The sequence below is a fragment of the Rattus norvegicus genome, chromosome 16, assembly GCF_036323735.1.
Source record: "Rattus norvegicus strain BN/NHsdMcwi chromosome 16, GRCr8, whole genome shotgun sequence".
NCBI classification, from domain to species: domain Eukaryota; kingdom Metazoa; phylum Chordata; class Mammalia; order Rodentia; family Muridae; genus Rattus; species Rattus norvegicus.
Window position 1 is genome coordinate 42987204 of NC_086034.1, and position 144179 is coordinate 43131382.

At 42.2% G+C, this 144179-nt stretch overlaps 2 long non-coding RNA genes and 3 pseudogenes across 2 annotated transcripts; 3 read left to right on the plus strand and 2 right to left on the minus strand.

The window, feature by feature from the left end:
• Positions 1-1020: 1020 nt before the first annotated feature.
• Positions 1021-1614, plus strand: Pym1-ps3 (PYM homolog 1, exon junction complex associated factor, pseudogene 3; annotated as a pseudogene).
• Positions 1615-4784: 3170 nt separating this feature from the next.
• On the minus strand, positions 4785-57031 carry LOC120097541 (uncharacterized; annotated as a pseudogene).
• Positions 10778-20383, minus strand: LOC134482372 (uncharacterized). The gene is made up of 3 exons (XR_010058385.1): positions 12881-20383; positions 11875-11972; positions 10778-11159 (listed from the first exon to the last, which is right to left on the minus strand). It is a non-coding gene; the product is annotated as an uncharacterized LOC134482372 (long non-coding RNA).
• Pym1-ps12 (PYM homolog 1, exon junction complex associated factor, pseudogene 12) lies at positions 45209-45804 on the plus strand (annotated as a pseudogene).
• On the plus strand, positions 53684-58291 carry LOC134482373 (uncharacterized). Its single transcript, XR_010058386.1, has 2 exons — positions 53684-54037; positions 58141-58291. It is a non-coding gene; the product is annotated as an uncharacterized LOC134482373 (long non-coding RNA).
• The last annotated feature ends 85888 nt before the right edge of the window (positions 58292-144179 follow it).

The window sequence follows — 144179 nt, forward strand, 5'->3', positions numbered from 1 at the left end:
AGGTCCTTTCCCTCCCTCTGGCTCCTTCTCTCCTGTTTCTCCTTCACTTATAAAAAGAGTTCCCACTTCCCTTCCTTCTCGTCCAATGATAGGCCTTTTTTTTTCTTGCCTGCCTTCACCTGCGTAATACCATCAACCTACAAACCTGCAATCTCTGTAATTATAGCAAGCATTCTTAACCACTTAGCCAACTCTCCAGTCCCGAGTTGTGTACTTTCGTGCTCAGTCTTAATGGAGAGTGGGCTGTCTTGGAGAAATAACATTGGAGGTCAACCTTTATAGTTCTATTTACAGGTATACATGTAGAATCTTTCCTGAATTATGAAGTACATGTGTACTCTCAAATAGAGAATAGAGAAGTGGCCATCTGTCTTTCCACCCTGTCTTCCTCATTGGTAATCATGATCTTGTGCAATCTGAGTGTCCTGGGTTTTTAGATGTTCTCCTGACTCTAGAGTCTCCATTGTCTGATGTTATTCCCATATGCTGGGAAGAACTCAACTGTGTTCTGAAGGAATCACAGGGTTAGTGAAAGGAGACGAACATGAATGAGCTTTCTAGACATGGAACAAGCTGGCACCTGGGAAGAATTAGATCTGGCTGAAGAAAAGTGTTTTACAGGCATAAGTCAGTGACATAAGGTGGTGGAAATTAGGAAGTTAACCTGAGCAAGGTTTCCATGTAGAGACAGTGGGATATCTAGAAGACAGCTAGAAATTTTAACCCAGAGTCCAGGGAGTTGTTCTCAGTACATCCTCTCCAAACTCACTTTGTGGTGCCTGCATTAGGTTTAAAATGGACCCAACTCATCCACTGGACAGCAACAATGATGCATATAAAAGGCATAGTCTACTTGAGTTCTCAAACTCAAAACCACCCAACACAATTCCAGATCCAACCCAGGTCACCTAAAAAGCAATTTTAAAAGGGAATGAATGCTGCCATTTATCAAGAACTTAAATGCAGGAAAATTCCATTTATTACCCCTAGATATTCATTTTTTGGGTTCGGGCTCTCAAGATGGTGACTCCCTGTGTAACTGACCAGACGGGCGGCAACTACATTGCCTCAAACAGAGACCCGATGGGACATTGCAGAAGCAGCGGAGGGTCAAAGAAGGATACGTGCTCCAAGAATCCCAGCCTTATGAAAACAAGTATGTGAAGTTTTTCTAGAGTAAACCAGAACTTCCCCCAGGGCAGAGCCCTGAGCCCACCACACAGGTCACCCCATCCAGACCTGAGAGTGGTGAAGCAGGCCTCTCCAAAGCAGCCAAACGCAACCTGAACTGAAAGGAAAAGAGGAGCCAGCCACAGGAGAAAGATACAGAGGCCTTGACCAGGACTTTTGATAAGGTGTCTCTGGGACACTCAGCCTGGACACCCAGTGCTCACCATGGCCCCCAGGCCACCTCTCTAGCTGCCTTCCATGCACCCCACTCTGCTGCCACCACAGAGAAAGCCAAGAAGATCAAGAACCTAAGGAAGAAGCTGATAGATAGGGGAGCTGCAGTAACGCCTCCAGGCTGGGAAGTTCAGCAGAGAACAGGTGGAGAAGCGAACATGGCACAGGGTTCTGGAGGAGGAGCTGGAGGACTTGGAGTTGGGCTGTTAGGCTTCAGGAATAGGGGAGTGGACTGAAGAACAAACCATGGGGTCCTCTGGGGTCCAGGGAATGTGGGCCACAGCAGTATGGAGGACCCCCACATACTGTCTTACTTCTCCCTCCTGTGGCCAGACTCTGTCCTCTAGACCCTAGGATCTCTCTTCTTCATCCCTTCCCCTTCTCAGCTCTCATTTTTGAACTTTCCCCTTCCATTCCATTGTTCACAATCTAAGTGCTGACCTCAGGTACCTCTGCTGCTCATCTGGGTGTCTTGTTGAAAAGGAACCCTGGGAGGGTGGGAGTCTGTCAGGGATCTAAGGCTGAGGGTACATGGAGTACCCAAGTTTTGGAGTCTTGGTTCCTGTTCACTGTTTATGAATAACTTCTCTGGCCACCTGAACTACCACCACCTTCTCCTCTTCCTCCTCCTCCTCCTCCTCCTCCTCCTCCTCCCCCTCCTCCTTCTCCTCCTTCTCCTCCTCTTCCTCCTCCTTCTCTTTCTCCTCTTCTTCTTCCTCTTCCTCCTTCTCTTTCTCCTCTTCTTCCTCCTCCTCCTTCTCTTTCTCCTCTTCTTCTTCCTCCTCCTCCTTCTCTTTCTCCTCTTCTTCCTCCTCCTCCTCCTTTTCTTTCTCCTCTTCTTCTTCTTCCTCCTCCTCCTTTTCATCTTTTATTTAAGAAAGTATGAATAAATTCATGTGGAAGACAAAAAAAGTTCATTTATTGTTTGTAGCAAACCTATGCTCTGTTGAGATATAGTGGTTTCCATAGATTTATTTATTCACTTGTGTTTGTTTGTTTGTTTTTATGTCCACAGGTGTTTTGTTTGCATGTATATCTGTGCACTAGTGTGTGCCTGGTGAAAGATCAGAAGAGGGCATGAGATCCCTGGGACTAGAGTTATGGAGTGTTGAGAGCTACCATGTGGGTACTAGGGATCCAATCCAGGTCTTCTGAAAGAGCAACCACTGTGCTTAACTTCTGACTCCTTTCTCCAGCTCATTTCCATTTTTCAAATACAGAAAAGTGGAACTCTTGGAATTAACCATCCAGGTAGACAAGGCCAAACCATTACCACACCCAGATGTATAGGCTATGAACTTTCATTTCCTTTTGTTTGTCTCCCATGTTCTGTGATGGGACAGCCTGTGTCTCTTAAACTGAGAAGGGTCTGAGTACATAGCCCTATTTTTACTGAAGCAGGGAATGTTGGGAGTTCCTCCCCTAGAAATCTATCAATGTGAACTTTTTCAAGATCTGTTCAACTTGTGAGGAATTAACCTAGCACCATTGGTCACAAATTCATTTTTTTCAGTATTTTTTTCATTTATTGAATTTTTTATTTACATTTCATGTGTTATTTTTTTCCTGGTTTCCTGGACATAAGCCCTCTATGCCATCCCCCTCCCCTTCTTCTCTAATGGTGCTCTCCATTCAATTTGTCTCCCCCCCATATACACCTACACTGGGGGATCCAGCCTTGGCAGGACCAAGTGCTTCTCCTTCCATTGGTGCCCAACAAGGCCATACTTTGCTACATATATAGCTGGAGCCATGGGTCAGCCCATGTATAGTCCTTGGGTAATGGTTCAGTTCCTGGGAGCTCTGGTTGTTTGGCATTGTTGTTTTTAAGGCGTTGCAAGCCCCTTCAACTCTTCCAATACTTTCACTAATTCCTCCAATGGGAAGCCCAGTCTCAGTTCACTGTTTGCTGCTAGCATTCGTCTCTCAAGAATAAGGAACACTGAAATTCTGATGCTTCACTCCTTGTTAACAGGGAGAACAAATATATTCATAGGTGGGGATATGGAGGCAGAAGGTCGGAGCAGAGACTGAACCAATACCAATTCAGAGACTGCCCCACATGGGTATATAGACTCTATATATCTATTTATCTATATCTTTATCTCTATCTATCTATATCTATCTATCTATATGTATATATATGTATGTGTGTGTGTGTGTGTGTGTGTGTGTGTGTGTGTGTATAACCAAAAGTAGATAAGATTGATGAAGCTAAGGAATGCATGATGACAGAAAACTGTTATAGCGATCTACTGGAAGGCACAGACAAATCATTACAGAGGCAAATGCTAGCAATAAATCATTGAGCTGAGAACTGGACGCAAGATGGAGGAATTAGAGAAAAGGTTAAAAGAGCTAAAGGGACTTACAACCCCATAAGAACAACAATGCCAACCAACCAGATCTCCCAGGGACTAAACCACTACCCAAGGACTATACATGGACTGACCCATGATCCAAATGCATATGTAGTAGAGCATGGTCTCATTGGGCACAAATAGAAGAAACAACGATTGGTCTTGTCTAGGTTGGACCCTCAGTGAAGGGGAATGTCAGGGGTCAGGAAGGGGGGTCGATGGGAAAGGGAACACGTTATAGAAGAAGGGGAATGCGATGGTGTAGGGGGGCTAATTTCCAGGAAAACAGAAAAAGTGAATAACCTTTGAAATGGAAATGAAAAAATATCCAAAAACAAAACAAAACAAAACAAAACAAAATCACATTTAGAGCTTAAAAACACACACACACACACACACACACACAATCAGGAAACATAGAATATTATGGCTTTAGTTTTCTTCAAATATTCTGGAGACTCAGTTCAGTTCTGGGTCCAGGCTGGACCAAGTAGGTTCCTGTCACTGAGTGCTCCCATATTCCTGTATCCGGAGGCACTGTGCAGTTTCCTCTTGGGCCAGAGGTGGGCAGAAGTAGCGGTCTGTCCTGTGGTCAGGATCGTCCAAATTTCTGGGTGTTCAGCTCTCTCCAAAACAAAATGTGGGTGCTGGCTTCCTGATTGCTTTTAATCTCCCTTATCCCATGTTTTTATTTCCTGGGAAATATTACAGAAAACCTGATATATATCCCATTGATTTATTCAACACTCTGATGCACAGAGGAGTATAATTAAGTGGTAGCTGAATATTTGACAACAAGGATACACCGTGGGCAATTTTTGCATGATGAACTTCGTATTCACAGAGTTGGAAACACAGTCTACAGAGAAAGAATAATTGCCTTTGTATCTCAGTCTGACTGGGAAGTAATTATGATGCCCACTTCCCACGAGAATGCAGAGATCCATCCCTAACTGACAGCTGTGGGATTTCAGATGGTGACACCACACCTCAATAAAGAAGGTTCTTAAGAGTGAAGCGTTTGAGATCACTGTTTTATTTAAAAGAATACATTCAATTTACTCAATAGTAACCAGATGCACATAGGCAATGTATACAGTCTCTATCCTTATCAAAATAGTGAATCAACTGCAAGAATAAAACAAAAACAAATAAATAACAAACTTCCAAATGATTACAATAAAAACCAAAGAACCAAAATAATCAAAACTCAAACCAAAATCTAAACAGAGGAATTGTGCTAAACATTCTTTTGTTGCTCATTTTGCAGAACAGACTTATAGCCTGTGGTTGGCCTTGGAACATAGTAGACAAGCAGTTACTGATGATAATAATCTTTTCAAGCGGAATGTAAGGAGGTCTCTTCTGTTGGAGTGGGGTATGAAGGACAAGATCATCCAATACCGAGTATAAAATACATCACAGTCTTTGTCTCAATGACTTTCCAATGTTCTTGTCTGATCTCCTTGAAACTGTTCTGGGTGACCCATCAGGACAAGTACAAAATTGGATGAGTAGACTCTTCCTAGATGCCCACCATCTCTTAATTGATGTGCATCAGCTCTTCCCAGAGTCCCTCCAAATGTGTACTCTTGCTGGGGAGAGGTGAGATGAAATTACAGCCTATTCAATCCAAAGAAATCAAACTAAAGTAGGAAAATACAGTCCACAACTGCTATGGATATTAGGGATGAGATGCAATAGTGGTGTATTTGCTGTGCACACTTAGTACTCCTCCTGTAGCACTTCTCTCCAAGGGAGATCTTGTCCTGGTCTGTGCCATGTTTGACTTTCTGCTGGAGAATTTCAGACCTAGCAGAGCAAGGGAAAAAATGTTTAATGAGGGATTGTCTATTCAGCTCTCCCTCCAACACCAGCTCTATTCAGTTGGACAATCCAGCATGACCTGTCAGCTGAGGTCATTCCCTGCATCCCCAAGTGTCATAGAATACCTGGGCTTGGATTTATATCTCAGCTTTTAAAAACTGCTAGAAACTGGACTGTGAACTACACACTGTACTAGTATGAAAAGAAAAATGAGCATAGTTTTTAAAGGTCCAGGTATATTATATTGAATAATAACATTGTAACTATGCCTGAACCTGAGTTCAAGAGAGATATGACCTACCTAGAATACAATTTGGGTGCCTTAGAGAGAACCTGACCAGAATTGAAGTGAAGGTTATAATTATTTTGCCAGTGAAGGGACCTGCCTAGGTTCCATTTGTAACTGCTGTATCTGCAAATACACAGAAAAACCATCTCACATCCAATCCATGGGTACTGCATAGATCCTGTAATCACTGAGAATGTTCTCCATGCATATCTTTCCAGCATACACATGGAACATTAAAGGTGATTGTGATGTAGAAACATAACAGCACCCCTGTAATACTATGGTTATTTTAATGCAATTTGTGAGAGAACAGAAGAGAAAATATTCTCAGATCTTATCAGAGAGTTCACAGGAAGAAAGAAGTACAAAATACGAAGAAATCCTGAGGATCATACATATGTTTCATGGACAAAATTCACATAAACTGTACCAGACTAATACTCTGAGTAGTTCTTTAGCTTCCTGAGGCTAAAAACCATGACTGTGGTCAGTCACCCAAAAAGGATAGTTAAGGAAGCATGCATGCGTGTGTGCACACACAAACACACGCACAGACACACAGACACACTAATATAAACTTGCAAACACACAAGACATTTGTGTTCACACTATATAAGCATAGTACATTGCAGTCAAGTGTTTACTTTCCCAGTTAATCCTTAATATCATGATTCTCCAGGATACTCTGGAGGCATAAAAACAAATGTTGATGGGATATGAACATAGTGGCCATAGCCTATACACAGCTCAGTCAGTGATGTACTGTCCTCTCATAAAATGACATAGAATCCGGGTTCTTGCTTATTGCCCAATCTGGTTTACCAAGTTCTCAAGGCTGTGTAGAGCAGGCTTGTTTCCCAGCAAAGGATCATATGTTGGTGGTGGACTAAACTCTTTTGCTTGTTCACTCTTTCAGACATTCCCCAAAGTGTGCAGCTTCTTCTAATAGGAGCTCTCTTTACCACAGCCTGACTGAATTCATGCCCAAAGCTATGCCCCCAGAATCAAAGGAAATCTCCATATCCAGAATCCATATAAACAATTTTTCTCCCTATAATGTGATTGTGTCACAGATATTTGGATCAAATAAGTAAATGCTTACATGGATTATCTCACACTGAGTCATAATCCATTGAAGGGCTCCAACATATGGTACATTTTCCCTCCTTGACTGATGGAAATCTGGATAGTTTCTCCTTTAGGGCTACTCTGGGAACCACTACAACCCTGATGTGCCCTAGTTGCAACGGCAACAACTACTCAATGTTGTGGAATCTCTGTGTAAACTAAAACTTGTTCCACTTTATGAACATGGCTTCTCATAGGTCTACCTGTTCTTACACTCCCAGACCCATCTGAAGGTCCTCATTTCTCCTAAACCCATTGAAGCTGAACTTTACTCAGAGAAAATGATTTTGATTAACAGCACTTGCAGAATGCTACACAGATAACATAGGGGAGTGCTTTAGATTATTTGTGCATCTAAAGGGGCTCCTGAAACTGGCCTGTTCTTGCACCATAGCATAGCTATGGGACTTTTGCTGGATGACGATACAACTCCAAGCAACTCAAATTCTCAATGAATAAAATACAAGCCAAACCCCCAGTTGAAGTTGTACTGTGCCAAGTTAGCCAGAAAGAAATGGTATCAGGCAACGTGGAAAAAACCTTGGAGAAGACACAGTGAGTGACATAACCTTCCAGTGACCTTTCACAATTAACGAAGAAGAGAGCAGGAACAGAAACTCATGGATTTTATAGAGAGGCCTTGCCCTTACCTCCCTGTACTCCATTCCTTTGATGTGCTCCAAAGGATTTCAATGCAGATCAGTAGTTTTGTCCCTAATCACTTGAAAATCTAAATTTACAGGTGTTTTTGTGCCCTTTTTTGGGGGGGGTGCTTTCTAAAGGACTTTATTGTCCTGCTTCTATACCATAATAAAAAGGGACCTGCAAGCTCCAGGACTGTATCACTGTGAAACACGATTCACCTGAACATATTTCACTCCCCGCCTCCAGACTTCACAAGATGTTACAATGTATTTGAAAACTGAATAAATTACTAACTTAAGTGTCCTTTTGCTTTACAGAGCTAGATGGAGATGCCAAATGATTGGGCGGCTGTATATTATGTTTCATGGATATAAAGTGACCACTTAGAGTACTTTTCTCATGAAACTTGAAAATAGAGGGAAAAACAGGTTCACTGCTCCACAAACACACAAACATGCACAGACAAACACACACACACACATACTCACACACTTATACACACACACACACACAGACACACAGACACACACACACACACACAAATGAAACCTTTGCTTTTATGTAGCACATTTCCTGTTGAGTGAGGATTAGTGGGAGCTATGCTGTGTACAAGTCTTTTAGACTCAAGCAGGCTGTGCTGCCCTGGCCTGTACTCATTTCCACTTCAGGAAACCTTTCTATGCAGATACTTGCTGGTCCTACAAGTAAGTTACATGTTCTGCACAGATAGCCTAAACAACACAACATCAAACTATCAAGAGAGAGATTTCTAGGAAAAAGACTCCATCAAGCTCTATGCTGACACATCATAGGCCCCTCATGAAAACTACCCTGTTTCCTTCATAGAAGACTTTGGAAACATCAGAAGAAGACAGTGACTCATGGTAAGTTACCAGGAACTTTTCATCACATTAGAGTTCATGTGATATTAAAACAACCTCAATGACAGTCAGAAAAAGGCTAAAGAAATAACATACACTGACTTTTTGAAATGCAGCACACTGTACAACACTGAGAGGGAATCTATCCTGAAAGAATGTCATGCCCATGATAAAGTCAGGAAAACAATGTCAGCAGAGGGATGCACTACAGGATTCCATGCATGATCATGGTGAAGCCAATAAGACAAACCAGAAATTTCCAGGGGGATACCTCTATTAAGGTAAAGTGAAGAAATATAATCATTATTTTTAAAAGAGCTGAATGGTTTAAGGATGAGTTGAGACAAATAAGGGAGGGGGCTCCACCTGGAACTGGACAAGTGATGCAAAGACAAAGCACAAAACAGGAAGCTTCATGTTTGTGGAGAGACCTAGGCTCAAAGGACTAAGTTAGAGAATGTCTGGACAAAATCAGATGTCATTAACTGGCCTCCCCGCATACCTGCTAAGATGCAGGTCCACACAGCAATGCAACTTTCTTAGTGAGAATTGGGGGAATATATGAATAACCTTGTTCTTGAAGTCTCAAGTCTCTCATGCCAACCCTCAGCCTTTGAGAAACCTTTTCCACATCCTTGCTCTTCTTACTAGCTTCAGATTGTAAGGCCCAGATATGAACTCTCCAGGAGCACTCAAATGAGACAGGACTGACATGCTGCTACTCAGGCTCTGTCAGTTACCCAAGATCTATGAAGCATGAAGATACCATCTTCATATACAGGGAAAAGGGGGAAGGAAAAACAAAAGCCACCAAAAATCACAATAAGAACCATTTCTTTGGCATTTCCACCATGCTCTCCTCCATGCAAACTACTTACTTCCTGGAATCTCACATGATCCCTGTTAAGAAAATGAGCTCTAGGCTTTTGCTTCATCCCTCAAAGCCCTGTGCTATTCTAGGGACAGGCTCCGACCTAGCACACTCTGCACATGTCATGTAGTGCTGTGATGTGTGATCAACTTATCTCCCTTAATAAACTGCAGATTCTCAAAGAGCAGGAGCATTTGCTTTCCAAACATGCAGTTTCTTGAAAATGGGCTATCTCCATGGAAAGCCTTGTAAATGATGACATAAATGAACACTTGGATGAGACCTAGGTCAGGACATGGATCAGTTAATCGATAGTTACATTGCTTTCTCTATGCATGTCTTATGGTAAGACATGAGGACAACTTGACCCAAGGCCTAATATGACCTGCTGTTGCTTCTCACTGGGGACACAGATGTTCGTTCTGACCTCTTCACAGAACCTCTTTGCCTCCACATAGGATGCTGGCAGTTCATTCTGCTCCACCAGCAGTTCTCTTTTCTCATTCAGCAAACTCTTTATATCGTTCTTCAATTGAGTTTGTTCACGCAGAAGCTGGGAGTGCCTGATGCTGAAACACAAACAAAAAATGGTAATTCCCAACCAGCTTCTATTTGCCTGTCACTCTTGCAAATACAATCATCCCTTCAAGGGTCCTCATCCCCAGACATCCCCATAAAAGAGCCACAGTATACAAGTTAGTACCAATTACAGAAGGTCAAATCCAGAATCCACATTCTACATGAATCAAAGTACTTCTGAAAATCCTAACACTAAGACGGTTAATATAAATCAAGGAAAAAGAAATGGTCCATATAGGTGCTTAAATGTCCATGGTATGCTGACACCATCTTCATGTAGTGGGAAATCCCCTCTGAGGTGTAGTTGAAGACCCAATAGCTAGACAATCTTTCCATGTGCTTCTCATGGATCACAGATCATTAAATCTCCTGTCAGAGACCTAGAGGTTCAGTGTTGATTGATATTCCCATCATGGTGCAAACCTTTTCTATCTAGAGGATCCTTAATGGGGAAAATAACAATTGGAGGGTCTTCACTCTACACATGTAGGACAACTGAGTCCAAGAACTACAAATCTAAGACCCTTGCCAGGTGGCAGGCTTCTTGCTAAGAGTCACACACTACAGAACCAGAGCCCTGACTTTTGTTCAAGGTCATACAGGACAGAAACATTCCTTGCCTGGTGCTGGGTTCTCATCTCTGTCAGTGACTCACTGCTGGGAACTGTTCACTTGTATGAGCTCCTTGTACCTCTCCATGGCATCATTTATTGAGTTGGTCATCATTTTCATAGCCATCATTCTCATCTCATGTTTGGATTGAAGTATTGGCAATTCGACATCCAGCCTGTGTTAGGGCATGGCCCAAGGAATGAATAACCATCTGAACTCATGATTTCATAATTAGGTGAAATGTAAAAAAAAAAACCATCCAAAAATTTTTGAAATTTAAAAAGTGAGGGGGGAGAGAAGAATGTGGGAAACACAAAGACTGGAGTAAAAACACAACAGTGAGAATCCAATAACAATTCTTCCAAGGAAATATTTCTACACAAATCAGCAAACATTTCTTTTGAAATAAGGACCCTTTAAAAGGCTGAGGAGATATGGTTCTGCAAAGATGCTCTGTACTGGAGTATGTGGAGACTGTGAAATACCTGTTTGGGAATTACACATGTCCAGAATTTGTTACCACATTCACCATTTCTAGGTCACAATAAACGGTCCCTTGATAGCTAAAATAAAATAAAATAAAATAAGTAAAGTTCAAATCAGGCAAAAAAAGATTATCTGAAATCAGACTATTGACTGGATTACTTAAACCCAGTTTATACCACATACTTGCTCCTTTGAACTGGGTCCTATTTGTGCTGATTAAACTTATTAACCTGGGCACAGGACAACAGAGCCAGGTTACCAATTGAAAGCAGCTGACTTTCAAGAGTTGGCCAGGTAAGCATGAAGGCATAGACTAGTTCTGTAAGAAGTTTCCTCCAGTCTGTGCCACAGCCTTGGGTCCAACAGATAGTTGTGATGACATTTCTTTTGTTTTGAAAGCAAGGATTCTCAAACCTTGTTTCCTATTGTTACATGAATTCCCAGAGGGCATAATTACTTTGACAGGGAGGAGGATTTGTAACCCATCCTTCCCTCAGGAAGTCCTATCTACCACCAAATTAAATAGAAGGTGCAAAGTGCTCTGTTGATCCATGTGGGCTTCTACACTATCATGACCTGCAAACTGTCCATCAGACAAATCCTTAGATCCCATCAAACTCCCCAGACTCCCTGACCGTGAGCATAAAACCCACAAATACTTTCATATATATACATACCACCCATATACACAGACAATTAGGATGTCAATTACATCAATGGAGGTGCCATAGAATCTGTGTATAATGAACAAAATCAGAGTAAATGAGTGATGACATGCAGGCATTTTATTACCTCACTTAGATGCAGCAAGTGTGACCAGGTTCTTCCAGCTGTTGACAGAACCAATGCTAATCCAAGGAGCTCAGGGTCAAGTACAAAGGAGGTTGACTCTAAACACAAAGCACCTAACTTATCTCTCAAGCCAATGCCTGCCAAGGCTCTTTAAAATCTAGGATGAGAGGTGAAACTCTCTCGTGATATGAGGAAATCTTGGGTTAGCAGAGAGAGAGAGAGAGAGAGAGAGAGAGAGAGAGAGAGAGCACAAGGGAGTGAACAGGTTACTGGGCACAATGACTAGCTGTAGTCCCAATTATCATAGATATAAAAGTCCAGCATTTGATAAAGTTCATCCCTCTCAAAGTCACACTTCTGGATTTCAAATTTGAGTTCCTCTAGTTCCTTTAGACACTTCTCTTGCTTACTGATAACGTTTTGGGATGATGCCTTCCTACCAAAACCTGTAGGTAGATAAACCCAAGTGAATTTGCATATTTGATGACCCATGAGATGAAAAGACCATTCTGAATCCCAAAAGGAGGTTGAGGAAGAAGAAATGGTGGAGATTGGGTGAATCCCTGAAAGAGCAGAAAAGCTTTCAGCAAGCTGAATTCTTAAACTATGTCCCTCTTCCCAACCTCTAATGCCATACATGTGCCACACTCACTATTATAGGACCCCTGGCACTGAGAGTTATAACCTGATTAAAAAATAAACATCTGGGACATTGTTATCTCATATCAGATACATTTCAGATAAATCCTGGAGTTCATAATGCTTAGCACCATCAAGCTCTAATGATGTGTGTCCCAGCTCAAAGTGTGAGAGAACTCAATTCATTTCGAGGGGTGCATCCTTCCTTGTTCTTGTCATCAGAGACTTATGCAACCTACAGTCTAGAGGATTAAGTGCCTCAACTCTCAACCATGAAGGGTCACATTGTTAATCTCACAGTGCCTCTTCCTGACATTCATTGACACTCACAATTAAAAAGCTTCCAGAAAAGAAACTGAAGGCTTACCAATTTCAGGCTTTCTCTCAAATTAATGATCAGGAACTCCTGACTCTTGGTTTACCTTTGAGAAAGCCGAAGGGTCCCACTTGTAAGGCCTAGTCTTAGAAGGTACATCTCAAACCTACCTCCTCGAGGAAGTTCCCCAACTCTGCCCAGGACTCACCAAGCCTTCCCCAGAATTATTTCATCTTTCCTGTTTTTCTAGAGAGGACCTGATCTGCCTTCTGCCTTGGTGTGGTCTCTCCTTGATTTCTACTTTCCTTCCAAAATAGCCTGAGCAGCTGGCGAAACATGCCTATTTGTGAACCCAAAGGGAACTGAAGGAATATTCTAAAGGCAGTTGGTGTCACCACAACACTGGTGACATCACAGAAGATTCTAGGGATCTCTTAGATACAATAGATTGTCCACTGAAGGGCTTACTGATGATGTCACTGGGAAATTCCATGGCCTACCTGCTAACTAGCTCTCCCCAAATTGATCAATTTCTGTGGGGCCCTTTCCTCCAGTCTCTCATGTGTCACCAAGAATATCATTTGGCAACCTCTATTCCAAAGCTAGATATTTCTCTCTGCTTCATTAGAAGTCATCAATGCTTTTGCTGGGGAGAGTTGCTTATAACCCTGAATTAGAGAAGAGATTTTTCTTAGCACCCAAATCTCTAGGGACCATGAATGAGGGAGTTTTTTCTTAAAAGTAAATCTACTACCGGAGACAATGCATGTGACACACATTTTGATTCCTAAGGTTTTCCCTTTTTCTAGAGGCCAGTATCTTTCTTCTATGCCTTTGATTGTTTAAAACCTGGAAATATTTGCTTACTGTGCAGTCCTTGATAGCAGACATTGTTTCCATTTACACATCCATGTATTTCACAAAATCAATGGTCTATAATCCTATTTTTTACAATAAAACCTTTTTGTTGGGAACATAGGGATCAACAACAGGACACACACAAAATAATAAATTTCTGTACCTTTTATATACTAATTTGAACATCCTCTCACAAATATAACAAGACAATTAAATTTGACATCAGTGAGCAAACGTCAACCTGGACCTTGTGTTACCACATTGTAACCACATAGCCATCCCTTCTCCAATATCATTTTTCCTGAGTTTCCAAGTCCAATCATGAGGATATTTGGGGCCACACTCCAATCTTTTACTCATAGCAAACATAAAAATCAAGGGGATGGGCAGGTAGTGGAATGGCCTAAGGTTAGGCTAAACCTCAATTTTAATGGGTCCATAAGTTCAGGAAGGAATCCATTTGGCATTGTCATCTGTGGCTTCTGTGTTCTTATCCTGGGTGTGCTGCATCTGTGATACAATGCCACCTAACCTCACAGATGTCAGGGTGAAAATCATGTGTGACTTTTCTGGGAAGAACTCTGCCTTTTACTACCATCTGGAGTTATACAACATCACTATGCAAAGATCAAAAGAGAGAGGTGGAGATGGTGGAGGCCTTAGAAGTTGAGGATCTTTTTTGATTAAGGCACATATTTTTCCTATGTAAGTTTTACCTTGCTCTTTCACTAATGATGGTTGACTTCATTCCTGGCCTGAAGTAAACTGGATTCCAAGGTTTTGGATTAGGGAAGCTCCTATTTTTGAGATGACAGGCCCAGCAAGGGATCCCACTGCATAGAGGTTCCTATTCCCAAGGAAGTTGTTGCTACAGAATCACAGCACTGGGTCAGCATCAAAGGACATCTCCCAGCTTTCTTTCCTGCAACTGCTGCAACTATAATGCAGCTGTTTGTTTGTTTGCTTTTTATTGGAAATACCTACAAAGCTAGTCAGAGTTAATACATGCCTTTAATTCCAGCACCCAAAGGTTTTTTGTTTTTGCTTTTATTTTTGTTTTATTTCGTTTCAGTATTTTTGTAATTGTTGTTAGGATTCTTATTGTTTTCTTTGGTAATTCCCTCTAGCTATTCACTTTGTACATAGAATGTGAAGCCCATGCTCTGCATGGTCCTATTATTCATGTTAAGGATTTTATTCTTACAACCAACACCACAGATGATCACATTATTTACTTTCAAATCAGGAAAAAGGCATAAAGAAGAGAGCTATGTTGTTTGTTCTCAGGTAACCAGCCAATCAGGAGTGTAGAATGGCTTCCCCATGTTTTGGATAAGGTAAGTTTCTGTTATTGAAATGAAAGGCCTCTGCTGAAGCCTCCAGTGGAGTAACAGAGAGCCTGGAAAGGCTGAAAGAGTGGTTGCACCTTGAAGGTGAAGGCTGGCCCTTCAGTGCCTCTGCAGCCTGAGGCAGAGTTTTGTTGGGAAAACAAGAGCATTGGCCAGAGATGATAGGAGACTGCATTTTGGTTGAGCCCTGAGACCTGGATGAGCAGAGGCTTCCACAGTCCTGATAAAGGGAAGCAGAGGCACACAGATGTGAGGGAACAGTGGATCTTTGTTCTGCGTGTTCTCCACATTATTTGTCTTTGCTCTGTACATAGTATATATAAATGACAAGGGCATCCTACTTTATCACACCTTCTCTCTCTAAATGTTAAAGCATTTGCTAGTGTAAACATAGTAGAGTTAGTTCAGCTATACATTGTGTCCCATTTTGTTAAAGAACTTTATTTTATTTCTATTTATATATTTTATCTTATTCATTTTACGTTCTGCTCACTGACTACTGACACCTAATTACTCTCTCCTACAATCCTTCCCCAATTCTCCTGGCACAATCTTCTCTGAGTGTATGATCTATCTATCTCCGAACCTCCCTTTTTTTAGCAAAGCCTTTCATAGGGGCATTGGTGAGGATGCTGGTTTTGAATGCCTTGGACTTGGCTTTCTTCATGCTCCAATTTGCTGGCCTTGGGAAGTTTGTGAAGAACTGTCTGTGAACTTGGTACTTCATCCAGATGGTACATAAGAGGCAATGGTTTTGTAATATTCTTGAGAGTATATTTCAATCAAACCTATTCTACTAATATCCTAACAATGACAAAGGTAATGGGACACTACACATCAATTCTATTAGTTTTCAGTTATTCTCAGGGCAGCAGAGTAGAAGCCCACAAAGATGACAAAGTTAAGTGAGGGCACGCAGGGCTCCTGAGAGTACAGTCCTACTTTCATAGAGTAACTCCTAGGGACTTATCATATCAATAAAACCACAGGTCGATATGCACTGGACACCAGGGAAGTGCTCAACATTCATTGCTTTTGTCACTAAGTTTGCCACAAATGTTGGAAATCTGTAAAGTTCAGGAAATTTGAAGGTATGAATAAGTCCCATTGACTGGAGTAAGCTCAAAAAGTTTGTGACAACAAAGAACTGATTGAGCATCCAAGAGACAAGAAGTTCACCAGGACCATAATCATATCCCAGTAAGAAAATTTGAATATTAAGGCTTCAGGTGAAAAGATAAATTAGGAGGTCTAGGCCAAAAAGTTTTATCCTTTGTCCTCAGGGGAGCAGCCTTTCTTTCAGCATTTCCTGGCCCTCTGTCACAGGATCAGAGTTCTCAACCGGAAGCAGGGGTATCTGGAAGGCGCATAATAAATATCCACATACTACTCTTCGGGTACAAACTGATAGGCAATCTTCATACACACCTCACATTCTCTCTTCACTCATTTTTCACATTCTCTTCTCATGCTCTCTCACTTGCTCTCACATTAGTTCTCAGACTTGCTCTCTCATTAGCTCCCTCGACCCTCGGATCCCGGCCCGCAGCAGCTCTCTGCCCCCAGACCCTGTGAGAGAGAGACCCAACCGCCTGGTCAGGTGGGCACTCCTGAGGCTGCAAAGCAGAAGAGACCACCAACACTGCTCACCCCTGCCCACATCCCTGGCCCAAGAGGAAACTATATAAGGCCTCTGGGCTCCCGTGGGGGAGGGCCCAGGAGCGGCAGGACCCCTGTGCCTGAGACACCACCAGAACCTGAAGGAAACAGACCGGATAACAGTTCTCTGCACCCAAATCCCGTGGGAGGGAGAGCTGAACCTTCAGAGAGGCAGACAAGCCTGGGAAACCAGAAGAGACTGCTCTCTGCACACACATCTCGGACGCCAGAGGAAAAAGCCAAAGACCATCTGGAACCCTGGTGCACTGAAGCTCCCGGAAATGGCAGCACAGGTCTTCCTGGTTGCTGCCGCTGCAGAGAGCCCGAGGGCAGCACCCCACGAGCGAACTTGAGCCTCGGGACCACAGGTAAGACCAACTTTTCTGCTGCAAGAAAGTTGCCTGGTGAACTCAAGACACAGGCCCACAGGAACAGCTGAAGACCTGTAGAGAGGAAAAACTACACGCCCGAAAGCAGAACACTCTGTCCCCATAACTGACTGAAAGAGAGGAAAACAGGTCTACAGCACTCCTGACACACAGGCTTATAGGATAGTCTAGCCACTGTCAGAAATAGCAGAACAAAGTAACACTAGAGATAATCTGATGGCGAGAGGCAAGCGCAGGAACCCAAGCAACAGAAACCAGGACTACATGGCACCTTCGGAGCCCAATTCTCCCATCAAAACAAACATGGAATATCCAAACACACCAGAAAAGCAAGATCTAGTTTCAAAATCATTTTTGATCATGATGCTGGAGGACTTCAAGAAAGACGTGAAGAACTCCCTTAGAGAACAAGTAGAAGCCTACAGAGAGGAATCGCAAAAATGCCTGAAAGAATCGCAAAAATCCCTGAAAGAATTCCAGGAAAACATAAATAAACAAGTAGAAGCCCATAGAGAGGAGACACAAAAATCCCTGAAAGAATTCCAGGAAAACATAAATAAACAAGTAGAAGCCCATAGAGAGGAGACACAAAAATCCCTGAAAGAATTCCAGGAAAACACAATCAAACAGTTGAAGGAATTAAAAATGGAAATAGAAGCAATCAAGAAAGAACACATGGAAACAACCCTGGATATAGAAAACCAAAAGAAGAGACAAGGAGCTGTAGATACAAGCTTCACCAACAGAATACAAGAGATGGAAGAGAGAATCTCAGGAGCAGAAGATTCCATAGAAATCATTGACTCAACTGTCAAAGATAATGTAAAGCGGAAAAAGCTACTGGTTCAAAACATACAGGAAATCCAGGACTCAATGAGAAGATCAAACCTAAGGATAATAGGTATAGAAGAGAGTGAAGACTCCCAGCTCAAAGGACCAGTAAATATCTTCAACAAAATCATAGAAGAAAACTTCCCTAACCTAAAAAAAGAGATATACATAGACATACAAGAAGCCTACAGAACTCCAAATAGATTGGACCAGAAAAGAAACACCTCCCGTCACATAATTGTCAAAACACCAAACGCACAAAATAAAGAAAGAATATTAAAAGCAGTAAGGGAAAAAGGTCAAGTAACATATAAAGGGAGACCTATCAGAATCACACCAGACTTCTCGCCAGAAACTATGAAGGCCAGAAGATCCTGGACTGATGTCATACAGACCCTAAGAGAACACAAATGCCAGCCCAGGTTACTGTATCCTGCAAAACTCTCAATTAACATTGATGGAGAAACCAAGATATTCCATGACAAAACCAAATTTACACAATATCTTTCTACAAATCCAGCACTACAAAGGATAATAAATGGTAAAGCCCAACATAAGGAGGCAAGCTATACCCTCGAAGAAGCAAGAAACTAATCGTCTTGGCAACAAAACAAAGAGAATGAAAGCACACAAACATAACCTCACATCCAAATATGAATATAACGGGAAGCAATAATCACTATTCCTTAATATCTCTCAATATCAATGGCCTGAACTCCCCAATAAAAAGACATAGATTAAGAAACTGGATATGCAATGAGGACCCTGCATTCTGCTGCCTACAGGAAACACACCTCAGAGACAAAGACAGACACTACCTCAGAGTGAAAGGCTGGACAACAACTTTCCAAGCAAATGGTCAGAAGAAGCAAGCTGGAGTAGCCATTCTAATATCAAATAAAATCAATTTCCAACTAAAAGTCATCAAAAAAGATAAGGAAGGACACTTCATATTCATCAAAGGAAAAATCCACCAAGATGAACTCTCAATCCTAAATATCTATGCCCCAAATACAAGGGCACCTACATACGTAAAAGAAACCTTAATAAAGCTCAAACACACATTGCACCTCACACAATAATAGTGGGAGATTTCAACACCCCACTCTCATCAATGGACAGATCATGGAAACAGAAATTAAACAGTGATGTCGACAGACTAAGAGAAGTCATGAGCCAAATGGACTTAACGGATATTTATAGAACATTCTATCCTAAAGCAAAAGGATATACCTTCTTCTCAGCTCCTCATGGTACTTTCTCCAAAATTGACCATATAATTGGTCAAAAAACGGGCCTCAACAGGTACAGAAAGATAGAAATAATCCCATGCGTGCTATCGGACCACCACGGCCTAAAACTGGTCTTCAATAACAATAAGGGAAGAATGCCCACATATACGTGGAAATTGAACAATGCTCTACTCAATGATAACCTGGTCAAGGAAGAAATAAAGAAATTAAAAACTTTTTAGAATTTAATGAAAATGAAGATACAACATACCCAAACTTATGGGACACAATGAAAGCTGTGCTAAGAGGAAAACTCATAGCGCTGAGTGCCTGCAGAAAGAAACAGGAAAGAGCATATGTCAGCAGCTTGACAGCACACCTAAAAGCTCTAGAACAAAAAGAAGCAAATACACCCAGGAGGAGTAGAAGGCAGGAAATAATCAAACTCAGAGCTGAAATCAACCAAGTAGAAACAAAAAGGACCATAGAAAGAATCAACAGAACCAAAAGTTGGTTCTTTGAGAAAATCAACAAGATAGATAAACCCTTAGCCAGACTCACGAGAGGACACAGAGAGTGCGTCCAAATTAACAAAATCAGAAATGAAAAGGGAGACATAACTACAGATTCAGAGGAAATTGAAAAAATCATCAGATCTTACTATAAAAACCTATATTCAACAAAACTTGAAAATCTTCAGAAAATGGACAATTTCCTAGACAGATACCAGGTATCGAAGTTAAATCAGGAACAGATAAACCAGTTAAACAACCCCATAACTCCTAAGGAAATAGAAGCAGTCATTAAAGGTCTCCCAACCAAAAAGAGCCCAGGTCCAGACGGGTTTAGTGCAGAATTCTATCAAACCTTCATAGAAGACCTCATACCAATATTATCCAAACTATTCCACAAAATTGAAACAGATGGAGCACTACCAAATTCCTTCTATGAAGCCACAATTACTCTTATACCTAAACCACACAAAGACACAACAAAGAAAGAGAACTTCAGACCAATTTCCGTTATGAATATCGACGCAAAAATACTCAATAAAATTCTGGCAAACCGAATTCAAGAGCACATCAAAACAATCATCCACCATGATCAAGTAGGCTTCATCCCAGGCATGCAGGGATGGTTTAATATACGGAAAACCATCAACATGATCCATTATATAAACAAACTGAAAGAACAGAACCACATGATCATTTCATTAGATGCTGAGAAAGCATTTGACAAAATTCAACACCCCTTCATGATAAAAGTCCTGGAAAGAATAGGAATTCAAGGCCCATACCTAAACATAGTAAAAGCCATATACAGCAAACCAGTTGCTAACATTAAACTAAATGGAGAGAAACTTGAAGCAATCCCACTAAAATCAGGGACTAGACAAGGCTGCCCACTCTCTGCCTACTTATTCAATATAGTTCTTGAAGTTCTAGACAGAGCAATCAGACAACAAAAGGAGATCAAGGGGATACAGATCGGAAAAGAAGAGGTCAAAATATCAGTATTTGCAGATGACATGATAGTATATTTAAGTGATCCCAAAAGTTCCACCAGAGAACTACTAAAGCTGATAAACAACTTCAGCAAAGTGGCTGGGTGTAAAATTAACTCAAATAAATCAGTAGTCTTCCTCTACACAAAAGAGAAACAAGCCGAGAAAGAAATTAGGGAAATGACACCCTTCATAATAGACCCATATAATATAAAGTACCTCGGGGTGACTTTAACCAAGCAAGTAAAAGATCTGTACAAGAAGAAGTTCAAGACACTGAGGAAAGAAATTGAAGAAGACCTCAGAAGATGGAAAGATCTCCCATGCTCATGGATTGGCAGGATTAATATAGTAAAAATGGCCATTTTACCAAAAGCGATCTACAGATTCAATGCAATCCCCATCAAAATACCAATCCAATTCTTCAAAGAGTTAGACAGAACAATTTGCAAATTCATCTGGAATAACAAAAAACCCAGGATAGCTAAAGCTATCCTCAACAATAAAAGGACTTCAGGGGGAATCACTATCCCTGAACTCAAGCAGTATTACAGAGCAATAGTGATAAAAACTGCATGGTATTGGTACAGAAACAGACAGATAGACCAATGGAATAGAATTGAAGACCCAGAAATGAACCCACACACCTATGGTCACTTGATTTTTGACAAAGGAGCCAAAACCATCCAATGGAAAAAAGATAGCATTTTCAGCAAATGGTGCTAGTTCAACTGGAGGTCAACATGTAGAAGAATGCAGATCGACCCATCCTTATCACCCTGTACAAAGCTTAAGTCCAAGTGGATCAAGGACCTCCACATCAAACCAGACACACTCAAACTAATAGATGAAAAACTAGGGAAGCATCTGGAACACATGGACACTGGAAAAAATTTCCTGAACAAAACACCAATGGCTTATGCTCTAAGATCAAGAATCGACAAATGGGATCTCATAAAACTGCAAAGCTTCTGTAAGGCAAAGGACACTGTGGTTAGGACAAAACGGCAACCAACAGATTGGGAAAAGATCTTTACCAATCCTACAACAGATAGAGGCCTTATATCCAAAATATACAAAGAACTCAAGAAGTTAGACCGCAGGGAAACAAATAACCCTATTAAAAAATGGGGTTCAGAGCTAAACAAAGAATTCACAGCTGAGGAATGCCGAATGGCTGAGAAACACCTAAAGAAATGTTCAACATCTTTAGTCATAAGGGAAATGCAAATCAAAACAACCCTGAGATTTCACCTCACACCAGTGAGAATGGCTAAGATCAAAAACTCAGGTGACAGCAGATGCTGGCGAGGATGTGGAGAAAGAGGAACACTCCTCCATTGTTGGTGGGATTGCAGACTGGTAAAACCATTCTGGAAATCAGTCTGGAGGTTCCTCAGAAAATTGGACATTGAACTGCCTGAGGATCCAGCTATACCTCTCTTGGGCATATACCCAAAAGATGCCTCAACATATAAAAGAGACACGTGCTCCACTATGTTCATCGCAGCCTTATTTATAATAGCCAGAAAATGGAAAGAACCCAGATGCCCTTCAACAGAGGAATGGATACAGAAAATGTGGTACATCTACACAATGGAATATTACTCAGCTATCAAAAACAACGAGTTTATGAAATTCGTAGGCAAATGGTTGGAACTGGAAAATATCATCCTGAGTGAGCTAACCCAATCACAGAAAGACATACATGGTATGCACTCATTGATAAGTGGCTATTAGCCCAAATGCTTGAATTACCCTAGATCCCTAGAACAAACGAAACTCAAGACGAATGATCAAAATGTGAATGCTTCACTCCTTCTTTAAATGAGGAAAAAGAATACCCTTGGCAGGGAAGGGAGAGGCAAAAATTAAAACAGAGACTGAAGGAACACCCATTCAGAGCCTGCCCCACATGTGGCCCATACATATACAGCCACCCAATTAGACAAGATGGATGAAGCAAAGAAGTGCAGACCGACAGGAGCCGGATGTAGATCGCTCCTGAGAGACACAGCCAGAATACAGCAAATACAGAGGCGAATGCCAGCAGCAAACCACTGAACTGAGAATAGGACCCCCGTTGAAGGAATCAGAGAAAGAACTGGAAGAGCTTGAAGGGGCTCGAGACCCCAAAAGTGCAACAATGCCAAGCAACCAGAGCTTCCAGGGACTAAGCCACTACCTAAAGACTATACATGGACTGACCCTGGACTCTGACCCCATAGGTAGCAATGAATATCCTAGTAAGAGCACCAGTGGAAGGGGAAGCCCTGGGTCCTGCTAAGACTGAACCCCCAGTGAACTAGACTATGGGGGGAGGGCGGCAATGGGGGGAGGGTTGGGAGGGGAACACCCATAAGGAAGGGGAGGGGGGAGGGGGATGTTTGCCCGGAAACCGGGAAAGGGAATAACACTTGAAATGTATATAAGAAATACTCAAGTTAATAAAAAAAAAAAAAAAAAGATAAAAATCATTAGCTCCCTCTTGTGGTCCCTCATTCACTCTTCACATTCTCTCTTCACTCACTCTTCACAAACTCTTCTCATGCTCTCTCCTTCCCTCTCACATTTGTTCTCACATTAGGTTTGTCATTTACTCTCTCATTCATTCCCTCATGCTCTCTCTCATTTACTCTTCACATGTTCTGTAGACTTTCTCTTGCCCCAGTCCTTTATTAATAATCCAAAAGCAGGTAGAAAAAAGACATTTTATAATCATTGCCAAATCAAATTCAAAGGATAACTACATCCCACCAAGAACTAAGAATTACAATTGTTCCCCAAAGTTTCAGGCTTCCCCTATACCCAGGCCTGTGGCCAAAATAATAATAATTGTAAACGTATCATTATTTAAACTTTAACTTTTAACTTTTATACTTCAGAGCTCAAAGCTCCAAGTGAGCATTTTCCTGTGAAGCTCTAATGATACATGACATAGGCAAAGCTGCCAGGCAGTGGCCAGAAAGAATCAAGTTAACCCTTAGTTCAGTAATTCCACTAGCTTTCTGTTCCTTGCACAAAATGACTCTCGTAAGATTCCCAGTAGTTTGACTTAGTATTCTAGGATATGATTTCATATACTCTATACTTCCTTATCCAGGAATCACTCTCATATCAATCACTCCTGATGTCATTCTGCTATACTTACAGGTGAGTGCCTTATTCCATCATCATCAGAGAAGCAACTTCCTGTAGTGGATGGAAGTGATGCAGTGAGTCACAGCCAGATATTATGTAGAGAGAGATACCTTGACACACACAGCTCTAAATAGGATGTCTACACTGAATCCCTCCCCTCGGAGCTTATATGAGTTCACAGAAACTGAAACAGCAAACACAGGACTATACCAGGTCAGCACCAGGTCTCCTGCATATATTACAGTTTTCAGTTCAGCCTTTTACTGACTCCTGAGTGTGTGAACTAATGGGTCTCTGATTCTTGTGCCTTCTCATGGACCCATCTTCTTCTGTTGTTTTGCTCTGTCCAAATTTGATGTGATAGCTCTTGGTTTTTTTTTTTTTATGGTATGTTATTTTCTTAAATTTTTTTAAGCAAAAGATAGAGCAAAAGAAGAAGAGTCTATGTCTTTAACAGGATTATTGAGCTTCATTTTGTATTAGCTCTCCTTAGTATGAAGTTTCTGATACATGAAAATAAACAAATCTGTTTTTTAAAATATCTTGTTAAGGCATTATTTTTAGATTATTCTAAAATTTTCATTTACAAATATATGCAATTTTAACTGATACAACAATCATAAAATGTGAGAGTTTTTGATAGAAACACATAAGCAGAATCCTGCAGTATGTTATTTCTTGACACCTGTTACTTGATTTCTTGGCACTGGGTGGGATGAGTACAGATTGAATCTAGGGACTGGGATGTGCAAGCAAAGTGATCTCATGCTAGCTCCAGCTCTCTTTTAAAGGCAACAAAGAAGGTTTGTACGGCCTAATTTTAATTAAAATGAAAGTAAACAAGAAATCAGACTCCTCAATAGAGGATGGATGCAAATCCAGAAGCCTTCTTTCCTGAGGGAGATTTTTTATTCCCCTGGTGTGAAGACTTGAGAAGAGACAAGAGTGCCCTGTAAGTCCTCCTGACTTGTTTGAATGTGGAAGAGCTGGTTGGTATACTGCCTGTGACATAAAACACCTGGCTAGGGCACACCTGCCCTCAGAGTCCTTCGTAGAAAGAGCACACACTTGTGAATCTCAGTGAGGAAGAAATCAAGAAGTGGACACCATTTCTGGCCATTTTAGGACATGCCCATGAGACTAAATCCACCCAGGTCGCTCTTTTCCTCACTATCTACCTACCAAGAGGACTAACCTCTAATATGTATCACCACTAAGTTGCCCTTTGAACTCATTCTACAGCCTATGCAGGCCTTGAACCTGGGATCCTCCTGTGTAGGGTTATGGGCTTATAGCACCAGGCTAGACTTGATCAAAGCTTATCTTCAAGTGTGACACTTATTCTATAAGTCCTCAACATTACTACACAGAGAAGCAGGGGAAATAGTAGCTCAGACGTCAGCAGCCTGTTGACTTGACCACCCTTGGATCCTCACAAACTGTTGCTCAGCTGGCTCTCTGAATGGACTGAAGACCACTGTAGGACAGGCAGCCAGAGAACCCTGAATACACAACAGTAAACACGGTTGCATAAGGAGTCCATGGCTTTCTACAAAAGGGAGTCTGAGATACAGTCTCTACACTGGAGATTTAAAGCTAGGGCAACAGAGTAGGTGGAATGAGATAACTCTGGTCAAGACAATGGTTCCAGTGGACCATGTTCAAAAGATCTCAAATAATTCACTGAGGGGGCTACCATAGCTTAGCCACCAAGGAGCCGTATAAGAACCCTTGAGTTTCTGGAGCTTGATGGGTCTGTGGAACATCATCTCCGCCTGAGAGCATCACACATGTGTCTTATAATCATGGCCAGCATGGTATGGTTTGTTTAGACCAGTGAAGTGTGTGTCATTCTTGAGCAATGAGAATACAGATATAGCATGTGCTTTCCTTGCTCTCCCTCCAGCGAGCCATGTTCCTGGTAGTGGCTGCTCTGTGTGTGGAAGTCAGCTCTACAAAGGCATAAAGCAAAGAAAGAAATAAGCACGGTTCCCTATAGCCCAATTCCACTTTGGGGTTGTTGTCTGGAACATAGTTTGACTGCTGATCTTACTTGGAACTGGAAGATATCTGACATCAGATGATAGTGTCATCTGATGGATGACACTAACCTTAAAAGAGACATTTGTGCTTTGGGTTCTTTAATTCAAAAACTCCGTTGCACAGAAGGCTAAGGTTTAGCCAGGGGCTGATAGTATTTAGCAGGAGAAAAAAAGGCTACTCCTCAATTTCTTAAGTACCAAATATACACATGCAGGCACACAGGCACACATGCACATGCACACCCAAATCCCATGGTTACTATTCGTTTCGTGGGATAATCTATCCCCAAGTAGTTTGATATTCCCAAGAACATTCCATGCTGCAACATCTCAACAGGTGTTTTCTTTAATCTTTTACCTTCTACTCCAAAGTTCTGCTCAGTTTGAGAAAGTTCTGTGGGCCACTGCTAAGAGACTTTCTTCTTCAATGTTTGAATCACCATTAAAACAGCAAGAAGAAGCAAGTGGAATTAATTTCAGTAATATCATTTACTTAAACCAATTTATCCAAAACATTAGTTCAACATGGATTCATAAAACTATTTCAGTATTTTATTCTTCTGTTGTGTTAAAAACTCGGAATATAAGACATATTTTATTCTTCCAGCATAGCTCACTCTGAACTAGCCATATTGCAAGTACTGGGTAGTCACAGAGCTGGTGGCCATGGTGTTGCTAGTGAAGCCCTAGCATTTATGGTTCAGTAATGTGGTTCATTATACTACAAGTGTGAGGTCTCCTTGAAAAGTTTGTTTTAATTTTTAAAGATTTCATGTCTAATTTAGTGTAAAATGATTTTACATCAATTCCTACTGTACTATTTGCTTCTCTAGAAAATTAGTTATTACTGTATTACCTATTTGGAAAGGAATGATGTTAGCCCCATGGCTCTGATTCTTGCTAGTATATCATCTTGAAGAACTCAAGATGAACTCAAGAATCTCAAGAAGAACTGAGTCAGGGCCTGGAAATTTCTGTTTAAAGTTGAGGAGAGAAGATGAGTTAGAAACCTGCAAGTCATGTGTCTCCCTTGATATCCATTTCCAGAGATAAGGCTCTCTCCAATTTACCTTTCAAAACTCTGAGTTCTAAGACTCCTGTGAGGATGAGTTTTCCTTTGGGGGGGTTGGGCTGAAATTTATTATTGTTGATTTTTATATGTGTGTGTGGGGTAGTGAGCACACAAGGACACATTTGTGTGCACATGCATGTGCCAGAGCACACGATGTAGATGGTAGAAGAATGTTGAAGAAGTCATTCTGACCTTCTGTAATACAGAATCTGGGAATGGAACTCAGGCTGTCAGGCATGATGACAAGTGACTTTACTTCCTGAGCTATCTCACTAGCCCCACCACTGTGATATGCTAAGAAAACCTAGCCTTTTGTGTTGTTGCCTGTCAAGTAATCTGCCAAGTATTTGGAGCCAATATTTCCAGGGCAGAGAATTGCTCTTCTCTGTCCCACACCTTGCCCCCATGACTGGCCATCTAAACTTCCTGTGCTAGTGTTGCCAACTTGATACAAACGAGAGTAGTCTGGAAGCAGGAACATCAGTTGAGAAAATGTTTCCATCTTACTGGCCTGTAGGAATATCTAGGTAGATTGTCTTGATTGTTGACTGGTGTGGGAGGCCCCCTGTCCACTCTGGGCAGTGAAGTACCTGGGCGTGTGGTTCTGGGAGGTATAAGGAAAGCAGCTGAATGTGATCCTGGAAAGAAGCCAGCAAGCAGCACTCCTCCACAGTCGCCACCTCTGCTCCTGCCTGAGTGCCTGAGTGCCTGCTTGGCTTCCCTCAATGATCAGACCTGTAAGTCAAATAAATCCCTCCTCTCAGAGTTTACATGGTGTTTAGCAGCACTACAAAGCAAACTAGGCCTGCCATTGTGACTGAACAGTGACTAGCAGAAGATGTTCCCTGGTTGAGTTGCTCAGTGGACTCTAAGACACCCATGGCATGTGTGCTAATAAAGGGTTGCCTGAGTTTTAGAGATCCAAAGTCAAGAACTTGTTGGCCATGGCTGTCTGTGAAAAGGATTCTGAGAGATTCCCTCTCTGCCATTCATGTTGGAATCTCACTGTTTACCTCAAAGCAGGAATAAAGTCTAGAGCTCACCACCTGTGAGTGAGTGGTAGGGTCCTTCAGAGTCCAAAGTAATTATTTGAACACAAGAAGGGGTGGGGAGAGGAAATGTCTTGCTTTTATCCAGTGGTCAATGAAGTCAGCCCTGGACAAATGTATATATAAAAGGTACTAAGTGAAATCACCAGGTTGGGTATCTGTGTGTATGGCTGTGTGCTCACGTGTATGTGTGTGTGCCCATGAGTGTGTGTACATATATACTTGTAGAGGAGGTCATGAGTTTGAGAGGAGTGTTAATGGAGACATGGGAGGGGTTGGAGGAAGAGAGGGAGTGGAAGAAATGATGCAAATACAATGTGAAATTTTCAAAAATTAAAAAAGTATTTGAAATTAAAATTTTAAATGGAGGAGAAATACATATTAAAAATATTTAAATTAGACAAGAATATTATGTGGTTAGGAAAATTGCTGAATTTTCCAGCTACCCCAGCATTTATAGAAAGAATCATTTCTCAATTAAAATAGTGTCGTCTAGAGAGAAGAGTCATAAAATACCAAAAACTTCAAATTTTTAGCCGGATATACCCTTGTGCAAAATTTTACATGTTTCATATAATAAAAATAATATAACCATATTAAATACACTGAAAAAAAGCAGAGATAGTTTTAGAGACATGTTTAGCAAGGAAACTGATTAAAGTGAATGAATATGTATCAAACATAGTTATTCTCCTGGGATGACACCATAATATCTAGGCAATATGAAAACTTTTACACTTTACATAAATGTATATAGTGATGTTATTTTTAATTTTGGGAAGTTATTTTTGAGGTTTTTTTCTTATTTCATTTTAATGTAGTTATTTTGTGTTGGGGAGGGGAGCATATAGCCACAAGGAGGTCAGAAGATAACTTGTTAGAATCAGCTCTGGTCTCCTACCATGTGGATCTTAGGGAATTAAACTCAAGTTGTCATATGCCTGTGGCCAACACTGGCCTTCTCCTACTAAATCATTTTAGCAGTCTTGTTTTTGAGATACATTTTAAGTGAGAGGGTTTCGAAGGTTCCTAAATATAATGAAAACCAAACACTTAAAAGAATTGATACAATTACTTAATTTGAATTCACCTGCATATCTTTTCATACTTAAAGCCATAAATTATGGAGTCTCTCTGAGTTTATCTCCAACCTGGAAGCAGGGTCCCAACCCCCGGAGCACAGTGAAGGACAGAGGCTGCCTGTTCTGCCTCTGTGAGAAGCAGGAGGGTTGTACTTCCTTGCTGTCTTCTCTTGCACCTCCTAGAAGTGACTTATGAGGCTTTCTAAATTGAAATCCACCATGTAACACCATGATGTCTGAAGCATCTAACCCTACAGGGTAACCTTGTGATGGATGAAGAAACAGGCACAGCTGAAGAGAAGTTTCTGGAAACTGTGGGTTCTAAAGCAGGAGAACTTTTATTGTTAACCAGCATTATGTTTCCCTTTGCTGTCCTGCTCTGACCATCAGATTTCTCCAAGCATTTAGGATCACTCAAGAATTTTGTCAGTCACTCTCTTGTTCTGAGTCCGTGCCTTTCTTGATGGGCCTGGAGAAGACGCTTCAGTGCCCAGATTCCAAGTGGAAAGAGCCGAGCTGCTGTAGCATGGGGACCTCTGGAAACAACTTTGAGCTCTGTGGTTAGGTGAGCCTTGCTGCTTGGTTGAAGGTGAATAGAATTCTGGGAAGAGCAGTATTGGAATATTTCTGACGTTGTGCTGGAAGACCAGGTTTTTATTTTTTTTTAAAAAAAAAAACTTTACTGGTGGAAGCAGGGTTTGCGGGGCACTGTCTCAGGAGTTGAAAGTACTTGCTGATTTTACACAGGACCAGAGTTCAGTTCCTAGCACACAAATCAGATGGCTCAAAACCATTCCATTTCCAGAAGACCCAGTCCCGTCTTCTGTCCTGTGTGGGCACTTGCATATATATGATATATGCTCAAACAGGAGCACTTGAACCAGTGCACATGTATGCACAGGTGCACATGTTTGAGCATATGCACGCACACATACACAGAGGCACACATGTACACACACATGCACAAACATATACACACACATACACAAACATGTACACACACATACACACAGAGAGCTTTAAAAAGGGTATAGCATGTGTTTGTACATTTTATATAATTATTTTAAGTACCAAATTAAAGTGTTTAAAAATATATCAGCACTTCCCACAATAGACTCTCTTTTAAATAGATTTTATGGTGTTTCCTGTCCACTTTACTCATTCCTGGGGAGAGCCACTCTCAAATTTCCTTCCTTGGAGTGGTTTCTTTATAAAAGTCCCTAGCAACAGAGCCTGTGTTTTTCTCACACAGAATTTCAGGAGTTACAAAGGTCTTCTGTTTTTTTTTTTTTTTTAGTTCTTACTGCTTTAATTTTCTTTTTTTTTTATTATTAACTTGAGTATTTCTTATATACATTTCGAGTGTTATTCCCTTCCCCGGTTTCCGGGCAAACATCCCCCTCCCCCCTCCCCTTCCTTATGGGTGTTCCCGTCCCCTCCCCACCCTCACCCCATTGCCACCCTCCCCGCAACAGTCTAGTTCACTTGGGGATCAGTCTTAGCAGGACCCAGGGCTTCCCCTTCCACTGGTGCTCTTACTAGGATATTCATTGCTACCTATGAGGTCAGAGTCCAGGGTCAGTCCATGTATAGTCTTTAGGTAGTGGCTTAGTCCCTGGAAGCTCTGGTTGCTTGGCATTGTTGTACATATGGGGTCTCGAGCCCCTTCAAGCTCTTCCAGTTCTTTCTCTGATTCCTTCAACGGGGGTCCTATTCTCAGTTCAGTGGTTTGCTGCTGGCATTCACCTCTGTATTTGCTGTATTCTGGCTGTGTCTCTCAGGAGCGATCTACATCCGGCTCCTGTCAGTCTGCACTTCTTTGCTTCATCCATCTTGTCTAATTGGATGGCTGTATATGCATGGGCCACATGTGGGGCAGGCTCTGAATGGGTGTTCCTTCAGTCTCTGTTTTAATCTTTGCCTCTCCCTTCCCTGCCAAGGGTATTCTTTTTCCTCATTTAAAGAAGGAGTGAAGCATTCACATTTTGATCATCCGTCTTTAGTTTCGTTTGTTCTAGGGATCTACGTCTTCTGGTTTTAAGGAACGAAATAACCTCAGATTGTTTAAAATTGTATTTGTTTGTCTATTTATTCAATGAGTGCTCTGCTGCATGTACACCTGCATGCCAGAAGAGGGCACCAGATCCCCTCATAGACAGATGGTCCTGAGCCACCAAGTGCTTGCTGAGAGTTGAACTCAGGACCTCTGGAAGAGCAGCCAGTGCTCTTAACCATCTCTCCAGCCCCCAGAGAATATTATTATCCTAGAAAAATGAACTTGGCAGAAATTGAAGCTTTGCCCATTTACTTACCTATTTAATAATATTTGAAATTTTAAAACTTTTTTATGATCGCCGGGGAGGGCCTGAGCATTTTTGTTCAATCCTTTGTAGGAAGCAAGGAAGCAATTATATTTGTTTTCTTGGCTATTTTCAGTTCAAGGAGTTTATGCCTCTAGCAGAGCGCAGGGAAAGCACCATGCTTGGACCAAACCAGCTGCTAAGTTCCTCTCTTCTTCCTGCAGAGGAGAAAGTTCAACCTCAGAATGTTCTATTTTGCTGCTGAATTCATGTGGTTTGAAGGTTGGGATCCTAGAGAGCTGATTAAAAGTAGGGTATTAGCTCTAAGAACTTTATCTCCATGTAAAACACCTGCAATCTTTTGTTTCTGCTACATCCACCGCTCTGTGAGGTCATTTTCAGAGGATTTGCTGACATAGGAGGGTCCACATGAGTGTGAGCAGCACCATTCCATAGGCTGGGGTCTCATCAGAGTAAGGGGGAGCAAGGACAGCGTGCCTAATCCCCTTTTTATTCTGTTCCTGTGTGCTGACATGGGCTGAGCTGTTGAAAAAAATGCCTGCAGCTAGATCCTTCTCCAGTATCTCCAATAGGAGTCGGTTGCATGGCCAGCTCTGTGACAAAGGTGTTTCCTCCAGCAGCTGAATACTTTCACTATGACATCAGAAGCAGGAATAGACATCCAGTCAACTGCCACAGGCTCCAACTTAGCCTGGAGTTCTTGTCTATGTCTCAGTTTATATGAAGTCTCTGCCTGACTCTTAACTTTTAGCACTGGTAATTCTTCATAGAGAGGCCTGCCCTGTGTCCTGTGGGCTGTGATTATCATTGTGGCCTAAGCACTCACCATGCTTTAGAGCCTTCTAGAGACCCTCAGTCCAGAAGACATGAAGGAGCTCAGTGGAGTAGAGCAATCCTGTGGATTGGGTGGGAGGTTTGGGGGCAGGGGGAAGGTAATGGGGCTTGGATCTTTTTTGAACATTTATTTTATTTCTAGTTATATGTGCATGTCTATGTGCGGATCCACGCATGTTAGTGCAGGTGCCTGGAAGGTAGAGGCATCAAATCACCTGGAATCGGAGTTATAGAGAGTTGAGAGCCACCTGACCTTAGTGCTAAGAATCAAACATGGGTCACCTGGAAGAGTCACAAGTGCTCTTAACTGCTGAGCCATCTCCCCATCACCCAAGACTCCAGCTTTTATACTAAGACAAATGACACTACAAGGAACACTCTCTAACTGACATTTTACAGGAGCTATTTTGGCTGTTGTAATCGACTACTATGGAGCAATACAAGGAGCAGGGAGACTAGTCAGGAAGCCACCACAGCTGAGGCCAGCTAATGAGGACCTGGCCGGGCTGAGCAAGAGCAGAGAGGGTGAAAAGTGGAAGGAGGCCTCAGCACACTTGGATCACAAACACTGTGGACTGTGGTGCACTGCCTGGGACATGAGAGAAAGAAGGAGTACGGAGTCACGTAAGACTTTGACCTAATAAACAGGAGGCTGGACTTGCCATAGACTCAGAAGTAGAAGACAGGGTCGATCAAGTTTCAGGAATGTCTCTCGCTAGTTTGGGACAAGCTAAGTTTTGAGAGATCTACCAGACACTGGAGTTCCCAGGGGAAATGAACAACTGGCCATGAGTCTGGGGACAATGCCTTTGGATTGCACAGGTCAGCATGCCAGCATGTAGCTAGAGCCATGAAAATGCATGGGCTTGGGGAGAAGAGAAGAGATGAAGAACAAGGGTCTGTGTGGCTCTTCACTCCAGGGGAGAACAATGGGGAGACTGAGGATTCCTCAGCAAAGCAGGGGTTCCTGAAGACCAAATGGAGAGCAGATACAAGACAATGGAGCCGCCAATATGAAAACAGATATCAGGACTAAGAGCCACTGGATTTACGGATGTAGCAGTCACTGCTAATTTGAACAAAAGCAGTTTGTTACACACTGAGTCAACTGAGAATTGCAGAAGGGGGAAAGGACACAGAAAGGGATTTTCCAGGGAGTTCTGCTCTAAACGATAGGAGAAGATGGGGTACTAGCTGTGGCAGTGGGGTTGACAGAGGTGTTTGTTTGTATAAGAAGATAGGTAGCACGTAGTGTTTAAAATGGGAATTGTGAGGATTGCTCTTGCTTATGGAACTGATTGTATTGAGCACCTAGGAGATTAGTGAAGCATGCCTCTGAGTGGCTGGGATGCTGCCTTAGAGAGGATTAGCTCACCATGGATGTGGGTGGCTCTCCACAGGCTGTGGGTTCCAAGTGAAATAAAGAATGTTGGGAGATAGGTCAAGATTACACTCTGGTTCCTGGTCCCCTTGTCAGTTGGCTGTTCCTCAATTGGAGCTTTCCTCCCAGCCTAGCTTCCTCCCAGGATATTCTGCCTCTCCACAGGAACCAGCTGACCTCTACTGAAACCACAAGCAAGGAAACAAAAGCAAAAGATTTCCCTCCCTTATGTGATTTCTAACAGATAGTTTATCCCACCAGCAAGTCTGACAAACGCAAGATTAACCCTGGCACTCATGGGCTGGGATTTTAACAGAAGAAAAAGAACTGGCTTCAGATAAAGGCAGCACCGTTCACAGATGGGGACACAGGGTCCATGGGACACTTGCCGGAAGGAGTTTGCAAAGCTTCTTTTCTGACCATTTCTCTTTTCTCTGAGAAATAGGCCAATGGCTGAAGGCACAGATAGGGAAGGAGGATGAGGAAGATAGAGAGCAGCCACTGTCATGTAGGAAAGTGCAGGATAGAGTCAGAATGTCTAGACTAGGGAACAACATATATACACTCAAAGGACAACTTAAGGTCCTATGTATTGGTACGTTTCCTCTGACCATTTGCATGTGCTACTTTGGAGTATTCGATATTTGGTCACCACACATTGCCTGGTGGCTGCAGCACTCAACAATGAGGACAAAGAACACGTCTCTCACATTTCTGTGCCTACATGCTAATGCCCTAAATAAAGTTCCTTAAACATAGAGGACAAAACCATAGAGATCAGGCACCTTGTCAAAAAAGAAAAGGTGCCTCAATAAACAGTGATGTCATAAATTTGCAAAGAATCAAATCTGCACTTTGCTGTAGTAATGCCACAAAATTGATTAAAATTGCCCATAAGTTTATTATGGAAGGTGTGGGAAGAAAATAAATATTTTAAACTATTTTAGAAGTTTTGACAGTGTACATCATTTTTCATAGCAGAAATTCATGCAGTCGATAAATATTTATCAGGTTTATACCATGTCCTATCCTCTAAGTGAGGGAATAGGTGTGGATAGATGAGAGAGGAGTGTTCAGAGACATGTGGGGGGAAGTAGACTGGATAACACTGGGTAAGACTTGGGAGAGCAGAATTAAGATGATCCCCCTTAGATAGGAGATTCAAGCAAGCCTTGATGAGTGGTGGTGGTGGGGCTCTGTGAGGAAGAGTGTCTTCAGAGGGTATTGTGTCCCTGAAACTGGAGTTAAGGTGTTTGGAGGTCACCATGTGAGTGCTGGGTACCAAAGCTGTGTTATTATAAAAAATAAAAGTGATTTCTTTTATTCCCCACTAGTATCAACACAAGTGGCTTCTGTGGATTATTTTTATCTCAGTCAGCAAATATCTCACCTGCTAAGCTCCCTCTCATCTCACACTGCTGATGGCTACTCTCTGAGCCCAGCGGTAATCTATCTACCCATCAAGTCCCCAAGGCAGGTTGTTTCCACACCAGGCATACAAATCCCAATTCCGTGGCAGGCTTGGTGTTTCCTGCCATCACACCTCTCTTGAACTCAATTAAGTCACCACATGAAAGAACACATCACATAATAACCACTGATCCAATTGATAAGATAATTTGCCCATCTAGACAACACAAAGTCCTGAACACACCCATCCCTTAGAAATATTCACTATAACCTGTATCTATACACAGAAAAGAATCTTAACATCTGGTGCCATGTTCTCCCAGGTCCTTTCCCTCCCTCTGGCTCCTTCTCTCCTGTTTCTCCTTCACTTATAAAAAGAGTTCCCACTTCCCTTCCTTCTCGTCCAATGATAGGCCTTTTTTTTTCTTGCCTGCCTTCACCTGCGTAATACCATCAACCTACAAACCTGCAATCTCTGTAATTATAGCAAGCATTCTTAACCACTTAGCCAACTCTCCAGTCCCGAGTTGTGTACTTTCGTGCTCAGTCTTAATGGAGAGTGGGCTGTCTTGGAGAAATAACATTGGAGGTCAACCTTTATAGTTTTGAGCTAAATTACCTAAACTGTTGTTCTTGAATTACATAATCTATGGCTTTTAGTACAAGGAAGAGATTAAGATTAAGAGTAGAGTGCTTTTGTCACCTGAGTACAGGAAAGCTGCCTCTTAAATGAGGGTCACATTATCTGCTATGGGGAAGGAAAATGGGAAATCTAGGAAAATTTTCCTAGATGTTATAGTTTGTGACAGGAAGAAGGGAAGGTGAGAATTACTTTTCTTATGCTGCTGTTTTAACTAATGCTAAGGGGTCCTGTTTTGGATAGTGTGTTTTGAACCAACCGAAGAAGGCTGGTGTGAGTCAAAACTTACCAAGCTTTTCAAGGTAAAACTATCAAGACTGGGAGTGATGCCATCCACCTACAATCCCAGCACATGAGAGGCTTAGATAGGGAGTTCAAGGTCATCCTGGGCTATGGAAGGAAGGAAGGAAGGAAAAGCAGAATAAGTCTTTCTTTGATATATATGTATTGATATACTAGTATTTGATTATATATATATAGTATATATATATATATATATAATTAAATATATGTATTAGTATTGGCTTTGTTATATGGGGTGCACCTTTGCCTGGAGTTGTATAGATAGTTTGATACAAATGTATAGAGATCACTTCAAAAATAAGACATTTAAAATAGAATAACATAAAAACTAGCAGACTAGCCAGGCCTGGTGCCACATGCATGCCATGTAATCCTAAAAGCACATTATAATACTTGCAAGCACGTAGAAGTTGGGCAGAAGTAGAAGTAGAAAGATCAGGAGTTCAAGGTCAACTGTGGATACACCAGGTCTTGTGAAAATTAAAAGAAAAACAAATAATATGAAAGACTAGTAATTAGTATTTATATGAATCCTACAGACAGATAAATCACCCACTAAATTCTAAACACTGCTTTCAAACATGGGAATAATTCACATTAGGCTGCAAATTATCACCACCCTGGTAGCATCAGATGTTCTAAGGAGAGACATCCTTGTGCCTTTTGCCCCGGGACTAGAGGTTCCAAGGAATTGCATTTTTCCAAGGAGTCTCCTGGGGAAAAAAAGAAGAAGAAGAAAAAGAAGGAACTCTTTCCCGAGAAAGAGATTTCACAAGGAGAAAGTGCCACTGAGACAGTGACAGGATCAACAATGGTTGGGATGGACCACATCCTGACCACTTTGTATTCAAGCCTAAACCTGTGCAGGAACCTGAAGATGGACTTGGCTGAATGAGTCAGTGGGTCTCATTATGTGGTTTTCTCTTAATGTGGCTAGTTGTATATGTACGCACGCACGCACGCACACAGGCACACACACATACACACATTTGGTGGTCATCGATCCAAACTTGTTAGAGTTCCCAGGATCCAGACCTTGACTGAAGGACTTGGGTTAACAGAGGACTCTATACTCGAGGTGTTTGCTATTTACTTGAGAAAAGCTAAAGTATTGTGGAATTACATATCATGCTTCTAGAAACCCTGGATCTTATTGTTAAGAGCTGAGTAAAGCAATGTGTTGGGACTCAGAAGACACAAATACTTCAAAGGGAAGCCTGGTGTTTTTGTTTGTTTGTTTGTTTGTTTGTTTTCTTTTTAAATTAACAAGATGGCTTCCTTCAGGAGCTCTGGCTTGCAGTAAGTCCTCCTTCGAACCTGAAATAAAAGCTAAGAATCATTTCTGAAGCTCCTTTATCTGTGTAAGGATGATGTTACCCTTCAGAAAGGGTAACAAGCAGGAGACAAGAGGAAAACTCACGCCCATATATCCTAGGCAGACCGTGTTCCCAGACGCTGTCACTTCTATGTGCCTGGCCCATGTCCCCTATAAATCATTGACTTCTCCTCCGAAATTGGTGTGGCCTCACTTCTGTCCTCCTCATAAAGAATCCTTAAGCCACAATCGTCAGGGCTCATGTCTGAGTTTCATGCTCAGCGTGACAGCTGTCTACTTGTACATTAATAATTCTGTTCCTTTATTTCTGCCAATCGTTGATTTGTTTCTGCAAACTCAATTACCAAAGCGCCAAAGAGTGGATGGAAGGAAGGTCAGTCTCTGGAGATGCACACCTGCAAGGACCTTAATTGGCATCTGTCTCTGCTGTCTCAGCACCACAGGGGACACTGTAGAGCCCTTGGTGTCTTCTAGGCGAACTGCAGTTCTCAGCAGAAGCCATATCTGAGTTAAAGATCACAGTCTGATTAGAACTTGGAAATTGTAAAGACATGAAATGTTCTAGATCTTGTCCTATATTTAGTTCCTTTGTAGCTACTTATCATCAATACCTATATGTTCCCTGATATCACTGTTGAGAAAGGTAGCCTGATTCCACAACAGGCTTCAACTTGGCAGTTAAGGACTCTAGGCCTAAATATCTGTTTCCAAGAACTGGGCAATTCCAGGCAAGTCCAGGCCTCAGAAGTTAGCCTGGGGCTAGGACTATGGGTCAGCAGCAGTTTCCAGACCTCCCTGATAAGTTTCCAGCCCTGACACTCCCATATTGATGAGATGGACCTGACACATTAACTCTCTTAGTCAGGGTTCCTATTCCTGCACAAACATCAAGACCAAGAAGCAAGTTGGGGAGGAAAGGGTTTATTCAGCTTACACTTCCACATTGCTGTTCATCACCAAAGGAAGCCAGGACCGGAACTCAAGCAGGTCAGGAAACAGGAGCTGGTGCAGAGGTAATGGAGGGATGTTACTTACTGCCTTGCTTCCCCTGGCTTGCTCAGCTTGCTCTCTTATAGACCCCAAGAACTCCAGCCCAGGGACAGCACCACCCACAAAGGGCTAGATCCTCCCCCCTTGATCACTAGTTGAGATCACTGCCTTGCATATTGATGTCATGGAGACATTTCCTCAACTGAGTCTCCTTTATCTGTGATAACTTCAGCTTGTGTCAAGTTCACACACAAACCAGCCAGTACAGTCACCTACCCCAGAATTCCCTAATGTACTTTAAATCATGCCTGCAAGCTCATTGGTGGTCGCTCTGACTTGCTAATGGGGGACTCCAGCATGCTGGACTTTTGCAGAATAAAACACTCAATGTCTTTACATATTATTTGACTCTGGGTATCATTCTTTGGCAAGCCATGGGCCCTCATACTTGTGACTATTATGTAAAATGTTTGAGATGTTCTAACGTAGATCACAACAACCCTAAAGGTGCAAATGTCATCTGACAGCATCTGAAACCTGTACCAGAGATTTCCCTTCTTTTGTTTTATTATTATAAAAGATCATGGGACTACTCCCCTGATGTCAGGTCCAAAGGAAACTCCAGTTCCCCGTATCCCAGGGGGAAGTCCAATGAGCTCAGCCTGTGGCAGTTAGGTAAGAGTTGGCATGGGTACCTGTAGTTCTCATTACCATGTGAGAGATTGAGCCTTCTTCAATGTTACAGGTACCCAGTACTAGTGCCATTTCACAGTCCATGCCAGCATCCCAGCCTCCTCAGTTCACAGGCTCCCTGCCCCCAGCCAGTCAATTTCCTTACAACCCTGCTATTCTCCCTGTTTTCTCTCTTCTCTATGCTGCTGCAGGGAGTCTGGCCCTGTCCAGTCTGTTGGCCACGTTCAGTTTATAGCTTTCTTTTTCTGCTCTGGACACTTCTAGATGCCTCTGGCTGCTCTCTCTCTCTCTCTCTCTCTCTCTCTCTCTCTCTCTCTCTCTCTCTTTCATCTTACATCCAGCAAGTTGAATCCACTTTTCTGGTCACATTAATTTGACTCTTAGCTTCTTGGAAGCAAGAGATTTGTTTTGTGCCAACATGTGTAAAATGCATATCAGAATACAGAGCTTAATATGAAATACACCAGTGTTAATGACTTCATTGGTAACGTCTTTATACTGATTATATGTTAAATGATAATGCATTGACTAGAACCATGATGTATTCCTCAAATTTCACTCATTTCTTCTGACCTATTATTTTTAAGATATAGGACTATTAGAAAATTTGATATCACAAATGTGATTTGTATTTTATTTCCATTATGTGGTGCTGGTCTAATTTTTTTCTTTTGCTTAATCTTTAAAAAAATGCCTTTTCATAGAAGAAAGTTATGTTTCTCCCCAAAGTCTTTCCATTGTGGAGGAAAGAGATCCATGAACCACTAGTGACATGGTTCCTTCCTCCAGTAGGCTTCTCTGCTTTACCAACAGGCTCCCAAGCTTGCCCTACTCATAAGGTTTTTGACTGGAGACTTACTCTAGGGCCACCAGCTAGCTAGCACACTGAATTTCTGTCTCCATCTCCTGACTCAGTATTGCTGATGCATGTCATTTCTGGTGACTCTGGAGAGCAGAGCCTCCTGCTGGGCTCCCTGAAGGGACAATGAAGGTGGAGGCAGAGCCTTCCCAACCTTTCCTTACCCCCCACTGAAGAATAAAAAGAAAGAAATGTTCTAAGCAGCCCCTGGGAAGTGTGGGGGAACCCTGCTGTTCTGTAAAAGGCAGTTTAAGGAAAGGACTTCACAGAAAACCAGTTATTACCTCTTAAGACCTTTCCTTTAACCTATATCGCATTGTTCTGTTCTTTCTTTCTTTATTCTTAGAGAGGAACAAAGCAGTGTGTGATAAATTGTATATTCTTCCTGTGGTGCTCTTAGAAGCAGCCCAGTGAGTCCATGAGGTCTCAGAGAGAATGATTGGCACTGAAATCCTTCCAGGGCAGAGTGGTATGGGTTCAGGAAAACGGAAAGGAATGTGAAGGAAGGGCAGCTGAACCAACACACAAGAATCCTGTCAGCTTACACAGCTCCTGAAAGAGCTTCCTAAGCCCTTTCTGATTCCTCCTGGCTTCAGGCTTCTTTCTGTTTACCACGGGAATCAAGACCCAGGTTTCCTGTGGACAGTCCAGGTCTGCTAGTTCCTGGTTTTAGCCATTTTGTGCTGTCTGCCTCTTCCCATTTTCCTTATCTTTGAGTTGAAAGTTTTATTTTATTCCAGAATTTCATATGATTAAGAACATGGATTCTGGAAGCACACAAAGTCTGAGTTAACAACAAAGGCTGTACTGACCTAAACTGTTTAGGTCAGGGTTACCACTGCCTTGCTGAAACCACAAGGAGAGCAATCTGGGGAGGAAAGGGATTTCACCTCATAGTATCACTGAAGCAAGCCAGGACCAGAATTCAACAGGGCAGGAACCTGGAGGAAGGAGCTGCTGTAGAGGCCATGGAGGGGTGCTGCTTACTGACTTGGTTCCTCATGACTTGCTCAGCCTGCTTCCTTTTAGCTCCCAGGACCACCAGCCCTGGGATGGTCCCACCCACAGTGGGCTAGGCCCTACCATATCAATCATTGAGAAAATACCTTACAGTCAGATGTTATGGAGGCATTTTCTCAACTGAGTTTCCCTCCTTTCACATAACTCTAGCTTGTATTAAATTGACACAAAACTAGCTAGCCAAGTCTCCCTTCCTCTGTAAGTGAGAGGACTGACCCCATTCCCTATGCAGAGGCTGTCATTCTGAATGGGACACTCATGCGTGTTGGAGCGAGGATTTGACCCATAGGGAATACTCAGAAATGTTAGCGGTTAGTACTCTCATAAATTAGGTATATTACTACATAAATTAAACATATTTGTAATGAAAATTAGAATTTCACATTAATCAATGTCTCATTTTGACCTAAAGCACCAAACAATCTAAACTGTGTCTTTGGCTTTGGTGGGCCATGGGGCAGAATAGAAAGGCACAGAAAACTGGAGGTCATGAATCTTGTTGGAACCTTTAAGCTTCCTCTAGCAGCACAGCAAGAATTCCAGACAATCACTAAAGGCCTTCCTCCCTTTCTAGCCACTAAGCTGCAGTTCTGTAGGATATCACCAGAAACCACACTTTACCGAAAGACTCTTCAGCTAGGCTCCTTGTTCACCCCAGCAGTGCCTGCTCTTCCCTTACCAGGCTGTCATTCCATCCAAGCCCTCTGAACCATGACTTACCTCTCTTACCAAGAAGAAAGAAATGGGGGTTGTGCGGTAGATTCTTAGCAACCTTTTGAGATGAAACCTTTGTCAATGCAACTAAACCAAACAACAAGGAGACAAAAACACAACACAGCACTCAGCTCTAAGGACAGGGTGGTTAGTTGTTGCTGTTTTCCATCAGCACAGGCCTGGAAGCTCAGGTTAAGAAGCAGTTTTATGAAGTTTTATAGTTTTACAAAACAAAGAAAGTCATAAATCAGAGCAAGTTTAGAATACATCAGTAGGTACACAAGAAAGGTGGTTACAACCAGATGGAAAAGTTTTCTATACGCCTAAGAGTCTATCTGATAACATCTTTAAATTCTGGGTTGGCGGAAGCAAGAGTCTGCTAAGTTAATGGTACCAAATTTTTTTTTTTTTAGTCAACAAATTATCGTTTCAGTAATAGAAGTGGGCAAGGAAAGGCTCAGAATTCAAGACGCTAAAACTAGCTTCGGGTAAGGGAATTAGCTTCTGGGTCGGCAGCAGCCCAAAATCTCCACAGGGCTGCAGTTTTACTCAGTCAATTATTCTCTGCAGAAACAGCTTCCTCTCTGTAGAAGCAGACACCCAAGAGCCACCAAAATTGGCTATATGGCTAATGCTCACACAATCATTGCTCCCTCTCCTTGGGGAGCCTGTTCCCACACCTAGGTACATTTTGCTTTCTTTTAGAAACCCACATTTGTACTCTCCTGTGTATCTTACTTTTTCTGAGCATGTCTCTTTCTCTTAAGCCTCATGATCATGCCCATAATAAAATATCTTTAATAAAAGTCTCCAACTCTTCTTTATAAACTGTTTAATCCCAAAATTCTTTTCAATATTGAAGCTGCGATTCCTGGTTTGTTCTTAGTCAAGTTCCTAAAATTCCCAGGGAACTCATCAAGTTGCCAAGGTCAGCAGCATGGAGTTGTGTCTCTGTCCCCTCACTGCTGAGGTGTGCTGGCATTTGAGAAGCGGCTGTCATTGAGAAGTTAGTTCCCTTAGTGTACCTGGAGAAAAGGACCAACCTCATCCTGGCAGACACAGGGATACAGAGGAGAAAACTACTTACTAAATTTGATACAATCCTTCCTAAATTCCCCATTGGATCCCACTCATTCCTTTATCATCTGATCTAAGCTGACCTCATTCCTGTCCACTCTTTATCACAACCATGTCAACAAAACAAGCAAAAGAACAAGAACAGCAACAACAACAACAGCAACAACCACAACACATTTGCTGCTCCCTTGTGTCTTCATTTCTTTATGATCATTACTGGGAAATTGAGGCAGCCTTTCTGAGAGCTCCTCATCTCATAGATAAAAGAACTTAACAAACTCAAGAAGCTGAAGGCCCATTTTATGGGGTTTGAGAGGACAGTATCAACAAGGCAGGCACCATAGAACTTCGTCAACTGCCAGGAGAGAAATGGGCAAAAGAAGAAAGAAACCCATGCTTTCAGGGTTAGATATAAAGCAAGCAAGCAGGTTCAACATGGAGACCTGCAGAATAATATTCAGGGCATGGGTCATGAGGGGGTGGATGGGTAATGGGTAGGTACTGGTGGGTGGTGGGTGGTGGCTGTGGGGGGAAATATCTTCCACGTTAGAGACCAAGAAAGCAGGAAGGTTTAACATGGAAGCCTGCAAAACCAGATGCAATGGTGTGTGTGTGTGTGTGTGTGTGTGTGTGTGTGTGTGTGTGTGTTTGTGTGTGTGTGTGTGTGTGTGTTGGGGTGGTATCTTCAGAGAGAGTGGGAATGCTCCCAATATCATTCCTAAATCTGGAATTGGATTTAGGAATCTTGTCAGTATTTATAAGGGGTGGGGTGGGATAGGGTTAGGATAATAAAAGTTACAGAATTTGAGTTAGAACTTGCCAAGTTGTCAGACTGTGAAGGTGAATCTTTTTGTCAGGATTTCTGTTGCTATGAGAAACAAAAGGACCAAAGTGACATGAGAAGGGAGAGGTTTATTTCATTTTACAGCTAGCTTGTCCTTCATCATCCATGGAAGACAGACAGAGCAGTAACTCAAGGCAGGAATCTGGAAGCAGGAACGGAAGCAGAGACTAGGGAGAAATGCTGCTAATTGGCTTCTTGCTCATGGCTTGCTTCCTTATACTACACAATACCCCCTCTATCCAGGTGGTCTCACCCACAGTGGGCTGGGTGCTCCTGCATTAGTCCTTATTCAAGATAATTCCTCCACAGACTTCTGTATAGGCCCGTTTAAGGGGAGAATTGTTCAACAGAAGTTCCTTCTTTCCTGCTGATCCTGGTTTTTGCCAAGGTGACCAAAAAGAAAAAATAAATCTAACCAGGACAATATGTAAGCAGCTGCATCAAGGGAGGGGCTCCTGGAATGTATAAATATATCAATATCATCGAAGTGGTAGTTATCTCTTGTATCCTTTTAAGGTCTTTAGATGACTTATGTTTCAAGGTTATACTTTTTGAAGTTTGTTTTCTGTCCAAGTGATTGACAAACCCATCTGAATTAATTTTATGGGAAGGTAAGGAGAAAAGAGAAGGAAAGAAAACTAAAAGAAATAATCCTAAAAGCAGCATGAAAGGAAACAAAAGCTAACAAAGAACTGAATCTTGAAGCTGTGCTATGCTCTGGGAGCTAGAGATCTGAGATTAATATCCTACCTTCCATCTCATCTCCAGTCAGGAGTGGGTGGGAGCAAAGTCCTTCATTTCAAAGCTCAGGCTTGTTCCTCTGGTCAGGCGGCTGCCTTGTTCCTGAGACTCATGCTAGGGGCTTCTGTATTTAATATTCCTGTAGCTCTCCCTTCTTGGTATTTCTGCAACTGGATTTGAATAGGCAAAGGCCACCAAACCTTGTATTCTTCTTGAAGTATTCCTGGATTAGAAGTTAACTCAGAGCAAACCAGCAATTAGTAGTAATCAGCTGAGCTATTTACAGGTATACATGTAGAATCTTTTTTGAATTATGAAGTGCACGTGCACTCTCAAATAGAGAATAGAGAAGTGGCCATCTGTCTATCCACCCTGTCTGCTCCACTGGTTATCAGGATCATGTGCAATCTGAGTATCCTGGCTTCTTAGATGTTCTCCTGACTCTAGAGTCTCCATTGTCTGTTGTTATTCCCATATGCTGGGAAGAACTCAACGGTGTTCTGAAGGAATCACAGGGTTAGTGAAAGGAGACGAACATGAATGAGCCTTCTAGACATAGAACAAGGGGGTACCTGGGAAGAAGCAGATCTGGCTGAAGAAAAGTGTTTTTCAGGCATCCATCATGTCAGTGACATAAGGTGGTGGAAATTAGGAAGTTAACCTGAGCAAGGTTTCCATGTAGAGACAGTGGGTTATCTAGAAGACAGCTAGAATTTTTAACTCAGAGTCCAGGGAGTTGTTCTCAGTACATCCTCTCCAAACTCACTTTGTGGTGCCTGCATTAGGTTTAAAATGGACCTAACTCATCCACTAGACAGCAACAATGATGCATATAAAAGGCATAGTCTACTTGAGTTCTCAAACTCAAAACCACCCAACACAATTCCAGATCCAACTCAGGTCACCTAAAAAGCAATTTTAAAAGGGAATGAATGCTGCCATTTATCAAGAACTTAAATGCAGGAAAATTCCACTTATTACCCCCTAGATATTCATTTTTTGGGTTCGATGGCGACTCCCTATATAACTGACGAGGACCAGAGGCAACTACATTGCCTCAACACAGAGACCCGATGGGACATTGCACAAGCAGCGGAGGGTCAAAGAAGGATACGTGCTCCAAGAATCCCAGCCTTATGAAAACAAGTATGTGAAGTTTTTCTAGAGTAAACCAGAACTTCCCCCAGGGCAGAGCCCTGAGCCCACCACACAGGTCACCCCATCCAGACCTGAGAGTGGTGAAGCAGGCCTCTCCAAAGCAGCCAAACGCAACCTGAACTGAAAGGAAAAGAGGAGCCAGCCACAGGAGAAAGATGCAGAGGCCTTGAGCGGGACTCTTGATAAGGTGTCTCTGGGACACTCAGCCCGGACACCCAGTGCTCACCATGGCCCCCAGGCCACCTCTCTAGCTGCCTTCCATGCACCCGAATCTGCTGCCACCACAGAGAAAGCCAAGAAGATCAAGAACCTAAGGAAGAAGCTGATAGATAGGGGAGCTGCAGTAACGCCTCCAGGCTGGGAAGTTCAGCAGAGAACAGGTGGAGAAGTTGACATAGCACAGGGTTCTGGAGGAGGAGCTGGAGGACTTGGAGTTGGGCTGTTAGGCTTCAGGAATAGGGGAGTGGACTGAAGAACAAACCATGGGGTCCTCTGGGGTCCAGGGAATGTGGGCCACAGCAGTCTGAGGGGCACCTCCTTACTGGCTCACTTTCCCCTCCTGTGGCCCCACTCTGTCCTCTAGAGCCTAGGATCTCTCTTCTTCTTTCCTTCCCCTTCTCACCTCTCATTTTTTAACTTTTCCCTTCCATCCCATTGTTCACAATCTGAGTGCTGACCCCAGGTACCTCTGCTGCTCATCTGGGTGTCTTGTTGAAAAGGGAGGGTGGGAGTCTGTCAGGGATCTGAGGCTGAGGGTACAAGGAGTACCCAAGTTTTGGAGTCTTGGTTCCTGTTCAGTGTTTATGAATAACTTCCCTGGCCACCCGAACCACAACCACTACCTCCTCCTCCTCCTCCCCCTCCTCTTCTTCCTCCTCTTCCCCCTCCTCCTCCTCTTCCTCCTCCTCTTCATCTCCTCCTCCTCTTCCTTTTCATCTTTTATTTAAGAAAGTAAGAATAAATTCAAGTAGATGACAAAAAAAAGTTCATTTATTGTTTGTAGCAAACCTATGCTCTGTTGAGATATAGTGGTTTCCATAGATTTATTTATTCACTTGTGTTTGTTTGTTTGTTTGTTTGTTTGTTTGTTTTTATGTCCACAGGTGTTTTGCTTGCATGTATATCTGTGCACTAGTGTGTGCCTGGTGAAAGATCAGAAGAGGGCATGAGATCCCTGGGACAAGAGTTATGGAGTGTTGAGAGCTACCATGTGGGTACTAGGGATCCAACCCAGGTCCTCTGGAAGAGCAGCCACTGTGCTTAACTTCTGACTCCTTTTTCCAGTTCATTTCCATTTTTCAAATACAGAAAAGTGGAACTCTTGGAATTAACCATCCAGGTAGACAAGGTCAAACAACGACCACACCCAGCTTCCATTTTCCAGTGTATAGGCTCTGAACTTTCGTATGTTTGTTTGTTTTTTGTTTTTTTGGTATTATTTTTTTCTCCCATGATCTGCGAAGGGACAGCCTATATCTCTTAAGCTGAGAAGAGCCTGAATACATAGCCCTATTTTTACTGAAGCAGGGAATGTTGGCCGCTCCTACCCTAGAAATCTATCAATGTGAACCTCTTCAAGATCTGATCAACTTGTGAAGAATTAACCCAGCACCATTGGTCACAAATTCATTTTTTTCAGTTTTTTTTCCTTTATTGAATATTTTTACTTATATTTCAAGTGTTATTTCCTTTCCTGGTTTCCCAGACATAAGCCCTCTATCCCATCCCCCTCCCCTTCTTCTACAACGGTGTTCCCCACCCAATTTGTCCCCCCCATATACACCTACACTGGGGGATCCAGCCTTGGCAGGACCAAGGGCCTCTCCTTCCATTGGTGCCCAACAAGGCCACCCTTTGTTACATATGCAGCTGGAGCCAAGGTCAGTCCATGTATAGTACTTGGATAATGGTTTAGTCCCTTGGAGCTCTGGTTGGTTGGCATTGTTGTTCTTATGGGATTGCAAACCCCTTCAGCTCTTCCAATACTTTCACTATTTCCTCCAATGGGAAGCCCAGTCCCAGTTCAATGTTTGCTGCTAGCATTCGCCTCTCAAGATGCAGGACCACTGAAATGCAGGTGCTTCATTCCTTGTTAAAAGGGAGAACAAATGTATTCATAGGTGGGGATATGGAGGCAAAAGGTTGGAGCAGACACTGAACAAATGACCATTCAGAGATTGCCCCACATGGGTATATAGGATATATATACTTTTGGTAAATATATATTTCAAAAGTAGATAAGTAGTAGATAAGATTGATGAAGCTAAGGAGTGCATGAGGACAGGAGCCTGCTATAGCGATCTACTGGGAGGCACAGACAAATCATGTCAGTTACAGAGGCGAATGCTAGCCACACAGAGACACACACCACACACACAAACTCACACACTCACACATTCTCTCACAGACACACATACAAACACACACACATACACACACATAAACACACACACATACATGCATACATATATACACATAAACACACACACATACTCACACACATACCCACACACACTCTCACACACCCACACAAACACACATGCACCCTCACACACACAGAGACACACATACACACTGACACACACACACAAATAAACGCACATACACACACATACACACACACTCACTCACACTCATACACTCACTCACACACATACACACTCAAACACTCACACATACATACACATAAACACACACACATAAACCCACACATATATACACACATACACACACTCACTCACACTCATACACTCACTCACACACATACACACACTCAAACACTCACACATACATATACATAAACACACACACATAAACCCACACATATATACACACATACACACGCACACACACTCACACACACACAAACACACACACTTGCATACATCCACAGAAAAACACACACACAAACTCACACACTCACACACATAGACACACGTAGACACACATACACATACACACACATAAACACACACATACACACACACACTCACACACATACACACACACTCTCACACACCCAAACACACATGCACCCTTACACAAACATACACACACACACACACACACACACACACACAAAAGAAAACTAAGATTTTTCCCCAGCAGGTTTCCTGTTCAGTGAGGAATTAGTGGGAGCTATGCTGTGTACAAGTCTCTTAGACTCAAGCAGGCTGTGCTGCCCTGGCCTGTACTTATTTCCACTTCAGGAAAGCTTTCTTTGCAGATACTTGCTGGTCCTATCTGAGTTACAAACTTTGCACAGATAACCTAAACAACACAACACCAAATTCCCAAGAGACAGGATTTGAAGAAAAGCCTTCAGTAAGCTTCATGTTGACTCATCATAGGCCCCTCACTAAAACTATCTTGCTTCCTTCATAGAAGACCTTAGAAGCATCAGAGGAAGACAGTGACTCATGGTCAGTTTTCAGGAACTTTTCATCACATTAGAGTTCACGTGATAATAAAACAACCTCAATGTCAGTCAGAAGAATAATGAAATAAATGACAGTGACTTTTCTGATCTACAACACTGTACAAGACTGAGAGGGAATCTATCCTGAAAGAATGCCAGGCCAATGATATAGTCAGGAAAGCAATGTCAGCAGAGGGATGCACTATAGGATTCCATGCAAGATCATGGTGAACCCAATAAGACAAACCAGAATCTTCCAGGGGGATACCTCTATTCAGGTAAAGTGAAGAAATCTAATCCTTATTTTTAAAATAGCTGAATGGCTAAATGTGTCGAGACAAAAAAAAGAGGGGGCTCCACCTGGAACTGGACAACTGATTCAAAGACTGCTGGCCAGCAAAAAACAGGAAGCTGAAGGTTTGCTGAGAGACCTAGTCTAAAGGTCTAAGTTAGAGAGTGACTGGACCAAATGAGATGTCATTAACTGGCGTCCCTGAATACCCACAAATTGTAGGTCACCACAGCAATGCGCGCACGCGCACACACACACACACACACACACACACACACACACACACACACACACACACACACACACAGAGACAGACCAAAATCGTAAGTCGGCAGAAAACAATGAAATTTCCATCATGCTGGAGGAACAACATAATATAGACTATTCAAAGCAGGTATTTTAAGAATTACTATTCAGCTATTTTTCCCTAGAGGAATAAAAAGGCCTAGATAGCACTCTTCTTAATGAGAATGGGGGTATATTTGGATAACTTTGTTCTTGAAGTCTCAAATCTCTCATGCCAGTTCTCAGCATTTGAGAACCCCTTTCCACATCCCTGCTCTTCCAACCAGCTTCAGAATATAAGGTCAAGATATGAACTCTCCAGCAACACTCAAATAAAACAGGACTGACATGCTGCTACTCAGGCTCTGTTTGGAGCCTGATTTAGGAAGCATGAAGAGATGGTCTTGATATACAGGGAAAAGGGGGGAGAAAGAACAAATCCACCAAAAGATGACAATGAAAACCATTTCTTTGGCATTTCCACCAGGCTCTCCTCCTTGCAAACTACTTACTTCCTGGAATCTCACACGATTCCTGCAAAGAAAATGAGCTCCAGGCTTTTGCTTCATCCCTCAAAGCCCTGTGCTAGTCTAAAGAGGGGCTCCCACATAGCACCCTCCATACATAATGGCATGTAGTGCTGTGATGTGTGATCAACCTATCTCACTTAATAAACTGCAGATTCTCGAAGAGCAGGAGCATTTGCTTTCCAAACATGCAGTTTCTTGAGAAAGGGCTATCTCCACAGAAAGACTTGTAAATGATCACATAAATGAACACTTGGATGGGACATAAGTTCATGTTACAGTAATGGACAGTTACATTGGATTGTCTATGTTTATGATAAGACATGAGGACAACCTGCCCCTGAGGCCTAATCCTACCTGCTGTTGCTTGGCTCTGGGGACACAGATGTAATTGCTGGCCTTCTGACAGAACCTCTTTGCTTTCTCATAGGATGCTGGCAGTTTAGTCTGCTCCACCAGCAGTTGTGTGTTCTCATTCAGCAAAATCCTTATATTGTTCTTCAATTGAGTTCATTCACGCAGGAGCTGGAAGTGCGTGGTGCTGAACCACAAACAATAAATGTCAAATCCCAGCCAGCTTCTATTTGCCTGTCACTCCTGCAAGTACAATCAACCCTTCAAGGGCTCTCATCCCCAGACATCAACAGGCTAGAGCCACAGTATACAAGTTAGCACCAATTAGAGGAGGTCAAATCCAGAGGCCACATTCCCTGTGAATCAAAGTACTTCTGAAAATACTGACACTAAGACGGTTTATATACATCAAGGTAGAAGAATTGGACCATATGGGTGCTCATATGTCCATAGCATGCTAAAACCATCTGCAAGTAGAGGGTAAATCCCCTCTAAGGGATGATAGAAGACCCAATAGCTATACAATCTTTGCATGTGTTTCTCATGGATCACAGAGAACCTGTCAGTGTCCTAGAAGTTCAGAGTTGATTGATATTCCCATCATGATGCAAATCTTTTCTATGTAGAGGATCGATTGTTAATGGGGAAAATAACAATTAGAGGGTCTTCTACACTCTTCATATGTAGGACATCTGAGTCCAAAAGTTACAAATCCAAGACCCTTTGCCAGGAGGCAGGCTTTCCTGTTAAGAGTCAGACACTACAGAACCAGAGCCCTGATTTTGTTGAAAGTCATACAGGACAAAAGCATTCCCTGCCTAGTGCTGGGTTCTCATCTCTGTCAGTGACTCACTGGTAGGAACTGTTCACTTGTATGAGCTCCTTGTACCTCTCCACGGCATAACTTATTGAGTTGGTCATCATTTGCATAGCCATCATTCTCATCTCATGTTCTGATTGACTTATTGGCAATTCGATATCCAGCCTGTGTTAGGACATGGCCCAATGAACAAATAACTGTCTGAACGCATGATTTCAGAATTAGGTGAAATATAAATAAAAAATATGAAATAAAAAATTCAAATTTAAGAAATGAATGGGGAGGGAAGAATGTGTCAAACACAAAGACCAGAGCAAAAACACAACAGTGAGACTCCAACAACAATTCTTTCAAGGAAACGTTTCTATGCAAATCAGCCAACATTTAGTTTGAAATAAGGTCTCTTTAAAAGGCTGTGGAGATATGGTTCTGCAAAGACCCTCTGTACTAGAGTGGATGGAGCCTGTGAAATGCCTGTTTGGGAATAACAAATGTCCAGAATTTATTACCACATTCACCATTTCAAGGTCATAATAAACGGTTACTTGATAGCTAAAAAAAGAGTAAAGTCAAAAACCAAATGAAGTTCAAATCAGGCAAAAAAAGATTATCTGAAATCAGACTATTGACTGGATTACTTAAACCCAGTTTATGCCACATACTTGCTCCTTTGAACTGGGTCCTATTTGTGCTGATTAAACTTATTATCCTGGGCACAGGACAACAGAGCCAGGTTACCAATTGAAAGTAGCTGACTTTCAAGAGTTGGCCAGGTAAGCATGAAGGCATTGACTAGTTCTACAAGAAGTTTCCTCCAGTCTGTGCCACAGCCTTGGGTCCAACAGATAGTTATGATGACATTTCTTTTGTTTTGAAAGCAAGGATTCTCAAACCTTGTTTCCTATTGTTACATGAATTCCCAGAGGGCATAACTACTTTGACAGGGAAGAGGATTTGTAACCCATCCTTCCCTCAGGAGAGTCCTATCTACCACCAAAGTAAATAGAAGGTGCAAAGAGTTCTGTTGATCCAATGTGGGCTTCCACACTATCATGACCTACAAACTGTTCATCAAACAAATCCTCAGGTCCCATCAAAGGTCGCAGTTTCCTTATCCTGAGCAAAATACCCAGAAATACGTTCATATAAATACATACCAACCCATGTACAAACACAATTAGAATGCCAACTACTTCCATGGAGATGCCATAGAATCAGTGTATAATGAACAAAATCACAGTAAATGAGTGGTGACATGCAGGTCACCACTATCCGTCACTTAGATACAGCAAGTGTGACCAGGTTCTTCCAGCTGTTGACAGAACCTATGCTAATCCAAGGAGCTCAGGGTCAAGTAAAAAGGAGGTGGACCCTAAACACACAGCACCTAGCTTATCTCACAAGCAAATGCCTCTCAAGGCTCCTCAAAATCCAGGATGACAGGTGAAACTCTCTCGTGATATGAGGAAATCTTCGGTTAGCAGAGAGAGCACAAGACAGTGAACAGGTTACTGGGCATAATGACTACCTGTAGTCCCAATTATCATAGATATAAAGGTCCAGGATTTGATAAAGTTCATCCCTCTCAAATTTACACTTCTGGATTTCAAATTTGAGTTCCTCCAGTTCCTTTAGATGTTTTTCTTGCTCACTGATGACATTTTGGGATGATGCCTTCCTACCAAAACCTGTAGGTAGATAAACCCAAGTGAATTTGCTTATTTGATGGCCCATGGGAGGAAAAGACCATTCTGAATCCCAAAAGGAGGTTGAGGAAAAGGAAATGGTAGAGACTGGGTGAATGCCTGAAAGAGCAGAAAAGCTTGCTATGAGCTGGATTCTTAAGCTATGTCCCTCTTTCCAACCTCTAATGCCATACATGTGCCACACTCACTATTATAGGACCGCTCGCCCTGAAACATATAACCTGACTCAGACATAAACATGTGGGACATTGATATCTCATATCAGATGTGGTGCAGATAAATCCTGGAGTTCATAATGTTTAGCATCATCAAGCTCTAATCATATGTGTTCCAGCGCAAAGTGTCTGAGACCTAAATTCATGACTAGGGGTGCATCCTTCCTTGTTCTTGTCATCAGAGACTTATGTAACCTACAGTAATCTAGAGGATGAAGTACTTCAACTCCCAACCATGGATGATTACATTGTTAATCTCACAGTGCCTCTTTCTGGCATTCATTGACACTCACAATTAAAAAAGCTTCTAGAAAAGAAACTGAAGGCTTACCAATTTCTGGCTTTCTCTCAAATTAATGATCCCAAGGCTCCTGCTTGTAAGGCCTAGTCTTAGAAGGCACATCTCGAGGAAGTTCCCCAACTCTGCCCAGGACTCACCAAGCCTTCCTCAGAATGATTTCATCCTTCCTGTTTTACTACACAGGAGGTCACCTTCCTTCTGTGTTGGTGTGGTCTCTCCTTGATCTCCACTTTCCTTCCAAAATAGCCTGAGCAGCTGGCGAAACATGCCTATTTGTGAACCCAAAGGGAACTGAAGGAATATCCCAAAGGCAGTTGGTGTCATCACAACACTGGTGACATCACAGAAGATTCTAGGGATCTCTTAGACACAATAGATTGTCCAATGAAGGGCTTACTGATGATGTCACTGGGAAATTCCATGGCCTACCTGCTAACTAGCTCTCCCCAAATTGATCAATTTCTGTGGGGGCCCTTTTCTTCAGTCTCTAATGTGTCACCGGGAATACCGTTTGGCAACCTCTATTCCAAAGCTAGATATTTCTCTCTGCATCACTCAAAGTCATCAATGCTTTTGCTGGGGAGAGTTGCTTACAACCCTGAATTGGATAAGAGATTTTTATTAGCACCCAAATCTCTAGGGACAATGGATGAGGGAGATTTTTCTTAAAAATAAATCTACCACCTTAGACAATGCATGTGACATACATTTCTATTCCCAAGGTTTTCCCTTTTTCTGGTTGTAGCCGTAAGTGGACTGCCGTAAGTATTCTTCCCAGGAGATCTTTTTGTCTATGCCCCTATCATAATTCTTCCAGAGTTTGACCATATTATGGTAGATATATCTTTTCTGTACCTGTTTGATCCAAACTTTCAGCTGCTCAGTAGTAACAAGGCCGCCTCCATCAACAATTTTCCCCAGCCTCTCCTTGTTCTCATCCACGCTTAGCTATCAAAGATCTTGAAGTCCTCCTTGCCCAGGAAGACCTCATGATCGTACAGGAAGGAAGCTGTGCTTGTCCTCTGGTGGCCACTCGCCCAGCTCTGAATCAGGAAAACCATGTGCTCCTTGCTCATCATGCTCTTGGTCCTGAACACCAGCACCAGTGCCAGCAGCAGTCCATGGAGAGTCCCAAGCTGACACCTGGCACCAGAGTCGTGATCAAAGGGAGGCAGCAGGGAAGTAGGGGCTAGGAGCACCTTAGCCGCTGTCCCCTCCCCAGAGAGGGCTTTTGTTACATTTCAAATGCTATCCCTTTTCCTAGTTTCCCATCCATAAAACTCCTTATAACACCCCTCCCCCTTCTACCATGAGGGTGTTACCACACCCACCCAACCACCCACGCCTACCTGCCTCCCTGTTCTGATTTTCCCCTACACTGGAACATCACGCCTTGACAAGACCAGGGGCTTCTCCTCCCATTGGTGCCCAACAAGGCCATCGTCTTCTACATATGCAGCTGTAGCCATGCGTCTGTTCATATGTACTCTTTGGATGGTAGTTTTGGCCCTGGGAGCTCTGGATGTTTCTTATTGTTGTTCTTATGGGGCTATAAACCCCTTCAGCTCCCTCAATCCTTTCTCTTACTCCTCCACTGGGGACCCTGTTCTCAGCTAAATGTTTGGCTGCAAGCATTTGCCTCTGTATTTGTCATGCTCTTTACACCACATTCTTGAGCAGATGACCACAGAACAACGAGGATGTATTGTCTTGGAGTGATGTTGTATAGACAAATAGATGATTTCTTAATTCTTAATGATGATTGTAAAAGAATTCCTAAAATTAGATTAGTAATTTTTAGCCCTTTTATAGTAGGAGTGCTATTATGTTCTCTCTGATAATCAAAATTGCATTGAAAACTCTGCCATTCTTAAAGTAAATTGCTTCTGCAATACCAAGCAGGCATCTACAAATTAGAGCCCATTCTAAGAGCATATAAACCAATTAACCAAAGTTCATAAAAAGAGAATTAATGATTTACTATAGGTGCAAGGACTGAACATAAAAAATTGACTGGATTTGCCTTTAGGTAATTTCACTTATGCTTTTCTCACAAAAATTACAGCTTTTAACTCTCCACAAACCTGTAGAGCCAGTGACAGATGATGACAGTTTATCCTGATAATTACTCTTAATGGATATGCATGTAAACATTCTCTGTTGTAAACTTATTATTCAACTTATGATTTAAATTCCTGTGCAAACTTGTGGTGAATTTTTTACCATGTGATGATGTATTCAGAAAGATATACAAGTGCTGAGGACAAAGAGAGAGAAAGCTTTTTAGACAGGACTGAACTGAACAGGACAGAACTCAAGAAGAACTCAGAAGTAAAGGCATAGCATTGAGAGTAAGGCCTTGGGAGTAAGGAAATTGTTGTGACATAAGAGCAAGTGGAAAGGAAATAAGAAGAAGAGCAAAGAGAACTTTTTAAGCGAACGTTTTGGAGGCAAACTTTTGGAGAAACTTTTCGGAAAACTGAAGAACTTATATATAAAGGTTAAAATCACTGCTCTTCATCCTTCAGCCTGGCTCACTAGCTAGTTTCTGCTCTTCAGTCAGGCTCACTGACTAGCCTCTGCTCTTCAGCTGGGCTCACTGGCTAGCCTCTGCTCTTCAGTCAGGCTCACTGGCTAGCCTCTGCTCTTCAGCTGGGCTCACTGGCTAGCCTCTGCTCTTCAGTCAGGCTCACTGGCTAGCCTCTGCTCTTCAGTCAGGCTCACTGGCTAGCCTCTGCTCTTCAGCTGGGCTCACTGGCTAGCCTCTGCTCTTCAGCTGGGCTCACTGGCTAGCCTCTGCTCTTCAGTCAGGCTGACTGCCTAGTCTCTCCTCTTCAGCTAGGCTCACTGGCTAGCCTTTGCTCTTCAGCCGGGCTAACTGCCTAGTCTCTCCTCTTCAGCTGGGCTCACTGGCCTATGGGGCCCTAGCACATTGCTTAAGCATCTGCTCATGACTGCCTGACCACGCTGACCACCTGAGCGCACTGATTTCTTAAAGCCATTCTCTAGAAAGAGCACAAGAAACCAAAGAGAAACACCACAGGGACCTTTTCCCATGGACTCTGCTTAACCTTAAGTACTTTTGTTATTTCTTTAAAAAAGTGAAATATAATTTCTGCTATTCATATGCCCAAGAGAGCTGGGCAGTAGTCGTTGCTTTATGGAATTTGGTGCTAAATCAAAAGATTCCTTTATTCTATTACAATGTTATCTGTATGCTGTACGATGTATCTTTAGAAAACACAACACTAAATTCCTAAAGTCTACATGTTTTAAGACATCAGCTCATGGAGAAACATAAGTGCTTACCTATCTAGACTGGCCTCTTTTGCTATACTGCAGGTACAATCAAGTTTCCACACTACTTCCATGATTTTCAAGAAGGTTTAAGACAAAAATAACTTGAACATAATGGCCAGAAAGGGGATTCTGTCAAGTTGTCTTATGTGGTACAAGATACCAAAATATGCCTGGTAAACCTAAAACCACCTGTTCCCAAAACTAACAGAACTTATAAAAAATACATACTTTCTTATCATTCCTCTGCCCCGATGGTTAAGTGATTTATTGAGCACCTACTATGATCCTAGCACTGTGCATCTAAGGGTGCAATGGTGAATAAAAAACTTAATAAAAAGCTTCATTAAGGAGTAAAGAAAAATGAAATATAACTTTGAAACTCAGAATTCAATACACGTAACACTACCATTTCTTAACTGGTGATTTCTGAAAAAATCATCATATTTTCCATGGGCTTCTACAGTAATGATACTCAGTCTCGATTTTGTAAGTCACAAATATGCAAGTCACACTTCTTTCTTGGCTCCCAACTGTCAAAGAGAACAACACTGTCACTGTCCATTGTGCTTCCCTATCAATCCTGCTATGGATGGTAATAAATTCCAGTCTTTTAAATGTGAAAACAGGCCACCAAAAATCCTTGAGGGGAAAGGTTGTTAAAATTACACAAACCGGTAAATTCTCTAAAACTTTCAATAGCATTTTACTGATATCACAATGCAAATTCACCAAAAATATTTAACCAATGAAAACAGAAATACTGAATAGCTCTGCAAATAGGATCGATAATCATATATACTTGAAAACAACTATCATGGAAACAAAGGATGAACTAGGAGATAAGATACATCACTAAAAGCTACACAAGCAGCAAAAAAGACATTACATTTCTTGGTTTAAAAGTTAGGTGATACACTTAATCTTTAAAGACAGGCGATGTACTTGATCTTTAAGACCTTCAACTGTGCCCTGTCCACATAGAAAGTGAAGCAGTAGATGACAAGGCTAGATGCAGTTTTACAACGGCCTCTCTTTTTTTTTGGGGGGGGTAAGATTTATTTATTTATACGTTAAACAATGCAGCTGTCTTCAGACACACCAGAAGAGGGCATCAGATCTCATTACAGATGGTTGTGAGCCACCATGTGGTTGCTGGGATTTGAGCTCAGGACCTCTGGAAGAATACTTGGTGCTCTTAACCACTGAGTCATCTCTCCAGCCCTCACAACGGCCTCTTACACAGCATCAAAGTGGTCTATTTCACTAGATGGATCCAGGGTGATAACAGAGAAACTTTCACAGTTCCTGACCACTCTGAGTTCAAATACCACCAGCGCCAACTCTGTGCTGTTGGCACGTTCTGACCTGTAACCTAATTGTTGTCAGCCACAAAAAGTACGGGTTAGCACCACACAGTATTCACTGCCCTATTCTAAAAACCCTTTCGATTCTGAAAAAGCAACATTCCATGCTTGCTCCATATTTGAGGAAGCCAAATGGTTGGTCTGGCTCAAGGCTTTACTTTTCTTAGCTTATCGACTTTGTTTTCCACTTCTTGTCACAGGAAATATTTTTTTATGCTGCAACTACACGGCAATATTTGAAGGAAACCACCATAAACTCTGGGTGTCACCTCTTGAAATTTAAAATTCACAAAACAATTCGTGGCTTTCTAAACAGCACCATGGAAAATAAACGAAAAACAAGCAAAACCATTCCAAAGGAACTTGCTGATCTGGAGGCAGGCTCATAGCAGGTAGGAACGAATTAAATTATGCGTAACTGTAATCTCTCAGAGCTTTGGAGGCTAAAAAAGAGGAAATCTCTGTTTATGTTCCCTTTCTCCCAGTAATTGAAGGAGGGTATTTTACATCCTCCAAATACCATCCCTTGCAAGGGGCAACCAATTACAAAGTAGATCAGAAGAAATCTATTAAATTATATATATATATATATATATATATATACATATATATATATATATTCATTGCCTGAGGTTTTAAGAAAATATTTTCCCACGATCCCGGATCCCCGTTCTTTAACATACAATAGAAACATTACAGGGAGTGTGCCACCAGGCTAAGTTGCCTCTGAAAAGCCTGTCCTGCCCTGGGAGGTACAAGGCCATTTAATTCAAGTCAATCTGGAGAGAGGTGAGAGCCCCAAGTTGCTCTGCGAATGTCAGAGCACAGCTCTCATGCACACTCCAGATCACCTGTCCATTCTTTCTCAATGCCATGGGCTTTGCAATCCCTGCTTCAGCTCTCCAAACATCCCTGAACCCTCACCTCCCCACCCAATGGGCTCACTTTGCATGGCCTCCTTCTGCCACTGCTGCCCCAGGGAGGGGAGAGTGAGCCCAAGGACGCGCGGGTCTCCTGCCTACCTTGATGATGCTGCTCTGGCAGGACATGCCGCCCGGCTTGCTGTCCCTGGGGACCAGACCGGCGGCCAGACTAGGGGTACGCGCGAGCGCCACGCCTCGAGGTACCCTGGCAGGGCTGGCCCAGGCTCTGTCCCTGGACACTCTGAGGCTGCAATCTCCTTTGGAAACCCCGCCACTGTCATAGCGCGCCTGCCCATTGCTGAGGTGACCCCCAACACCTCTACGGTCCCCTTCCCTGGCCGCTTCTTCCGCTTTTTTTTTTCTTTTTTTTTCTTTCTCTTTTTGATCGCGGTGTGGCGCCAGCGAAGAGCTAGCCTCCAGCAAGGAGAATATCCTGCAGGCAGAATCACCTTTGGGGCCTGCCCGGGTCGGAGAGGGAGAGAGAGGAGTCAGCTTGGGCGGAGGCGGCCGGGCTTCCGGCACCTGCTGAAGGAAAACACGCCCAGGCACACGCGCCTGCGGTCGCGGTAAATAATGCGCGGGCCGCAAGCCCAGCGCTCATCGACTTGCTCCCCGTGCCCTCAGGCCCCGCGCTCACTGAGGAGCTCTGCATGCCCTCAGGCACGGCTCCCACACCGTGGAGCCTCGGGGTGGGAAGGATGAAGGGTTAAAATTTCTAAAAGTTAGTCATGAACAAAGTCCAGACATGCCTGAGAGAATTTGAGATAGGGCTCACTGGCCCGACTATCAACTCCCAAGGACACTGGCCATCTGGAGCCACCCCCTCCCCTTCCTTCACTCCCTGAGGATGGGTCATCCCCCTGCTGCAGTGAGATGAGTTGCCCTGCCCACATTGCTGAGATGCTAGATTACACGTATGCTTTGTTGATGTAACTCCGTGCCAAAAGTAACTGTGCACCCTTTGTATTAGCCAATTATGTGTATTCACACGAAACCCCTGGTTTTCCCTATATAAGCTCCTGCCTAGAGAGGCTCGGGGCTTGACTCAGTCTCCTGTGTTAGATACGTGTCAGCCCGAGATCTCGTAAATAAAACTGCCTCTTGTTGATTACATCAAGACCGGCTTCTCGTGTTTCCTGGGGGTACCTCAACCTGTGACTGGAGCGAGAGTCTCCCCAAGTCTGGGGGTCTTTCAAGGACACGGGCGCTCACTCCACGGCGCTGGCAACGCGGGGAGGCGTGTCGCGAGCAGCTCCGGGCTCCGCCCAGGCCCCTCAGTCCCCTCTCAGGGCTCTGCGCTGGCCCAGGGCCGCTTCTGAGGGCCCCCAGGCCCATCGTGACCTACCTGCGGCCATCGCCTCCTGAGCTTCGCTCTGCCCCCTACAGGCCGAAGGGACCTGTCCTGGCTCGCAGCGGGAGCATTGGGATTGTGGTTACCACTCTCCTAGGCCGGTTCATCAGGATGCAAGCCACCCCCACCTGTCCTCACCTGAAGGCATCCCCAGGGACTGCGAGCCCACATTCCGCAGGCGGGCCGCAGGGCACCGGACCATGGTCTTGGTTCTGCACCTTGTTGCCAGCCCCTCCCTCACTCAGAACCCGGCCCCTTTCCATCCTGCTCCCACTGAGGTTCCTCAGTGGAGCAAACCCATTTCTCATACAGAAATCAATTCCTTTGTGCCCCTGGACTGCTAAACCCAACGTGCACGACTGGTTGCCAGGAGCTGGGGTAGGAATGGCATGACTGACAGGCATTAAGAGACAGAAGACCTCCCCAGAGTTTATTTGGTGCCTCTGCGTTGTCCCACAGAGGTTTATCATTGTAGACTCTCTCAACTGTGTCTTTCCTAAACCTGCCATCAGAGATGCTTGCTTGTCCAACCCCTAGTGGGTACCATCCAAATCAGGACCATCTTTTGGGACAGGGTCAAAAATCAGTGATCAATGTGTCACTCCCATATGCAAAGACTTTCCTTAAATCTCCATTCCTGGAGCCGAAGAAGAGTACAAGACCACTGTGGAGCCTGGCAGAGCCATTGGCAGAGTGGCAGGACTCTTGTGCACTGTGTCATACCAGAGGCTCCACCCACTTCCCCATCCCAGGCACTCTGATTTCCATCTCCTGCCTGGTTCTAGTTCCAGTTTTTCTCTCACTGTATTCCCTGTTATGGAAAAGACACTTTCCCTGGGCCCAGGAGTACCTGAGAGTCCCTTGGGACAGAACTTAGAGACCTTGTCCTCATTATCATGATATGCTACCAAACTGCCAAGAAGTCCTAAGGAAATGAGCTTTCCATTCATAAACATGCCCACCCTTTCCTCAGATTCAACATCAAAATCCCTCCCTGTTATTCTTGGGGTGTTTTAATTCTTCTGATCCCCTGGCAAGCTTTTGGAAAACAACTGGACAAGTCAATTAGGGCCTACACATTAACAAATGTTTTCTTATGAATAAACAACATTTTAATTCTTTTTCCGACCTCACCTCCATATTACCTTCTTTCATAGTTTAGCCTCAAAATACTTTTGTCTTCAGATAGTTTTAAAGGAACTGTCAAATCAGCTTTTCATTTGATTTATTAGATGTACTGTCATAAATGTGTTTGAGTTTGTGAGAGGACAGAATGAAGGGGTCTTCCTGTAGGAGTTCTGTAAAAGTGATGGTTTCACTAATCACCTAAAGGATCCTGCCCCTCCTGTAGTAGACTCTAATCCTCTGCATTTACATGTCAATAGAAAAAAACTGATGTAGCCAAGATTCTTCAACACTTTCCCTGAGAGCTCTGAACTGAGTAGGGGCATCCTGAGGGTCATACAACCAGAATGGGTTGTTGTTTTAGTTGTTTGTTTGTTTGGTTGTTGTTTATGCTCATACCGTCTAATTCACAAATGCCCTCCAAAATGAATACTTGTCTATTTCACTCTAAATTCCCAACAGATCGTATCAGAGAGATTTCGTTGAAATAAACTTGGCATTTAAATTAAAATGTTCCCCAAAGCATCTTGGCAGATCTGTAACTAATGATACCAGACACCCAAGGCCTGTGCCAGGTTCTGATTGATCCCTGACCTAAGTACTTGTCTCCCACAAGCTCACACGTGTGTTAGAAAAATACTTGCTCCAAAAGCAACCAACCGTTAGGTACCTTGATATGATGACAGGAAGAGGCATGTTCCTGTAACATGCAATTCTTGGCGCCCAACCGGTTTTTTAAGCTCAGTTAAGAGGTTTTCTTCTTACAAACAATACAGTAAGCAAGTATTTCTCCTCCTTCCTGCCTATGCCTCTTCAGTTACTAAGGGATTGCTTTCCATCACTCCTGTTCTGTGAGCAATGGTGTTCAAGAAATTGTAAATAGTATGCCAAAATCCTTGCTGAAGTGTTCTCATGGCATTGTAAATTTCATAGAAGTTAGAGTTATTTGCATATCCACTTATCCATCCATATTGAGCTATAAAACATTTTAGTCTCCTACTACAGAGTCAACTAACTGGGACTCACAGGGGTTCACAGAGATTGAACCAACAACCAAAGAGCATGCAGGGGGCTAGACCTAGGCCTCCTACACATTGTAGCAGATGTGCTACTTGGTCTTCATGTGGGTCCCCTAACAATTGGAGTAGAGATTGTTGCCAACTCTGTTGCCTGCTATTGGATCTTCTTCCCCTAACTGGACTGCCTGGTTGTGCCTGGGTGGCAGAGGATGCACTTAGGCTTGCTATGACTGGATGTTCCGGGGTGTGGTAGTACTGAAGTGGGGCTTCCCATTCTCTGTGAAGAAGGGAGGAGGAGGAGGTAGTGGGGGAAGGATTTGTAAAGGTGGAACTGGGAGGAGAGGAGGGATGAGGGGCTTATTGGGATGTAAGGTGAAAAAAAAGAAACAAGGAAAAAAAAGAATCCCTAAAAATTAAAACTGCTTTAGTCTTATAAATCTAAGCTGATGATTCCAAAGAGAGAGTTAGAACCCTGAGAGAAACAGATGATCTCATTGAAAAAGAGAGGTGCCTACTTAGCAAACAGAGAGTGTCTTAGAGAAATGCACTCATCAATTCTGAAAGGCAGGTTGGTGTAATAAGGACCACAGGTTGGGATTATTCCCAGGATCAAAATGAAAGAACATATGAGAACTAGGGCTTTCCTTGTGCAGCCAGCTCAGTCATCGAATACAGGCAAAAACAGAACAGCAGAGAGGACAGAAAGGTGTATTAGTGGTCCTCCTGGCATGCCCAGCTGATTCCAAGCCTCAGGTAGGACATCTAAGAATTCTAGAGTGAGTAGGGCATCAGAGAGTAGTTCACATCCAGGTTGTCTGCACAGCATGCTTACCTCCCTCTGAGCTGAAACCCCTCCCTTGTGACAGAAGGAAAAACAGCATAGCAAGAGCAGGCACACATTTGTTCCCATTTCACAGACAAGATACTTAGGCATAATTGAAATTATGCAGCTCTTCTTGAGCCAACCCTGTTTATGTCACAACTGATCAATTTCAAGGGGGAAAGTCAGGATGCCATCCACTAAAGTATAGCCCAATAGAATGGGTAGGTGTAGACAGCACCATTGTTTCCAGAACAGTGGGACCCAAGCCAGTCACCTGGTTAGCTAGTTCTTTAACAAGAGCACTGAGTTTTGGAGAATGCCCATCTTCTTGTTCTTTCCCCCATTTTCCTCCCTGGAACCACAGGACAAAGAGATACTTCCAAATCTCCAAAGACCATCACCATCTTGGTATAGCTTGAGGCTTGTCCATGTAGCTCAGTGAAGAAGCAGTGAGTTTGTATCAGGCACCTGGTTTCTTTTAAAGGCTTCTCAGAGTCACCTCTCTTAACCCACACAGAAATGCACATGGGCTGTTACTGCTCTTTCCCCATTTTATGGAGAGAACTAAGGAGTCAGGATGATGAGTGTCCTGACAAAGAAGTGAGATCTCTCTTACCCTCCAGAGCAGCTTAAACCCCACCCTACTCTACCAAAGACATCTGCAATATCTGGACTGCACAGAGAAGACTCAGCTGCCTCCTCCACTCCTCTAGAGAAGGGCTGTATTTAAAGGAGAGTGAGTCTTGAACCTCCAGGATGATGGTGGGATATAATTAAGGCAGAAGGATTCTGGAAGAAAAAGATTAAAACCAGAGCTTCCTTTTCCTCCACCTGCTCCAAACTAAAGAACTGGTGGGGCCTGAGCTCGGTCCCATCTGGTGGACACCTGGCCTCAAGCTCCTCTGGAAGCAACAATGGAACATTTGACATTAAATGAAGGAGACACAGAGAAAGCTGCTTGCAATAATTTCACCCTGGTCGGGGTGCAGGCTAACGAGAGGACTTTCTCCAAACTCTCTGCTAGAGTCATATTTCATTTTTGATGATGCAATGACTTATCTAGAAAATCCAACAAAATATCTCCAATCAGTCTGTGACAAAATATAACTCAGCAAGGCCATTGACTGCACAGGGTTGGCTACATGACTCAGGAAGGAGGACTCTCTGCAAAGGGCAAGTGATGAAATGACTAAGAATAGCAGGACACTGACAGCAGATGATCAGCCAAGAATTAAACTGAATGCTGAGAAAAGGAACCTATGGGTGGGTCATACCATCCTGGAATCATCCTCTGTAAGCACATATGGGAACAACAGGGGACCCTCAGAAATATGACTGCAGGTGAAGGCCTAAAATATATGGCAGAATCTTTAGACAAATTGAAAAGAAAGTCCACGGCTGACAGGAGCACAGGAGAAGTAAAGCAGACTAGACAACATATGGAGAGTATATCGAGAACAAAGGGTTAAAACATTCTCTTTAGTTACACAAACTAATTGTATATAGAGATAGACAAATGCCCTTCTGCTGAAACAAGAAACAAGAGCATAGAATCTATGACACCATATTCTCCCATTACATTTATAACTAAATAAAAAGAATAGAGTTCTACAGAGACAAGCTCACAAAAATGAAAGCCAATGTTCCACAGTAGTCCTCTCAGAAGGAAACTAGAGTAACAACGAACACATATTAACACTGTACCCAAAATGCATAGCATGGAAGTAATAAACCAAAACACAGTAAGAAAATAAAACACAGTCGTATAAAGTAATCCAACACAAAAGTAGTATGCATTCTGACAAAACAGGAAAAACTGGCAGATTATTAACCACTAAAAAAAAAAACAGTAAAAAGTTACTGTTATCAGCAAAACGTTAAATTGGTTTTTATTTCATTTTAAGAAACACTGTTCAGGGTTAGGTATGCAGCTTAGTGGTAAAGGGTTTGCCCTGGGTTTAATCCTTAGCCTGCAAACAAAGGAACCAACAAAAAGCCATTATTCTGACCTGCAACTTTCTGACTAGTTGATTTAATAGTCATGCTTTCCTGATTTTGCACAGGCATGTAATAAAATACACAAAGTCAGAAACAGAAAACAGTTGGGTGAGCTAGGTGCTATTATCCCAGTACATTAGTGATGAGTTCTTTCAAAGCTTTTAAAAAATAAGTCATTCCTACACTACTTAAATTGCTCTAAGATAAAGTTTTAAGGTACAGCATGCTTTCTTTAAGACATTATGAATTTTTGAGCCCCAACTTCATCATAAAAGTACAAAACCTGAATAACATTTACAAGCAAAGAAAAATAGGAGGGAACCCATGAGTCATGATCCTCCCTGGAGTAGAGTGTTTGTATCAGTGCACTTGATTATAAAAAATTAGCAACACACGTATGGCCCCTTCTACACCAACTGCCACTAAGTACCATTTGGACCTTCCATCATAATGTTCTCAAGAAGAAAGATTGTAAACAAACACAAAAAAAATGAAATTTAATATCTTTTTTATCAGGCTGGAGAGATGGCTTGGTGGTTAAGAGCGCTACTTCTCCAGTGCTCCCAAGTTCAATTCCCAGCAACCATATGGTGACTGACAACTGTCTGTAGTGGGATCCAATGCCCTCTTCTGTCCGCTGCTCTCTTCTGACATGCAGGCACTCTTGCAAACAGAGTGCTCATGTACATAAATAAGTAAATCTTTAAGAAATAAAACCTAATCAAGTTAATGTAGCTACATCTAGAAGCTAGAAAAGGGTCACAGCAATATTAAAAATAATTCAGAAATGGTAAAGGGATGTAAGAGAGTCATAAAAATAACTGGGCAAGATGGTGTATACCTGGAATCCCAACACTCACAAGGCTGAGGTAAGTGGATTGTCTTGAGTTCAAGGCTAGCCTAGACTAAAGTGTGGACCTTGTATTAGAAAACAAAACAATTGGGGAGGAGATGGAGAGAGAGACAGAGAGACAGAGAGACATAGAGGGAGTGGGAGACAGAGACAGAGACACAGAGAGACAGAGACACAGAGAGACAGAGAGACAGAGACACAGAGAGAGACCTTGATGTCATTTCTTGCACTGATGACAAGCTACTGAAGAATGTGAATGTCTCCTACCAAACACTGAGATAATGCTAATGACAGAATGGGTTTCTTATTAAGATACCATAAAATGTAGATGAAAGGGTAAAGGAATGCATAATAAATAAAAGAGAAATCAGACATTGGAAAGCCTAAATTTAGAAGACTATGTATGTTTAAGTCATAGGGGAGGGGATGAGATGATGTGGGGGAGAGAATAATCGGAATAAATTGTATATGTGCATGAAAATGTTAACTAAGAGCAACCAATGAAAAGAGAAAAGCAGGTTTAATTTACAATGAAATTGAGTTCCCATATGACACTATGTAACATTTTGTAAATTGATTATATGAATTATCTGCAATAAAAAATCAATTGTTACTAAAGATGTGGTTGTGTTCATATTAATTTCAAATATTTTACATTCTTTTTATTTATTTGCTTATTTATTGATTGATTTTTTTTAAGATAGGGTTTTGCTATGTAGACCAGGTTGACATCAAAAAAGAGATCCACCTTCCTATGCCTCCCAAGAGCTAGGATCAAAAGTATATACTCACACATGAAATTTACATTCTTAAAGTGATAAAAAAATTACAGCTATCAACTTGGTACAATTATTGAACAGTGATCAACTGAATAGACATATCAGAAACACATTTAAGGCATTAGGTTACTGTTGTCAAAAGAATCTTGAGCAGCATATATAATTCAAATCATCCAGGAGACACATTTTGAAAAAAAAACCCAAAAAAGTGGGTAAAGATAATTTAAATATTTTAATCTATTAAACATTTTAAAGTGCATTCGATATGAAAGTTGTAAGTGATATACTTCACATTTTTGCTTATATACCATCTTCAATTTTATGTGCATTCTGCAAATATTGTCCATGTTTATTCAGGCTCTTAATATTTCCCATGACTGATAACATTCACAGAAATCATATTGGGCAAACTGTATATGTTGACATATAATACAATTGTATTCTACACAGTATAGCATAGAAATATGTATATATAACTTGCCATATATGTATATATACATATGTAAATGGCTAAAGAAAATGAGTATCACTTTATCATTGTGGTATTATTTTCGTCAAAATCCTGAGAACGTTGAAATGGCATCAAATAGCGACCAGATTGGCAAAAAAAAAAAATCCACGAAATAAAACTCTTATAAAGAATCTAACAATACTAGCAAAAGATACAAAAATATTAAAGTCTCAATGAAATAAAAAGCCCAGATGAAATACTGTATAATATTTTTTCAACTCTAGGATAATGTATTTTTGTACAACTAGCAATAAAAGGCCTGAATTTTGAAGAATTCAAAAGTAGTGCAGTATAATTATGCAGTGGTCAATACTGTTGCATACTATTTTACATAACTGCATACACTCTCTTTCTTTTGTTCTGTGGTCTAGAGATGAACTCGGGTAGATTTATGGGGAACCATTGCATTGTAGACTTAAAATGGGTTAATTTGGGGGTGAGTAAGTCATATTTTGGTAAAGTTGCTTTAAGAATAAACCTTTGGATATTAGTGCAGCAAGAAATTCTCCATGAAGGAAAAACCAGACATCAAGAACCTAGACCACTGCTGTCCATGAGAAATTTCTAGATGATAGAAATATTCTATATCTGCTGTGTTTCTGGGTATGGATTCTGGCTAGCTGTTTGCCTCCTGGTTTGCCTGCTGTGACTAAAGAGGCAGATTTTAGTTCTAAGTTTAGTTCATCTCAAATAGCCATGTGTGACCAGTGGGTGCCATTTGGACAGTGTAGCCACAGGAAACTGAAGCAGTGTAACCAAAGACTCACCTAGGAGTCAGTTGACCTCCTAGAAGGTGACTTGGGAAAACGTTGGCAATGACTGCCTCTTGGGAAGCTTACCTTCACCAAAAGCAAACTGTGAATCCTTTATTCTTCTGCAATAGTCATAATGTAACTGGTCTCACACCCATCCCAACCCTCACCAAAGACACTTGAGAGGGAGCTTAACCCGCTGTGCTTTAGATTTCAGTTTAGAAAGCACTTCCTTCAAACTTGAGCAGACTGAGATTGTCAAGTCCTTTGTGTGGCTCCAGGGACTTGGGCTTGACCGGGGGTGAGGAGGAAATGAAGAATGATATTGGACACACATACATGGGGACGACTGGGTCCCTGGGCTGGAGAAAATGCAGTGTCCCAAAAGCTCAGCATGTTTATTATATAGAGTTGGCCAGGAAGCAGGGTTGATGCACATGGCAGCAAGGAGGTGGGCATTACATGAAGATGAACAAGGAGGGGAGGACTATGTATATGTAGCTACAAGAGCAGATTTAGCTAATCTCAGTAGGAGCAGTCTCTGCAGGGAGCAGTCTTCAGGCTGTAAATATCCAGATGGGGCCAGGGAGAAAGGTAGAATAGACCTTTTCTGCACACACTATCAACACCATCCTGAGAGGGCTTTGGCATGTGTCTGAGCCTCAAGGTGCATGGGGCCTAGCCTTTTCCCCATGGAAAAATGGCTTTGTGTCCTTGGCATGGTCATGCTCATGCTTACAGCACACATCCACTCAGGGCTTCACTTCCTCGGGGCTTTGTCTGCTCCCACAGTGAGATCTCAAAAGAAAAACAGAAACCAACATACGAAAAATGTGCACTGAACTGGTTAATTCCCTAAAATGTACAGACCCAGTGTCCTAGGTCTAGGACTTCGTCACAGGCTACAGAAAATCCTGTGGACCTAAAATAAGCAAAAACAAAACAAAACAAAACAAAACAAAAAAACAAACAAACCAAAAAAACAAAAACAAAAACAAAAAACAAAACAAAAAAACAAAGACCCATGCTCCCCCCCCAAAAAAATGAAAGGGAGAAAAAATTATTAAAGTTTTTCATAGAAAATTGTTTAAGAAAAACAGATGGCAATTGTACTTAATAGAGAACTAACTGAGTACTGAGATGTGAGGCCCACTCACAGCATGCAGCATTTGGAAGTCTCAGACAACTTAACAGCAAAGGACTCCTAATTATTCTTTGTGACCACTCTTTACATACTACTTACAGCTTAATACTAATCTTCATCATAGAGTTGGGGACAGTATTCACCGTAGCAGCTAATTGAAGCATTAGTGCACAAAGACACACACACACACACACACATTCACACACACACATTCACACACACACTCACACACACATTCACGCACAATTCACACACATAAAACACACACATTCACACACACAATCACACACACATTCACACACAATTCACACACACAAAACACACACACTCAGTAGCACACACAGGAGAAATGTATAGTCTATGAAGTTTCTTGGCATATTTTTATTTGTAAGCCTCAATGCTGGAGTATTCTTGGTTTTGCTTAAAGGTGCGGGGGGAGACGTCAGGCTTCATTTCCCCCCTTTTGAAATGACAGATATCTGTGTGTTAAACATATTCTGATGGCTGTCCAGGCTGCCTCGTACTATTTGACAGCATCCAGGTCACCTTGGTCAGGACAGTGGTTGCTCTTCTTATTGGCAAATGGTTTGCATCAGAAGAGTTTTTCACATCCTTACCAATATTAGAAGTTTGGTGACACAAGCAGCTTGGCAAACAGTAAAATTATTGTGGTTTTGCCTTTCAGGAAGACATTAATTTTACATGTTTTTGGATATTGCTTTTTTTTCTTAGCATTTAGTTCTGCTTTAGCACTGTTCAAATGTGGCCATTCAGCCAGCATCCCTTTGCTCCAGGCACTCAGCACCCCATTCCAGTCACTGATCTGATGCATACTTGGTCCCAGAGATGGACAGCAGAGGGATTTGACACACAGCATCCACACTGCTCCATTGCTTTGCTTTTTGTAAATTCTTTACAATGGCTATTTCTTGATTTATAATTACTACGAACATTACTTGTCTTGATATTTTGAGATAGGATCTTATTACGCAGCGCAGGCTTGCCTTGATTTCCCAATTCTCTGGCCTTAGTCTTCCACCATTCCCTGATTCTCAGTTTATTATTAGAGGTAGTTGTATGGCCCTATTTTCTAATCAAATGTTCTTCTGGCTTTATTACTTTGCCCTTTCCACAGACTTTTATTAATTATGCAAAGTAGATGGTATTTAATATTTAAATACTGGATACATTAACTCATCAGTCCCCAAGACAACTCTGTGAATTAAACACTCATTATCACCCTCACTGAGCAGATAAGGGAATTGAGTCACACAAAGGTAAAATAACTTCTCCACCATTGAACATCTAAGCCGTTTGAGAGCCAAGGTTTGAGTCCAGCTACAAAGTAGATTAGCCTATAATCGGTTGGTCTGGTGCTGCTGTATATTCAAATGCTAAATTATGTACCCTAAGGTCTGGTTGCTCTAAGACAAGGAGATCCTCATGTATACCAGATTTTTGTCTGTCTGTTTGTTTGTTTGTTTGTTTGTTTTGTCTCCTAAGTTATCCCTGACTGGTTAATAAAAATCCCTACAACATGGGCTGGGCAGAAGAGAGGGGACAGAGCAAAGTTTCCCCGGGCTTGGGGGCTCAAGTAGGGTCCATGAGGAGAAGGAAAGGACATGGGAGGAGAAGGAAGAAGACACCACCCCATATGGTAGGTGGCTCGTGATTATATTTCCATGAGGGCCAGCCTGTTAGAACAGGAGTGGCCCAGGCAGAGCATGGCAAGCAATCCCTCAGGGTTATTGACAGGGAAGCAGAAAAAATAGCAGAGGGTTGATGTCTGCCCAGTTCTAGTACTTTAAGGCTTATTATAAATCTAAAGTTTTGTATCTTTTATTTGGGAACTAAATGATCTGCAGTGGGGTAGAAACCCCCTAATGATATTTACTGTAGCAATAGCCACTCAATTATTGTGGTATTTTAAATATAACACACATTGAATTTCACAATGCAAGATGCAAGGCTTTTTATATTTCCAATGTGACTGTACACCTGAGGTCATGTCTAGGTATAGAGAAGTAACATGGCAGAAATACCCAGAACATTTTAAGGTCATCACACCGACCAAATGAAAGCCACAGGCTATACAGACTATGATGGATGAGGATAAGGCTTAGTCCTCTCTAGGAGTCCCCTTCCCTAGACTTGGGATAATACTACCAGTAAGCCAAGACTATATTCCTCTTTCATTTCTCACGGAGCCAGTGGTAGACCCACATATATGATTTCTTTGCCTGCAGTGTTTTTTTTTTTTTTCCCAAGCGCTGCCCTATTTGAGAACTTGGCAAGGGTAAGCACCATCAGAGAAAGGCCAGCATATGAATTCTGTGTAACTCTGCTCTGACAGCATATAGCACAATACTATCAAGTACTGGAAGCCTTGCGAGAAAGATTAATCAATCTCTAGGATCAAAAGGAAGCAACCTGAGGGCCACATGGCTGTAAATCAAGTCTGAAACCATAGCCCAGTATGGAAGTTCAGCCTCGGATCTTATGTCAAACAGCATTAGCATCCAAAAGAAAAACAAAACTGAAATGGCAAGGTGGCAGGTAATGACCTCATGGCAAGATATCTAAGCCATTTAGAAAAATCCCAGTGCAAAGACATCTAGCAAAGACACATATCCCCAAAGCTTTCACCAAGAATCCCTATTCTGTGTTCTACAACATTATATATACATACACACAGTGAATCTTCATTTATAGTCAGATATGGGGATTGATTCTCTGGGAACTTGACTTTGAGATAGAGATAGCTATATAAAGGTGTTTGACAAGTGCTCTTGGGGACCATGGCTGTGACAAAGAGGAGAGAAGAGGATTGGGCAGAGAGCACTCTGGCTCTAATGCAGGCACAAGAGTATGCAGCAGCCCTGTGTGGGGCTGAGGAGAGTGGCCTGACCCTGAAGTCTTAGCCTGAACTGGAACAAGCAGGAGGACCAGCCTTAAATTCCCCATCGGCTAAGGAGTAGGTTCCTGGTCAGAAGACATAAGCTCAGGAGAGTTGAAGGCCCTTGGATCACATTCCCAGCAGCTGAGAGAACGGGTCCCTCAGTCCTGACAGCAGAGTGAGTTATACATGATAGTTTGTATTCCACTTCAGCTTTCACAGGCTATGTATGTAGAAGAAACACATGCTGCTCTTTATATAACCCTACAGAGACAGGTCACTAGGTTATGGAGTTCTTCCCTATAACAAAAGGCATGGTGGAGTTACAAAACCAAGCATGGCCTTGCATGCAACTCAGGAAAAGCCACTTATGACAACATAAAAAAAACCTTGTCCTTTGAAGCTAGGAGCTCGGGCTTGATCAAGAGTGTTTTCCACATTAGAATGAAGAATTTTGATCTGGCATCAACAAAGGTACAACCTACCCCCACATACACATACACATACACATACACATACACATACACATACACATACACATACACATACACATACACATACACATACACATTCACACAGACACATAACCCATCCCACATGCATACACACACACACACACAAATAAATAAGTCTAAAAACAAGGAGGGGAGTGATTGAGGACACCTGACTGACCTCTGACCTTTACACACATATGTACATCCACATATGAACAAGAATGCACACATACATCATACCACACATATTCATTAAAATAATTTTATACCTTTTGTTCCCTTGCAGTGGTTTGCAGGCTGGGTTCACCAAAAAGATTAAGCTCATTCTCTTCATTGCAATGTGCAAACCTGGGTCTGTTGGCTGGCAAAACAAGGTTCTCTTGTAAACTTTCAGAGGGAAATCAGGACTCATAGAATCTAATGTTGGAACCATAGCTGCGCTCATTACTAATCAGCAAACTGAAGAATTTAAATATCCTGATCAAAGCTGGCAAGATGGCTCAGTGTCTAGGGGCTTTCAGCCAAGTCTGGTAGCCTGACATCAATCCCTGAACCCACACACAGGAAAGAGAGAACCAACCAACTCAGCTAAGTTATCTTCTAACCTGCACATTCAGATGACATGTAACACATGTGTACATATGATGTGCACATATACATGTATATATGGACATATATACATATACAGATAACATGTTACACACACATACACACACTCACATACAGAGCATATATAACACATATGTACACGTCCATCTCTAAAAAATTCCTGAGAACCAAAACAATTAGATTTAATTCAAGAAAATAAAAAAAGAATAAAATAAAATTTAGAGACTTCTAAATCACACCGGAATGTACAAATTACAAGACAAAGTTTACCCTTTGTGGCCAATGGAATATTTTCATCGACCTTTTTTGTCTTGACAAAAAATTTAAACCCCCAGAAAAGTTACAATATGAATAACTACCTAGTGTGTTTTCATGCATATTCTGACTAGGAGTGAGGCAAGCCAACCTCGTTTCCTACCAGCTGAGGATGTTGTCAACCTGTTCTAAGGTTACTGTAACCCTAGGTCCCTACTGTCATTTTCACCCAGGTAAAAGTGAGATTGACAATGGTTCACTGAATCAGAAGAGTTCATCGAAGCTAGGTGCTTTACTGAGAAAATACTGGCAACGAGGTTGTTCATGTTCCCTTCAAAAGAGGGTGGTTAGGAGCTGGCAGGCAAAGTAATAACTCACCATCTTATTCAAAAACAACTAGCCAGTGTCCCCTTGTCAGTAAAGCATTTATAAAGCACAAAACATAGCCTCTCGTTCCACACTTGTGACTCAGGTATCTCCAGAGATCACCTCTAAACAGTGTTGCCTTGAAAAAACACAAAAAGCAGGGTGTTGTGGCATAGCTCCACTCCTGTTCTGTTGGGTTATAAACCACATTTATCTGCATTTTCAATAGTCTTCATTTTGGGAGATGTCTCTGCACACATAAAAGATATGCTATAAATAGATTCACCCTGTGGGTTCCTCTGATTTAAACAGTCTCTCTACAGCTACACATAGAGAAAAAGTTTCAGTACCTTACTGTTTTCTACCAGGAAAATACTCAGTGCTATTGGAGTAAAATAGACCAGTAATCACCTCTATTGAAGAGTCTGCCACTGTAGCTTTATGAGTAAATGTTCATAACACTGTTTCACTTTTGAATATGAAAAGAGAAACAGTGTGTAAGTGTCCATGATTAGAACACCAGTGCCTGACATTAGTAGAAGTCTTTGTCTGTCAGCCCAGCTCAAGGTTATCTACCTCCTTCTGGGAAACATTTCTGAACAGTGTCTCCTATGATTCTCCCTGTCTGAAGTTCAATGACCACTTCCTGTTGCTCCCTGCATCTAGGCTCTCAATTATACTTGTCTTATCTGTGAAGCTGGAACCAATCAGAGCTGAGAATCTCAGCATGCTCTTCATCAATAAAATGAACATCAATCAAACTTCCCTCAAAAGATTCCTGCAAGGCTTGATGGGCTAACTGAGCCAAAGTATTTATCACAGGGCTGGCCTCTTAGGCTGTCTAAACTGGAGAGTTATCACTACAGTATTAAAACTGTGTTATAAAACCTAAGTTGTGGGGTGTGTGTGTGTGTGTGTGTGTGTGTGTGTGCTGTGACATAGATTACACATATATGCATACATGGACATTTTAGGGATGAGGTGACACAGTGCCTATTACTATTTCTTGTTTCCTGTTACTGAGTTTATACCAGGCATCCCAGACAAGTGCTCTACCACTATTCCCTTCCAGCATCTTACTTCTAAATGGTTCATAGAAAAATATATATAAAAAAATCACAAAATTAATAACTGGTAAATGAGATGAAACTGAAACAGTATTTGATTCTAATTTCTCATTTATTTAAAACAAAACCGTAGGGGAGAGGTAAACAAGCTTATATGGTTTCCCACTTAAGTGCTAAACAGAACTTCTTTGTGCACACCCAGATTTTCATCTTTCTTCTGAGGATTCAAACACAGACACACCCAACCTGAGTGAGCACACAACAGCTCACCATGGCAGCACTGTCACAGGTGGCTTGCAAGGTTTGGCATTTTACTCAGGACTTCCTGCTCCACCCCCCACCCTCTTCAAACCTGCCTCTCCCCTGACCCCCTGCCTCTGGCTCTGGCTTGCCTGGATGCTGTTTGGTGATTATGCTGATGAGAAATGTTAGAATGCAGCACTGGAATGCATAGTTTTGGTAAAATACAAATTGCAGTCTGCCCTGAAGCCCAGGAAGAAAACTACAAGTCAAATTTAGTTCACCACAGGATCTGCTTTCTCAGACAGCCTCCTTTGATCATTTGATGTCTTTTAAAAATGGTTTTCCATCCACATTCAACAAGTTTTATTTTTTTGTGCATTTTAAAGGCACATTTTAAAAAATCTTTTAAAGATTTATTTGAGGTGTGTGCATGCGTGGTGCATGTGTGAGTGTGTATGAACTCACATGTGCACACGTGCACTCATCCGTACCTGAGAAGGTAAATCAAGGGTGTTAGATTCCCTGGAAGTGGAGTTAAAGCCAGTTGTGAGCCACCAACGTGGGTCCCCTCCCATAACAATACGTGCTCTTCATGACTGAGCCATCTCTCCAACCCCATATTCTCTGATCTTGCTGCATTGGATTGGACTTGTACAACAATGAAAAAAAAATGGTTGGGGAAAAATCCTTAAATTACTCCTGCTTTCCCGTTAAACTTTGTTTCCATTTATTTATTGATTGTTTGATTGATTGACTGTGCAGATACACATCACAGGTCATGTGAATTCAGATGGTCAATCTTGGTAGCATGTGCTGCCAACAACCACCCCATTTTCTTTTCCTCTTAGCAATCACATTCTCAGATTTAAGTCGTGTGTCTTTTGACAGTTGTTGCCAAGATGAATTCTCATCTGTTGCATTTTATCTTCAATCAGTTAGATTTTTTTAATTCCTTAAAGTGAGGACTGTCCCTTCCTTTATATTTTTTGATGACTTAGTCACTGCATTTTTACTGTTTGTGCTTATTGGCTGAAAGGGTTAATTAAAAATTACCTTTTCCAGGAAACGGATTCAATTTTTCTGCAGATCAGTCTGGGTGGGGTAGAAGTCCTCCTGATTATTCTGGAATCATTGCTGTTGGAAGCCAATGCCACAAACAGAGTATTCTTACTCAAACAGCTTTGGGAATGGTAGGCTTGCTATGGCTGATGATTCGGCAAGTGCTTTGCCATAGATTTGCCCAATTAAAGATGCCACCTGAGAAGCAGAGGAGGCACCAGCCCTGTAGGCTTAAATGACTACTTTTCACAACCTAGGAACAGGTCCCATCTTAAATTCCTACCTGAGCCAAGTGCATATTCAGTTATACAGTTGAAGGCCAGAGTTCACATAAGCCACCTCTTTAGGAAAGGCCTATTAAGGCCATGCTAGGTCATAATGAATATTCCTCAGGGACCCCTAAATTATTGATTGGCAAATATGTTCATGCAACATTTAATGGTTACTCTGTACCAATCCCTATGGTATTGGTGACAATAAAATCATGAAAGCTACAACCCTTCCTGGCAAAGACTTTATATTCTTGGCCTATGTTTGTGAATGATTTTCAAATTTAATTTCAATAACCTCTAGTTTTATTGCATATCCTTTAACAATGTGCTTACATTTTCAATGTGGTTCTATCCTGACAAACCCAACCAGGCCTGAAGATGTAAGTTAAAGGCACAGCTAATTCAGCTGATCAGCGTAGCCTGTCTTTCCTTCTTTGTGGGTTCTTCTTTTTCCTACCCTTTAACCCCTGGTTTCAATTCCTGACACTAGACAGGAGAGAAACGCCGATAGTGAAGAGAGAGAAATTAGGAAAACCCCTGAATCTAAATTATTTCTTTTTGTTTCGTCTTTGACCATGCTACTAACAAACTTCAACCAACCTCACTAAATGACCAACATCCACCCACCCCACCTAAAGGTGCTCTAGCATTTCTACACCCTCTGAAAACTTCCTAGAATTCCAAACATTACACAATTGTAGAAACTATCTACAGCTGGCAAAACCTTGCCTCTCCTAGAGCATGAGGCAAATCATAGTCAGCTGCTGCAGACAGTCCAAGGAGGTTCCACATCCCCACAACTGGGATTAAAATGCAAACATAGTGTTATAATATTCCTGTGTTTTTAAAAAGAAAACAAAACTGTCACTACAGATCATCATAGCTTATACCACAGTCTACTGTAGAATGTCAGTTGCTTAACCTGGTGGTGCCATGGGTGACTGCGAGCTGCCCCTGCCAAATGCCCAGCACTGGGAGAGAAGAGAGAAGAGCACTGGGAGAGAAGAGTTCATGTTATGAGTCAGAAAAAATATCATCAGGAATCAAAGTTCAAAGCACAAGATAAATGGAGATCATTTCATTTCTGCTTTGTCTTTTTGAAATGATATACCGTGAACTATCTGAGGTTGTTGTCAAGTGTTCACAACTGAAAGGCACCAAGCAACAGTAAATTTTACATCTGCTAAAATGCATTGAACCAGTCATAATGGAGGTGAGTCTTTCTAAAGGGCTTCCACAGTATGTCTGTTCTGTTTCCTTTATTCCTACAAAAGATAAATGCTGTGACTTTATTAAATAGAGTGTACTCGGGGTAAGATAAGTAACTCATAACCCTTGGCTCACTGTGATTCACACAATCCAATGAATTAGGCAGTGCCAGCCATGAAAACTGAATGTATAGCCCCCAGGTTACTGTGAATGGAACCAAGTAATATAACCTGAGTAAACTGGTGGTTGCAAATTTCATAAGTACCTGAAGGCCCACTCTTACTTCTTTATAATAGTCTTCTGAAATGCTCTCACGCTGAAGATTGTACATGACATGGTAATACCTAAACATCAAAAGGTCGGGATCCACTGGGCTGTAGAAAACGCAACCTGGTTTGTTTATCCAATGCTTCAGGAACAAAACTCTACAAGATTCCCAAGGTGGTTTTGGTGTCCATTAACTGCCTGCTCTTAGCAACCTTGTTCTCCAAAGCCCATGTGGTTTAGGATGTGGTAGGGGAGAACATGAGCTGCATGTTACTTAAACATCATCTCAGAGCTTGTGGAGTTGACAACTGGGACTCTGTAGGGCAAGACATCAGGCTGATTTCTTCTCCAGGAAGGCGTGGTTTGGCTGTTAAGGTTAGCTGAGGACCAGCCAGATTTTCAAGGTGATTTTTCTTTTCTTAAAGTCACCTGATGTGTACACCTGGGAAAGACCCTCACAGCAAGACTTAGACGAATATCTGGGTATTATAGCCTACCCAAGTCAACAGATAAAATCTACTAGATACAGCTACTTCAGGAACTGTGAGCCAAAACAAACCCGTCCTCCTCTGAGCGACTTTCATTCGTCTATTTTATAACAGAACAGACATAAAACTAAAACAATGAGTTTTAACCAGCTTAAATCTTATCTAATTTAATCAGGTTAAAGTGTTATATTTCAAAGGGCATCATAAAAAAAGTTAAAAAAATAATTGAATGAAAATATGCCCAAATTACACATCTGGTAAGAAGCTTGCATTCAGAATATGTAAAAGATACTTACATACCCTGGATTTGAAGAGATAACCCAGTTTTAAAATAGAAACTACCATATAAAAACATGATCAACATTATTATTCATTCGGAAAATGTAAATCAAATCACAGTGAGATACAACCACATCCCTGCCAAGGTGGCTGAGATAGAAACACAGACAATAACTGGTATTGGCAAGGATGTTGAGAAATTAGAGTCCCATGAATTGCTCAGAGATCTGTAAAGTGGAACAGCATCTTTGGAAAATGGTTTTTCCAAAACCCTAATCCCAACCAAAATGAGAAAAGTGAGAACCAGAAGCCATGACCAGAGTATACAGGGTGGGGCTGGTGAGCCTTAGACACCAGATTGCTGTCTGCAGGACTTGGGAGGAAGTCTTCCGTGTGATCTCTTGCTCAGCAAACCTCCAAGCTAGTCTCCAAGCCTCTGGACCACAGAAAAAGCTTACTGTGAGTGAAGCTGAACCCTCAGAGTACTCCACCCACAGGAGATGTCCATAGCTCAAATCATCTTACAGGGATAAGGAAGGAAAACCCACTGGGCCTTGGGAAAACTCATGGGGTCAACCAGCATGGGGTCCTGGGTCAGTCAACTCCAGTGATCCCTGAACCCTTAGGAACTGAGGGGGTGAGATGCTTTGGCACATAGTTTTTCAAGAATATTGGCACACATATTATTTCAAAGTCCTTCAGAGTACTAGAGCAGAAGATGCAGAGATGAGTAAGAAGTTCTTGTATCACTCTCAGAGGCCCAACTGTACCCTGCCAGGGTGAACATTCTGCCAACACCAGCTCTTTTTATTGATGCTCTCGAAGTATTCTATTAATCAAGATAAAATGGGAAGAACAGCGGATTTGCTGGCTGAATGCTGAAAGTCCTCTTTATATTCCCCGTCTCCCCTGACCCCATCATTTTATGTCTAGATCCCACAGAACAGTTTCTTGCCAGCAAGAAGGCTAGAATGTAGTTGATCAAGCAGGATAAAAAAATAAGCAGGAACATCACAAGGGAGCTTAGCCGAGGCTCATCTTTCCAAACAGCTGCCAGATCTTCCCAGCTCAATGTAGAGTTCATGTTTTTGCCTCCATTTATGGGGAGAAATGTGGGAGAGGCCAGCCCAGTTTATTACTACTTGACCATTGCCTCCACTAATGCAAGAGGCTGAGTCCAACCACATTGGCTTTTCCTGGACATTAGGGTCTGGCCTACTCTGCTGTGATAGGATACTATTTTGATGGGAAGGTATGTATATGTAGTACCAGCCACCTTATCCTCCAGGAAGTCAACAATAACAAGGAAAATCACCACTGGGAGGAGTGGACTATTTCCAGATATCCTTATCCAAATGGGCCAGCACTGTGATCTTCAGTGAGTAGAAAATATGACCTGCTTAGGGACGCTGATGCTTGCTACCACAAAAATGTTTATCTCAAAGCTGCTGAGATGGGTCACTGGGTGAAGCTGTTTGCTACCAATGCTGACAACCAGAGTTTGATATCTGGGGCCTGGAGAAGAACTAACTCCCTCAAGTTGTGCACATACACACGCGTGCAGACAAACAAACAAATAAACAAACTTTAGAATCTTCCACAGGTCAGGGAATCCTAGTCTACTGTGTAGTTTTGCGTGTAAGAACACAGAAGGCTGGAGGGACATATACCTTTGGCATCCATCCCTTCTCTACTCACTTCTCACTACACAACAAGGTTACATGGCCATAAATAGTTGTATGGAAGTTACTTAGAAGCAGAGGAGAACATGAATATTTGGAAGCTCCTCTACTTTTGCCCCTTGGGAATCCCATGAGCAATGTGGGTTTATCTGATAAAATGTGGGTAACCAAGATAAAATTGGAAGAATAATGGATTTGCTGGCTGATGATTGATTCAATAAAATCTTAAAATTTTGTTTCTTGGTTTTCTTTTCTTTTCCACTTCTTTTCTCTTTCCTTCCCTTCCCTTTTTCCTTTCATTCTCTTCCTTTCCCTTCCCTTTCCTTCCCTTCCCTTTCTTTTGTAGTCCAGATTAAAGCTGAGATCTTCCCACCTCAGCAGGCTGAGCACTGGAACTACAGGCATGTGCCAACACAGTAGAGTCCTTTTCTGACAAGCCCTGTCCCACACTTAAGAGATACATCATCAAATACAATGGATTGCAAGTGTCCTGTCTCATTTGTCCAAGTTCATTTGACTGCAGAAGCAAACACTGATCTTCTGACCTGGACACCTCTTTAGCACTCTGTCCTTCAAGTCTATCCACAGGATGGCCACAAGGTACTTTATAAAATGGAATCAGCGTTTTCTGTTCTTTCTGCTCTATGTTCTCAGTCTGCAAAGGCTGTTCCTGCACTCAGCAAATCTGAAATGCTCAGTTGGTGGGGTTGTCTCCACATTACACATGGAGCTGGCAGTGGCCCTCAGGCCTCCTTCCCTACTGTTTCTGCTGTGTGGGCCTCAATGCTGCTCTTCACCAAACACCAAAGTCACCCTGTTATAGGAACTCTGTTCTCATGATTTCTCTCCCTGGACCTTCTCCAGCTACCCAGATGGCTCCCTTCCTTCTCTCCCTCCTGAAGGTTTCATTTGAAGTAAGTGTCACTCTACATTCCACACAGGATTCCTACCTTGAAAGAGCCCCCCTCATACCCATTCTCATTGCTGTCATTTCTTCTGAGTTGCCGGCACTTTCTGCAGACGTGGCTTTCTCTTCACTTCCTCCTGCACCTCAGCTTGCTCTTTTTCCTCTTCTTTCCTTTCTTGTTGTAGTATTTTCGTATATATGATTCCCATACCACACAATCTATCCCTTTAAAGCACACAATCCAGTGACTTGAAAGTATAGTTTTGTGCACCCACCATCATGATCAATTTTAGAACATTTTCATTACCTCAGAAGGAAACCGTATCTCTTTACTCCTGTCAGCCCTAAGCAATTTACCAGTCTACTTTGTATTTTCTTCAAATGCACTTACTCTGCACAGTTCATATGCACAAGTCATAAAACACATGGTCTTCTGTTACTTGTTATTAAAATTTTTAGCATAAAATTTTCAAAGTTCTTTCCACATGTTTTTTGCCTGCATAAAATTGTACTGAGTAGACCACCACACTATTTACCAACTGATGGACATTGCATTACCTCCATCTTTGGGATATTACGAGTAATGTTGATATGAATATTAATGCTCATTTCATTCAAGTACACTTATGGGAGTAGAGCGAGGGGTAGGTTAGTAACTGTATGTTTAGTCACTTGAAAAACTATGAAAATGTCTTCTAGCATGGCCGTGCCATATTATATTTCCACTCCTAACATGGCATTGGCCATTTCTTTTAACTTTGTCAACACTTATTATTATTGGATTTTTGATTTTAAATACACTGGCAAGTGTGAAATGGCTATGTCTTTTGTCTTTAAAGAAATACTCATTTAGATCCATTGCTAGTTTTGACTGTGGTACTTGTCTTCTTATCTGCAGTAAGAGTTCTTAATTGTGATTCCAGTTCTAATTATCAAGTTATAAGTCAAACGCATATTTAATAGACCACCCCTACTAAACATCAAATACGATAATTTAGCAACTCAGCAGAGTGCTAGTCTTCCCATGGTTGCATGGCCAGCTAGATGCTGTTTCTAACGACCACCACCCCAAGAAGCCATCAACTCAAAATCTGAAGCAGAGTTTCCACTGAAGTTATCATTTTTGCAGCATCATAAATCTAAAACCTTGAGTTTGAGTCATCCTGAATCAGATAACATCTGCACCCTGAGTAAAGCCCTCAGACCTAGTCTGTTCCACTCCTATCATAGCTTTGCCCTTTCTCCGTGGTGTTCTTCAAAACCAGAATATAACGAAGTCTAATTATTGTTTGAATCCTCCAAAGCCTAGATCAAGAAGACTTTAGTGTTTTCTTCTAAATATTTGCACTTCTGACTCATTATTAGTTAATATTTGTATCAGATGACAGTCCACATTCACTCTGTAACTGTGACTGTCCATATGGCAAATTTACCCCTGGACAGTACTACTAGCCAGCCAGCTGTGAGTCCTCCAGCTTTATTTCTTGTTTTGCCAAATTAATTTTTATCTGTTTGGTGTCCCTTTGCAGTTCAATGTGAGTTGCACATTTGAAAAAAGTATGGGGCTCTGTCAAAGATTGCTTTCAGATCAGTACAGGGAATATGGTCATCTGAACATTATATCTTCTAAGCCATGAATGGGGGGGAGACTCAGTTCTAACTATATTTAGATCTTCTATAATTTTTAAATTATATCTTGTAATTTTCATGGAATATATTTTGAGGTTCTCTTGTTAAATTCACTGTCAAGTGTTTTATTCCGTTTGGTGAAGTCGGAAATGGAAGTCTTTTAGTTTCATGGACTTATTTATCATGGCAAGTATCCAGAGGCAGAGCTGAGGTTTTTATGCAGATCTTTCCGCCTTCAACACTGCTGAGCAGCTTATGTGGTGCCGAAGAAGAAGCTTCAGGATTTCTTATACACAGGATCTTGTACTGGGTAGAGGGAGGTCTATGTTTTCTTTCCAACAGAGAATACTTTTTCCCTTTTCTTGAGCATATGCATATAACACCTAACCTTTCCAACTACATTTTCTTTCTCTTTATATTGCTACCATTAATTATCCTATTAAAAATAACTCATGTGAAACTAACCCTGCTGGCATATAACCTCTGAAACCTGGTGTTTTTTCTACTCTGATCACTGTCTTTCAGGTTCTAGATGCTTGGCACACATAGATAGGTGTTCAGTGAATCCCTAGGTTCTCTGTCAATGTTCAGGATGAACCTTCCAAAAGGACATGGTCCTGGCTCTAGCATTCTGTCTACACTTAGGCCTGGCTGGAGTGGCCACAGCACCTGGCATCCAAAGCTACTGGGTCAGTGGCTGACTTTTTCACAGCCATGAACACAAATGGTACAAAAACTCTTTTCTGTTTCTCTTATGTTTTTAAAATAAAACTTTATTTTTTAAAAATATAAATTAACAAAGATATCATAGAACAAAATATAACCAGAGTCAAAAAATCTATACAACTTAATGAATTTATACCTAGTTAGAAATGGCATTTTTAGCATAAGTTATGAAGTATCATATTGAATTTTATACTTTCAGAATCAAATATATTTTATGCTTTATTTCCTCTTTCATGTCTTGGGTCTGTTACCTGTACTCAGTCCTTCCTCATCTCCTGTCCTCTCCTTTGCATGCTATACTATACCCACGTATACATTTGTTTGCCTAGATGTATATTTTATTATCCTCATTCCACACATGAGAGAAAAATGTTGTTTCTTTCTAAGACTGTATGACATCATATAATCTTATGTATATTCTAAGTCTTTCCATTTTTCTGTATCTTTTTAAACTTAACTTTTCTTTAGACCTGTGGAATACACACACACACACACACACACACACACACACACACACACACACACATATACACACACCAAACTTTTTATAATCCATTCATCTGTTGATAGACAACTAAGTAGATTACAATTCTTTGCTGCAGTGCAGGAAGCAACAACAAATATGGATGTGCAAACATCTCCATGGTGGGGTACAGGGTTCTCTGGGTATACACCCAGGAATGAATTACCCAGGTCACATGGTAGTTCTATTTTTAGTTATTGGAGAAACTTCCAAACTGACTGCCACAATGGCTGTATTAATTTGCACCTCCTCCGATAATAAATAAGAGTTTCTCTCTCTCTCTCTCTCCATAGGCTTTCCACCACTGGCTATCAGATTTGTTGATGATATCTAACTACAAGTAGCAGCTCACATTGCAACCAAGGTTCTGGGTGGAACTCCAAGATCCTGTATGGTCCCTGTAACCCTGGTGACTGCACCCCCTTGTGGTCACAAGACACTAAGGGGCTTTAATGGCCAATGAGCTCCAGGATGAGGACACATCTAGAGTTGTCATGGCTAAAGCATTGCACAGCTTCCACCTATCCAAAGCCACATTCCACTTGGGCTCTCTCCTGGCAACAGCTTCTTCCAGTCCAGCCCCTGATGCTCAGCAGAGCCATCTTTTGCCACTGCAAAAAGATTAATGGTCAGAACAATGACGTTATAATGGGGAGGGGCCTCTGTCAGGTAAGAAGAACCAGAGACAAGCCAGTCTGGGTCAAGGAAGGAGTGGTTTGGGCTCCTCAATATGATTAAGATCTCGGGAGTACAGACAGGCTATCCACCAGGGAAATGAGCTGTTTATAACGTTGCATCCCCTTCCCTCATCCATCCAACTAGGGCACCCAAAGAAAAAGAAAAGATATTAAGGGATGACCTTTGGCTGTTCTCCCATTTATTAAAATAAAAAAGGTAGTTTCAAATTATCCAACAAAGCAAAGTCAAGATTATTGGATAAAGTACAAGAAGGATCTTCAAAGATTTAGGGTATGGCAAAGAAGACTCAGAAACTCATCTGGGACTCTGACTTCATTTGACACAGAGTAAGGTTAGGAAATTAGAGGAAACTCTGATATATATATATATATGGAAAAAAAGGAAGGGAAGCCCAAGATTTTCCAGAGCAGGCCAGGAGGACAAGAACCCAGTGGGTGAGCGAGCAAAGCCTTTATTGGGTAATTCCCAGGCTGCCTGCCTTGCACACGCTTTGGAGACAAAATAAAATTCTGTGGGATGAACATTCTTTCATTAAAATTATCTGGAATGTTCTTACATTCAAAACATCCGCCTCAAGTTTTATGGTTCCGAGAAGAGACCATAACAGCAGAGCGCAGCACATGCACAGTACCTGCCATTTATTCAAGAACTCTTCCTGTGGATCTTGGAAACAGGCAGGGCTACCGACCCCCTTTGTAGATGGGGACATTTTCAGACAAGTAATGCTATAAACAGGCTGCACAAAGACTAGTCTGACAAAGCCAGGACTTAGGTCATCTGACTAAGAATTACCACTTCATTTTATTTTCTCTGCCATCTTCAGTTTCTGATTCTGCTATGTCTGAAAACTCCTGTCATGGAGCTGTATCAGTCATCAGACAGAGAAGCTACAATCAGTGTCTCGGGCTACAAGGTGCTAAAAAATTATCCACATAATATGTCCATACACAGCCCAAGGTATATGTCCCAGATTGTGTTTTGCTTTTTTATAATATCAAAATCTTAAACCTGCTCTAGTATCCAGTAATAAAAGATTGGTTACATAAATTATGATTTTCAGATGAAGGTGGGATGTATGGCAGACACTGAAAGACTTAGCAAAATCAATTTATGGCAGCGTTTCATGTTGCTGTGACCCTTTAATGCAGTTCCTCATGTTGTGGGGACCCCCAACTATAAGTTATTTACACTGCTACTTCATAACTGTAACGTTTCTATTGTTATGAACAGTAATGTAAATATCTGTTTCTCACTGGTCGTAGAATGACTGTGAAGGGTCATTCAATCCCCAAAGGGGTCATGACCCACAAGTTGAGAACCACTGATATGTGTTGCTGTGGCAGCTTTGAAGGATATGGAAAACTATAATTGTAAAAATAATAAATAATGTACTTATAACCTGAGGAAGAACAAGAAGACTGGAACTCTGGCCAACCCCGGGGTCACAGTAGTGTGAACTGAATGTTTAATATACATGTACTGAATAATTAAATAATAAGCAATAATGTGAACTGAATGTTTAATAAGAACTGTATGCTCAAAATGATTAAGATAGTATGTTTTATGCTTCATGTATGTCACCACCATGAAAAAAGGGTCAATGCAGGGGTGGGGAAATGGTTCAGTGAGGGAGAGCACTTGCTTCATAAGCAGGAGGACCAAAGTTTGAATCCCCAGTGCTCACATAAAAGCTTGGTGGAGCCCTACGTGCCTGTAACACCAGCGTTGGAAACAGATGTGGGCAGATCCTGTGGGCCCTGGCCAGGTAGCCTAGCAGAAATGGCGAGCTTCAGGCTTGCTGAGAGATCCTGCCACTAGGGAAGAAGACAGAGAGCATGAAAGAGGAGGGCTCCCCATGACTTCCTCTGTCCTCAGAGCACACACACCTATGCACATACACACATATGTGCATATACCACACACCAACCCCTCTGCCCTCCAAAAGTGTAAAAATCAAAATCAAAATTTTAAATGAAAAGACAGTGACTTTGCATTCCCTAACTCCCTGTCCTGGTACACACTGAGGGTTTGCTTTTGCATCTAGTTCAATAAAAGTAAAATGAATGCCTAAAGCTCTGTGGTGATATTGGAATCATTTGCACTCAGGTGAATGTTCATGAGTGTCCTACTCAAGAAGCTCTGGCGGTGAACAATGCTTTCTCTATGCCACTAGAAAGGTTCTCAAGAAGTAACCCAGATCTCAGAAAACTTCGCACCCACAGAGAGAGAGAGAGAGAGAGAGAGAGAGAGAGAGAGAGAGAGAGAGAGAGAGAGAGACAGAGACAGAGACAGAGACAGAGACAGAGAGACAGAGACAGAGACAGAGAGACAGAGATGGAGACAGAGACAGAGACAGACAAAGACAGAGAGTGCGCCTGATTGAACCTCCCTTGTAGGGAGCAGCACATATAGATAAAGATGGAGCTGACATCTAGTGGTCATTTGTGGTATACAACCATTACACCACAAAGTGCGTGTCCTTGGCATTCCTCCGGCATCTACAAGGCCAGGTGATATTCATGCTAATAAGGTATTTCATGCTCCACCAATCCCTAGAGGACATGTTTACAGCCACAGCCTGTCTTGTATATAAGGCCTTTGTTCCTCGGGGTCTCCTGTACCAACAATGATGTGTTCCTGCAATAAAGGCTGTTGAGAAGAATCCGATGGTGTTGCGTCTTCCTTGCTGGACGAGGTGGGCGTTACACTCCCTATGAACTGCCCATTTCAGAAATCATCTGACACATTTTTTTTCCTGGAATTTATTTCAGATAATCTTGTTTTGATGAACAGGTAGTTCTTGAGTCATTCCTGATTAGACGTCAGTGAACACATTATCCTAGACTTCTCCCTCCCTCTCCTTGATAAAGCAATGTCTTCATCCTCTTTTATGGACTTTGTCTCTGCTCATGACTTCAAAATGTGAGCCAGAATATAAAAATGCACAGAAAGTATGCCAAAGGCTATAAATTGTGTGTGTCAAGGTTAAAGATAATACCTAGGCAAATAGCGAAGAGAAAACCTCACCATTTTCTGTTTACTTACACCCTACCTTTCTTTATAAGAAAACATAGACTGAGCCTGAATCTCTAAAACTTGCTCCTGGCCACAAAGTTTTTAAGATTGCATGAAGAAAGGAATCTAAGCTCCTGGAAGAGACTTTGGAGGTCACCTGACTACCAATGTCTGCCTGACAGAAGATGGAAGTGGTGACCTCGGACACGGTGAGAAACCTGGGGAGAGCCCACCCCACCTAGGAAGATCAGCTGCTCTCAGCTCCAGATGGTGGATTATAGAACAGTACAAGAGCAGCTCTTAACAAGCTTCCCAAAACTCCAAATATACATTTGTACACAAATGCTTCCAATTTTTATATACTAGCAATTAATGTAAAAAAAAATTGAAAGCATTATGGGAGCCAAACAAAACATGTCTCTTGGCTGAACCAAGATGTGGCCTCGAGTGGAATCCAACTTTCTTGACTTTAGAGAGAAGGCCGGGAGAGAAGTAGAATCATTTTGTATAAGGTTCATGGCCAGGGTCAAGAGAATAATTTGGGCAAGTAATTGAGTTTGCCCTCTTTTCCCAGCTTGATAACAGACATCTGACACTGGAGCGGCTTGCTTCAGACCTGGGATATGCACATGCGTCAATCATCCTTCGAGGGAACAACTGTGCCACAGTCACAAATAGAAGGTTCAGCTTCCAAGATCCACTGCCTTCCCTTCACCTCAGCTACAGCCAAGCACTCCATTTCACTTGGATGGATACAGAAAAGGAGAGGGAAGGTGGGAATTTTTACCCTCAGGAGTCCTGGGAGAAGTAGGAAAGTCGTCACTTTCCAGGGGAATGTTTTTGCAAGCCTTTGCCTGGGAAGGCTGCTTATGGTGTTTCCCAGGAGGAACTATGAGCCCACCACAAAGAGGCCCCCACCACTGCTTTACAGGATGGGCCTTTGCCATGAACTCCTGTTTCCCATGATTCAGGAGGAGATTAGCCTGCTGGCTAAGAGTGCAGGCTATGGAGTCAAATCCTGGATTCGCAGCAGCTCCTTGAAACCTTTCAGCAAGTGATCTCAGACAGGAGTCAGAAATTCACTGTGCCACTGCCTCTTCTACTGTTCAGTGGCAAGTGATGACACTAGCACCTGTCTTGTGAGACTGTTTTGAGGTCCCGGTGAGTTTCTGTACAGAAGGCTCCTGGAAGGCAGCATATATGCCACCTGCACCTTGCAGTCCCCTAGAGAGCATTCCGAATTCCAGTACTATCAATACTATCTTCTCCCACATTTGCCTCTGTAATAGGACATGTAGGTGGTCCCTAGAGTCTTGGATTCAGCTGCATGATGGTAGGCAAAAGGCAAGAACTATCATGAGGTGATGGTCTTTTTCAATCCACATACTCTTCAGTTAGTGGAATGAGCTTGTGTAAGTGTAACTATGTCAGTGCCAGGAGAGGTGACTCCTCCACTCCCCGACTCTACCCCTAGCTCCACCCTCGACCCCACCCCTGGCTCCAGCCCCTTTATAATTCCAGGACCCAGGCGGATAGGGGAACAGGAGCTTCCTGTGTGATTCTCCAGCATCAAAAGATGGTGTCTCTGAATTCACCTCCTCTAAGATGCTGGCAGATTACATTTTAAAGGCCACCAATACTGAGCTGTCATAAACTGAATTACTTCCTACAAATGTATTAATATTGCTGCCCATGTGAATACAGCTCAGTCTGCAGGCAAATGAAACCAGAGCCATTTGGGTTTTACTCTGTCGTGACAGCTGTGATCTCAAGTGCCCCATCCAAATGTCTCTGTTGATGATCTGAAGTGCTAGTATCCCTGGAGTCAGGGCAATGACAGGTAGGGTAGGTGAGGAGCAGGCATGATGGAAGGTCTGCCCTGAAAGGGGAAGTTGTGAGGAAAGGCTTTTAAGCCAACTGAAGCCTTGCAAGAGGCATTTACTGCAGTATATCTGCTGCGTTCTCATTATCCTCTGAGCATTCCCTGGGTGGGAATGTTAGCAAGCATTCTATGCAACAAACACTTCTGTTTTCATGGTAGAAATGTGAGTCCCAAGGAGCACTTTGAAAATGTGTGGAACTTGCCAGTAGGAAGGGAGAAGTCAGTTGACAAAAAGTAGATTTCGTTTTTGCATGTGCCTTTCTGAGGCATTGTGTCTTCCTCTGGACTCCAGCCACCAGGTTCCAGGACTGGTACTGAAAGGCCCAAGCCACCAGCCAACATTCTCCCCTTTCCCTATTCTGGGCCATGAAGATTGCTGGCAACACTCCTGATTCTGTGAGCTATCTGTTAGAGTCAACCCAGAAACAGAGAACACAATAAGAATACCGTCCCCAGGTGGGGAAGAGGAAAAGAAACTCAACACACATAAAGTTTCAGAGTGCCATGCAATAGAGCATTTATCATTGACAATACAGTTTTGTGCACTTCAAAGCTATCAGTGGGCTAGTGTCTTAGTTAGGGTTTTACTGCTGTGAACAGACACCATGACCAAGGCAACTCTTATAAAGAATGACATTTAAAGCTGACTTACAGGTTCAGAGGTTCAGCCCATTATTATCAAGGTAAGAGCATGGCAGCATCCAGGCAGATGTGGGGCTTGAGGAGCTCAGAGTTCTGTCTCTTGTTCTGAAGGCGGCTAGGAGAAGACTGGCTTCCAGGCAGCTAGGACAAGGGTTTTAAAGCCCACACTCACCTACTCCAGCAAGGTCATACCTACTCCAGCAAGGCCACAACTACTCCAACAAGGCAACACCTCCTAATAGTGTCACTCCCTGAACCAAGCACATATAAAGCCTCACAGCTAAACTAGGTCTTACCACATGAGGAAAATAAGAATACAGAGACAGCCTAGACCATGGCTTTGTGGTAGGATGCTTGCCTCACTTTGTGCATAAGATTCCAGATTCAAACTCCCAACCTACAACAATGACAAACAAACAAACAAACAAAAAGCAAACAAACCAAAGAACAACAACAACAAACACAGAACTCAGAGACACAAGAATACATGGAGAGGTATTAGATAAGATGCACATATTACCTTGATTTTGAGCACAATGCTAGTTTCACAAAAAATCACCTATGTTCAATCTCGAATTATGTACATGAAATATGTGTTCAGTTCTCTTACATCAACTGGGACTCAGTAAAGCTGTTAATGAATACCTCTGCCATTGCAGAAGAACTAAGAACAGGAGCTATACTAGCAATGCTAGGAGGCACACAAGGACTCTGTGAAGAAACAAGAGAGAGAGGTTAAACTCTGTGCTCATGTTTCAGGGTGCAGTTTCCATAACATCTCCTAAAAGAAGTCTGCTATGATAGTTCCTCTGAATACTCTGTTCCCACTCTCCAGTACCCTCAAACACAGCTGCTCTGCCAGAATCATGGGCTCCGGGTCCTCATTTTCAATTTGCCCTGTTACTACTTCTAAAACCAGACTACACCAAGCACCACTCTAACTCTGTCTGTCTGTCTCTCCGTCAGTCTGTCTCTGTCTCTTTCAATATGCTTGTGTGTGTTTGTATGTATTTGTGTGTGTGTATGTGTGTCTGTGTGTTGTACACATGCATCCATGCGCATTTTGAATCTCATTACAGATGAAACCTGGAGCTTCAGAAATCACTTAAAGCCATAAACTTAGGAAAGGCCAAGGCTGAAGTCTGAAGTCAGGTCTGATATTCCACTGAGTTCCCATCTTAAGCATCATGAGATACATTTGCTTGACCGAATGTGTTCTGCCTCGAGCTAACACAAAGAAGTGTGCTCTGAACACCTCATGAGGGTTTCAGAAATGGCAGAGATGACAGATGATAGCACACCAGGGTCCCTGTTGCTTCCCTGGTATCTGGCCCAACAGCCATCACCCCTTCACAATGAGAAAGCAGGCTGAGCCACTGGCCCAGATGCCTGAGTGGAAACTGCAGTTCTGCGAAGCAACCCCAGGAAGCCTGGCTCCACTGTCCACGTTCAGAAGCCTATCTCCCAGGGCATGCTCATCACCCTGGCCCGTCACACAGCACATTGTTATGAATGAATTTTATTGAGGAAAAATAGTCACCTCATGGAATGGGAATTTAATACATTTGTGCCTGATGTCAGGAATTGATCTGTGACACTCAGCCACATGTCCTGCTCTGAGGAAGAGCAGGTCAGAGGGTAAGAGGTCAATGGCAACATCCACAGACAGCCTGAAAGCAAGCATCAACAACCTGAGCAATTCCTCCCTGTCCAGATCCCTGCTGCATCCAAGCTCTGTGCCACAGAGGCCTGTTGAGGTGGCTCTGGACTCTTGGCTGCCCTGCTGTGACCTCCTTAGGGTGAAATCTAGAGTTCTGCTGGCCCCCAGCCTGTTGCCAGCTTGGTCTCTGTATCAGAAACACCAGTGCCAAGTTTTATGCTGAGTTCAGGGAGCATGAGCCAATGAGTCCACACAGATACACTCCCTGATGACCGGCAAATAACTACATAGTCAGGGTTCCCACTTCCTGGGAACCACCTACATAGTTTGCTATGCACACCTCAAGAAATAGAGAGTATATGCAAGGTAGGAAATAAGAGTCATAAAGAGAGACCCCAGCCTAGTTCTTGTCCCAGATTCCCTAGTCATGCTTGTCCCAAATCCCCACCCATGCCTGTCCCAGACCCCTAGCCATGCTTGTCCCAGATCTCCACCCATGCTTGTCCCAGACCTCTAGCTGTGCTTGTCCTAGAACCCCACACAGTGATTGTCTCAGGCTCCCCCTACTCAGTGCTTGTTCCAAACCCCAACTCAGTACTTGTCCCAGAAACCCACTCAACGCTGGTCTCAGGACGCCCCTACTCAGTGCTTGTCCCAGACCCGACTGTGAGGACAAATCCTCACAGTCCTAGCTCTCTCTTTAATGAGCACAAACACTAATGATACAGAGAAGCATCTTGTTCTTTCCTTATCAGAGCACTCGTCAGTCTCCACTTTAATTGCTCTTCCAACATCCTGGCAGAACTCTCCTTAAGAGCCATGGCTACATGGTCACCTCCATATGCCCAGGGCTTGCTGCCCTGAAACCATCAGTCTCTACAGGCCAGTTGGACTACAACTGTACTGTGTTTTCGTTGTTAAGTGTTTTATTGTTGTTCTTTTTTTTTTGTGGAGACCATGTGGTTCTTACCATGCAGCCATGCTGGCCTCAAACTCATGATCCTTCTGCTTCAGCTTTCCAAGTACTGTGATCATAGTACATCCTCACGATGCACACAGATTTTAACAGCAGAATCTCATCTCAAGGGATAGAGATCTTTAGAGATATTTTTGTAGCTGAAACAAATGGAGAACCAGAGATCATTAGGTCCAGAGAATGAGAAGTTTCCAGATCTAACAGTGATTGACACAAACTGCAATTTTTCTTCCTCCATCTCTTCTATCTCTTTAGGGTCTGTGTCACCTCCATAGCTCTTTGGACAAAGTAGGAAGAACATCAAACTATGAGACATCTACATTAAACAAAATACTTTGGGAGAAGCATGAAGGACGGGAATGAACACTGGCTTAGGACGCAAAAAAAAAAAAAAAAAAAAAAAAAAAGAGGGAGGTTCACAGGCCTCAGCTCAGCCTCAGCATCTACAAAATGGAATGGTTTAATGGGATCCACCCTCTGGTCTCAAGCAACTCAGCACTGTTCCTGGATTGGGCATGACCATCAAGGCCATTACTATTGCCTCAACCTTTTTGGAAAATCACCTCCAGGTCAGACTTTGTTTTCAAGGACAGGGCTGGGATGCTTTTGTCAGAACCAGTCTGAGTCAGATAAACAGCCTGCCTAGGGGTCTAACACATTCTCTCTATTCTCTCTCTCTCTCTCTCTCTCTCTCTCTCTCTCTCTCTCTCTCTCTCTCTCTCTCTCCTATTCTTACTCCTCTTCCTTCTTCTCCTTCTTCAACATCCTACTTTAGAACTGTGTGCTGGTCAGTTATTTGTCAATTTGACACACAGGAGGTTTATCGCTGAATCTCTGAGGACTGATGACTGATGTGGGAGGACCCAGCTCAGTGTGGTGGTGCCACCTCGGAACACGGTCTTGGGTTGTATAAGAAAGTAAAGGGAAAATTATACAGATTTGGGGTTTAAAAATATGGAGTTGGAAGAGTGTGTTTCAGGGTTCACAGACTCAGGACTAAACACTGTGTAAAGCAAGTCCAGGCAGCCCCGCCCTGCTGCTAGAACTAACAGACCATAAAAGGAAAGGAATACAGAACCGACCAGGAGTACCGGATCTGACTCATAGGCCACCTGGCAGGAAGAGATAAGCCCCCAGCCCCCGACATCCAGGACGCCCCAAACCTGCCAATGTGTGTAGCTATACCTTATTACCTCATCATGTGAAATAGCCAATCATATGTGAACATGTCTATGTGCCTCGTTTGAATCCACCAATCCCTGTAACTATGCATCTGCTTCTGTACACCCGCTTCTGCTTCCCCAAACCCTATAAAAGCCCCATGCTGGAGCTGCTGGGCGCGCAAGTCCTCCTAAGAGACTGTGTGCCCGCAGGTACCTGTGTTTTCCAATAAACCCTCTTGCTGACTGCATCCGAGTGGACTCGGCTCGGTCATTGGGCGCTTGGGATTCCTCCTAAGGGAAAGGTCCTCTCCGGGGGTCTTTCAAAAGCAGCTGAGCAAGCCACAGGGAGCAAATCAGTAAGCAGTAGTGTTCTCTGCCCTCTGTTTCAGTTTCTGCCTTCAGATTCCTGTCTGTGAGTTATAAAATAGAACAAATCCTCTTGTCCCTAGGTTGCTTTTGGTTATGGTGTTTATCACAGCTATAGAAAGGGAGCCATGACAAATGATTTCAAGGAATCTTGCAAGGGTGATGTGGAGTCCTCACACCCAGATTCTTCCATTCACACTGTCTTATGTTATTACCAGGAAGTATTTGCCTCAACTAATAATTCAATAAGGACACATTTTATACTAAACCACAAACTTAGTTTAGTTCCTTTGTTTTTACCTCTTGTGTGTGTGTGTGTGTGTGTGTGTGTGTGTGTGTGTGTGTGTGTGTGTCCCGTGACTTCATCTGGGACACCACATTAGCATTTAGTAGTCATCCTATTTTCGGCTTTTCCAGGCTGTGACAGTTCCTTTAACTTTTCTTGTTTTGACGATGAAAACAGAAGTTTTGAGAATCACTAGTCATGTATTTGTTCTTCAGTCCTCGATGATACAGTTTTTCTCACAGTTGGCCAGACCATGGTCATTGGCTTAGGGGTGAAGAGGTGTAAAGACGAGAACCATCCTCCTCACATTGCTGGGCTGTACATCACCAATGCCCCAACACCGTTAAGACCAGCCTTCTCCATGGGGAATTGCATTTTCCTCTGATTCTGCATGTACTTTGGAAAGGTAGTCCTGGGTACAAAAGATTGGGTTTTATCCAACCTCTTTGATGGAGCACATTCAGTTTTATAAAACACAACTGTGTAAGCAATGATTGCTGGAAAACAGGTTTCAGCTTTGGACCCAACTGCCCCAAAATAAGCTGAGCCAAGGAATTGGTTTCCCATATCCAGCCTTTGAAAGGGACATTTCCTCACAGTACCATCATGCCAAGCTTCTCTATGAAGCAGTGTTCAGCAATGACTAGGCTCAGTGGAGAGCTGATTCTGACTCCTGTGCAGAGAAAACTTGTTTATTGACCACAACATTGACTCCCACCTTAACAAATCCAGTGCAGCTAAATATCACATACAAAGAGCTCTTAGAAATCAATAAGGAAAGGTATGGTTCACCTTTTCAAATGAGCACAGGACATGAAAAAGAAAGTCACATAATAAATGTGAAGTGTATATTATAGCCACGTGCATACATATATCCTGAGTCTAGAGTGGTTATTGCTAAGAGATTACAGGGTACTCTCACTTCCTGCTTTGCACACTTCTAGGACATTTTACAACTATTTTTTTTTGGGGGGGGAAGCAATTACATTTTCTTACAAGAAAATTATAAGCATTCAAATAGGTGTAAAATAAGATAGGTGTGTGACTACTTCTAGTCCAACACACCCACTCTCTTTGACTCTCACTTTAACTATGTCCTGCATGAAGGAGAATCCCAGGCTTATGGAATGGCTGCCAGTTGGGAAACCTGGTGGGATCACTTATTTGTATTTCTTAATTAAAAATTTGGCATTCGAGGTTGCCCTGCCTTGTGTGTTTACGTGAGAAAATACAGGTATCATTTTTCTCTGTTGGTTTATGAGATTTGGCAATTTACCTTACAACATGGGAAATTCATTGTTTGACAGATAATTTCAGCTCTACCTAGGAAAAACTAGTCACGTGTGTAATGTCTGAGGAGTGTTTGTATTACTCAGCACACTATCATTTTGGTTATTAAATAAATGTGTTTAGACAACATCTGAATGAGGGAATTATTAAAGCATAGGCCATTTTGACAGGGGATCATTTAAACATATCCATAATCTATATGTAAGCTGTATGAGAAAAATTCAGTTGGCTGTGGTAGCAATGCCTACAGTCTTTACACTCAGGAGTCTGAGGTGGGGGAGAGGGAGTTGGAGGTCTAGACAAGAGAATCTGTTCTCACAAGAACAATAACAAGACAAGAAGAGAGACTCAAGAATTGCTGGACCCAGAGGCTGGGATCATTGCTCAGTGGGTAAAGCACCTTCCAAGCCAGCAAGAAAACCTGAGTTTGATTCCCCAGAAATCATGTAAATTAAACTGGGTTGCATGGTGCACACTGCCATCCCAGCACTGGCGAGGTAGAGGTAGGAAATAGATGCCTACGCTTCCTGGCCAGGCAACATTGTCTCATCAATCTGTGCCATGCTTCAGTGAAGCCTTGTTTCAGAAGCAAGGTAGACAGCTCCTCAGATACAACAGACACTTCTGGCACACACATGTCAGCACATACAGTATGCACAGTGAACACATGTACACAGACACACAGACACACACACACACACACACACACACACACACACACACACACACACACCATGATTGACTAAGTCCAAAAGAAATTTCTTTTCCTGAAGTGATTATTCTTAGATGAAATCACTTATATTTTAGGGCTTGTAAATAACAAGAAAACAAACATATTTAAATACAACATTTTGCTGGTGAGCATTAAACACATGACAGAGCATGATGCTGACATGTTGAGATGCTGCTGGAGACAGTGATAGAGCCATTACCTGGGGATGAGCAGGTCCTCCAGGGATGCTCCTCAGAGAAGGAGCTTGGGGAACAAGAGAAACAGATGGCCACTTACTTAAGATGTGATTCTGTGTGTGTGGAACAGTTGCTTATGGGTATGCTACGCACCTGTCTGAAGAAGGCAGCGGAGCAGTTGCAGACCTAACCTATAAGGATGGTTTGCTTTGGCAGCACTATTCAGGCCTGTGAATAATTCTAGGTCTACACACCACCAAGTAGCTAAAGAAAATGCATCCTTGTCATAAAGAACCTCCTCTGTCACCAAGTTTTACTTCACTGTCAGATGGGACATTAGCCTGACTTCACAAATACTGTGAAGGTCAAGCAAGTACTTTACTGAGGCTTGAGGGAAGCATGTGACTTAAACCACCTTGGATATGTTTAGCACTTATGAGGCATTGAGTCCTATCTGGGAAATGGTTTGGAGCCTTTGGTTTTTAGACACAGTACAAATTACAGTTGAAATGTTTAATTATTTTTTGGATGATGTATTTCAACAAAAGATTAATTATTAATGTGAAACCTTCAAAAATGTCATTGAAACATTTTCTTGGATATCAACATTGTATAGTTTGGTCACAATTAGTCTCTTTGTTATACGGGGCTGTCAGATTAAAAACAGACATAGGTGTGTGTGTGTGTGTGTGTGTGTGTGTATGCGTATGTAATGTGTGTTTGTGTGTGTGTTGGTGAATGTGTGGTGTGTGTGGTATGTGTGTGTTGGTGCGTGTGGAATGTGTGTTTGGGAATGTGTAGTGTGTGTTTGTGTGTTTGTGAGTGTACATATGTGTTTATGTCTGGTATGTGTGTGTGTGTTTGTGAATGTGTAGTAGGTTGTGTTTCTGGATATATGGTGTGTGTGTTTGTGTGTTTTTGAGTGTGTATGTGTGTGGTGTGTGTGTGGCAAGTGTGTGTATGTGTGGTATGAGTATGGTATGTGTGTTTGTCTGTATATGTCATATATAATATGATAGAGACTAAATGAAAAATAAATTCTATAAAGAGTCATAAGTAGACTTCCATAATTGCTCAAGTTCAGATTCACTAAAGAACCCATCTAAGAAGTCAGAGGTGAAGTTAGAGGTGTGTGGACACCTAGAAACTCAGCACTGGGAAGATGAAGGCAGAAGCATCAAGGGTTCAAGGTCATCCTTACCTTGGTTCAAGGCTGCATGAGATTCCATCTCAAACACACATTCACACAAAGGCCCAATCTAAGAGGTGTCTCAAATGGCTTTAGCAGTAGCCATTATTCTGAAGTATCATCCTTGAAAAAAAACTTCTTGTAAACAGTGTTCATCTGATTTCATTCCCTAATTTCTTGTACCAACTTTCACCAGAAAATGGTTTCAATAGGCTAAGCTAGGGAGATCAGAGCTAGGGTCCTAAGTGCACTTTGATGTATTTTCAGTCTATGTTGAGTTTACTGAGATGTAAATGAATTGTAAATTAAGCAGCAACTTTAGCTCAAATGTGTGTCTGAAGCTTCTGTTATATCTCACCACCAAAATCTCTCATATACTCTGAAACCTACTAGTAGATGAGCATGAGCTTTTGGACATAATCTATAAAATCAGAAATTGTATATGACTCTACTTAATATTAATTTTTCTTCAACTTGAACTTCAACTTTCAAACCGGAAATTAAGTTGGCAACTGTCCCTTTGGATATTTATCCACAGGAAGTGAAAACATATGTCTATCAGATCTACGTACTGCTGTGTCTATCAGCTATTTGCTTCATTTCCCACATGATCTTAGGGAGGTGTACCCAGGCAATGGGATACCACTCCTCTCTAAAAACTATCAAGCCAAGGAAAGACATAAAGGAGGAAAAAATATATATGTACGTATATTGTGTGTGTGTATGTGAGTGTGTGAAAGAAACCAGAAGTCAAAGTCAATCTAAAAAGATGCCATACTATGTGATTCCAACTGTATGACAATACGGGAAAGGCAAAACTATAGACATAATAAAGAAGTCAGTGGCCTCAGATGAACCCAGAAGTTCTCAGAGCGGGAAAAGCTAGTCTTTTACGATACTCCAGTGGAATCCTTTCTGTTATGTGCAACCACAGTCTTTTTTTGTTTTTGTTGTTGTTGTTTTTGCAAGCCCATGCAATGCACAATTCCCAACAAGAAGCCCTAATGTAAAATCTTTCCTTTGAGTGATAATGATATGTTAAAGGGGATCTGCTCATGAGTCCATGCTCATAAGATGTGCACCATGCTGGTGGGATATGTTGATAATGGGGAAGTCATGAAATGAGTAGGGGCAGGGGAGAAATTGGAAACACTTCTCTTATGACTATGAACCTAAAACTTCTTTAAAATAAATAAAATCTGGGGATATAGCCTAGTGGATGTAGCACTTGTCTTATATGAATATTCTGATCTGATCCCTCTCCAGCATCATATAAATCAGGAGTGATGGGGGTAGTGGGTGCCTGTGGAGGCAAGGGAGTCAGAAAGTCAAGATCATCCTTGGATACATAGCAAGTTCAGGTCTCTCTCTCTCTCTCTCTCTCTCTCTCTCTCTCTCTCTCTCTCTCTGTATGTTTGTGATATCTTATACCTTAAACTGGTGCTACTGTAGTCCATAAGTATAATGCAATTGAATATCTGCAAAGGAAGCTCCATCAATTCCTTCCTTTTGTATAGGTTCATGCTTTGTCCCAAGATTGTGCACCGCCCCCCCCTTAAATAAAGCTGGCCTGTGATTTTTCTCTGAATGTCAGGGATGTAAGCTGTAAGCCCTGCTACAGGAGGCCTGCTGGGTTGCCCTTGGCTCTCTGAAGGAAACCACCTTGTGAGAAATCTGCCCTTGTCTTCTGTCTCTCCAAAGTTGCATTCTTTAACACTTTGGGAACCCCACCCTTACATTTTGAGATTCCTTAGTCTTTCCCTGCCATGTGTCTGACCTCTGTGCCAGCTGAAATGGCATAATGTCCCCTTCTCTCCTCTATTCTCCTCCTCAAGCAGCAGCTCAGGTCTGACAGCTATCTGTGGTTTTTCTTATAGACTATAATAAAATTGTTTTTGTGATTCTATTTGAGTCCATTTAAAAAATACCTTATTAATGAGACTAAGAACAACAGAAGAAGACCCTGATTTCCCCTTTATCATTACCAACTCTGAAGCTCTGGATCAATTATGACTAGGGTAGATTGTCTTACAAATTGGTAGCCCTCAGGTAACCTAGGAGTTATATCTTCTGCAACCTCCTCTACTATCTTTGGCTTGACCATGTGGCTTGCTTTGGCCAATGGGATATAAGTATTAATACAAATCATGCGGGAGGCCACAACATTCTATTTGCAGTTACAGATACAGTCTCAAGGAGAGCAAGACTATTGACATGTCCCGGCAAAAGTGGTAGTTAGTGATACGAACACAGAGACTTCACAATGGACTCTACACACTCTATATATGAGGTTTCTATTGCTGCAATAAAACACCATGACTAAAATCAACTTGGGGATGAAGGTTTTATTTCAGCTACAGTTTGTAGTCCATCATCCAGAGGGTCAAGGCAGAAGCTCAGGCAGGAACTGAAGCAGACGCCATGGAGGAGTGCTCTTTACCAGCTGTTCTTTATGGGTTACTCTCCCTGCTTTCTTATAGCACCCAGGACTACCAGCCCAGGGGTGATATTGAACAGGAGAATTGGACCCTCCCACATCAGTCATCAATCAAGAAAATGTAGCATAAGGTTGACTACAGTTCAATATGATGGGGGCATTTTCTCAATTGAGGTTTCTTCTTCTAAAAACGCTGGAACTTATGCTGTTGACATAAAAATATCCAGCACAGTTGGTGAGCCAAAGAATTAAAATCCAAACACCCTGACCCTCCAAGATGTCAACTGACTGCCAGCTTTCAATTTCCAAGGCTCTGTTCTTTCACAGGACTTGTCAGCAAAGCAGACTTTGCCACATGCATTCAAATAAACCAATGAGACTCATCTGAGTTTGATGCCTAATTTACATATGGGACCACAATGGCACATTCCCAAGATATAAAAACCATTTCAGCATGCTACTTGGTAACTCACTGTCAAGTCTCCCCTCTGAATATGGGGAGATGTTTCTTTACTTCTCAATGAACTTTGCTTGCTTCCCTTTGTGTATTGTCTTTGCTTGTCAACCTCTCATGACAGCCTTCTAAGTTTCTGAGTAGAAACTTCCTTGGTTTAAAAGCATGTGAATAGACTTTCTCTGCATATAAATGTTTACAGAGCTGGGTTCCTGGCATTTATGCCATATTCAGGCTCTATTTCAAGGTGAGGGCCACTCAATTTGACCAGAAGCTTGGAGTATAAACAGGTTCCTCCCGCGTCCTACAATATCTGCCAGAACCAGGGTACCATCCTCATCAAAGCCAGTCTGAGTGACATCACCAGGCCTAGGCCAACACTATGAACCCCTGGAAAAGAAACATGGAGGAAGGACTTAAGTAACTGCAATGTAGCTCCAGCCCTTGAAAATCAATGTGTTTCTTAAGAACAAACTAAAAACTCATCACAGGTAAAGTCAGGTGTTAACAATGCCAGGATGAATTAAACAATAGGTATGCGTGGGAGAAAACTGGGGAGGCTGAGTAGAAAACAGAACTCTATCATGACTCAGGTCAGCATAGTTTTGGCAGCTTTGGAACCCAGAGGAGAGGGCATTGGAGGTGAGGTTACCCCAGAAAAGGCTATGGCAGCCATAGTGATGATGGTACAGAGGAGGACAATGAGTAGAGGGTAGTCTGAATCCACAGAACAAGGCACATTGACCAGAGACTGTACCAAAGTCACCTGCATCACCTGTTTAGAACTTGAGTAAATTCTCATTGAATGAGTGTGTGTCAGGCATAGAGAGGAGTGACTTTTCCATAGAGTATTTGAGGGTGGAAAGTTCTGCTGGAAAGCCTAGGAAGTAAGAATAGATTTCAAGATCTAATCAAGGAATGGAATCAGAGGCCATGCCTGAGACACTTCATGAGGAGTCCTTTGGTGGTATAAGGATCCTGGGCCAATTTAAACCTAGAAGTGGTATCTTCCAGTCAAATGGATCCTAATGACCACCCAGCTCCTGGGAGATGGTGGAAGTTGTGGAAAGCTCCTTCACTGACCTGGGTTGAGGCCAGTGTCTGTAATCTTCCTCCAAAAAGGTCCTTGACTGCAAAGTGACTTTCCTTTCTCATCCTTGTACCCTCCTCTTCCTCCTCCTCCTCTTCCTCCTTCTCTTCCTTTTCCTTTTCCTCTTCCTCTTCTACCTCCCCCTCCCCCCTCCTCCTCTTCCTAAGACTTGACCAGAACAAATCCTGTTGGGCAGGGGAAGCCTCCCTTAGCACACAAAGAGACTGAAAACTCACTGTGCTCCTCTACTGAAGACTCACTGTGTTCCTCCAATGGCCACAGCTATCAGCTCACAGGGCTGTGTGTCTTGCAGAGTCGTTGGGCCTGGCAAAGCCATTTATAGGTGAAAGAGTCAAGGAAGTCCAAACAGCCCTCCTGACTCCCTCAGCCAGAGGGCCGAACAAGTGCTCCTAACCTTGGCAGATCCCTCCCCTCCCTCTGTTCTTCAGGGAGCAGTGAGCTTTGGTTTGAGGTAACCTCAAAGGAAGCACAATCTGGTGAGTGATAAGCCTCTCTGTCCCTGGCCCAAAGGAGGGTCTCTCAGACCTGGGCCCCAATTAAACAAGGACAGGCTGTCCTGTGGGTTGGGGGGATCTACAGCCCTTGTGCTTTAGGGGCAGGAACTACAGTCCAAGTTGGGACACCTGGGAAACCTTCTCAGAGAAGTTGTTCTAGGAGATCTAAAGAACAGAGAATCAACATTATAAGCCTAAAGCACTTCCAACAGCACCGGGCAAACCCAGCTCAATTAGAAACATTCATTTGTATTAGAATAGTCATGAATATTCAAAAGTCAGCAGCTCTCAGATCCATTGTGTGTGCCTGGCACTTTCATCTCCCCCTGAAAAGTAGATCATGGGTTTTCAAGAAAGGTGGGCTGGACAGTCTTTGCACTGCCTGGCAACAAAGGTGATTATTTTGTTTCTAAATATTAAAAAAGAAAGAGGCTCAGCCAGTGTGAAATCTTTTCTTTTTGTACTAGTCAGGCTGAGGATCTCCCCTCCAACCCAACCAAGAGATGTCATGCTATAACTGCTGAGCAGAGCTCTGGCTTACAACTACTGCCTGCTTCTCTGTCATTTGGATTTCAGAAGTCCTTAGACACTAACTACTGAGGAGACCTGTGGCCAGCAGATGACAGGAAAAAGAACCACAGATAACAAAGGAGACAAACCTCTGGCTTCTTCCTCACCTTCCTGAAAGACAAAGGTCTTGTGGGTTTGTCACCCACCAGAAGGGATCCTCTTCTGGCTGACTGGTCCCTGCTGTTCAGATGTGTTCAAGGTCCATTCTGACCATGTACCAGAGCTCTGGGCTGATCTGCTTTCTTCTTTGTCTATGTTGACCAAACCAAAATCATTGAAAGGGAATTTGCCCTATACCAAGCCTTGTTCCCATTGGACTTCACTCTCTGCTCTTTGGGACACTTTTCACTCAATGTACAATGTACAATGTGCTTTGTTCTCTGTCTCTTCCTTCTCTCTCTCTCTCTCTCTCTCTCTCTCTCTCTCTCTGTGTGTGTGTGTGTGTGTGTTTCTTTATGTGTAATAAAGTTTGTTGCTCCCTGCTTTGTCTGAGGTTTCTCCTGCATTTTAGTTCTTTAATTGGCAGAGAAAATGTACCAGATAAAGACCCCTAAACAGTAATCCTATTGTGGACATGACTGTACTCCATGAACTGTATACAACATAGGGTTTAGAGAACTCTGCCACAGTTCTAGGACCCTAGGTAAGCATCCTTTGGCCAAGTCATTGGCTGTCACATCAGCACCTTCACATCCAACAACTATTTTAATATTCTGCACTCCCACTTGTCAAAGAGACTTGTGTACATCCCTCTTCCTCTCTTAAATGAAAGGTCCTTGACTTTCTGTAGAGAAAAACCAGAGCTGTGGCCAAATCTGGGGCTGCATACCAAAGTCTTCACCACTAGAAAGCAATAAAATCTTTTGATCCTCAGAAGATTATCTTAGGCTGTCTTTATGTAATAAGAACAAACACCATCTCTGTAAATTCACAAAAGGAGGCTCACTGGTCTGCCAATGACTGAGGTGACTGACTAGCTTCTTTTACTAAAGTTCACTTTCTCTAACATTTCTTCCTATGCTCCAAACTGGCCCACCTGTCTCCAACAGGTGTGCAGTAGGCTATGAGAGAAGAGCCAAGAAGGTTAAACAAACGCAGAGTTAATGAGGGATTTGTGCCTCTGCCTCACCACTCTCCAGCTGCAGCTCTTCCTACTGTTTTATGTGACAAAGATTTGAAGTCAGAGGAACCAGTGTGGTGGCAATTTAGCAGAGAAGTCATGGTTATGTCCTTAGTTAAAAAAAAAAAAGTGACTATGTGGGAAGTCTCTTACCTATTCATTCTGGGAGTTCTGTCTTCAATTTGCAAGATAAAAGACGAGCACCTTCCCACCTACTCTGTACTGGGCAAGCTTCCTGTTTACTCTGAGGCATCTTCAGAGTTGTCCTTGGATCATAACAAAGGATCCTTGAATGTGGGTTCTGGGCAAGGGCTTTAGAGGTCTCCTACCCTAGAGAATCCATCCACCCAAGAGACAGAGCTATTCAAATGAATGTTTATATTAACAAGGAATTTGAAAGCAAGGCAGAACATACATTGCTATAGGTGCTGCAAGTGGAATTAAAGGAAAAAGTCCAAGATGGGGCAAGCATGGGACTGGTCACCTTTCCCCATGGGAAGACAGAAGATAACTTGTGGTGGCTAAAGTTATTTCTAAGTTTGAATTATTGTACTTAAGAGATCAATAAAACACAAATGCCTCCAACCTGAAAGCCCGACTTGCCCAAGGACAGAGAACTGTGGCAATGCTGGGGGCTGCTGTTGGTGTGAAGCCATGTTTCACTTCTGCAAACAAGCTTGCCTGCCCCGACTGCCCGAGATGCGTTTGATTACCCATAGGCAGGAAGTATGTTAGGATGCATGCTTGACTCTGATTGGACAGAGACAGGAAGTCTATAGACTTGTTTTTGCCTTTAGCCTATGACTAAAATATTTCAGGACATACTCTGGGAATCCTCCGTCTAGACCTGACCAGTGGCCATCGTCCTGGCTGATATTTAATAAACCTTGTTTCAGATTTGGCTTAGAAATTGTGGTAGTAGTCTTGTTCTCATGTGGTAGAATTAACAGTTTCTGGAGGTCCAGTGAGATCAGACCACCCACTCAAATTCTAAAGCTGAAACTTTACTCTGGGACTCTAGGGTTAGAGGGACAGGTAATGAGCCTTTTAGACATGTAAAAATAGCTTAGTCAGGATCCCCACCACACCCAAGGCTGCCCCAGATAACCAGCACTCAATTATGTTACTTGCTCAAGATAACCAGATGCAGCCCTAGAACTCCATGATGCCCACTGTGTAGTATATCTGCAGACACCAAGGGCAATGCTCTGGAGAGATGCCAGCTTCATCTGCTCAGTGGCTGAAGAGTGCCCCCCCCATCTTGACCCTAGAAGCAGAGACTTTTGTTAGAGACTGGACCTTGGGGAGATAGGCTTAGGACTGTAGTTAAGCATTTAGAAAGTGACCATATGTGATGACCTTCGGCATAATAAAATATAACCTGTTATACTGTGTGTATCTACATTCTTCCTTGTGGCAGGCCACCTCAGGAGGTGCATACCATGAGACATTTCAAGGCTCTGTGGCATGCTTTTGGTTCTGCGCACTCTATTCAGAATGAATTGTTCAGAGAAAAACCACTAAGCATCTACAAAGGCTGGCCCTGTACGTCATGGTAACTTTCTGTGATATCTAGTCTGTTGGAATCCTGATCTGGGATGTGGAGCGGTTCAATAGAACCCAATACTGTCATGTCTGCCCAGTTCTGGTTGTTTGGAAAATTTTGTCTGTCTGTTCTACGTGTGCAGACAGGTCTGTGTTTTCTGGTGTCTCCGTAAGTTTTGTTGCAAACCTGAGAGCTGAGATGGAAACAGGTTAGGCTCAGCTGGATATATGAATGATGGTGGCCACCAAATGTTTTGTTTCAGACTGGTCTCCTTTGAATGTGCCTGGTTTCGGTGTTCTGTGTTTATTGATGGTGTTTCTGTTATCTCATCTGCTGCCAGCCACCACTGCTAACCAGGCTGGTTTACCGTGGAACTTTGACCACAAGGGTTCGGAATTTATCTTTGGGCTTTCTAGTCACTGTACTTAATTTAGCAGGGATTCAAATATCTTCTGGGTATGGATAATGTTAAAGTGGTTTTATACTGATTTATTTATTGAAAATTTGGATCGGAAACTGGGTCATGGCTCTCGCTTCTTTTGACCCAACCATGCTTACTTAAAAGCTTTCTCTTTGTCCTATGTTGGGTGAGCCACCTGACCCTGTGACAGGGAAAAGAGCAAAACAAAAACAAAACAGCTTAAAAATATATTCTATTTGATTCATTTAGCTGTCTAAAATATAAATCTTTTTGCTAAGATATAAATCTTACTTCAAGATTTGTAAGACTGCTTGCTGTGTGATCTTCCTGTCCCTTATATTTTGTATGTTTATTGGGTCTGGTTAAACTCTGTAAAATTGGTAACAAAACATGTTAACTTCAAACTTATAACATGGCGGGGGTAGGGGTGTGTGGTGGTGATTGTTAAAAATCTATACATAGGTAATCCTAAAGGAACCATGTGGTGTGACACCCTCTTCAGATGTAAGCAAAATGTGGCTTGCTCCTATCTTAGCTGCTCCTCTCCATTGGGATGGAGGCATCCACATGGGTTGGAGAAGGTGGATGTCACATGACTTCACCACCATCTTGATTAAAAATGGTATAAACCAACCAAGGAAGCAATAATAGGTCTCCAAGACATTTTGGATGTTAATTGTTCTGAAAACAAAGCCATACAAACTAGGCTTATGAAGGAAAGGATTTAAAAACAATACTTATTTAATAAGGTCCTGAAGCTACAGTTCCATGCAGTTATATACAAGAGTAGACCTTGTGCTGGTGCCTAACTTTGTAATGTAAAAGTTACCCAGGTAGTTCTGGCTGTAGAGGCATGAAGAGGTCATGGAGGGAAACTGAGGCTTGGAACTGTGTGTCAAGGCTGGAGTTCCTATAGAACCCAGGAGAGGCTACTGGTGAAAATGCAGCCCAGTTGCAATGGAGGACCCCAGTAGTTTTGATGATGCCAGTGCAATATGATAGCCACTAGGAACAACAGCCAAAATGAGACAGAGCTGTGTGGGGCCTAGATGACAGGTTGTGTGTGTGTGTGTGTGTGTGTGTGTGTGTGTGTGTGTGTGTGTGTGCATGGGAAGCCCAGAGGATCTCAGATATTAAACAATGAGTTGTTTGCACTGTTGGAGTTTGGTTTTACCTTGTCCCTAATGTGATTGTGCCCCATTTTTCTCTCTTGATGTAAAAAAGGGGCTACCTTAGTTTTGATATTGAAGGAGCCCACAGTTGACAGATTGTAAACTTCTTTAAAAGGAAATTTTGGAGATTTTAGAAAATTGAAATTAAAAAACTGGACTTTTTCTAAAGGAGCAGCTTTTAAAATATTTAAATTTATAAGGATATGGTACATTTTCAGTTATTATGACATATTTATTAACTAACTAACTAACTAACTAAATAAATAAATAAATAAATGACTAAGGAGTTAAGGCCACAGCTATGAGCACAAAATAATAAACACCAAAAACTGGGATATTCCTGTGTTATAGTGCAGTGAAACAGCCTAAGCAGTATGTGGAAAGTCTGTAGAGTGGTAGTGTCTTTCCCGAAGAGTGGTAGAGTGTCTCTCCTGACCGAAGGCATATGTAGGTGAAAAGATACTGACTTAGGAATGCATGTCTAACCTCTCTGTCTTTGATAACTCTATTAAACTTTAGTTATTTTGATAAAGTGAGTCATATGAGAAACTGTGATATTCTGTAATGTTGTACTGTAAAAAGGCCAGGAAAATAGAGTTGCCTATCTCCCCATGAACTTTATTTATGATTTAAAGTTTTATTTTGATACTTAAAGAGCTTCAATTCAGAAATTTTTTTTTAAGGCTCAAACTTAGCAGGGATAAAGCTGTAAAATTCTAATCTTATAAAAGCTACTAACTTATTGTAAACTGTTTAAGATGATCAAGACATGCAAGTTAACAGTCAGCCACCTCATAAAGGATTAAATTTTCAAAGGTGCTCAGATCTAATCTTGTGTCATGGTAAGTTCAAATGTAACTTACTTGCAATGAAAAGTCTTATTTTAGACCACTATATATGTTTTCAAGGTTAACCCAAAAATTAGTAACTAAAAATGAATTTTGTTTGGCTCAGATATCCTTAACAAATTATGGTCCTCAAACTCATCAGAGATCTCGTGAATACGGAAGGCATGTAAAATGTTTAATGGAAACAGTTTCCCATGGTAGACAGAAATGCCAGCTCCTAGTGGTGACTCTAAGGTCATTAAAGAAGAATATGGGACAGATGAGGCTGCCTGGATTGTGACTACTAGACAAAACTGTTCCATGTCTCACCTGCCACCAGGACCCTGCCCAAACTGTGGACAAGCAGGAGACCGGAGAGTTGATTGCCCCACTTTGTCTAGACAAGGCATGTCAGTTCTCCAGGTTCCTCCTCCACAAAAAAGTCTCTCAGATCTTTTGGGCCTGGTGGCCTAAGACTGACACTACACTGGGACCTCTGCCCAACTAAGGCCACAGGAGCCATCTAGTTAGTGGATGAGGCTTTATCATTTTCCTTGATATTTGGACCAATTCGATTGTATATCCTATGATTTCTCCTTCTCAGATCTCTGATGGTTTTGGTGACTAGGCTATCTGTAGCTTTGGATGTTTCACAGAGGCAGGCAACCAGCTCTTTCCCCAAAATTACACCTACTTTCTTAGTTCACTTCACATATAAAAACCAGGCCTTGTTTTTTCTAAAGCTACTATATCTCTTGTTCAGAACAGGTAGACAGGTTTGCCTTCCTAACAGACTTCATAGCAAAAGATAAACAGGTTTCAGATGTAACTTTTTACTATTCCTTTATTTAAAGAAATAACAAATTATTGCCAGACTGTCTCAACCTGCCATCCTCAACCCACAGCTTCCAATAATGACACAGAGACTTACTATTATTTTTTAAACTTAGGCCTTATAGTTTAGGTTCATCCCCAACTAGCTCATATAACTTAATTAACCCATTTATTCTAATCTACATTGTGCCACAAGGCCTGTTATCTCTCCTTCAGTCCTGGCACCTGTTTCCTCCTCTGTGTCTGGATGGTGAATACCACACACACACACACACACACACACACACACACAGAAACACACACACAGAAACACACACACAGAAACACACACAGACACAGACACACACAGACACAGACACACACAGACACAGACACACACAGACATAGACACACACACAGACACACAGACACAGACACAGACACAGACACAGACACAGACACACACACACACACACACACACACACATACACACACACAAACACTATTCTGTCAGAGAGTTTCTCTCTCTGCCCAGGTGTTCCCCCTTTCCTCTTCTGCCCTGCCACAGGCTGTCAGCTCTTTTTTTTTTTTTATTAACTTGAGTATTTCTTATTTACATTTCGAGTGTTATTCTCTTTCCCGGTTTCCAAGCAAACATCCCCCTAATCCCTCCCCCTCCCCTTCTTTATGGGTGTTCCCCTCCCCATACTCCCCCCATTGCTGCCCTCCCCACAACAATCATGTTCACTGGGGGTTCAGTCTTAGCAGGACCAAGGGCTTCCCCTTCCACTGGTGATCTTACTAGAATATTCATTGCTACCTATGAGGTCAGAGTCCAGGGTCAGTCCATGTATAGTCTTTAGGTAGTGGCTTAGTCCCTGGAAGCTCTGGTTGCTTGGCATTGTTGTACCTATGGGGTCTCGAGCCCCTTCAAGCTCTTCCAGTTCTTTCTCTGATTCCTTCAACGGGGGTCCTATTCTCAGTTCAGTGGTTTGCTGCTGGCATTTGCCTCTGTATTTGCTGTATTCTGGCTGTGTCTCTCGGGAGCGATCTACAATCTGCTCCTGTCGGTCTGCACTTCTTTGCTTCATCCATCTTGTCTAATTGGGTGGCTGTATATGTATGGGCCACATGTGGGGCAGGCTCTGAATGGGTGTTCCTTCTGTGTCTGTTTTAATCTTTGCCTCTCTATTCCCTCCCAAGGGTATTCTTGTTCCCCTTTTAAAGAAGGAGTGAAGCATTCACATTTTGATCATCCATCTTGAGTTTCATTTGTTCTATGCATCTAGGGTAATTCAAGCATTTGGGCTAATAGCCACTTATCAATGAGTGCATACCATGTGTGTTTTTCTGTGATTGGGTTACCACACTCAGGATGATATTTTCCAGTTCTAACCATTTGCCTACGAATTTCATAAAGTCATTGTTTTTGATAGCTGAGTAATATTCCATTGTGTAGATGTACCACATTTTCTGTATCCATTCATCTGTTGAAGGGCATCTGGGTTCTTTCCAGCTTCTGGCTATTATAAATAAGGCTGCGATGAACATAGTAGAGCACTTGTCTTTTTATATGTTGGGGCATCTTGTGGGTATATGCCCAAGAGAGATATAGCTGGATCCTCAGGCAGTTCAATGTCCAATTTTCTGAGGAACCTCCAGACTGATTTCCAGAATGGTTGTACCAGTCTGCAATCCCACCAACAATGGAGGAGTGTTCCTCTTTCTCCGCATCCTCGCCAGCATCTGCTGTCACCTGAGGTTTTTTTTCTTTACTTTTTTCTTTTCTTTTTTTTTTTTTTTTTTTTTTTTGGAGCTGGGGACCGAACCCAGGGGCTTGTGCTTTTGATGTTAGCCATTCTCACTGGTGTGAGGTGAATTCTCAGGGTTGTTTTGATTTGCATTTCCCTTATGACTAAAGATGTTGAACATTTCTTTAGGTGTTTCTCAGCCATTCGGCATTCCTCAGCTGTGAATTCTTTGTTTAGCTCTAAACCCCATTTTTAATAGGGTTATTTGTCTCCCTGCGGTCTAACTTCTTGAGTTCTTTGTATATTTTGGATATAAGGCCTCTATCTGTTGTAGGATTGGTAAAGATCTTTTCCCAATCTGTTGGTTGTCATTTTGTCCTAACCACAGTGTCCTTTGCCTTACAGAAGCTTTGCAGTTTTAGGAGATCCCATTTGTCGATTCTTGATCTTAGAGCATAAGCCATTGGTGTTTTGTTCAGGAAATTTTTTCCAGTGCCCATGTGTTCGAGATGCTGCCCTAGTTTTTCTTCTATTAGTTTGAGTGTATCTGGTTTGATGTGGAGGTCCTTGATCCACTTGGACTTAAGCTTTGTACAGGGTGATAAGCATGGATCAATCTGCATTCTTCTACATGTTGACCTCCAGTTGAACCAGCACCATTTGCTGAAAATGCTATCTTTTTTCCATTTGATGGTTTTGGCTCCTTTGTCAAAAATCAAGTGCCCATAGGTATGTGGGTTCATTTCTGGGTCTTCAATTCTGTCCCATTGTTCTATCTGTCTGTCTCTGTACCAATACCATGCAGTTTTTATCACTATTGCTGTGTACTACTGCTTGAGTTCAGGGATAGTGATTCCCCCTGAAGTCTTTTTATTGTTGAGGATAGTTTTAGCTATCCTGGGTTTTTTGTTATTCCAGATGAATTTGCAAATTGTTCTGTCTAACTCTTTGAAGAATTGGATTGGTATTTTGAAGGGGATTGCATTGAATCTGTAGATCACTTTTGGTAGAACGGCCATTTTTACTATATTAATCCTGCCAATCCATGAGCATGGGAGATCTTTCCATCTTCTGAGGTCTTCTTCAATTTCTTTCTTCAGAGTCTTGAAGTTCTTATTGTACAAATCTTTTACTTGCTTGGTTAAAGTCACACCGAGGTACTTTATATTATTTGGGTCTATTATGAAGGGTGTCGTTTCCCTAATTTCTTTCTCGGCCCGTTTCTCTTTTGTATAGAGGAAGGCTACTGATTTATTTGAGTTAATTTTATACCCAGCCACTTTGCTGAAGTTGTTTATCAGCTTTAGTAGTTCTCTGGTGGAAATTTTGGGATCACTTAAATATACTATTATATCATCTGCAAATAGTGATACTTTGACTTCTTCTTTACCGATCTGTATCCCCTTGACTTCCCTTTGTTGTCTGATTGCTCTGGCTAGAACTTCAAGAACTTTATTGAATAAGTAGGGAGAGAGTGGGCAGCCTTATCTAGTCCCTGATTTTCGTGGGATTGCTTCAAGTTTCTCTCCATTTACTTTAATGTTAGCAACTGGTTTGCTGTATATGGCTTTACTATGTTTAGGTATGGGCCTTGAATTCTTATTCTTTCCAGGACTTTTATCATGAAGGGTGTTGAATTTTGTCAAATGCTTTCTCAGCATCTAATGAAATGATCATGTGGTTTTGTTCTTTCAATTGGTTTATATAATGGATCATGTTGATGGTTTTCCGTATATTAAACCATCCCTGCATGCCTGGGATGAAGCCTACTTGATCATGGTGGATGATTGTTTTGATGTGCTCTTGGATTCGGTTTGCCAGAATTTTATTGAGTATTTTTGCGTCGATATTCATAAGGGAAATTGGTCTGAAGTTCTCTTTCTTTGTTGTGTCTTTGTGTGGTTTAGGTATAAGAGTAATTGTGGCTTCATAGAAGGAATTCGGTAGTGCTCCATCTGTTTCAATTTTGTGGAATAGTTTGGATAATATTGGTATGAGGTCTTCTATGAAGGTCTGATAGAAATCTGCACTAAACCTGTCTGGACCTGGGCTCTTTTTGGTTGGGAGACCTTTAATGACTGCTTCTATTTCTTTAGGAGTTATGGGGTTGTTTAACTGGTTTACTGTTCCTGATTTAACTTCGGTACTTGGTATCTGTCTAGGAAATTGTCCATTTCCTGTAGATTTTCAAGTTTTGTTGAATATAGGCTTTTTAGTAAGATCTGATGATTTTTCGAATTTCCTCTGAATCTGTAGTTATGTCTCCCTTTTCATTTCTGATTTTGTTAATTTGGATACACACTCTGGGTCCTCTCGTTAGTCTGGCTAAGGGTTTATCTATTTTGTTGATTTTCTCAAAGAACCAACTTTTGGTTCTGTTGATTCTTTCTATGGTCCTTTTTGTTTCTACTTGGCTGATTTCAGTTCTGAGTTTGATTATTTCCTGCCTTCTACTCCTCCTGGGTGTATTTGCTTCTTTTTGTTCTAGAGATTTTAGGTGTGCTGTCAAGCTGCTGACATATGCTCTTTCCTGTTTCCTTCTGCAGGCACTCAGCGCTATGAGTTTTCCTCTTAGCACAGCTTTCATTGTGTCCCATAAGTTTGGGTATGTTGTACCTTCATTTTCATTAAATTCTAAAAAGTCTTTCATTTCTTTCTTTATTTCTTCCTTGGCCAGGTTATCATTGGGTAGAGCATTGTTCAATTTCCACGTATATGTGGGCATTCTTCCCTTATTGTTATTGAAGACCAGTTTTAGGCCGTGTTGGTCTGATAGCACGCATGGGATTATTTCTATCTTTCTGTACCTGTTGAGTCCCATTTTTTGACCAATTATATGGTCAATTTTGGAGAAAGTACCATGAGGAGCTGAGAAGAAGGTATACCCTTTTGCTTTAGGATAGAATGTTCTATAAATATCTGTTAAGTCCATTTGGCTCATGACTTCTCTTAGTCTGTCTACATCTCTGTTTAATTTCTGTTTCCATGATCTGTCCATTGATGAGAGTGGGGTGTTGAAATCTCCCACTATTATTGTGTGAGGTGCAATGTGTGTTTTGAGCTTTAGTAAGGTTTCTTTTATGTATGTAGGTGCCCTTGTATTTGAGAGTTCATCTTGGTGGATTTTTCGTTTGATGAATATTAAGTGTCCTTCCTTATCTTTTTTGATGAATTTTAGTTGAAAATTGATTTTATTTGATGTTAGAATGGCTACTCCAGCTTGCTTCTTCTGACCATTTGCTTGGAACGTTGTTTTCCAGCCTTTCACTCTGAGGTAGTGTCTGTCTTTGTCCCTGAGGTGTCCTGTAGGCAGCAGAATGCAGGGTCCTCGTTGCATATCCAGTTTGTTAATCTATGTCTTTTTATTGGGGAGTTCAGGCCATTGATGTTGAGAGATATTAAGGAATAGTGATTATTGCTTCCTGTTATATTCATATTTCGATATGAGGTTATGTTTGTGTGCTTTTCTTCTCTTTGTTTTGTTGCCAAGACGATTAGTTTCTTGCTTCCTCTAGGGTAACGCTTGCCTCCTTATGTTGGGCTTTACCATTTATTATCCTTTGTAGTGCTGGATTTGTAGAAAGATATTGTGTAAATTTGATTTTGCCATGGAATATCTTGGTTTCTCCATCTATGTTAATTGAGAGTTTTGCAGGATACAGTAACCTGGGCTGGCATTTGTGTTCTCTTAGGGTCTGTATGACATCTGTCCAGGATCTTCTGGCTTTCCTAGTTTTTGGCGAAAAGTCTGGTGTGGTTCTGATAGGTCTGCCTTTATATGTTACTTGACCTTTTTCCCTTACTGTTTTTAATATTCTTTCTTTATTTTGTGCGTTTGGTGTTTTGACTATTATGTGACGGGAGGTGTTTCTTTTCTGGTCCAATCTATTTGGAGTTCTGTAAGCTTCTTGTATGCCTATGGGTATCTCTTTTTTTTAGGTTAGGGAAGTTTTCTTCTATGATTTTGTTGAAGATATTTACTGGTCCTTTGAGCTGGGAGTCTTCACTCTCTTCTCTACCTATTATCCTTAGGTTTGATCTTCTCATTGAGTCCTGGATTTCCTGTATGTTTTGGACCAGTAGCTTTTTCTGCTTTACATTATCTTTGACAGTTGAGTCAATGATTTCTATGGAATCTTCTGCTCCTGAGATTCTCTCTTCCATCTCTTGTATTCTGTTGGTGAAGCTCGTATCTACAGCTCCTTGTTTCTTCTTTTGGTTTTCTATATCCAGGGTCGTTTCCATGTGTTCTTTCTTGATTGCTTCTATTTCCATTTTTAATTCCTTCAACTGTTTGATTGTGTTTTCCTGGAATTCTTTCAGGGATTTTTGCGATTCCTCTCTGTAGGCTTCTACTTGTTCTCTTATATTTTTGGTTGTGAGCCTAGCCTTTAACGGCTGAGCCATCTCTCCAGCCCATTCTACTTGTTCTCTAAGGGAGTTCTTCACGTCTTTCTTGAAGTCCTCCAGCATCATGATCAAATATGATTTTGAAACTAGATCTTGCTTTTCTGGTGTGTTTGGATATTCCGTGTTTATTTTGTTGGGAGAATTGGGCTCCGATGATGCCATGTAGTCTTGGTTTCTGTTCCTTGGGTTCCTGCGCTTGCCTCTTGCCATCAGATTATCTCTAGTGTTTCTTTGTTCTGCTATTTCTGACAGTGGCTAGACTGTCCTATAAGCCTGTGTGTCAGGAGTGCTGTAGACCTGTTTTCCTGTTTTCTTTCAGCCAGTTATGTGGACAGAGTGTTCTGCTGTCAGGCGTGTAGTTTTTCCTATCTACAGGTCTTCAGCTGTTCCTGTGGGCCTATGTCTTGAGTTCACCAGGCATGTCAATTTCAGCAGAAAAGTTGGTCTTACCTGTGGTCCCGAGGCTCAAGTTTGCTCGTCGGGTGTTGCTTATGAGCTTTCTGCGGCGGCAGCAACCAGGAAGATCTGGGCTGCCCTTTCTGGGAGCTTCTGTGCACCAGGCTTCCAGATGGCATTTGGTGTTTTCCTCTGACGTCAGAGATGTGTGCAGAGAGCAGTCTCTTCTGGTTTCCCAGGCGTGTCTGCCTCTCTGAAGGTTTAGCTCTCCCTCCCATGGGATTTGGGTGGAGAGAACTGTTTATCCGGTAGGTCTCTTCAGGTTCTGGCGGTGTCTCAGAGGCAGCGGTCCTGCTGCTCCTGGGCCCTCCTCTACGGGAACCCAGAGGCCGTATACAGTTTCCTCTTGGGCCAGTGATGTGGGCAGGGTTGGGCAGTGTTGGTGGTCTCTTCTGCTCTGCAGCCTAAGAAGTGCCCACCTGACCAGCGGTGAGGTCTCTCTCCCACAGGGTTTGGGAGCAGAGAGCTGCTGCGGGCCGGGATCCGAGGGTTTGTGACTCCTGGTAAACACCGGAAGTGCCCAGTCCTAGAGGAATTTTGCCTCTGTGTGTCCTGAGTTCACCAGGCAGGTCACTTGCAGCAGAAAAGTTGGTCTTACCTGTGGTCCCGAGGCTCAAGTTTGCTCGTGGGGTGCTGCCTACGAGGTCTCACCTGAAAAGGTTTTTAATAGGGAAACTTTTATTTATGTACTCGCTTGATTTTAATTTAAACATTTTCTTTTTCTCTCTGTCTCTCTGTGACTGTCTCTGTTTATCTTTCTCTCTCCCTCCCTCCTTCTTTCCCCTCTTTCTTCCCTTTTTCTTTGTGTGTGGCATTAGGTAGCTTCTTCACTCACTCCACCATTTTGCTAAAAACAGGGTCTCTCAATTAACCTAAAGTCTATCAGTTCAGCAAGACTGACTGGCCAATAGGTTTCAGAGATCAGCCAGTCTCTGACTCTCACCTCTACTCCAGTGCCATTTACAGATATATGCTACCAAGATATGTGCATGGCAGATGTATGCCCATGAGTGAGTGCTTGCCAAATGTATGCGCATGCATGAGTGCTGCAGACATGAACCCATTCCTTGATCCCTCATACAGTGGACACTCAGTCATCTCCGCAACTGATAATCACTCCTGTTTAGAATCACTGTGTTTTAGCAGCAGGGACCTTACAAAATGCCCTGTATTGTTGGTAGGAAGCATTTTTGGTCATTCATTTGAGAAATCTACACTAAAAGAAAGGTCCCTCTTAGTTCTTAGGACAACACAAAGAAAGCCAGAATTTTGCTCTCCTCCACTGATGTCCTCTGTGACTGTTGCCTGCCGTCAGGCCTGGCTTCCACGTTACTTTTTTCCATGTGCTTTGGCTGCAGGTAATTTGGAGAAACTGATGTCATGGACCATCTCTTGGGTAAAGCCACAGCAATGTTTTTCTACTGAGCTGTTTATGTCTTGACAGCTACTTTGGGCTATTTTAATATACTCTGGGCAGAGACCCCATAGTGTTTCAACTAGCTTTTAGCCTTGCATCAGAGTCAGAACAAAAGTTAATTTTTGTTTTGTAATCATTTAAAAAATCCAGTTATGAATAAAAATGCTAACATTCATGGCTAATCCCAAAACAAGAAAAACAATGGATCACAAATGTGTTTGAGTATTAGTGGTCACAGGAACACACAATGTGATTTTTTTCCTCTCTTCCAGGTGACTTCTGACAGACTCAGTTTCCCCATCTGATCACTCCAGCTGTGCTGGAGCCTAGCACAAGGAAGGTGCTGAGTAAATTCTGTAGCATGGAATGATGAGGGTTACCTTTTCCTGAGTATACCTTACTGACTGTGGTGGCCGCCCTTGGTTGTCAGCCTAACATTTGAAATGAACTAATGCACAAAATGGCTGGACAGACCTGTCTGGGCATTTTTCTTAATTAAATCATTTGAAGTCGGAGGGCCCACATTTACTTAATCCAGATCTTTGAGTTTGGAAGATCTGCATCTGGGCCATACCTTCTGCTGGAATCCTATATAAGGATAAGAAAAGAGGAAACCTTTGCTCTTTGCCTGCTGTCAAGTCTAGTCTTACTGGCAGTAGAGCTGACTTCTGGCTTCCAGTGTACACTGAAGACCAGCTTAGATATACAGTCCCATGGACTCAGGAACTACTGCATACGTGAGCCTACTGTTGATAGATGGCTGTGGTTGACTAGCTGGACCACAGCCTGTGAGCCAATATAATAAATTCCCTTTCTTTTTTTTTTTTTACAGTTTCTATTTATTCATTATTTAATTTGGGGAATCAAGACAATTTATTAATGAGATAATTTTAAATATGTCTGCTGGGCATATTAGAGAAACCAAATATGATTATTAGATCATAATGGTAGGAATAAACATCAATAATAATGATGAATACATTTTTCTTTTTTTTAAATTTATTTAATAATAATAATTCTTTGGTTTCCGGGCAGACATCCCCCTCCCTCCTCCCCTTCCTTATGGGTGTTCCCCTCCCAACCCTCCCCCCATTGCCGCCCTCCCCCCAACAGTCTAGTGCCCAGTCCTAGAGGAATTTTGCCTCTGTGTGTCCTGAGTTCACCAGGCAGGTCACTTGCAGCAGAAAAGTTGGTCTTACCTGTGGTTCCGAGGCTCAAGTTTGCTTGTGGAGTACTGCCTAAGTCCTCTCCGCAGTGGTAGCAACCGGGAAGATCTGCGCTGCTGGCCTGTGTCTTGAGTTCACCAGGCATGTCAATTGCAGCAGAAAAGTTGGTCTTACCTGTGGTCCTGAGGCTCAAGTTTGCTCATGGGGTGTTGCTTACGAGCTTTCTGCGGCGGCAGCAACCAGGATGATCTGGGCCGCCCTTTCTGGGAGCTTCCGTGCACCAGGCTTCCAGATGGCGTTTGGTGTTTTCCTCTGACGTCAGAGATGTGTGCAGAGAGCAGTCTCTTCTGGTTTCCCAGGCGTGTCTGCCTCTCTGAAGGTTTAGCTCTCCCTCCCACGGGATTTGGGTGCAGAGAACTGTTTCCCCTGTCTGTTTCCTTCAGGTTCCGGCGGTGTCCATAAATCCCCTTTCTATATACACATATATAGAGTCATTCTATAAGTTCTGTTTCTCTGGAGAACACTGTCTAATGTGTATATCTGTATGCTTTCCAGTACTTCCTGGGCCCCAAAACAGCAGGGAGCTATGTTTACTTCTTCCCTAAGGGAGATTCCAGGAGACTGTACAGAGATGGAATTCTCACCCCTTAAATCCCATGGATATAGAGCACCCACCACATTTCCTAGAGGGCTAGAGATGCCTCCAGAATGGTGCAGATATTTGCTGTGTGATAAAGTTTTCCTGGGAAGATGCCACACAAATATCTCTCCACGCCACATAGGGAACCTACAATAGACAAAAGTATGGACACCACCAAAGTCCAACTTGGTGGGGCAATGAGTTTTATTGGGACTGCTTATAGGCATATGAATGAATATGCGTACATATATATATATATATGTATATATATATATATATATATATATATATACACACATGTACACACACAAGGGGTTGCTTGCAAGAGCAGAAATCACTCAAAGACAGCTGCATCATCAAGGCCCACCCCTCTGGGAACCTGGATCACCCTGCACAGGTTGGAGAGTGACCTTTCCAGGTGACTCTGGTCTAAACCTCTTCCAGGCACCCAGCTGCTTTCTGCTTTTTTCCAGGCAGCTGGTGTGGTGTCAACAGTCTTATCTGCAGGTCCCCTTATTTGGTCTGAGAGGGAATCTCAGCTTCTATTGCTCACTCTGGTAGGGAGGGGCCTGGTGCATCCAGTCAGTTTCAGGGATTTCCTAAATCTCCTTTGAGTTGTTTACCTGCCTGTTTAAGAAGCCTCCTGTAGCATAGAATGTTCCAATGGCAGAGGAAGCTGCTGTACAACAATATTCCTTCTGAATTCCAACACGTGACACTGATAGTAAATATTAAACTAAGAGCCCATCAGACTTAGTTGTGGGACACGGTGTACCACAAATCAGAATGTTTGCTTTCTAAAACAAATCTTGAGACAGAATAGTACAGGGGACCAGAGTGACTATGGGGGTCCCTGCTTTGACTAACTACTGTGTGCTGAAGCCCACCTCCCTCATTCTGCCTAGATGCTACTCTTAGTTTCCATATTAAAAAGAGCAGAGGACTTGGTCTAATTTGAACTTCCACTGAGCTTGTGCTTGCTGTCATAACCACTGTGAATGTGTTTGTCCAGCTGCCGTGTTGTGTCTGGAGGACACAACTTCTTGCATTCCTTCGCTGCCTCTGGCTCTTACAATCTTTCTGGCCATCCTCAACAATGCCTTAGGAAGAAGGGTAGAGTACGGATATTGCAGCTAAGGCTCCAGCAGGGGCTCAAGGCTCTGACTCAATTCACATTGGTCAGTTGTAGCCACTGCAAGAGGAACAGTAAGCTTTCTTTCTTTTTTTCTTTTATTCTATATATTTTTTATTTACATTTTAAATATTACTCCTTTCCCAGGTCTCCTCCAGAAACCCACTGTCCCATCCTCCTTCCCCCTGCTTCTGTGAGGTTGCTCCCTCTCCAACTGACCCATTCCCTCCCACCTCCCCATCCCTACATTCCCCTATAATGGAGCATCTAGCCTTCACAGGACCAAGGGATTTTCCTCCCATTGATGCCCAACAAGGCCATCATCTGCTACATATGCGGTTGGAGCCACAGGTCCATCTTGTGTACTTTGGTATGATGGTTTAGTCCCTGGGAGCTCTGGGGGCTCTGGTGTGTTGATATTGTTGTTCTTATGGGGTTGCAAACCCCTTCAGCTATTTAAGTCCTTTCTCTAACTCCTCCATTGAGGACTCCGTTCTCAGTTCAATGGTTGGCTGCGAGCATCCATCTCTTTATTTGTCAGGCTCTGACAGAGCCTCTCAGGACACAGCTATATCAGGTCCTGTCAGCACGCACTTCTTGGCATCTGCAATATTGTCTGGGTTTGGTGTCTGTATATGGGATAGATCCCCCAGGTGGGGCAGTCTCTGTTCCACATTTTGTCTCCTTATTCCTCCTGTGAGTATTTTTGTTCCCTCTTCTAAGAAGGTCTGAAGCACCCACACTTATTAACCACTGTGGTGGTTTATATATGATTGGCCCATGGCTTGACAACATTAGGAGATGTGCCATTGATAAAGTAGGTGTGACCTTGTAGGAGGAAGTGTGTCACTGTGGGTGTGGTCTAGTCCTAGCCACCTGGAAGCCAATCTTCTCCTATTTGCCCTCAAAAGAGGGTGAAGAACTATCAGCTTCTCCTGCACCATGCAGGCCTGAGCACTGCCATGCTCCCACCTTGATGATAATGGACTGAACCTCTGACGCTGTAAGCCAGCCCCAATTAAATGTTGTCTTTATAAGAGTTGCCATGGTCATGGTGTCTATTCACAGCAGTAAAACCCTTACCAAGACAACCACTGATAGGTCAACTAAACTCCAGTGGAAGACCACACATCCATGAGTATATGGGCACTGCAAATCAGACATGATGAGAGAGGTGGGGTTGTGTTGGACATTGAGAGAGTAGGGAAAGAGGATGGATCTAGGAGAAGTTGGGAGAAAGAAACTCATTGCATTTAGGAGTTCTCAAAGAACTCTTAAATAAACCCCACAAGTTTAAAAAAATTAAAAAGGCAAACCTCTTTGTTACATTTCTATTCTTCCCTGCACAGTCTTCCCAGACCAACCCTCACTTTAGTCCTGAATTTGGGCTCTATGACTAGGTCCAGAACCCTTCCATTTTATTTCATTTGCTCTGCTGTTAATTTAGATCAAGCTGTACTCACCGCACATTTGGAGGCCACTGGTCTTTTTCATGTTCTCTTCATTTTCTAATGTGTTGTCTATACTATATGATATGTATTTGTTGTCTATACATTATGACATATATTTGGTGATAATTTGTCAATGCCTGGGACCTTTGTCGGCACTGCGCTGCTTTCAGAGTGAATCTTCCAATCTTTAATACTCTGTGCAGAGCTTGGCATGGTTGTCCCCTGTCTGCCTACTTACATCATCATATGTCACATGCCTTTCTTCTCTGTACTTGGACATCAGAGTTTTTAAAATGTCCTTCTAACCAGCTGCCTCCTCTCTGCCATTCTGTATGATGTTTCTTCCTTCTGGTTATTTTTCCTTGGCTCGTGGCTATCAAGTTTTCAGATCTCTACTATGTTTTAAGTTTCTTCTCAACCCACCATTCCTTGTTGGTATTTGCTTTTGTTTTTTTACAGTACTGTGTTTACAGTGTGTTTTGTCTACATGACATCCACATATGTAAAAACTGAACACTTTCATTTGTGTTTGGCAGATGCCATGCCTGGTACACAGCCACTCACTCTTGTCTTATTTGGTAACAGAATCCCCTGTTTAACAAGATGCATGACTTATGCATGTCTCAGCACTAAATACAATGTGAGGTTAACTAATGGCCAAAGATGTTAAAATGAGAGTATGTCCATTCACAAAAATGTCCTCCTTCAACCATTTCTCCTTCCCTGGATAGAATGACAGACTCTACAACTAGACACCTAGCTGTCAGTTTGGACCATAAAGTGGAAACTGCACCCTGGGGACAGCTGCACAGTATGTAAGATAGAAGATGAGTGCTATGTGCTGCAGGTACTATATCATTGTAGATTATCTACATTGACATCAGAAATGACTTCTGTAAGGCATAAGACATCTTCACTTTGGTTTACTTATAGTCTAAGTTATTTTCCCCTAACAATAACTAAATCTATATAATTCCCGTTCAAGTATTCAGTGTAGCCAGTGTAGCCAGTATGTAGGATATAAAGACTGACCTGGTCTGAATTGGTTGGAGAAGGACACAGTGTCCTTCGTGACAATTTTTAGGGAGAATCCTCTGTTTACTCTGTCTTAGTCAGAGTTTCTATTGCTATGATATAAGACCATGGCCGAAAGCAACCTAGGGAAAAAAGGGTTTATTTTAACTCACATATCCAGATCATGGTCCATAATGGATTGAAGTCGGGGCAGGAACTGGAGGCTAGAACTTGGAGGTGGGAACTGCAGCAGAAGTCATAGAGAGGTGCTGCTCACTGGTTTGCCAGTTGTGGCTTGTTCAGTCTGCTTCTTATTAGAACCGAGAACAACTGCCAGGGGATGGCACTGCCCATAGTGGGTCGGATGCTTTTACAGCAATCACTGGTCAGAAAACATGTCCTATAGACTTGTCTACAAGTATTATGGGGGCATTTTCTCAATTAAAATTTCCTCTTCCCAGATATGTCTAGGTTTGCTTCAAGCAGATATAAAACTAGCCAGTACACCACAATTAATGTCAGATACATTATGCAAAATCAATTACATTAATTTAGGGCATTTTATTAAGTCCTATAATGAATATAGGACAATCTGTCAATCACAATAGAGAACTGCCTTCTCTATGTGTCTTAATAATTAAACTCCTCTTGAATCTTATAAAATGCAGCCCTCAGCAATAATTGAGTAACTGCATTCACTTGGCCACTGTCAGTCTTGATCATGTTTCCCTCTTTTCAATCTGTAGTGCTATCTTACTCCAAATAAATCTTTCTTGATACATATGCAAGTCTGAGATAGCCCTTATTTTCAGTTCTCTGAGTGAGAGGCCAAGAGCCTGGACATACTTGATTCTATCCCTGACCATGAATAATGGAGGGATAGAAAGGAAAACATAGAGGACTCCTTTGTGTTTTAGAATTTAAGAAAATTTTTACATAATTCCCTGTTAAATGACATAGGTAGTCCGAAGCCGTTTGGATTGAACTGACAATACTGATTACATCTTTTTCCATGTGCAGAAAGAGAACACGAGTAGAGCACGAGGAAACAATCCGTCTGTTCTCTGTCAATACCTTCACCACAGCGCATTTCAGTCTAACCTGACATATACATCCATCAACATCCACTTCTGGCACTGCTCAAGATAAGTCCACAAATGAGATAGAGTAAAACATGTTGAGATCAATAAAATTTATGGCAAATGAACATTTAAAATGCCCCTTTCATTCCTAAGTTATTAATTAAAACCACTCTAACTTTTGATAAAGCGTAGATGTCAACGTCTAGAGATGTTGTAACTTCTTTTGGATGTTGAGTCAATTCACTATAAACAAGTGGTCTGATAGTGTTCTTGATAGCCATGCATTCCTTCCTATTTCCCAGAGGGACTCTGAAGATTCCCAACAAACTGATTCAAGTGGGCTTACCTAACAATCCTGATACACCAGTCTGTGCTGTGTGTGAATATACAGTAGTGCCACCAAGGCCATGCCCTTCACATGTTCATGGTCAGGAGAGGAAGAAGATACTTAGCCAAAAACAAAACAAACAAAAAGCCACCACCTCATTTCTTTATTTAGAAAAGATTTATATATATGTATGTGTATGCGTGTATGTATGTGTGTATCTATATATGTAAGTATGTGTGTATGTATTTGTATATGTATATGTGTGTATATGTATAATATGTATCTGTGTGTATCTATATATGTGTATGTGTATATTTAAGTTGTATATATGTATGTGATTCTGTGTGTGTATGTCTATACATACATGTATATTTTTTATATATACATTTATAACATATGTACATATATGTATATACTCAGGTATATGTGTGTATGACACTATGTGTGTATGTCTACACATACATGTGCATGTGTGTCTATGTATATACGTGTGAGTCAGTATATCACATATGCATAAATATATATATGTGTTTGTGTGTGTTATTGTGTGTGATTGTGTGTGTGTGTGTGTGTGTGTGTGTGTGTGTATGTGTGTGTGTGTTAAATATGCAGTTGATAGCCTGAAGTACAGCAGGGAATCAAAAGACAAGTCCACATATTAATCATGTAGGAATGGCTGAGTAGAGTTTGTCTACATTAAAGTTAGCCTGAGTCAATACTCTATCAAATTATAGAGAAGAATAAGCTTCCCTTTGCTTAAGTAAGTTACAGTGGAGCATTCTGTTAACTGCAAACCCAGGTACTCCTAAATCCTAAAAATATCTCTTAAATAGAATACTTGAGATATTTTCAAAACCATAAGTTTAATTCTGTAGTAATAAGGACTAATTGGAGGTATCAAAGAACAATAAAACATTGGTTAATTAGAACTAAGTTTTCAGAAGACTCACAGTTCAGTTTGATTTGCTGTAGAAAGAAAGCACAGTAAGGAACTGATTCCCTAATTAGGAAGAACTGTAGGTTGAATGGCTGTGGCTCTGTGTGCAATAACTAGTTTGAATTTGATTTCAGAGAACACTCTCAGATCGTCCTAGTCTCCCCGCACTCATCTCTCAGCTACTTTCTTGTTGCTGCAGTAAACCTTGTTGACAATAGCGACTGAAGAGAGAAAGGCTCTTTTTGTTCTGCAGTTTCACAGGGATATACCCCATAACTGCAGGGAAGATACAGCAGCAGCCAGAACAGCATGGTGGAAGGAGCAGAAGGCTGGCTGGTCACATGCATCTATGTTCAGAGAACAAAGAGTAATCAGTAAGCAGGGCTGGACTCTAATACCTCAGGGCCCACCTTAGTGAGCCACTTGCTTGAGAGAAGCCCTACCTCCTAAGAGCTCACAACTTTCCCAAAGAGTGCCACCAGCTGGGGACCAAGTGTTCCTGAGGAGAACTGTCACATTCAAATCACAGCATACATGTTTATTCTGACTGTAGCATATATGGACACATAAAATACCTAAGTGAGGCAGAGATACATGTAAAAGATAGACTCATGCACACTCTAAGTTTTCTTCACACATTCCTTTAGAACTACCTAGTAACCTTGGAGTATAAGTAGCTCATAGTCTATTCAACCACCCTCCTACAGCAAAGGAGTGTGTGCTAATTGATCCCAAATCCCTTTAAAGCCACAGCCCCTAACACCTAAGATGTAACCATATTTGCCTTTACTGAGGTGGTCAAGTTCACTGACCACCATAACAGCAAGGTCCAATCCAGTATATCTCGTGTCTTTACAAGAGGGAAAGACCATGTGAGGACAGACATGTAGATTGTTGTCTTTATGCAGATGAGGGCTGGCACAAGATAAGGCAAGGCCTGTGATTGGGCAGTGAAAAAGTAAGGCAGGAACAGAGTTTTTATAAAGCAAGAGAGAGGAAAAGGAGAGGAACCAAGGTGGAGGCAGAGAAAGACAGCCCAGATCTATGTGGCCTTAAATGACCACAGGTAGTCATGAATATTTGTTAACAGATGGATTTTTATAGGACAATTTGCCTTATCTAGGTGGGCAGTTTATATCATTGATTGTGAATTTATTATGTGGAAGTTTTGTGGATTGAGAATTTAAGATACAAGTCTGATTGCTAAATTACAAGGTTATTGAGTTTTGATTTTAACCAGTAACTGGGAGTTGTGACTATAACCACAGCGGGAAGATACAGGGAATATGAGCAGAGTCTGCAGCAAGAGAGTTACAAGAGGGTGGCTGTTTTGCTGACTGAGATGAAAATACCCCACAGATGCCATGTGGCCCTCCGGTGCCAGCTATAGCACAGGATAGAAGAGATTCTTTTTGAATATTTACAGGAAGATGGAATCAACCCTGCTGATATCCTGGGTTCCAGCTAGAACAACTTGAGGATAAGTGACCACCCTTCAGGCCAACTCATTACCACTGTTTTGTTCTGTCATCCTGGCAGGCTGATGTCACCAGCATGGAGGTAGTTGCCAATATGTCACTATTTTAATTAGTGCTGTAATGAGGAGTTCTGTAAAAACATTGTTTCTGGTTTTTTACAGTTTTTTTTTGGTGGGGGGGATAAATGGCCAATATGGATTGCTGAGTCAAAGGTTAAGTGCACAGTACTGCAGTTGTATCAGACATTGACAGAGTGTCCTCCAGAGAGATCTGCCCTCTCTGTGGTTCTACAGTTCTGCATTCCAGAGCCCAGTGGCTTCCCAGTCTAATCAATGAATTAGGGTAAAGTCCTGCGCCTTTGATAATCTGGTAGTGGAGTCTGTTTCAGCACAGTTTGGGTTATGTATCCTGTAAGACAAGGAAAGGGTAACAGGATTTCAAAGTGTGTGGGCCCTCAGTACTTCTCTCCCCCTTTAACTGTCTGCACATTAGTTTCCAACTTTCAATAGCATTTCTAGGAAATGCCCCCCTGCAGCTGCTCAGTTTCATTTAGGTCTTGGCAGACAGGGTCTCCTCATGTAGCCCAGGCTGTCCTGGAATTCCTAACCCTCACCCACAAGTGCAGGCAGACATGTGTAGGCCACCATGCCACTCTTTATTTTGTAAAAGCACATTATGCTTATGTACTTACTTATATGAAGCAGGGGATATGCAGTCTCCTTATATCAAATGTTATGTCCTAATATTCCTGCTCAGTCTCTAGGTGTCTTCTTGTTGTTGTTTGTTTGTTGTTTTACTTTATTGCAATCGTTTCTACTTCAAAAACATTTTAACCCTGCAAACGTGGCCTCAATAGTATAAATATTTGCTTCACATTCTCAACCCAAATTTACCAACTCAGTTACCAACTTCAATTTTTTTTCCTTTTCTCCTCTTCTTTCTCTTCCTTCTGCCACCTCCTCTTCTGATTCCTTTTTCACCACCACCACCTCCTCCTCCTCCTCCTCCCCCTCCTCTTCCTCTTCCTCCTGCTCATTTTTCTTCCTTATCCCATTTCCTTCCTCCCTCTCTACATCTCTAATTTGAACATGTTGGGTTCTTTCCTTTATTATCATAAATACCAATTATCTTCAATACCAAACCCTTAATTTCATCAGATGACAAAATCTTAAATGTATATACTACTACTTAATCTACAGGTTTAATCAAACTTTGTACTTATGTCAGGAATGCCTTCAGCAGATTACTTTCCTTCTCTCTTATTCAATACAGGAAGTGCTTGCATTTAGTTCTGGCAATGCTTTCTTCTGGCACCAGGGATAGAACCCAAGACTCTGCATATGATAGGCAAGTGCTTTACCACTAAGCTACATCCCTAGTCCTTGTTTCTGTGGCTCTCTCTGTAGCTCTCCTGTCTTTAACAATACAATTTCCTCATCACAGTAGAAGTTTGGAAAAGCAGAAGCCACAAATTCTGCTGAGTGCCTGCTGTGGGTGTGTGTCCCTTGGGGTAGACTCAGGCCTGCATAGTAGGAATACCACAGAGTAATTGATATTGATCCTTTATTGGTAATGCTGACTTTAATCATCTGATTCAAGATACCTATACATTTTTAGCTATTTTCACACTAGCGAATGTATTTATTATTTGTAGCATTGCTATACTAAAATATCCTGACAAAAGCGGCTCAAAGGAGAACTTCACTCACAGTTCGTGGGCACAGTTCATCGAAGTCAGGGAAGGCCCTGTGGCAGAAGCATGAGGCTGAAGGGACCTGTCTCCACTAACTGGGACAAAAAGGAATGGGCAGAGGAAAAAGGGGGAGGTCTGCGTTAGAGTGAACTAGGATGGGATGGTAAATTCAGATTGGGCATGCTAGAGTAGGTAAATGGCAATTTTTGATTGCCAAACTTTGATGTTTTAATAGTTGAACCTTAGGGACCAGCCTCGGGAATGAGTCAGGTATAAGAAAATGGCCAAGTCCTGGAGTAGACCTGGGTGGCCAGCTTTAGGAAAATAATCTTACGGTTTAACAAGGCAGAGGGGGAGGGTAAATCCTGCTGGTACCATGCTTGCCGTGCTTGGGCCTGTTAGCGCCCTCCAGAGGCAGCTGGTTGCATCACACCTGGAGAGGAATGTGAATGTGTGTGGTCAGCTTTCTTTCTTTTTAGCCAGTCTATGTTATCTTCCCTGCTTAGTTAACGCCATGAAGAGAATCAGTTCCCTAGGGTAATGTCCATAGGACTGTCTCCTATGTGGTTTTAGATCCTATCAAGTTGATGATATTAACTGTCACAGTCAATATTAACTATCACAGTAGCTCATAAGTAATTTATTGATGAGACTTTGAGACCTATGTTATTCCTTAGTAAATTTTTACAAACACATTTTGCATCCTTAAATTGCCCTTAAATTGATAGCAGGATGTCTGCAAAGTAGAGGTTTTCTGATTCCATCATTCCTTCTGTAGCTATTAATTGTTTTTCTGTTATAAGTCTGTCTGTCTCTCTCCTTCCCTCTCTTTCACTACATCTATCAATCTCCTTATCTGTTTATTTAAAGTCTACAGAAATTCATAAACTTTTATTTTATCCATAAATTCTATTCCATTCTTTACTTTGAAGTCTATTCAATATTTGTTATTTCAAAGAATTCATTTTCATTCTCGGTTGCCTTTTCTTTTGCAAAAGTCCCCTCAGTGATTTAAAAAATGGATTATTCTTAAATGTTAATGTCTACTGTAACTTTCTTTTCCTTTTCCTTGCATCTCTCTCTCTTGTAAATGAAGCTTTTTGCACATACCTGGAAGCTGTAACTTGTCACATTGGAGCACATCAAGGGGTGGGCAGACTCATGCTATTGGCTGACCATTTCCTCTTCAGGCTGTGGGTGCTTTCCCATTGGTTGGCCATTTGATCTTCAGTGCAGAGGTGCTTTTCCATTGGCTGGCCTTCTGCTCTTCAGGTTGTGGGTCCCTTGAGGCTTTTCCCTAGACTTTACTGCATAGAGCTGTCAGATATGAGACAGGAACAGTGGAGGCTGCTATGCTTCCGATGCATTGCACAGTCTCTAGATTGACACATTCCCTTCAAGAGGGACTTGGGAGGCTCACATGACTCAGGAAGGCTCTGAGACCCCCTGTGAGGTATATAAACTGAACAATTGCTGGAGATCTGAGACTCTTGGGTAGAGCTGTCTGAAAGGTGGAACCAGAGCTCCAGGACTGCAACTTTCTATTATGCTGGGTTTGGCTTTCCTACAATACATCCGTCAGAGTTACCTATGCTCCTTAAAGGAACCCCAGTCTATTCCCTGCTTCACCAGGCCAGACCAGTATGTAATTGTTTCTTTCTTCTGTTACTGTGATACCTGGAATAAATAAGTATTTAATCACATCTCTTTAGAAAAAGTCATACAAAAGCATGTGAGACTGGCAACCTGGCCACCCCCCCGCTTCTGAAGAACCAGAACTTAAGCCTCAGGGCTTCATCTATCCACCGTGGAATCTTCCACTTTTTCCCCCAGACAGCCATCCTGACACAGTATCTTCAGAAGCTCTCAGCTGTTGGCCTTGAGTTAAGCTCATGGTTGCCAGGCCCAGGACTAGAGGAATTTCTATGCACTGGAGGAAGAGGTGATTGGGAGTCAGCACAGCTTTGCACAAGGTAGTATTCTCTACAGTTCACCATCCCCAGACACCAGCTCCCTCTGTCTGAGGACTGTAGTTGTTGGTTTCCCTGGAGCTCTGCTGAGTGGCAGACTTAATGCTGTCATGGTGGGCTCCTCTGTTTACCTGTGACTATGTTCCCCTTCACTGTCTGCCATCCAGACATTTATGGATAACTCTCAGGTAGATAAGTTAGGCCCTCTCTCCACACTGCCAGGGATCCTTCCTCTGCAGTCTTGTGTATTTCCAACAGAGTTTGAAGACAGGAAGATGAGCATGTGGACCTTGACTTTTATATAGATGCTGGGTCTAGGAGCTGGTCTGAGAATCAGGGCTTAAGTCTTTGTTCTAAAGCCATCACATCTACACCCTCTTGCCTTCTGTAGTTTCTTAAACTCCAACACTCCCGTGATCTCCAGGGGCTGCTTTCCTGAATTGCTGACTGTGAACCTCATCCCTGGCATTTCCTCCAGACATTCCATCTCATGGCAAATGAACTCTAGGGCCACCCTTTCTCTTCTTGTAAGTATTTTAAGCAGGAGAAGAATCAGAAGCAAAGTTCAGGGAGAAACGAAAGCTGTAAACTTTCAAACCAATCACAAGCCGGTTACTCCCTCTCTACTTTCCGTTCTCCTGCTAAATACAGATGCTAACCTAAGAACCATTCTTTTGAGAGACACAATGATTAGGCTTGTGAAGTAGCAGGAGGAAAGCCAACTAGTACAGCCAGGTGGTGAGAAAGACTGTATCCATTCATAAAAGGGCCCAAGGACACTTAAGGCCTAGCACTGCCCTTGGGAACCTGCAGTTTTATCCATTAGGTTTTCAATTACGAGGTCAGATTGGAAAGCAGTCCACTGTTTACCACTACAGATAAACGTAATGATGCGGGAGAGTCTACTTTGTGGGGCCGATGAACACAGGCACACACCCTGTCATTGTGGAAAAATCTGACAAGGCCTGGAGTGCAAGATGTAGATATCAAGAACAAGCACATAGCACTGAGCTGACAGGTCATGGAGATGAAAGTATGCCAGCCTGGCACCCTGTCTTAGTTAGGGTTCCATTGCTATGAAGAGACACCATGACCAAGGCAACCTTTATAATGAAAACATGTCACTGAGGCTGGCTTACAGTTTCAGAGGGTTAGTCCATTATCATCATGACAGGAAGCATGGCATCATGTAGGTAAACCTGGTGCTGGAGAAACCAAGAGCTCTACATCTTGATTTGAAAGCAGCCAGGAGAAGCTGTCTCTTCTACACTTGGTATAGCTTGATCAATGGAAGCCCTTAAAGCCTACCTCCAGAGTGATACACGTACTCCAACAAGGCCACACCTATTCCACCAAGGACACACCTCCTAATAGTGTCACCCCCTGTGAGCCAAACATTCAAACACAGGAGTCTAGAGGGACCAACTCTATTTATAATCATTAGAGGACAGATAGATAAGAATAAAGTCCATGTCTCACCTCACCTACACCATTCGCCCATGCAGAGGGGCTATAGGATTATTTAGAACTGGTGGAACACTTGTTGGAAGACAGCCTGCAATTTATAATGGCAGACAGAAAAGCTAATAGTTCTTTACTTAGGCCAGATTTAGCATTTGACTCAATTACTTCTTGCCAAAGCCAGGCAACTTAAACAGTTTCATTGTATGTTCTAATGATGCATTTGACTGAGTACTTCCTAAATTACACCTTATATGGCATTTCTTGGTCACCTCAGTGTCAGTAGTCTTCTGGTATGTGAGCTGCTCTGTGGCATCTGAGAGCTTCACTCACATCTGATCCTATGAGTCGAGTGGAAAGCTGGGACAAGCTGGGGCTGACAATAGGAATAGGCCATGTGTGTCACTTCACCTTGGCAATCACAGCAGAGTAGGACTCATCTATGGTGGCTCAGGGCTCAAAGAGAAAGCATAGAAACAGACAGAACATATGACGTAAGACCTGAACCGCAGAACCCTTCTCCTGCACTTCATGAAGTCACCAGACTTTCCTCTCAAGGCAAGGGAGAATAGATCCTACTTGCTGAAACAAATGGTAGCCACCTTGTACCACCATAGTATTAAGGAGCACAGTAAAAAGGATAGTGCTGCATTATCTGACTCACAGGGTGACTGTGTAAGTCAGGATTCTACAGAGAGACAAAAATCTGTGGAAAATAGTTGTCTTATTTACTTTTCTACTGCTGTGATAAAAACACCATGACCAGCTGGGCAGTGGTAGCACGTGCTTTAATCCCAGCGCTCCTGAGGCTGAGCAGGCAGATCTCTGTGAGTCTGAGGTCAGCCTGGTCTACAGAATGAGTTCAGGAATAGCTACTTCTACACATAAAACCAAACAAGAACAACAACAACAACGAAAAACCCCAAAACACCATGACCAAGGTAACTTATAAAAAAGAAAGTTCTTAATTTAGGGCTTGTGTTTCAGAGGGTTAGAACCATGATGCCAGAGCAAAAACATGGTGGCAGGAACATTTGAAAGCTTACTTCTTGAGCCACATACAGGAGACAGAAAGCACACTGGAGATGGCACAAATCTTCTGAAACATAAGCATACCACCAAGCAACACACTTCTTCCAACAAAACTACACCTCCTAAACCTTCCCAAACAGTTCCTGCAACTTGGGACCAAGTGTTTATGTACATGAGCCTATGGAAGTCATCCTCACTTGAACCACCACAAAAGTATAGAGATAGAAGATAGATAGATGGATTGATGGATGGATGGATGGATGGGTGGATGGATGGGTGGATAGATGATAGATAGATAGTGAAAGACCCCCAGAGCAGTAAGACCCTCACTCAAGTCTCAGGATGATGCGACCGCCCAAGAACTCATGTAAGACCATCATTGCTGTAATCACATGAGGTTTATAGATAGGAACCAGTGCACTGGGGTCGAGACTTGTATCCCATGCAGGGTCAGAGGAGTTTGACCACGAGTAGCTGAGAGAAAGAGTATTTAAAGGAAAAAGCCACAACCCAAGGGGGTAGGGTTGGCGTCATTGGAAAATGTGGAGAATAATAGTGAAAAATCACAAGGAGAAGCTTCCTGTCTCTCAAGATTGCTTTTAAGATTGTAATCTAACTTTATGGTCACTTAGTTTCTGAGAGAAGCTTTCTCTTATCTTTACTAGGTCCAGATCAAGTACTTAGGGCCTTATCTTCAGCCCTTTAATCTAGTTCCTGGGAGAGCAGGTTCAAGAAATGTGACCTTTTACCTACTCACAGGTAGAGAGCAGGGTCTGGAATTTGAGGTATTTAGGGCTTCTTCGGGGTGAGATAGCATTTCTAAACTTTTGACTTCTTGGCTGTATTTTTTATTCTTTCAATAGATAGATAGATAGATAGATAGATAGATAGATAGATAGATAGATAGATAAACAAAGGTTCATGAGAGGTAACACAATAAGGGAGTTATTCACATGATCATACAGGCCGAGAAGTCCCAGAACAGATTTCTGCAGAGACAGAGAGACGCTCAATCTAAACTTAAAATCTTGAAAGGCCAGGGGTCATGGAGCTACTGGACTCTAAGGGAAACTGGAAGTAGAGTTCCGATATAGAGGCAGGAGGGTAAGAAGAGATCCCAGCTATAAGAGGGAAAAAACCCATCTAACCTCTCTCTGTTCTGTCTGTGCCACCCCCACCACTGTTGCTACAATAGCACCCAGGCATGTAAAGGCTGTACCTTGCCTACTAAGTGCACTAAGATTCATGACAGTCTATACTCCAGAATAATGGTTTACCAGTTTTCTGAGTATTCCTAAGTCCAGTCACACTGATACCCAGAACTAACCATCATGGTAATGAGTTCTCTCTAGTTTTCTCAGGACTGAGCAGTTTCTGGGGACTTTAACCAAGACCTTCCTAGATAAATGGGTTGTTAGTCACCCCTTTCTTGGTTCCTTTTTGTGTCACTGGGACTTGATTGGGCAGAGGTGTTCCTCTTACTTTGGTTTGCTGGGGCACTCTTGTAGGAAATGTCTTTCAGTGGGTATGGGGTTCTAGCAGGTGGTTGAGAAAACAGCTCTCAGAGAGTCAGCAAACTAATCCTTGGAAGAAAAGAGAAGGGGAAATCATGGGAAGAGCAACTGTCAGAGCACACTAATACTCTCACACAGTTGGTTTTATCTACACTTCCCCAAGTCCCCTGAGCTATGTCCATAGCTACCCAAATAGCTCAGTGAGTAGAGAATAGAAATCAAGTTCAAGTTTATCCTTTGTCACTCCTATTGCTTAAATGACTGTGTAGACCCCTAAATTTTTCTGAGTTGTAGTTTTGCTTTACCTCAAAAGCAAGTATGAGTTTACCAATTCACCTACTTAAAAATTATTTTTCCAGCATTCATATTGAATCCAGGACCTTGCTAAGTAAGTACTCTACCACTAATCTATACCTCTGACTCTTTAAGCTTTATTGTTTATTTTAGGAGATGGCTCTGTGGGTTTCTTTCCCAATATGGAAGTGTGGCACAGTGGTTCGTGTCTATAACACCAATGCTAGAGCAATGGCAAGCAATGGCAAAGCTCCAGAGCTCATTGACCTATTAGTCTTGCCATCAGTAAACTCCAGGTTCAGTTAGAGATCCTGTTTATAAACAAACAGAGTAGTTATTGACAGAAGGCACCCAAGGTTGATGGCTTATCCAAGTGCACACATATGTGTACATATGCATACACACTACTCACACATGTATACACATCAATAGGATCGTGGTTCAAATGAGGACAGCCCCCATAGACTCACATAATTGGGTGCTTGGTCTCTAGTTGATTGAACTACTTGAGAAGGATCAAGAAGTGGAATAGTCTTGTTCCAGGAGGTGTGTCGCTTTGAGATTTCAAAGTCCCAAGTCATTCCCTGTTATCTTTCTGTCTCATACTTGTGCATCATATGTAAGGTCTCAGCTACTACCTATGCCATTTCTCCCTGCCTGCTGCCATGTTTTTTTGCCATGACAGTCATGAACTCTAACCCTTTGGGACTGGGAGATCCAAATTAAATGCTTTCTTGTGTAAGTTGCTTTGGTCATGGCATGTTGTAACAATAACAGAATAGTAGCTAAGCGATGTGTTACCTTCTTTCTACTCATATAACAGTTATATCGAATTCATCTCATATAATATTGTAATTCATAATGTTATTCATTATAACTTCTTGCTTTAATAAGGTCCCCATCATTGAGGAGACATGGCAGAGTCCTGTAGTGATAGATAAACTTAGAAATGGAAGCTTGGGAACTGAAAATAACTTACACAAAATCATCTGAGATGATTAGAATTCAATAGGCCCCTGGTTCACAAGTTGACAAACGATAGCTCCTGGGTCCAACCCAGCTCACTTCCTGGTTTGTAAATGAAGACATTCATTTACAACTACATATGGCTTCTTCTGTGGCAGCTAAATCAATACTTACTATAGAAAATCCATGGTCCACAAAGCCAAAGACCCATCTGATGGGAGCTTAGAGTCAACGCTCCCTCTGTCTTAGGCCATTACTTTTTTTTTTCTTTTTTCTTTTTGTCTTTTCCTAATTCTTAAAATTTTCACTTTTATTTATATAATTTACATACAGTTACAACATTCTTGCACATATAGCCTATCACTTAGATTTCATTCATGAAAATATGAGGAGTTTTTCATTGCATAATTGAGAACACAAAGATCTAGGAAGAACAAGATTCTTCCAACGATTTGTTGGCTGGATACTAATTTAGGAGTTGGTACTTAGGACAGCCTGGTTTCCTGTAGGGCGGTCCTAACCAGAGGTGAGGTGCTTACTCTCATGGTTTTCTTTCTGTTCCAATTCAGGTTTCTCTATGGCTGTAGCACAAGAAGCCATGAGAACTCAAGACCACAGTCATACCCTCATCTGACATAAATAGTAGTTTTCAAAACCATAGACTAGTGAGCTAGAGTGCATGCTGTTCCTCGGGCTTGAACCTACCATTTGTTTTATTGTAAGTACCCACTGAATCAGTACTACATGATTTGGTGAACTCACTGCTTCTGTATGGCTTAGGTGATCTCAGCTGCCTGTTTCCCTTGTTTTCTGTTTGCCATCAACTCAAAAGGATAGCTAGTCCAATATAAATGATAGGAATCTAGGACCACTCTGGGCTATTGCAGAAGTATCAAAAGATCATGATCTTTTCTAAATGTTTTGCCAATGACTTTCCCTTAAATATATAAATTACCTTCTTCTGTGATACCTACTTAAGACTAGTAACTCATGACCACTGACAAGCACCCAACTTCATTTTCCAATATGCGCTCACTGACTTCGTATGCTCCGAGGAAGTCTCCTTCTACCTCAGCGTCCGTCCTGATGACTTCCTCACTTCCCTTCTACAAGCAGAACTGAACACAGTGCTGTTGCCAAGGAGGATTTTGTTTTCTTGATAATCTCTGCCTGCCAAAAATGCTGCTTCTCATTTTAAATCCATCCCTCTAGGAATGGTGTGCCAGCATGCTTGGCTCCCTCATGTTACTCTGAGCACTCACTAGATAGAGTGACATCTATCAGTCACAGCACAAAGAGGACCATTTACCATGGATGTGCTGGGCAGGGTCACCGCCTCTTTTGAATCTAGACTGAAAGCAGACTCATCCACTGCGTGGTGTCAGTGCAGCCTCCACACTACCTGTCCCTGCCACTACCCTCAGAACTCCTCTTCTTCACAAGCCCAATACCTAAGGTGAAAAAGCCGGCTCCACTGCTAACTGCTGCTTTTCCTCCTCCATCAGATACTTCACTTAGCCAGGATGTGTACTGATTTGACAGACAGCTTGCAGGAAAATCTAGTGTCCCCATTGACTCAGAAGTCCCTTAAAGCTTCTAAGAATAGTCGACATGGGCGTTCTTATCACCGGAAGAGAAAGCTGTGTATTTAAGAGCATACTAATCCTGTCTGAAGTGTTAACTGCTAAACTACACAGGGAGGGGGTACATTTAGATGGGTAAAATCTTAGCCTTGACTCCCAATTTGTGTTTAGACTTTGAATCCTAAATTTCTCTAGAAGACAAGTTATTTTGGGAACAGTGTGGAATAGGACTGGCTTCATTTCCAATGCAAGCATACCGTTTCATACAATTTGCCTCCACATTCTTTCTCTTGACTTCCAGAGCCAGCATTCCCAAAGGGCAGGCAGTGCAATACATAAATGGTGCTTTAAAACCTGGGAAGAAAAAATTCCATTTTGTAATTCATTTTTAAAAGATTTAAAAAACAGTAAACTTTTAAAGATGCAAAGCAGGCGTCATTAAGTTAAAATCTTGAACAAATGCCAAAAGAGTCCTATGCTTTGACACATGTGAGGCTCCGGTTCCTTAGCCCATCGAAGCCTCGGATGATAGGGAAACTGAAATTCCCAGCTTTGGCAACAACCTACAGCTCTGCATCTCTACATTCTGGAAGCTTCAGGGCCATCACAGAGAGTATGCGAAAGGTCAGCTGCCTTCTGCCTGACCTTCTTGCTTTGCATTGATTCTGACTGCTGATGTTTACACATCGAGATAGCAAAAACTGAATCCTCACCACCTCCACTGTTTTTAAGAAGTTGTTGATCAGGTGTAACCTTCACTCACACCCCAATACATGACTAGCACTTATGAAAGAGGTACTTTTTTCTTTCAAAGCAACATGAAAAATTATGCATAAAATAAACCCTCTGCCAATTCAGAAGCAGAAGTGCTTGAATTTTTTTTTCTATTTTGACATGCCACTTTAGGGGAAAAAACCAATTGTCTGCTGCACACATGTGTCTAAAGCAGCTTTTGGAGCACAGCACCACCCAGAGTCCTCCAGCCTCCACGAGGGTCCTTTTTCCTCTGTGTCTGTAGGCTGGGTCAGCATAGACTGGCAGATACAACACTGGTCTTCAGCCACAGTAAGACTCTGGCTGTCCAGGACAGGGCAAACGCTCTGGGGGCGTGCTGTCCTTACCAAGGCAGGGGACGAAACTAGGGCATTTGAGGAAGACATTGAATGTGAAGTGAAACTTTCATTCAGTGACACTAAGAAAACTAGACTGCAAGAAATCATTCTATTTGAAAGCTTATTAGTTGATTCCATAAGACTGAAACTTTTTTTCAATTCCAAATCCCCACATCCTGACATTTTTTTCCTTGGTTTTCTCTTTCCTTTAAAACTTAAATAATAGCATTGAGGGTTGCATGGCAGACAGTGAACAGATGAAGAAGCAGTGAAGAATTGTCTGAAACCTCCTATATGAAGCCATGAGCTTCTGAATATATTGCTGTGGTCCACGGAGGCTGGAGAAGAATAGAGGAATTCCTGGATCAGCTATGGGAGACTTTAAAATTGTTTCTACGCAGATCTTTTTTATTTTTGTTTAATCAAATAAACAGTGAGCTTTCCCATGGATTAGAGACAACTTAATAAGAAACTAACTAGTCTAATGCTGGGAATACAGGCATGAACCAAACCAAGTCCCTGATTCATAGGACTTAGAGGCTTGGAGGTGAAAGTGAAGAAGAACAAAGTGAACCAGTAGGTAAATAACTCGCACTTTTAATGGTCATAGATGCTACAAAGCAGAAGTATTAGCAATATTAGATATTAGATATGAAGGCATTCATGGTGACAGAGCATCTACTCAGGGTTCCTAAATCCCATCAGTAAGTGCATGTGCAAAGGTGGGATGGAGTCTTCCACTTTAGAGAAAAGGAAAACAAAACAAAGGTTAGAAGCAACACGAATCACCAGTGAGGAAGGGGGAGAGCAAGCTATATCTGGTTGACCAAGACTTCATTGAGCAGTGAGTTCACATTTTATCCAAAAGTATGACCAACTCCTATTTGTCTCTACTACCTGTATTATCTCAACCAACCTTAGCAATGGAACTCTCAGATTCTAGACAGGGACATGGCTGCCTCCAGTAGAAACTACATTTCCCAGAATCCTATCTGATTTGGTTCTGCCCAATGAGACATAAACAGAAGTACTAGAAGCAAGTTGGGGGAAGTATCTTTAAAGCTGAGGCTGCATTCTTCCACTTCCCAGTTGATAGGAATGCTGACAAGATGGTAGGATTTTGCCCCTGAGCTGTAGTGAAGGAGCCACATTCTGAGGAGAGCAGCACTAGATCTCTGTCACCATGGCAGGGGACATAGGAGTTCTGGGTAGAGACCTGGCCTTCTTGATGAGAGAAAATTACACTTAGATTTAAATTTGAGGCTTATGTCCCTCTCTGCTAAGCCAATTCTAAATCAGTGGTAACATTTAAAGACTTTTTAAAAAACAGTTAAAGCCCACTTAGATGAGACAAAGTGTCTTGTAAACAAATCTATCCCTTATGAAATATTCATAACTACCTGTGTCCCTTTAAGGCCACACAGATTTGGATTGTCCTCCTCCATCTTGGTTTCTCTCTCTCTCTCTCTCTCTCTCTCTCTCTCTCTTTCCCCCCTCTCTTCAAATCTCTGTGCCCACCTTACGATTTCACTGCCCAATCACAGGCCTTGCCTTACCTTGTGCCTGCTCTCACATGCATATAGACATCAGTCCATCCATAAGAACCAAACCCTGGGAATATTGTTTACATTTTGTTTGTTTTCTCATTAGCATAGTCATTTGGTAAGGTGTTGTTTGCAAAGCGCATTTGATATTATAGAAGACAAAAGTCCCCAACAATTAATGCGTTCTCTAAAAGTCATCACTAGCAAACTGCAGGTCACTAATGAAGGCTAATAAAACTCATTAGTGACTCTGAGAAAGCAGATGTCGCTAACATAAGGCAAAAACTTGTTTAAAGCATCTTCTGTGGTCCAGGCTCAGTGGGAAGCACTAAAACTCAAAGCTCCAGCCAGCAAAAACTTTACAGAAAGCTTTTATTTGTTCAATTCAATAATTAATAGGTCTCTGCTGACCAGACCAAGCAAAGCAAACAGGCAGAAATCACTCCCTTGTTTGAAATCAGGAATTAGCCAGGAAATCTCAGGCCCTGGGCTTCAGACACCTGCTGATGATAGCTGCTTTTGCTATGTTATTGCTGAAGCTGTCCCCAGGGCTGCAGAGATCTTACAAATGCACGCCACCTCCGTGCAGGAGAGAAACCCAGAACTGTGCCAGGAAAGGAAAAGTGCAAAGTCTTAGTAAGCAGCCCTCTGACCATTTGCAAGCACAGATAAAACAGGCTGAGGAGAACCAGGACAAAGCGATGTCAGAAAATCTCTGAGTTAGATGGCAAGCATACAATCCCCAGGACTCACACAGGAGTAAGAACTGACTCCTGCACACACCAGAGCTAACGTGTACATGCATGGGTAATGACCAGCATGTGTGTGCACACATGCAAGCACATGCACAATAAATAATCTCAGGTGACAGCTGTACCAGGACAGACAGGCTATTCTGAGAATCTCTGAGGCAGAGGGTGTGTGCCAGTGAGTAAAAAAGGAGCAGAGGTGTGGGTATGTTGTCATATATATGAAGAAAGGCACTCACACGCATAAGCAAAGTGAAATGCCTTCAGAGACACTGAGGGGACTGACAGCATCCAAGAGGGTCTGCCTCAAGTGGAACAGAGAGACTTGGGGGTGTCAGCAGTGTTCAGATTGTCATTGTGAGTATATCTGGTTTGTATGACTTGAAATTTTCTTTTCTTGAAAAGCAGGAAACTGATACAAGTGGCTACAAAAATGAGAAAGCAGATTAGAAAAACACTGAAGAACTTGCTCTTGGGAGGGTGTAGCAGGTAGCTTTTAAACACTCATTTCTTATGTGATGATTCCCATTTCTGAACTGAACTGTCTTAGTTAGGGTTTTACTGCTGTGAACAGATACCATGACCAAGGCAACTCTTATAAGAGTAACATTTAACTGAGGTTGCCTTACAGTTTCCGAGGTTCATGCCATTATCATCAAGGCAGGAATATGGCAGCATCCAGGCAGACATGGAGCTGGAGGAGCTGAGAGTTCTCCATCTTCATCTGAATGCTGCTAGAAGAAGACTTGCTTTGCCTAGGGTATTAAATCCCACACCCTCAGTGACACACCTTCTCCAACAAGGCCACACCTCCTAATAGTGCCACTCCCTGGGCTAAGCATATACAAACCATGGTACCAACACAACTTTGGGAGTCAAAAAGAGCAAAAATGGAATGAAAGCAATTCTTGTGTTCAACTAATGTTAGAGGTTATAACCAATAGATGGCAAAGAAATGAAAGGGTAAGAGTAGGGTGCGGTAGAACAAAATAGTCGCTCATTTAAAATTGGTGTGAAGTATATATGGTCAGATCAAAGACCCAGAGAGTTCACACAAAAATGTGAGCTAAAGAGCTGAGGAAGTTCACTATGTTAAAAAGAAGGAGGAGGGGGAGAGAGGAAGGGGGACAAAACATAGGCCAGGCATGGTGGCACAGGTCTTTAATCTCAGAACTTGGAAGGCAGAGGCAGGCAGGCCTCTGTGATTTTCAAGGGTAGTCTGGTCTCTACAGCAAGTCCAGGCCAGGCGACCCCCCCCTACACACACAGACTGGTCTCAAAAACAAACAAAAAGATAAGTCCCAAAGAAATATGAAAAAGTTAAATGGATCTCCCCACATTAGTACAAGTAGAACACACAATTCTTAAGAGGCACCATTTTTAAAAGTCTGGAAACCACTTGGCACCTAGAGATAAATCTACTGAAGGCAAGCAATGCCAGATGGAGAGAGCCTTCAAATTTCTGTGAAATGGATTTACAAGATAAAACTATGATGGCTCATGATTTGTGGGATGCCAGGTGACTCAATGTTCTGAAAGTGCCTGTTCTTTCTCTGCTACACTAGAATGGCTTTGATACAAATTATAATAAGCTTTTGTTTCATGTCAACAATTTTGTTCTGAAAAATGTATGTGGAAGACTGAAGGTAAGAAATGGTCATGAGGTTGTGATTGGGAGACAGGCACTTACCTCAGCCTGCAGTTGGTCTATGGTGGAGTGCAAGGGAGGTGAAGATACTCCCCAAAAGGAAACAAAGGGGGAGGGGCTTATTACCAGATAAATCTATTCATCTAATAGTGATACAAGTGCTAAGTCAGCATGATATACACAAAAGATTATGCAAATGTCAGTAGAACAGAATGAAGAAACTAGAGAGAGAGCTGCACATACCAGGAGCTAGATAGATGTAAGGCCTAAGTCAAAAACCAAACCAGGGAGCTACAGATGGGATTGTGGGTAATCTATACTGTAACTAACATGTTCCCCTGTACACACTAAAATCAATTCTACCTCAAGCAAATATGTAAACATGAAAGACAAGGATTTAAACAATTTAGGAGCTGATTTGGGACTATAGATTCATAACCCTGAAGTAAGGAGAAAAATTAAGACACAAAGGGTCCCAAATCAAATACCATCATAATAGACTTAGTTATATTAAAATTAACAATTTCTTTTCATCAACTGGTGATATAAAAAATAGTCTTTCCTAACAAATGCAAGGCCTCACTCCTTCAGGGAAAGCCTGTTTGCAGAAGAGAAAACATCTACCCAAAACAATTCCAGAGAAGAGAGGAAATAAAGGGCTCAGAGAAGCTGGAAAGTTAACAATCACTTCTCCACAGTTGGTGTTTAATCCACCTATCTTTTCCCTCTGTTTGTTTATGGCAGAATTCCTCAGTTTCCTTTATATAAAGTTCACTATAGCAGCATCAACCCTCATATCCTGGCACAGTTCAGGACCCACACATCAGTTAGCCTTGTATTAAGGCAGCCATCAACATACACAGTGCCTGCTGCTTTCCCTGAGAAAGAAGAGCTTCCATTAACACTTTGCTATTGTGAAATTGGTAAAGGCCACATGCCAGTTCTGACTGAGGAACTCATGGTAAGTGTCAAAGTGTGGTGCATAGGGAGAGGAATGATCTATCTTGTTTAAGGAAGCATCAGCAAAGAGAAAGGGAAGGAGGAAAAAAGAGGAAGGGAGAGGGGGATGGAGAGGGGAGGGGAGGGAACTCAGGTGAAGTGAAACTCAGGCTTTTATACCAACTCTGTCTATACATCAATGGGACTCTTGAGAAAAAGATCTTATACTTGGGTTATTCCCCCAGTGACTTAAAGACCTTCCACTAGAGCCCCACACCAAACTATCTATCTCCCACACTGCCACCCTTGAGAGCTAATGGGATTCATAATTGATCTTTGTGGGTAACACATATCCAGAATAAAGTCTGATAAGGCAGCATTGCCTGAGTAGGTCTCCATGAAGTAGTCAGTCAACCACATCCAAGAGTCAAGGGATTGCCTTTCCTGGAGTTGTGAGGTGGACAGGTCCTCTAAAGAAAGGTCTGGGCAGGGAGTAAATGATAGGCATTTCTCCAGCACTACAGGAAAATGAGGAGTAAATACTATCATGCTATGGAATAATCTACAGCAAGGAAATCATCCTTTCCCTGGATGTCTAACACCATTCAACAATGGGGCTCAGAAGGCTGGATCTCCCATAGGCAAAAGAGTGAAGCTGGACCCTTTTCTCTTATCATATAGCAATGTATGCAATAAAACTCAAAATGGAGATAAAACTTAGAATACACACGCACAAGTCTCCTTGACTTAACCTTTGTAATTTCTTAAATATGGCAACAAAAGGATAAGGCAGTGGAATGAAAAAGTCAGACAGCCATTGTGGCACATGACTGTTCTCTTCAAACACACAAAAGGCAAAGGTAGGAGGACCACTACCAGTTCGAGATAAGCCTAGTCTACTTATTGGGGCCCTGCTTAAATGAAAGAATGAATGAGTTGGACTTACCCCAAATGGAAAGTGTTGTGATGTACTGTGTCTGCACACTGTAATATTGTCCAGCCTTTAGGGGACAGAGTTTAGACTACATGAGTACCTCCAGAATCCGCTCCAGTGAGACAAATCAACTGTATTGGCTTGAACAAGGGCTGTATAGATCTTGGGGAGTGGGTAGGAATTTCCAGGGTAGGTCTATGTTATTGGCTAGGGCTGGGATGCTTCATTTACATGAAGAGGAATTCC